The 122,674-nt window shown below is 37.6% G+C and overlaps 5 protein-coding genes across 10 annotated transcripts in view; 2 read left to right on the forward strand and 3 right to left on the reverse strand.

Annotated features, from left to right (window-relative positions):
- Window positions 1-1,096: 1,096 nt before the first annotated feature.
- Window positions 1,097-7,277, reverse strand: mlnr (motilin receptor). The gene is made up of 3 exons (XM_028044685.1): window positions 6,941-7,277; window positions 5,360-6,173; window positions 1,097-2,857 (listed from the first exon to the last, which is right to left on the reverse strand). The coding sequence occupies exons 2-3, from the start codon at window positions 6,090-6,092 to the stop codon at window positions 2,550-2,552; spliced, it is 1,041 nt and encodes a 346-aa protein (XP_027900486.1). The 5' UTR covers window positions 6,093-6,173; window positions 6,941-7,277; the 3' UTR covers window positions 1,097-2,549.
- Window positions 7,278-8,979: 1,702 nt separating this feature from the next.
- Window positions 8,980-68,371, reverse strand: fndc3a (fibronectin type III domain containing 3A). 4 transcript variants are annotated; one of them, XM_028045135.1, is made up of 26 exons: window positions 67,933-68,371; window positions 62,237-62,377; window positions 44,457-44,532; window positions 32,264-32,340; window positions 31,929-32,178; window positions 31,524-31,808; window positions 30,830-30,888; window positions 28,480-28,646; window positions 28,313-28,372; window positions 28,096-28,234; window positions 27,938-27,991; window positions 27,717-27,841; window positions 26,413-26,587; window positions 24,950-25,036; window positions 22,532-22,670; window positions 21,640-21,708; window positions 21,434-21,552; window positions 20,544-20,649; window positions 20,202-20,377; window positions 19,998-20,111; window positions 18,485-18,634; window positions 16,882-17,228; window positions 16,015-16,227; window positions 14,892-15,058; window positions 13,012-13,136; window positions 8,980-11,467 (listed from the first exon to the last, which is right to left on the reverse strand). In XM_028045135.1, the coding sequence occupies exons 2-26, from the start codon at window positions 62,345-62,347 to the stop codon at window positions 11,144-11,146; spliced, it is 3,714 nt and encodes a 1,237-aa protein (XP_027900936.1). In that variant the 5' UTR covers window positions 62,348-62,377; window positions 67,933-68,371; the 3' UTR covers window positions 8,980-11,143. The 4 variants fall into 4 exon arrangements, with proteins under 4 accessions (XP_027900936.1, XP_027900935.1, XP_027900937.1 ...); XM_028045134.1 differs by having other exon boundaries at window positions 62,237-62,380; XM_028045136.1 differs by lacking the exons at window positions 62,237-62,377; window positions 67,933-68,371 and adding an exon at window positions 46,457-47,184.
- A 3,454-nt stretch (window positions 68,372-71,825) lies between these two features.
- On the forward strand, window positions 71,826-88,369 carry rcbtb2 (regulator of chromosome condensation (RCC1) and BTB (POZ) domain containing protein 2). Its single transcript, XM_027999004.1, has 12 exons — window positions 71,826-72,009; window positions 73,076-73,215; window positions 74,473-74,623; window positions 75,962-76,128; window positions 76,221-76,379; window positions 77,078-77,185; window positions 77,267-77,409; window positions 78,027-78,217; window positions 79,279-79,405; window positions 82,806-82,945; window positions 84,823-84,953; window positions 85,052-88,369. Exons 2-12 carry the CDS (start codon window positions 73,090-73,092, stop codon window positions 85,190-85,192), a joined length of 1,584 nt encoding a protein of 527 aa, XP_027854805.1. The 5' UTR covers window positions 71,826-72,009; window positions 73,076-73,089; the 3' UTR covers window positions 85,193-88,369.
- Window positions 88,370-98,248: 9,879 nt separating this feature from the next.
- On the forward strand, window positions 98,249-100,627 carry LOC114133294 (lysophosphatidic acid receptor 6-like). Its single transcript, XM_027999083.1, has one exon. It carries the CDS (start codon window positions 98,986-98,988, stop codon window positions 100,039-100,041), a length of 1,056 nt encoding a protein of 351 aa, XP_027854884.1. The 5' UTR covers window positions 98,249-98,985; the 3' UTR covers window positions 100,042-100,627.
- An 18,717-nt stretch (window positions 100,628-119,344) lies between these two features.
- The window catches only part of nek3 (NIMA related kinase 3), a 7,419-nt gene continuing 4,089 nt past the window's right edge, over window positions 119,345-122,674 (reverse strand). For all 3 annotated transcript variants that reach the window (XM_027999642.1, XM_027999643.1, XM_027999644.1), the window contains 5 exons: window positions 122,664-122,674; window positions 121,756-121,923; window positions 121,554-121,676; window positions 121,326-121,440; window positions 119,345-119,809 (listed from right to left, as the gene is read on the reverse strand). The exon at window positions 122,664-122,674 is cut by the window's right edge and continues 104 nt beyond it. In XM_027999642.1, the coding sequence (XP_027855443.1) occupies window positions 119,743-119,809; window positions 121,326-121,440; window positions 121,554-121,676; window positions 121,756-121,923; window positions 122,664-122,674 (484 nt within the window). In that variant the 3' untranslated portion in view covers window positions 119,345-119,742. The remainder of the gene's footprint in view (window positions 119,810-121,325; window positions 121,441-121,553; window positions 121,677-121,755; window positions 121,924-122,663) is intronic.

Genomic DNA, 122,674 nt, shown 5'->3' on the forward strand with positions numbered 1-122,674 from the left:
AAGCCACTTTTTAATGAATAACAGGCTGATAAATGTTTCATCTCTGCTAATAAAATTGTACAACTATGAGCTTTATTCTTATTTATAGTTAAAAAAAAATAATGAGAAAAGTCAGGAAAAAGAGGCTACAGAGAGTGCTTCTTGTTTAAAGTTGATAATTTCAGCTTTTTTTTTTTTATTCATCCCCTTGCTGCAGAGTTCACAGTGAGCTGTTCAGGTTTGAGATGAATGACCTCACAGTCATTTAGTGGTGGGAAAAGCTTTTGAAATAGAGAGAAGGGATGAGAAAAGGAGACAGCAGCATGGAGCCGAATGAAATAAATAAAATAAAAACAACAGCGACAGTAAAGTCCAGGTTCTGTAGTACGGAGTGCAGTTCTGGATTTTACTTCAGCTTCACCCAGTCACGCTCAAGGCTGAGGGAGCAAAACAGGAAAACAGTATGTGCTCATCATAATTTGCGGAAGTAAACTGGAAGGAGAAACTGATAACAATGTCTTAAAGGGATAGATTAAAAATATTTCTTTTATAGATTAAAATATATTTATTTGTAAAGTAATTTGTGTATTTTTATGTAATATATGCTCGTTGTTTTACTTTACATCTGACTGTCTTTTTAAGATTTAAAATCCCTGATTACTGCTGCGTTTTTATGTAACTGGCACAAAACTTTGCCGCCCTCTGGCGGTGGGAAATATAACGACACTGTAATAAAAGAAAGGAAAATAACAATGGAGCCCAATTGAGCCATCATATTTCAAAATTTATTATTCAGGTTTTTATGTGGAGGACCAGCTCTGAAAGTCATTTTGCTAGTATTTTATGCATTTTATTTAAAATCTAAAATTTCTTTAAGTTTGTTTATGTTAATAAAATCAGACTTGGGGTTAATTTATTATTGTTTATTTACAGCAAAACTGTAACCACTCTAACAATGTTCAAAAGACTTTTGGAAGTGAAACAGGCCCACAGAATCACAGATCCTGCACCATGTTCAAGAGCAGAAATTAGGATTTTTTCCTCCCCTTTCAGTCCTTGCTCATTAATCATCTTAAACCCTGTTTCTAGAGAGCAGAGCATCCAAGTTGTTTGTCAATCTCAAACAAACAGTATGATTAAAAATGTTTTTGTACTACAGTGCCTTGTAAAAGTATTCACCCCCCTATTCAGACCCCTGTGCTAGACCAGCAAAAGTGATACATAACTGTAAAGATGAGGACAAATTTGACATGATTTTAAACATTTTTCACCTATAAAAATCTGAGAAGTGTGGCGGGCTTTTGTATTTAACCTTCTTCACTCTTCTTTACTCTTACACTCCTAAATAAAATGCAAACAGTTGCCATCGGAGGCCATTTGTGAAGGTGTCGATTTTTCAGAGCAACATTTGAAAAAAAACAACAAAAACAAAACAGCATCATGATGACTAAGGAACAAAGATAAAGTCATTGTTAACGGCTCAACCCACCATCCAAATAAAAAAGAAAAGGCTATTTAAAGTAGCAGATTCTGTCAACACTAAACATGTCTGGCCTATGTGAAAGAGAAATGAAAATGAAAATCCCTATTGCATGTTGCATCTAATCCTGCACCGACACCACCATGTTTTCTCACAGTGGCACACGGTGGCGGCGGCATCATGCTGTGGGAATGCTTTTCTCCATCCACTCTAATTGGGACTGAAACTGAAAACAAGAAAGAGGAGATTTTTGCAAAAAAAAACACAAAAAAAAAAGAATTCCATTTAAAGTTTGGCCTACATTTAAAATACTTTGTGTGGTTGAAAACTAACACTGCACATGACCACACTCATGAGCTAACGTGGCAGTGGCAGCATCATGATGTGGAGATGGAACTAAACCTCTTATTACTGTAAAAGATTTGAGATTTCCAGTGAAACAATCCAAAATATGCAATTAAAGCTAGAATGCAGAGATTTACATTAAGGCATATTCACTTGTTACAATGGCCTAGTTAAATCTCACTAAGAATCTACAGGAACACATAAATATTGATGTTCACAGACGCAGTCTGATGAATTGTACTGAGCTTGAACTATCTTGCAAAGAAGAATGAGAGGAAACTTGAGTGTGAAGGTGCAAAATGAACCTAAAAGCCTGAAAATACATTCAAGTTTGTGGTTGTAGCCTGACAAAATATGAACAATTTACCAATACAATTAACTCGCTGTACATTACAGAAAACCTAGCTATACACCAACATGTATAAATGACACATAAACAGTCATACATTCCTCCTAATAACAACCAGTCTTGCAACTCTAATGTAATCCAAAAACAACGGAGATAAGTGAGCTGAATTTACAGATGCATATCAGATGTAAATAATACTGAACGCTGACTGCATAAAGGTATCTCAAGAACTATACTTTGACATTATAGGCGATTATAGTAATCAGAAGGCCATTAAGAAGTAACAGATTATTATTACTTTTTGCATTGAAGAGCCCTGTTTCCCCTCTCATCCGTTTTCTGCACATCCTCACTGAGAATCCTCTTTTGATCTTGAACCCTGAACCGTAGGGAAGATCAGACCCCGGTGAGGCTTTCATTCAGCGTGGAGATGTGATCGATCATACAGAGCTGCCTCTGGCTGCGGCCGGCCTGCCGGGGCCGCTGGTGCAGCAGGAAGAGGCGCTTGGCTGCGGCCCGATACTTCCGGGACATGAGGTTGTAGACGACCGGGTTGATGGAGGCGCTGAGGTAGCAGAGCACCATGGAGGCCATGTTGAAGTTCTGGCTGAGCATGGCCGTCTCGTAGTCGTCCACCTGGGCGAAGAGGTTTCTGCCGATGTGGTAAGGCAGCCAGCAGATGATGAAGGCCAGCACCACCACCACTGAAAGGCAGAAGACGGAATAGATCAGAACAAGAAGCAAGATGGAAAAGAAAGACACTTAAAGTTACAGCCAAAGAGAACTCAAGAGCTAAAATCAGTCAGCAAGTGTTTGTTTCACTGCAAAAAGTTACAGTACTTGACCATAAAGGAACCAAAGCAAAAAGCAGAACAAAATAAATTAAGTTTGGAAATAAGACAGATGGTATTAACTAATTTAAAAAGCTATTAAGTGCAGATGGGTCTCCACCACCTTCCTCTTGGAGGTGACATAAGGATTTGACTGATAGCTTGATATCTTGTTTCTAATTTGTGACACAAGCTATCAAACAACAGCACTCAACAGAATCTGACAGGATTGTCAGCACATGTAGCTATGCTGCCTTCAGTTATAAAAATGCAGTTTTTTAGTCAGAAAATAAATTTGACCTCATAATTTGGCACCTTGAAATTGGCCTCTGTCTCTTTAAGAAGCTTCTACTCTTTCAGACACTCTGTCTTCAGCACATCATCTCAACAATGCTCCTCATTACGCCATTTATAACAGATCTTAGGAGCGCTGAACTGTGGAGTAGTTTGCATGATGAGCTTCCACCACGTGTTTGGTAATTGCTGCCGCTGCCAGTCTGGAGGAGCTGAAACCGAAGGGCTGCCGAAGCATTAGTAAAAGATTGTGGTGGCAGGGTCAAGCTGTGGGGATGTTTTCATTTAGCAAATATAGACATACACCCAGATGGATTAAGATCACTGATTAAGAAAAGCAAAGCAAGAAAAGCTCCTTCTCTCCACAGATTGTGTTGATTCATCACTCAAGACCAGATAAAAATAAGGAATATGTAAAAAAAAAAAAAATTCAAGGCGTATGTTTGCTTTTGCGAGCAATGCATCAGCATGCAGCCAACTTCAACAATAACACTATTTATTTTTCATGAAAAATGGAAGCAAAGGAGTCAGTTAGAGGATAAATGTCTAGCAGGAAGAATAATCGCCATAAATCCAGCAAAGAACACAATGAGTGACGTGGGAGCTAATCACTGAGTCACCAGTATTGATCAAAAAGCCCCTGCAGATAAAACCCTCATCAGTTTCTAATGGAGGCGCTAATTTCTGTCAGGACAGTAAATGTCAGTCTTGTAATTAAAGGGAGGTGTGTCTGACCTAATTACTTGAAAACAACAGTCGGCACAGAGTGAGTGGATGCCAGAGTTACGACAGAAGAACACGGATTAAAATAAAAGCTACCAGGACTGCAGCAACATTATAATGGATGCATCCTGATGAAACATTTGGAAATAACGCTCTGGTATGGTCACGCTCTTTCACATCCTGCGCAATGTTCCAGAGCTTCAAATTAAGATAATCAGCATGTGCAGCGGCAGGACATGATTAGCCTGAGACTAAACCGACTAATTAACCAGATCATATCAACAGCAGAGCACATGGCACCAGCTCTCTCTCTTCATCAAGTCAAGAGCCAACGAGTGCAACGGTGGTGGTGCATGAAGCCCCGTGGAGCCGCTGGATAATGCTCCTGATGGTGCAGAAAACCAGAAGTCCTGGATTCCAGTCTGTCAGGCTGGCATTTTTACTGCTTCAGCCACGCTGAAAGGCAAACTGACTGTGTAAACAGGTGGATTTCAGCTTTAAAAGCCTCTCCCCTACAAAGACAAGATTAGAACGCTGTCATTACCAAAATCTGTTTGTTTTAGTTTCAGGGGATGAAAAGCAGGAAATAAGGATGACTTACGGGGTGTTTTCTTTTGGTGAAACGGTGTGGAAAGAAATGTTTTGTGCAGACTCTGCGAGGATTGCTTTTTGGTTAGTTAGAGAGGAACTGTGAAGGTTTGAAAAATATACTGTTAGTTATTTTGTATCTGTAAGGTTATTGTCTTAATTTATTTTTCTGATAATTGTAAAAAAAAAAAAAAAAAAAGCTAAACTATAAAATCAGTAAATGCAACAATTTTACTTGTTTTCGTCCAGGTTCATTCAACTTTATTGTGTTAAATCAGCTCTGACTCAGCACACTTTTGAACTATGACTGAGGAAAATGACTCAAATAATATTGATTTCAGTTTTTAGAAGGTAGTTAATGAATAGACTAAACCTCTGCTGAAGTTTTCAAACATAACAATGGGTGAAGTGACTTCAGATATGGAAAGTGGAAAAAAACAAAACTCAAGTAAGGAACGCAAACATGACTCCATGATGCATGGATGCGTAGAGAAATGGATGAACAAAATGAAATATTTTCTCTGATTTTCCTCTCATTTTTTCTCCTCAAATAAGCTAACAGTTCATTTGTTAGCGACTGTGGAGGAACCCTGTGAATTTCTCCTTTTTCTCTCCCACTTCACTGATTGCGTGTGTCCCTTCGAGTAAAGCAGTTAAGCTTTCTGGGACTTTTCCACTGAGTCACTCTTAAAAATTGAGTTCAACATGGTTGATTAAATTCTGCTGCAGTGTTAAGTTTCACTAAACCCCCCCTGCCTTCACCTCACTCACCCAGGATCTTGACTGTTTGTCTGTGGGACCTCTCCCGGGCCAGTGTGCAGGGCCCCTGCATGTCGTTTTTGCTCTTCCACAGCTTGCAGCCGATGGAGCCGTAGAGGAAGACGAGGCAGAGCATCGGGCAGAAGAAGTAGGTGGTGGACACCCACAGCATGATGTGCAGCTGTCCGGAGCTGATGGCGTAGCTGGTGTGCTTACACTGACCCTTGTCGTAGTCGGGGTGTGTGTCGTTATCGTACTCCACCCCCACCAGGAAGAGCGTGGGGGCTGCGGAGACCAGGGCGAAGCCCCACAGGGCGAGGATGATGTACTGGACCCGGCGTCGGGTCACCATGACTTTGCTCCGGAGCGGGAAGCTGATGGCCAGGTAGCGCTCGATGCTCAGCGCGGTGATGTGGAGGATGGTAGCCGAGGTGCAGCCCTCAAAGATGTAGTGGTAGAAGCGGCACACCGCCTCCCCGAAAACCCACGGCACGTATTTCCACAGCCGGTAGAGGTCAAAGGGCAGGCAGAGGAAGATGATAAGGTCAGACACCGCCATGCTGGACAGGTACAGGTTGGTGGTGGTCTTCATGTCCTTGAAGTGCTGGATGATGAGGATGGTCATGGTGTTGCCGGTCACTCCGATGATGAAGATGAGGATGCAGATGACTGTAACAGGGATGAGGGTGGAGGTGGGAAACAGGGAGCGCTCGTAGTGGTGGTCGTCTGTGTTGTACTGCTCCATGGCCTCCGCTGCACCAGCATGAAGGTCAACTGGAGGTCGGGCCCAGGATATAACTGAACGGCACACTGGGAAATCTGGACGCTACAGTGGTGAGAAAGAAAAATGATCAGGAAACCATACAAGGGCTTTGTTTTAGGTCAAGTTTATTTGTTTAGCACGTTTCAGCAACAAAGCAGTTCAAGGTGCTTTACATCATAAAAATATCATAACCACATCAAATAGTCAAGAATTGTAAGAAAAAAACAGTAAGAGACATTTCACTTGTCAAGTGACATTGTTAAAATCATCAATAAACATAAAAGAAAACATTTGACTTACTACTCAGCTCAGTTAATTATTCAAAGTAGTTTAAAAAGTTTCTATCTAGGGATAAGATTTTTGTATTGCAAATACTTTTTTATTAGTCTTCTGAATTGAAATGAATTCAGCTTTTATATTGAAAGAATCTGAATCAGTTTGATTTATTTTATAATGTGTGAGTTTTGCTTTTGAAGCTGAATCACTAAAATAAATAAAATGTTTGGTAAAATTCTAATTTGTTGAGACCTGCCGTTGCATGGAGCTCTTAGTTTTGATTCAAACAATTAATCTTAAATTATTTTGTCTTTCACTGATTCTACTGAACTTTTATACACACTGAACTAGCTTTGTACTCAGACTGATAACTTAAACATCAGATATTTTTCAACAAATGATTTATTCCCTGCTGTATTGAACAGCAGGGAATAAATCAATAAATGAAAAATGACTACGACATGCAACAGCAATAGATGTGATATAAATTGTTGTAGTAAATAAGTAAATAAATCCTAAAAGTCTAAAGAATGAATATTTGTTGTTGTCTTTACCTGAAAAACTGAGTTGTTCCGACCCTCCTAACTTTTCCTGGTCTCCGTGTGGCGTTCAGGAGCAGCAGCAGCTGAGGGGGGTTCACATGAAGTGGCAGCGCCCGCCTTAATGCACAGAGTCCTATTACGGCACACAGAGAGATAATGAAAGCAGTGCCTCCTGTGCAACACCCTGAGGAGTCACGGAACATCAGTGTGTGTGTGTGTGTGTGTGTGTGTGTGTTGTGGGGCTTGCCTGCTGTGCGTGTGGGGGTGGGTGTGTGTGTGTGTGTGCATGAGTAATGATCATAATCAAATGCTGACAGGACAGGACAGGATGAGGGCAAAGAGGGATTTTAAGGTAATACAGCAACCCCAGGCCCCCATTATGAATGCTCTCCTCTACATGAAATAATCAGATAGATTATCATTATTATTATTATTATTATTAAAAATAAAAATAAGTTTAAATTGTGACGATATTAAGTCATCTACAGTTTCCAATTTGTTTTGGACATCTTTACATATTAAGTATATCAACATGATATATATTTTAGTCATTGACTTCCAACGTATACATATATACTGTATATATACAGTATATATAAATAATTCTTTTAAAGCCTTTCTGTTTTAATCAGTGCAAACCCATTTGTGTCTGATTAATTAATTGATATCGAGCTGCAGAGTGAATTAGTGATGAGAGCAAACTCAGCATAAAAGAGTCACAAGGGAAATGGCAGTAGGGAAAATTGACACTATGGAATTAAATAATACAAAGTATTGATAAAAAATGTATAATAATAAAGGTCTGAAATGCAAACTATTGATAATTTTCCTGCTTTAAATTAGAAATAGAAAATACAATGTATATATTAAAAAGAAGCAGTTAGGGTTGAATGTGTACAATTTATATATAGATTATTTTTATGTTTGTTTAATAATAAATTTTAGAGTTTTTAACAAATAAGTGTCCAATTCAGCACAAGATTTCAGTTTTGAAATATTCTTTAGCATGTTTTAAACCTGCATGTTTTTAAATTTTATCATTATTTTAGGAGAGGATTCTGTAAAGCAACAGGCTTATGCAACAAGCAGGGATGTATTTTTAGTTCCGGATCAACAGGTTTCTTTCGTTTTCATGTCCGCAGCAGCATCAGTCACTGAAGACTGCATGTCTGCTGTGACTGATTTTCCAAATAAACGAACCTTTGCAGCAAGAGACACCGACTTCAGAGTTTATTGTGTGAACTGAAGTAACCCATCTTAGGATGAATTACTCAAACCTCAGAGGGTCAGCAGGAGCCCTCTCCTCTTGCCCGCTCTGTTGCTGTTTGCTCACGTCAAATCAACACAACAGGAGAAAACTGCTGTGTTTTCTTTCAGGAGTTTCCAATTCATCTCTCACCAAGAGTCAACGCTGAGAACAATGCAGAGGGAACAAGAAGCGAGCCCACTTTCACCCTCATCCATCACGGAGGCTTCGGTTGCACCATTAGGGCGTGTTCGGGCCGAGAGAAGGAGATGCTGCATCTTTTCAGGATGAACTCTGAAGACCTCTGAGGAGCTGACAGAACGCTTCGCTCAGTGGTTCAGGATTATTTTAAAAATGCTTTCAGGTGTAGTTTCTTGATTTGAGACATCTAATATCAATGGGAGGTGCATCAACGTTATTTATTGTCATTATTTCTGTTCAAACAATTATACTGTAAGAATGAAAAACAGCGTAAGAAATTAGGTAAACCACAAAAATGCCAAATAAATTATATACAAAACCAAAAACATGATTGGGTTAGGTTTTCTTTTTACTTACTGTAATGCCATAAAACAGCTGAAACAGTCCAACATATGAGCTATGCTTAGACATGTTTGACGGTAACATTTAATTGATTGTGCCTGGAAAATACATAATACCCTCTTGAGTCTTTGAAAATGAGAAAACGAAGCTACATGGACAAATAAAGTCTCAATACTGACGTAAAACTGAACACTGTGAACATATTTCAGGTGTTTTTGTTTAGAAGCAAAAGGAAACCAAAGAGAGGCGCTCAAGCTTTAACCATGATGAAGAATTATAAATCTTTTATTGTGCATGGATCCTTTGTAGATATCATGGCTATACAGATTCACTTTAGATACATATCTATGATTATACATTTTTCCCATAACGAACATTGTAAAGTGATATGTCTGGTAGTATGTATAGTATAACAAACCTTTTTGGAATGTACGGTGTATGAGGTAACTGCAAACATTAAAATTACATAAAAATGGTCTTTTATTTTTGTGCATATTTTACTCATTTTTTGTGTTTTTTTTTTAACTTTTTTAAATCTCTCCAGCCAAAAGGCAGAAAGCCCAACGGTGAAGAGGTGTTAAAATGGCACACTTTGCAATCACTATCAAAAATAGGAATTTGAATCATTTCAGTGACAAAGAAAAGACTTCAGAATGTCTGAAAGACCAAATCATGTAATTACTCAGAATGTTTTGCAAGGTACCTGCGTTTCATTTCTATTTTTTTTTTTTTTCTTTTACAGCGGCAGCAGCGGAGATCTGCTAAACAACACTAAACCTTACAGCCAGATCACCACTGAAGACGACTCAGTATCAGCAATCTGTTACAAATACTCAACGTACAGAGAAAAGGCAAATTTTAGATTTGCATTATAACACATTTATGTATCCATCACTTGCATTCCATGACTCTTGACTACTCAGGATTGTTTTAATCTTCTGTGGAGAGTATTAACATATATTACTTCAATATTATAAAAAAATATACTTCACACATGTATGAACCGAAAAAAGGAACAAAAAAAATCTAATTATAAAGAACTACTTTTCATTTTTCTCAGGATTACATGTTAACTAGCTCCTAATGAATGCTCAAAAATAAAAGGAAATAAAACACATTTTAGTGTTTTCTAACACTAAAAAGGAAAACATCAAAACTTGAGAAAATTAAGAAAAAAAATTATACTGTTTTTTGCCCCCGCTCTCCAATTAAGGCCTCTGAAACAACTGGATTACAGATTTTTTTTTTCTTTTTATTCCTGCTTATAGATGAGCTGTTTCAGTGACACGTTACGCGATACTACGACTTTTAAAACACCCAAAACACAAGTAGGGCTTGCACAATCTCAAAGTGTGCTCTATAAAATGCATCACAAGACCAAAAACAAATGCAGTCAAGATTTTCTTCCACTAAGGTGCAAAAAATCAATTACCAAGGAGAAAACAAAAGTAAAACATATGAGAAAGCGTACATTTTTTGTGCTGAACGACAATATTTAAGAGAAAAGCAGCTGCATGATTGTAAAAACAAGCTACAGTATAACTATATGATAGTAAAAATAATTAGAAATAATTAGAATTCACTGTTAGTTTGGTTTTTGTTGTCTAACTTTATGCTTTGATTCGTTTTTTTTTTCTCCTCCACAAACCCTCCGAGCCTCGTGTCCTCGCTGTACAAAAATATACGAACATTTCTCCAGTCGGTTTTGCATCCTTGAACATTCTGAACTTGAGAAAATTGAAAAGTGCTAAATGAATGCTCTGTAATGTGAAAGAGAGATTTTCTGTGACTCCCGCGTGGAGTAGAGTGGGGTGTGGAGTTAGGTTCCTTCATCTGGGCGCGAAGCCCTCCCAGCCGTCTGAGCTGTGGCACGAACTACATAGAGTACACACACCTGGAGACACACACGCACACACACCTCACTGTGCAAACACTGGCCCTTCAGGTCCCACAGTCAAAAAGCACGTCGGCTAAAGACAGAACCTACAAACTATTTTTTTTGGAACACATCTATCAAAAAACAGCTTCATACTGGACACAGAAATGGAAATATAAATATGGACAGTTTCTATACATTTAATAAACGCGCCATCTTCCCCAGAAATGAACCAATATGCTTTCAGAGTTCCTTTTCCACAGGCGGCTGATCGTTATAGATTAGAAATCTGAGCTGAAACCACGACTTTGGGGCAGGGTGACAGAGTCAGGAGAGTTCGGAAGGAATCACAGGTGCCAAATGAGATGTTACATCCTCCATTTATAAACACACACATCCTGCTGCTGCACCCCATTTCAGATAATGTGATTATGCCGTCCAAACCGGAAAACAGTTAAAGTACAAAACAGAGAACACAAAACAACAAAGAGATGGAGGGGAGGAGGGGGAGAATAAAGCTATAATCCTGCAGCCGGGCAGCGCTGACTCCTCACTTAATGACAAAGTACTGGATGACAAAAGCGATGAGGATGGCGATTACGGCGAAAACCATGAGGAGGAGGAAGGCGCACTGCTCGTCCGTGAGGCTCTGTCTGGTTCTGATGGACTCTGTCCCGGTCCGGGAGCCGGGGCCCGCCGTGCCGCCGCCGGGCGCCGTGTCGCTGCGCTGCTGAGAGAGGGTCACGGTGGGGCTGTAAGGGCCGCTCAGCTCCGTGGCGTCCTGACACTGCCGGATGGCGCACACGCGGAAACGGTAGTCGCTGCTGGACTGCAGGTTCTGGACGTGGAAGGATGTGGCAGAACCTTTAAAAGTCTTTGGAAGGGAAAAGAAAATCAAATAATTAATCCCAGAGGGAAATTGAATGTTGTCGTAACTCATTATACAATTTTTTTCACAGAGTTGTTGTAGAGAATCCCAAAGTTGAAAGTACTCAGAGGCTATGTTCAAGTTGTTTCAACTTAAAATGCAAAATAATTTTTGATGTGAATTTCTTTGATCCATAAATTAGATATGTAATATTTTAATGAAACAATGTGGCAGTTTTTTTTTTGGGTTGGACAGTTTCCTAACTTTTTGGGGTTTTTTTTTTTCAGGTTTATTTGGTCTAGAAAGTCTTTTAGTTTATTCAAAGCAACTAAAAAACCCTTCTTCTATCAACCTTATTTAATAGATGAAATTATGGGCTGCAATTTTTTATCATTATTTGGAAAAAGTTGCTGGATGTTTTAGTCCTACTTACTTTTAAAGGTTACTCCAAAACTGACAAGTCAGTCAGAGTATTGATATGAGAAGCAGACAAATGTTACCATGGTAACCCTGGAGGAGCTACATACAGCCAGCGTTGCAACTGATTTACATCACGACATATTCATGTGTCAGAGCAGCCGAGTCGAAGCCCAGGACAAAATCCAAAGAGGGGAACATTTACAATCAAGACTTTTAAAAGTGATTGTGAGATAATTACTCACGCAACTGCTTCCTACAAGCTGGATTTTTATTTTTAGCTATGACTGACCATTTAAACACCAGAACGGATTCTGATTCATATTTCTGGTGATATCATGTTGTAGGAGAAGCCATCTGCTTTTAGAGATTTGCCAACCACTTTTCTGAGTCGGATCTGAACGCTTCCAAGACTGAAACGTTTCTCAAATTTTCTTCACACAGAAAACCACCAATAAAATGAAAAAATGACTTAATTGCAAAATGAATATTTTTTTATACAGTTTTAGCTTAATTACTGGTCAAACTATGTTGTTCTGTAATCAAAGGGCCTTTTAAAGTCTTTTAAAGTTCTCCAGTTAATAATTAATCGATTACTAAATTAGTTGAAGATCATTTCAAAAATCGATTAATCCAATTAAGCATTTCAGCCCTGGAATGATTCATAGCTGGTTTACACAACATCCTTCCAGTTTAAACTCTGCTTCAAGAATAATGTCTCCTCTTAAAAACAGATGTTTAACCCCAATGGGAGCGACGGTGAGAACAAAGCAATGAAGACATAATTCAGAAGTCGCATCATTCAGCTTTTTGATTCAATTGCCGGCATGTGATGCCACATTAGCATAGCCCTGCAGCAGCCATCATTCCAAGTTAACATGGCTGCAGGCCATCATGAGGGATGAATGTGCTTGGCAGGGGCGAGACACCTGGGATGCCTCATGGATCAATGACCTTTGCATAATGGGCAATTTAAATCCGGCAGTGACAATACAGAGTGCTGCAGCACTGCAGTGACAACAACACGGCCCAGAACCCATCTGCATCCTGATCTGCACCAAAACGCCTCTCTGAAGAACGATGGGTACGCTGAAGGTAATGGGAGAAGGATGAGGTGAGGAAGTTACTGGTACCTGTTTGAACTCTGAATTTCCCATCATGCTCTGCAGGCTGTAGATGACCGGGTCCCCCTTCATAAGAGGCAGGGCCTCCCATGTGACTTCGCAGGAGTTTTCGTCAAGACGCTCCACTTTAGGGGCTGAAAGGGGGAAAACAGGAAGACGCACGTCAATGTAGCAAAGTGGAATAATGCAGAATAGATAACATTCCCCCAAACTCTGACATCATACCATAGTAAAAAACGTACACTGCGAAAGCACAAAATCTTAGTTTATTATCTAGATTCTAGCAAAAATATGCTAGCACACTTGAAATAAAACTTGCAAGTAACTTTGAGCAAGAAACATGAGCTTGTTTTAAGCCAATAATTCATAAATATTGATAAAATGTACTAGTTCCACTGGCAGGTTATTTCACTTCTAAAATGGGAAAAGTGTCTTGTTATAACTCAAAAGATCTGCTGAAAGAAAACAAAAGCTGCGAGTTTAAGAGACTCAAATCTGTTAAAATACTCAGATCTGGTAATCAAGCTCATTCAACTCAATAGACTGCAAGATGCTAAAAGAAGCCTTCAAAAACAGTAAAATGTAGCAGGTTCATGCTAACATTGATGCAAAGGTGCAAATCTATAAAATCTGAAACAGACTGGATATGTTTAACTTGCACATGGAGCGTGTGCAAGAAGGAAACCCTCTTAATAAAAACACAAAGGCATGATTAAAATTTCACAGAGTATTCTGAATACAAGAATTTTTAGAACTGAAATGTTTCAGACTTTTAGGGCATAGACCAAGTGCAGCTTTCTATAAAGAATATGTGTTTCCAGCTATAAAGAATGGAGGTGGTAATGTAATAGCTGTATCCAATAAAAATATTCTTGGTATGGCTGATAACCGAGCTTTACCAATATTTTTATATATATATCACACTACCTGTTCAGCACATTGGAAAAAAGCAACCACACCGCTGAATGCAGTTAAAGTCTTTTAACTGCATCACTGTCGCATGAGCCTCCTGCCCACCTCCTTCAGAAACAAATGGCAACAAGGTGGAAATAAATACCGCTTGTTGATAGAGGGCCCGTTTTATTTATTGGACCGATACACTATGCAAAACAGAAAAAGAATAATACCAGCTGATACAAAGGCTGATGTATCGTGCATTCCTAACTAGTACATTTTCAATTCAACTAAAATGCGGACAACGTACATAATGTATTCTGTGATTTTTGTTCAATATGAAATAAGGTGAACCTCACAGCAGGTCTGAGTTTTACAAAATCAATGACCGGAAATCAGCTATATAACTCTGATCGGAGCAGATTTGGCATTTAATTATGATAGTCAGGTTGTTCTAAACCATGTAATTATAAATAAAGACTAAGAAACACATCCAGCTTCTTTGGACTTAAGAGTTCCACAGCTATAGCTTACTCCTCAACAGGAAGGTGGCATTTTAAGCCTCTAAACTAAACAGTTAAAGTGCCTTTTTGATCTCAAAACAGTTAACTATAAGTGAACATGTTAGTAAAAATCCTACACTAAACCCTCTTTACTCTGAAAGTGGACTTAACAAACAGTGTTGAGGAACACAGGCTATCAGACACATGACTGCCAGATACAAAAGGGCTTCTGCACTGACAATAGAGCCTACACCCTCATTATTGACTTCGCTGTGGGATCAAAAGAGGCTTTGCAGAGTCCGACAGCGAACAGACCACAAAGCCGAACAACTGCTTTCCAGATGACAGCCGACACGTCTGTGGCTGCCGGCCCTTCTTCGAGTAAAAAGCCCAGCTTTGGTCAAATGGGGTTAAAAGCTGAGCACATTAGCTGTCAGCAGGACGTGTCTGTGGAACAGAATGAGAAGAAAAGAGAAAGAAGTTGAACAGTACCTTTCACAGGAGGTGGAGGAGAGCGTGGGGTGGTGAATGTGTAAACACTGGAGAAGGGCCCTTCGCCCGCCTCGTTAAAGGCCTGAATGCGGAACGTGTAAGAGGTAGACTCATTAAGCCTCTGGACTTTGTGTGTGTGGCAGGGTCCTTTATACAAGGAGATAAATCTGCAATGACAGGAGCATGAAGAAAGGAAAGGATTTAATGAGGAAAGCATAAATAAGGAGAGGAGAGAACCAGGCGCTGTGGCAAAATATACATCAGTAAAGGTAGATTCAGAACAGAACTCTGCTAAAATATCCACATCTCTCACATTTCACCACATTCAAACCAGACTTCATGGTGTTTCATTCTGATCTGATACAATGGAACAAAAAGTAGCACATGCATTTGAACTGAACTGAAAGAGAATAACAAATAATCTGAAAAGTGTATTTGCATTCAATCTCTTTATTTTGATACCCATAAATAAAAATCTTGCAACTAAAAAAAAACAGCTCACGGTCAGACTGGAGCTTGAGCTTGAGAGCATCTATAAATAGTTTCTAAATTTTGACTGAGATCATTTTCCTCCATTGATGGAGAAACACTGAACTGAACAACAAACACTGACTAATGAATAAGCCTGTCACAATAAAATTGGACGATAAATTGTTTCTGAAGTTACTGCGATAAATGACAATATCATTTAGTTCAGACTACTTTCAAGTAATATAATGGTAATGGCATAATATTCCAAGTACACCTCTCAAAGGTCAATAAACTTTAAATTCTAACAAACATTAAACACAGGAACTGGAAGATTCTTTAAATATGAAAAAAAAGTAAACAACAAATAAAATGGATATCAAAGGCTCTAAACTGTTCTGCAAAAAAGCAGCTAGTTGAGACCAATGAATCAGACTGAAGCCTTTTGTCATCCCATCTTTGGTTGAAAGAGAGAGAGAGACATGAGAAACAAACAATCATGCAAATAGAAATTACCAAGCTTGTTTTAATTTATCATGCGACTAATTGATTTAATGTGACAGGCTTAGTCATGAACAGATGAATGTTTTAGCAAGGCACTGCAGCTCATTCTTCGGTTTAAATTGCCATCCTATCCAGCCTCTGATCTACCAACCTGCCGCTCTTGTCCCCCATCTGCAGGTGATACTGGGGGGCGTCTGAGGTGACGGATTTGGGTGGGCCGTCGCCCCACTTGAGCCTGAGGGTCTGGTGGCTGAAGGCGGTGCACTCCAGCCGGGGAGGCTGTGGCGGCAGAGGCTTCGTCTTGAGCTTAAAGGTGTGACTGAAGGGCCCCGTTCCCAGGCTATTCTGGGCTTGGATTCTGATCCTGAGGGAGAAAAAGAGGAGAACTTCAAAAGGCAGCTGAGGGCGAGCTTTGTCTGGCTCACACAGGCGTCGTGTTTGTCTGCAAAGTTTTACACTTGGATATTTCACAGCTTTAAAATGATTTATCTGCTTTTCAATAAAAACCCTGCTTCATGAGAGTTTGGTTTGTATAGAGATTGAGACGGTGCTAAATCCTGCAATAGTAGTTAGAGGGGTTAAAAAAGCAGCAGATGTGTGATGGACATTTTCCTAGGGCCATGTAGACATTTCATATCAGATGATATCAATAACTATTGATTAGATTTTTCTTCTTTTATAACCATCTTCCACTTAAGCTGTTGTACTCCTTTCATCCTTTCCTCCCACTTTGTTCTTTTTAATTTTTAAGCAGCGCGGTGGTGAAGTATTAAACTGATCCCACATACTGAGGCATACTGTGTGTATTCTGTACACTATTTTATACTTGAGATTTTATAGTCAACAACTGCATTACTAAAAGCAGTAAATAATGTATAGCTTCGATTTGTCCTGGTTTTTTTTCCTTGGTACAAAGCCCTTCATGCTGCACTAACATGCTTGTTTTGCATGGTGTGTTTCTGCTCTCATGAGAATCAGCTGATCCTGAAATCTGAAACTTTTCCACCGCAGCGCCAACCTGTAGCTGGTGTCGGGCTGCAGATGCTGGATGATGTATTTGGTTACTGGTCCGACAACGACAGGCTGCTTCTCTCCAAGGTCGATCAGGTAGGACGTGATCTCGGAGCCATGATCGCACGGAGGGTCCCAGGAAACCCCCAAGCAGGTCGATGGGGAAAAGACCACCTGCAGGCGGGATTCCGCTTCCTCCTCTTCCTCTTCTTCGTCCTCATCTGCTGAAGACTCAAACTTCTGCAGCTCGGACTCCTTCAGTACATAGATGTTACTGACAGCTGCTGGTACAGAGCAGGGAGTCTGGCAAAGCACGGCCTCACTGAAGGGCCCCACACCGGCTACGTTTACAGCCTGCAAAACAAGAGCAGACAGTTTTTGGAATCTCTCAGGGAAACAAAAGTGGAGCACAGGTTTGACCACTAGGTGGAGCTGTAATGTAAACATAACAACAAACATATTTAATAGTTAACAATAGCAGCAAAGCTAGAAGAGACTAGAACAAATAAAATACAGTTTAGAGAGACTTTAAAATGAGAAATGTACTGATGTCTGTAATTAGGTATACAAATTCTTCAAAATTTTAGATAAGAAGGAATCTTAAGAAAAGGAAAACTATTTTGTTAGTTATAGTCTTATGACTGAAAACATTTAAAACAATGCAGCCACCTGTTAAAGCAGTGCATCCCGGGGGCCATCTGTTGCCCCTGGACTGAATTTATGCGGCCCACGGTTGCATTTTGCAAATTTGTTCCCCCTTACACAGGTGGTTAATGCAGATGGAGAGTTTTTATATTTAATCAGGGCAAAATTCTTACAATATTATTACACAAAATTATTGTTATTCTATTTTGAGGACCATCTCTATGCAGCAGATTTTGGAGGACCCAGATCTTAGTTTATCAACGTTGTCAAAATTATTTTCAATAAAAGTGACCTAACTCCTGTTTTTATTACTCGGAATTGACAAAACCATGTTCTATTATTTGAAGTCGAGGACTTTCAAAATTCACAAAGTGGATCCCTCTATTTTAATGAGGGAAAACCCTATTTATGTTTTGGATTTACAATAATTTACACACCCCTTTCCAAAACACAATTGGAGTACTTGTTTAATTAAAACACTGCAGTTTAGTTTATTGCTGAGTATGCTTTTTTGGGGGTGGTGGGCAAAAAAACAACAGTATTTTCTTTTTTTTTTTGGCCCGGCAGTCATTTGGACTTAATTTTGGCCCAAGTGGCAACAAGTTTGGACAAAACACTGAGATGCATGCAATATATTTCAACTTAAGAGGAAATATAAATAGTGCATATCAGCCCACTTAAAATCTGAAATGCTTGTTCAGAGGTGATTCAAGTCTCCAGCAAATATTTTCCACTCAATAAGCCTGGTATAAAGTTTGATTTTATTGTCTGAATCATTTTTTCCCCCCTCCCCAACTCTTGCTAGTCATAAAATAAATTGGTTCTTTTATGCACTGTGAGCTACAAGGGCATGAATATGTTCTTTCAAACAATAGTTTACATTCAGTAAAAGAAAGAAAAAGAAAAACGAGACTACATTTAAACATACTTAGAAATAAAAACCTTAAGAGTCCGTCAAAGCTCACCTGGACGCGGCAGAAGTAGTTGGTTGCTGGCAGCAGCCCCTTCATTTCATGACTGAGTCCCGGTCCGCTGTAACACACCTGCATGCTGCCTTCTGCTGCTCCCCACTCAAGACGGAACTCCGTCACCGGAGCGCCGTTGCAAGGGGGTGTCTGGAAGTCAAACGACAGTGACAATGAGCGCTGATTACACAGTGCAGCTGAATGGAATTTGTCTATTATGTTCGCCGAATGATGGATATGGAAGTGACGCTTTTAAGTATAAGTATAGCAAATTGGAATCATTTTATGTGAGCGACCAACACAAAGTCGTGATTCGTAAACCGCCTTTAGCTGCTATTTCAGTTGGAACTTTTTTCGGGTGGTTTTCTACTAGGGATGTCAAATGCCAGACGAGATGTCGATTATTTAGACATCTCGTCATTTGCATCAAAACTGATACTGACACCTTTACACTCGCCTAAGTTGCTACACATAGGCACATCCAGCACAGCCTTTTGATCTCAACTTGAAAGAACCTGGTTTCTCTAAATAATGTTGGTGGAAATCTATATGGCATTGAGTATTTTTCTCAGTATCGAGTTTGAAATGTTATTATTGTGACAACCCATCTCTATTGGCTTTCAACATCTAGAAGCTTCTACCCATTCTCAATTTGTCAGATTGGATCAAGAACATCTGTCGACATCTTTTCCACAGATTCTCCCTTTTATTTAGCTGTAGATTTTAAATGAACCGTTCCAACACACTAACATGCTTTGATCGGTTTGCTTATTTTTGCTCTCCTGCTGGATGGTTGACTTCACACAAGAGCTGTATTTTTTCTGAGATTGAAATACAAACAGATGGACTCAGTTGGGGAAAAAAATCTGGTAACTTGTGAAAGCAATTAGTTACACTGAATCGAGCAAATAAAGCTGAATAGCCAATGTAAGCCACGTTCTTAAATTTTTACTTGCAAAAAACCCACCCTCCAAAAAAACTGTTTTTCCTCCAAATCATGAAGAATTTTGGGCATGCCCCCAACCTCTATTGTAGAATTGCGCAAATTTGAACTGTAAGCATAGTTTATTGAGGCAGACGGACATTTTCTTATCTATTAGGGACTTTTTTTTTAACATTTCAGAAAAATTTTAGAAGTAGAAAATAGATTCCCCATTATTAACGAAATTCATTCATCTTAATTTTGGAAAAACGAATGCCACAATTACTGATCTGCTTTTACGCAAAAGCAAATCTTGCAGTTCAAACAACCCAAAACATTTTGAAGCTGTGGAATTATCTTATACTAATGAGATTTACTGAACTGATTTACTGACCAGTTTTCTATAAAAATCTGAATTGAGAAAATAAAACAAAAAAGGCACAAAAAGTTAAAAATGTTATACAAAAAGTATAAACATTTGTGGCACCAGGTGTTTACAGCTTAACAATCCTTCCCCCATCACACAAAAAAACCCCAAAACTAATGAATATTGTGAGGGGTAGGAATACTTTCAGCAAGGGCAATACTCACCTCCCAGCTCACAATAACACAACTGGGTGATTTGCATGTGGTCGCAGGCGCCTTGCACTGCTCCGGGGCTCCAGGACCCGTTGTGACCTCATAGCGCTCAGAGAGAGGCCCAAACTGTTTTGTGAAAGAGCAACAAGAACAATTTAGCCGGTATTTCCTGTAAAGAACAGGTAATCCTTCTGTTATTTGGTGCGTCTTTCTCACCCCGGCCTTGTTTGCCGCTTTCAGCCGGAAGCTGTAGGTCTTGCCGGGAAGCAACCCTCCCACAGAACAGTCCAGCTCCGAGCCCTGATAAACCTCCCTGCTCTCCTCAGATTGCGGTCCGCTGATTTCTAGGCTATAGTAAGACACTGGGCTTCCTCCGTCTACTTGAGGGGGACCTGCGTGGTTTTGGTGAAGGTTAATAAAATGGAGCCGATAAGCAAACGTTACCACGCAAGAAAGGCAAAATAAAAGACTTTAAAGCAGGTCAGCAGGTGAACATTTGCATCAACCGACGCTAGAAAGTCATCCCACACACAGCTAAGTTTGAGAGGAATGACTCACCCCAGCGCAGTTGCACCTCCCTGGCTTTGGGTTTGCCCACCAGCCGAGGGGGAAGGCATGGCCCTGGGGGCACCGCAGGAGTCTGGACCTGCAGGGTTTCTGACAGCTTGCAAGAAAATAAAACACACCAATTAGGAAGCAGGGAAATAACAAAGCTGACAACACACCATCCGCTCACTCTCCCCGACAAAAGACACTGGAAATAATTGTAATTTCCCGAAGCTTATCAGGCTCCAGCAGAGTAGAGAAGAGACAAATCTGAGTGCATTGTTTAGGCATAGTTTTGAATGGGTAGTTATATTATCACACTAACAGAAACAGAGACCCAACTTTTTAGTGACGAAGCGAAACGTGCAACTGCTGTTCCACCAGAAAACATTTCACCTATCTACCAAGGAAATGCAAGCATGGACAAAATGGTTGATAGAGAAAATTAATGAAGATAGGATGTACTGAGCTAATGAGAAAAAAACCTCCTCTGACACATCCAGGGAAGGTTAAATGATTAGCAGGATGTGTCGTACTTAAACACAAGAAAGCATGGCCTAATCTCCGACCAAACGAGTTTGACTTTATGACAATTTCCAATTAAAGGAATCAGACGCACTGGCTGCCAGAGCTAATAATTAGTTTCCCTATCAGCCAAGAAATGTATCAATACTAAAATAAACAAGAGGAAAATTTACATGTCTGGAGAAGAATAAACAATTGGATAATTAAGCCTTTATGACAGTCTCATTAAAAACAATCTTGGTGTTCTTTCAAAAAAAACAAAAAAGCAGGTGTTTTTTTCCATCTTTTCTCTGCAGTCCAATTAAATTTGAAGTGATCGAACCTCTTGAAATGTTTTGTGCGCAAACAAGCGCGTGGAGCTTTGTGCAGTGACTCACCGGGCTCTGCCCCCCCGCGCTGATGCAATAAAGCCGCGCCTGATAGCAGCAGCCGGGCTTCAGACCGTCGCACACGTGTTCCAGGGCGGGTCCCGAATACACCAGTCCCCATAATAAACCTAAAATCAGACCCATTTAAGTTCATTCCAAACCGATTAACGTAAATTACAGCAAAATGTAGTTTTGAGCTGAGAAATGTAACCAACCACTTAAGCTCTCAGACAGCTCCACGACATATTTTGTCACCTCGGCTCCACCGTTGTCTTTAGGGGGCTCTGAATAAAGAGACAAAACATCAGGATTATTAAATATTAGCTCTTATTTCTGATTATTCTAAGTTTTGTTCACAAAGTGGTAAAATGTGCATTTTTGTCACAAATGTCAATGCGTTTTTAAGATGATTTGCTGTGGTAGACCAACACAAAGTAGAGCATAATTATAGAAAAAGAAAAACAGTTTTCAAAGGAGTGAAAAAATTGTGGCCTTTGTTGTAGTACATTTCTAGCAGCTTCTGAAAATGGAAATTTTTGCCCATTTGTGTCAGTTATGATCAACATGTATTCTAAACTAAAACATAAAAAGATTTCAGTCTGTCTGTAGACTGAAACAAGAACAATCCTGTGTCAAAACAGCCTGAACCAATTTTTTGCAGCTTTGACAGCTTTACATTTTTCTCCCAAAAGAAAGAAAAAAAAAAATATATAAGAAAGAACAACTTTTTTAAAGCAAACACAGTATGGCCTCTAAACTCAAACAGTTTTCTGGAACACAAATAATTGAGACATTTTCACAGCCACAGATGTGTTTTTCAATTTGGAAAATAAAATAAAAAAAATAAATAAAAATTTAGACACAGATCGAGCACAGCCCTGGAAGATGAGTTCATCCAGTGACGTGCATGAAGGATTCTTGCTGATGTCTGAACAGATAAAAGAACTGATGTCATCCACTGTACAGACTAGCTTGGATGTCATCTGTCTCATCTATTGTTGGACAGCGCGCCAGGAGAAAAGTTAATCTGTAAACCGGACCTGCCAGGTTGTCGGCTAGAAGAAAGCACGGGAGGATTTTGCAAAAGAAACTTGGAGGAAATCTCACCCCAGGCCATTTTGAAGCTGTCGGGTTGGACTCTTCCTCGGATGGCAGGCCTGCAGGGACAGCTGGGTCTGTCTGGCTTTGTGATAAATTCCACAACCTGACTGGGGTTACTCTTCCCTTCTGAGTTGTACGCTGCCACCTTGTTAAAGTTCACAAATAGAGGCAGTGAGAAGACAGTTTGACATAATACTGGCAACAGGTTACCTAGGCAAGAGCAGAAGGGCATCTCAAACTACATCTTCAAGATGCTCATTTCAGAAATTCGGTCCAAAAAGTGAAAATTGTATACAATACAAATTCATTAAGCATGAAGTCTAATATTTCAATCATTTAGCCAAACATTCGGTGTCTTGGAACAAAGGGCCACCAATAGAATACGTTTTTTTTTAAACAACAAATGTTGGCTCAACTAAAAGTTTGTGTAATGTACGGTATATCCAGTCAATAATTAGAGTGAGGTTATTTTGTGTAAATTGCTGCAGAGTAAGAAGATAAGAAGCCCAGGTTGCTTTAACTTGTCTACAATTTTGGGTTTGGTGTCCAATCTTCCTTTAGACAAAACCACATACGCTACGTTTACACTGCAAGTAAATGTGACCCAAATCCACTTTTTTTTGTCTGTATGTGTACATATCTGACTTTTTTGTGGCAGTATGAATAGACCAGTTCCAATTTTTTCACCCCTCCAAGCTCCCCGTCCCCAAAATTTTTTCTTATTTGAGCTACTTCTGTACAAATTTATATACATGATTAGATGACATGACTTCCTGAATGGGGAAACTTCCCACTGGACCTCAAATGACCGGGTATATGTGCCTCTTAGCTCTTCATTCAGAATCCGGGAGCTTAATTGACTTTCCATCTGAAAAGAATACTTTGGATTCATGAATAAAAATCCAACAATTTTTTTTCCTTAGCCCATGTAGGACACCTCTGATATCTCCAGAGAAGCTAAACACAACAAAAGTTGCAGTTGCAGACTTCCAGAGCCTCTGACTCGGTTGGAGTCAGAGGTACTGACTCCAACCGAAGTCCACACTTACCAATATCTGCCAGCCTTTGAATACTTTGGTTCAAAAACCTTTTTAAGGCTGCAGTTATTCATGTCACTTTTGTACCCCTTTGCACATTTTTCCTTCCATTAAACTTTCTATTAAGATGCTTGGATACAGCTCTGTGAACAGCCAGCTTATTTAAATAATACAGTTTTATGTTTTATCTCGTTTGAGGAGGGTGTTAAAAACTTTCTGTTTGGGAAATGAAAAATCTGCGGTTTTCCCATGATACTGAAGGCTATAAAATGGCCATTATCTAGTATTTTGTATTAAATGTGAAACTTTACTGGTCTTGTTTAATAATGTAGTAAAAATATGCTTTTTGGTCTCTATTGGCTATAAATGATAATCATCAAAATTAACTTTGTATAATGAGCATGTATAATATAGGAGTTTCACTCTTAGAACAAATTTAAATCATTTCTTATTGATCCACCTGCAAGTCATTAGATATAGCAATGCACATTTATGATATCTGCAATTACAGCATTAAGAAAAACCATGCACACTACAACTTAAATCTACAGAAACCCTAAAACCAAACCAAACACGCAATGAGCAAATGCAGCTTCAACCTGCAGAAATAACAGAGAAATCTTCATCTTGCTGAACAGAGATCTTTCACAGACTGAAGCAAGACAAACAGCTTCGTCCTACACTGTGTATTTTGGTAATTGCAATGAGAAACAGAGGGATTCTATCATTCAGACATGTGATAGTGTGTTTTGCCGATAAAACACTTTTCCATCAGCATCATTCTTCCCAAGCGCGTTGCACCGTTTCCTCTGGCTTACTGCATAAACCTTACAATTTGCTTTATGGTCCACACCTTCATTTTATTTCATGTCCTAGAGGCAAATAATGGAAAAAAGTGCAGCTGTTGTCGGCATTTCCAGCAGGAAAATAACCATTATTAGGGAAGAATGGCAAACAACCTTACAGAATGTAATGGGAAAATATAAAGGATGGTGGTACGAGACAGGTTGCAGAAAATGGTAGAAAATTTACAAAGATTGGAGAAAGGAAAAGAAAAAAAAACAGTTCCTCTTAACTTGGCAAGATTACTGCCAGTCAAAGGGCCACATATTGGTCAAACGCTTTGCTCAACTAGCTTCTCACTGGGGCCCTGCATGCGATCAACACTGGATCAAGCCTGTTGATGCTTTCAGCTGCCCGCTGCTCTGCTGGCAAAATCCTGTAAACGGATGAGTCATATGGCAAACGTGGGGCTCTGCAGCACCACCGCCACCACCCTGTCTCTCCCTCCCTTCTGAAAGCTCACCCAATTCACACACACACACTCCGCTTCCTAAATGAAACCAGATAACCCGTTCTGACTTAACACCTCGCAGAGCTCGCTTACCCGAAACTTGTACTTGGTGCTCCTGCGGAGATTCCTCACGGTGTGGGAGAGTTCGTCACCGTCATAGCTTGGCTGGAAGCCATATCCCTGGGACAGAGATGAACAGGGGGAAAAACAAAACCACCAGCTGAGCAATGACTTACTCAACAATCACTGAAGCGCAGAAAAATAAGGGATCTGAGGGGGGAACAGCAACAGAGGTAAAGAGAGCTGCAGAGTTTTTGACAGCTAAACCTGCAGGTGGCATCTGAAGCTGACATGAACTACAAAGAGGTGTGTAAACCAATATGTATTTTTTTCATTTTAAGATGGTTGATATGGGGATGGGAAAAAAGGGATCTGAAAGAATTTTTCACTACAATGGATAGCAAAAGTCTTCACACCAGTTAAAAAGTCAGGTTTTTGTGATGTAAACCATTTTTTTCAGCTTTGATGTGACATATAACCGCTACAACTCAGTTGAAATAAAAGCAAAAATCATTCAGGGAGAAGAAATAAACTAAATGAATGTGATGACGTCACTTTTGTATAATTTGCTGTTCAGAATAAATTAACACATACCGAGTCAGTACATACTTATAGTAAAGTTTTTCATGATGATTTTAATTGCAACTTTACTCTGCAGCGCTAGTCCACAGACTAAATACTGTGTGCAATACTGCACATTTTAGTACTGATCCAATACCAATAACGATAGTTTTTATTTCAGTGTGACATATCAAACTTCTCCTCTTTACTGTAAGCATTTTTGTGGTTTTTCTTTTCAATTATTTTGTTCAAACCTAGGACAGAATTTAGAGAAAGTTTATAAGTATCTACAAAATACTTAACGTAATATTTGTGTGAACAAAAAAATAAAATTTGAGAGCAAATCAAATTTATGGAGAGATGAGACACTACAGTGCAAAAATTAAATAAAATTTCAAGATGGAATCTAAAACTAAGGTATCAATCTTAGCACGCTAGTATCAATCCGTAAAGGTCAGATGAAACCAATGTTGATCGTTTGGTCACAGTTGGCACAAAACTTAAAAACAAAGAGGAATGAACTGGAGATGCTGCTACAATATTTTAATATTTAGAGTGGGGAAATGGAGCCAAGTCGAGATCTGCCGTTCTGATGGACTACAACCCAAAAAAAACTGTGTCCTCCCTAAAACATCTCAGTTTGCTTTTCAATTGAGTTCCACAGCCTACATGATCAATTAAACAGAATAAAATTAATAAATTATTTATTTTCATTTTTTTATATATACATCATTTAACAAGGGTTCAGAAGACTTTTTAATATCAACTATAATTTAGGATTCTTATTTACTTTTACATTTATGCCCTGGTTTTGATTATTGAGTACAGAAGAACTTTACAACCTGCAAAACCCCGGCCCCCAAAAAACCAAACAAATAACCCCTAACAGGGAGTAGATCAAATGAAAAAACGAGGTATTAAACCAAGAGATATACCGAGCCTTCTTCCTCCATCTCCAGAATATAGAAGATGTCATCCTCCTTGGGTGAGCTGCTGGGCCTTTGCCACTTCATAGTAAGAAAGGTCACTCCTGCCAGCTCCAGTTCTGGAGGGAAGGGTGGCAATGGCACACTGCATGAGGTGAACAGGTCCACCACTTCACTGAACTCGCTGGGGAGGACAGAGAGAGACACACGACAGGAGAGGATGGGACAAAGAGACGGAGTGAGAGACGCACATCGACAAACGGATGAGGACAGTTATAGAGAAGGTGACATAAAAATGGACAACATGTGGAAAATATTCCAGCATGGAGAGCACAATGAAAAATGGCTCCTGTTACTTTAATGTTTTCACATTTTGTCGTGTTACTGCCACACAGTCACTGTTACAGCTTACAGTAATTTGTAATGAATCAACAGAGTAATTACCAAATGTAGTTTACATCTCTACTCAGCCAGAAGATAGTTGAAGTTGATGTGAAGACATATGGCACTAACTACAAGTCAAATGTAGTTCAGGCTTTCACACCTGAACCAGAAATGCAGCATTTGTTCAATTTTTAGCTAATGCGGTTCTCATTCACACGACACTGTGTCAAACGGTCCAAATCCTTTGAAAAAGCTACTCAACTCCTCACCTGTGGAGGCGCTGCACCAAAAACCACTAAACGAAACTACATGTAAATGTCTGAAGAAGACACTAAGTGCCACTTCCTTCTTCACAAAATGTAAACAAAAATGAAGTGGCGTCGGATTTTAACGGTTGTAAGAGTTTTCTATTGTCTTTGGCAAAAGACCACAAGGCATTTCTCTCGCTAGTGCCAGACTTACATGTTTGTTTTGGTTTTATTTACCAAGAATGCCCTGCGCTTTTAGAACAGTCTCTGGTCCTATTGGCATTCACAGATGAATTTGAACGGCGGCAGAGTTTGCTTCTACCGAACCAAGACCTACGTTGTTTTGCTTTTTTTGGTCCACATAAGAGTTCGATTGTGCATTTACAGCTCCCCAAACAAACTGGACTTTCTAGGCAAACAAAATAGAGTTTGATTAAAGCAGACTAAACACTGCTAAGGGTAAACGCATCCTGAGAGACTGCAGAACACATGCCGAAGTAGCTTATCTCTGTAATTGCAGCAAAAGTTGGAAACTGTGTATATTTTCCCTTCAGCTTCACGGTTGTTTGCTATTTTGAGTTGCTATATCGGACAAGATCCAATTAAAAGACATGAAGGTTTGTGGCAGTAACATACAAAATGTGAAATACGTAATGCTAAGCGGTCCTTCAGTCTGCTCACCTTACACCCATATCATTTTTTGCAGCAAGGCGGAAGGAGTATCTAGAAGCTGGAGTAAGCTTGGTCACGCGATGCTGCTTCTGAGGTCCGTAGTAGCACTGTTCGAATGTGCCTGTGCCCTTTCCCTTTAGAAAACACACTGCTTAGTTCACCAGCAACTTTACATCAAAGCTTCACACATAAAAAGTGTAAAAGGTGTACAATTATGAGAAACATGTTACCTCATCCCACTGGAGAATATAATTTTTAATTTTAGAACCATTGTCACATGGAGCCTGTAGAGGAAACACACATGATTCATCATGCATTAGAAAACAGGCTATATACATTTCTAATTATGTGTCAGCATAATTTCTTTGAACACAAGTGAAATGTTTACCTTCCACGTGAGTACAAGTGTGTTTTTGGTCCCACTGGCCTTCTTGGGAGGACTGGGAGGGTCTGGCTCACAGCTTAACGTGGTGAAGCTCACCGACTCTGAAGGGCTTCCCAGTAAACAGTTACACGCTGCCTGGACCCTGAGGGGCAACAACATGTTTACACACACAGTTCCATTGTAAAATGACAAATTAAAGCAAGCAGGGGGTTATACTAACCTGACATGATAGTCTGTTGCTGGTCGAAGATTTTCCAAAGTAGCACTTAGCTCATGCACACTGTTTCAGGGAAAAATAAAAACAGTGTTTTTGAGTTTTAAAGTACCTTTTGGTTGTAAAATTGTTGGAATTCCAGAGCTCTGTGGTCTCCTGGTGATTGGACTCACCTGTTGACGTTCTGGTATTTCCCATCTTTGCCATTAATAGAGAAGGCAACCTCGTAGCTTAGGTCCTCTGGGAGGCTGGTGTCATCCTCCGCAGTGTTATTTTCACCCTCCGGTCTGGTGGGTGCGCTCCAACTGACCACTGCTCCTCTGGCCTGGATGTCTGACACCTTGGATATGAAAGTTTAATGAGTCTCACATAATGTCAGAATAGTTCCTTGTTAACCTATTCATAGCCATCCTGAACCTTCACATTTTGTCATTTTTAACTGCAGTCCTCAATATATTTCACTGTAAAGTGTAGGAAATATAAACACATATATATATATATATATATATATATATATATATATATATGTGCTTTCCCTACTTCCTTTAAAAAAAAAAGGTCCATAAAATTGAACAAATCTTTGTCTTGCATGCTGTGTCTCTGCCAGTTTTGCACATTTAGAGCTACAGCTCATGCAGACTGGACAGCGTCTGTGAAAATTAATTTTCAAATCTTGCCAAAAATCTTCAATTCCATTTTTTTAATTAAGGCCTAAGCCAATCTAATATTTCAATATGCCTTAAGCAAATGTATGTGATTGTATGTTTAATTTTTATGGGTAGTAGGCTTGTTGTTAGCTGGAAACATCCCAATCTCTAGCCTTTTGTAGCTTTTCTTCCAGGATTTTCATGTATTCAGCTCACTAGATTCTATAGCCATAACAATTCATCAAATGGTTCGAGAACCTCGATTTTTTAAAATTCCTTGTCTGCCTCGAAGCTTTGTTAAATTATGTTTTACTATTTATCATATTGTGTACCAGCAAAATGACCATGTGTGTTGACAAAGCTCTCACTTCTGCCAATGAGCTGTTGATGAATGCTAAGTGCTATTATCAGCTACGGAGGGAGGCACTACCAAGAAGAGACAAAGACAAAGTGTCAAAAATGTGGGATTATTTTAAGCTAAATGGAAAAGATAACAACTCAGTGTGTGTACTGCAAAACACAATTAGTGTTTCATAATAGCATGTCCTTGATGTCCTGCAACATCTCAGCAGGAAACATCCACTACATTGACCTCATTTGTGGTGACATTTTTGTCTCTTTTGCAAAAAAGTAACTTTTAATAGAACTTGGCATGTTATGCATGTACAAGGAAATAAATACATAAATACATGTTCAAGGTTACATGTATTTTCTGATCAAGAAGAGTAATGACATTAAAAAAACAACAGATGAAAAAATCTATTTTATATATATATATATATATATATATATATATATAAAAATTAAAATTTTCCCCATGCTTCAAACTTGAGACTGACTTATGTTTGAATCGTCTTGCATTTTAAGCAAGTTCTTATTAAAAAGGGAACTAAATTGTATTTTATTTTTAACCAAAATCTTTTACTTGATATATTTCTTTTACTAGCTTAAGTTGCTACTACAGAACAGGGCACTTTTTAATTAGATTACTCATTAATCCTCTGAATGATCGCTAGATTACTCGACTACAACACACCAACTATATTCCCCAACAACACTGACTAGCTTTTCTGTCTCTGGTGAAGAACAGTATATCCACAGCATGATGGTGCCAACACCATGTTTGACTATAGGGATGGTGAGTTCAAGGTGATGTACATTGATACGTTCCCCTCGGATAAAACATTTAGCACATAAGGAAATAATTTAGATGTTAACTGTATAGGAGTGTTATTATTTTTGATTCAGCAAACAGGACATGACATAATAATAACAGCAACAATAATAATAATAATAATAATATCCTGTTCTAAAATTTTCAAAATATCCACAATAATCCCATTTACTGTGGAGGGAAAGAATCAAAGTATGCCAGTTAATGCAGAGCAGCGTAAAGATTTTTTTAGCTGCAGGGATGTGCTGCTGTGCAACCCTGTGATTTTTCATTCTGTTTGGAGGTTTAAAATAGCCTGAGCTCGACTGCAGGGGGGATTCATATGTGGAAGAACTCAATCAGGTCAAGTCTGTAACTCCAACCGGCAGCCCTGGGCCTCACCTTAAGTCCTCTGCTTCCCACAGTTCAGTTCAGTGGCCTTTGACCACCAGTTTTAAACAGTTGGACAATAAGAACATCTACTTTCTACTTACAGTACATTTTGCCCGTGTTGCCTGAACCAGGTTAATCTAACAAAAAATGTCAAGCCTTAGTGACAATTAGTGAACGTTTTTATAGTTTAAAGCACACAAGTTACAAAACAAATGAATCTTTCAAGTCAATAAGCAAAAAAAAAACCTCATAAAGGATATTAGGAGACGCAATAAAAATCCTTTTTTCATAATTAAAGGCAGTAAAAATAAGGTAACAGTGAATACCAACCGTTGGTTTACTGATGTTGCTCAGAAGTGCAAGCAGGGCCTGAGCCTCTTTGTCGAGCTCTGGAGAGACAAGTTGATGCAAGATGGTGAATTTTGATTGAAAGAATCAGAGTAAATGAAATGAAAAAAACAACAAACAAAACAAAAACAAAACTAAAGTAATTTGATTTGATTTGACAAATATTGCAGGTTTTTTATGTTCATTCTTTGAAATGTTGACTGCAGCTTGAACATACAATGATTTAAAAGCTATCTGGTCATGTTAACAGTTTGTCAAGTAGATAAAGGAGGTCAACAGAAAGTAAAAACGGGCTTGTTTTACACATTTTTCTGTTAAATTCTATATTTTCAAAGTTCAAAATCCCTGAGTTACCTCTATTTTAGTCATTTCTTAGGCATAAAAACAAAAGTTCACAAAATAATAGCAAATATGCTTACAGTTCACTGGCTTTATAAAATAAAGTTGCAAAAAAGAAAAAAAGGGATGAAGAAAGATTACTTAAATCAATTTATACATCTTTGCAGAGTTTTCCAGATTGTGTAGGAACCCCTGTAATAGTCATAAGATTTCTTTTAACAGGAAATATATGTGGTGGAACAGCCAACACTAAACCAACCACTGATAACTTTTCAGTGTTATTATGGATGTTAAAACAGCAAAACCATAACAGACCCCTAAATGACCCCCACATTACCTCTCGACTCTCCATTTCTTCCCTTGCCAATCTGCTTGTCGGAGCAGGCGACCCCATGCCTGAGCTCTGCGTCGAGGCCTTTTCCTCCAATGCCGTTGTGAATGTCCACCGTTGGGGGGCTGCTGCAGGACTTCTGGGGTGAAGACGGGGGACTGTCCTTCACCTGTCCTCCTCCTCCTCCCCCTCCCTGACGCTCCTTCAGTTTCTTCTGAAGACGTTCATGTGTTTTGTTCGCCCTGTCATCCCTGTGAAGAAAAGACTGGCGTCCGTGTTGGGAGTGAGAATCTGTAAAAGAGAGAGAACACACTCACAGGTCATTGCAGGCTTTAAAATAGATGGAGAGTTGAGTGTAAACATAGAAAAGCAACAAGCAAATGTTAAAGCTGCTACGCTGTCTTAACTCACCCTGTTCTGAGAAAATATGAGCTGGGTGGTACTGGGGGATGTACTGAGAGCTCATGTCCCCTACACCCCCTGGCATGCCTGTGTACAGATGAGGCGGCAGTGGGCCCATCATGGCGGGGTGTGGCATGAAGGCAGGCAGGTGTGGATGGGGTGGTGGCGGAGGGTGGTGGAGTGGGGAATGACCCCCGGGGTGGAAATCTGGTTGCTGAGGTAAAACCAGAACCCTCCGCACTCCGTTCTCCTCAATGATCTAGAAGAGAACAAAGATGACCTGTTTCGCCAACATCAAAACTTGTGAGAGTTCAACTATTAAAAGAAAAGTTAGGAGGGAATACTTGTGAGACGTATCCAGGAGGCACATAGATAGGAGGCACTGAACCGTTTGGAGACATCATGGGAACCTGAGCAGGACCTGTGAGAAGGGAAGAAACACGATAACACCTTTAATCTGCAACAAAACAGCATTCATAGCCCAACAATGTATTTTTTTCATTTTATGCGACAAACCAACACAAAGTAGTTTATAATTGTGATTTAGAAGAAAAGGGACACAAGGTTTAATCGTGATTAATTAGTCGCAATTAATCTATTATTGAAATAATCATCAACTAATTTAGTAATCGATTAATCACTAACTGGAGTATACAGACTCAAACAATGCCATTTGCTGAAACCATTTTGCAGTCAGGATATGAAAAAAAAAAACTAAGTATGTTACACTCAAAACTCAAGTGGTAATTTTAACTTCACTTGGTTCAAATTCTGCAAAGGAAAATCTCCTATTAAGCACATTTTGTTATCCAATTATTAATTGGTTAATCCAAAATATAGTCAACAGATCAGCCCTACACTGTATTGGTGCTAAATAAAGCAGAAAAGGCTGAGCTTTTCAATTATTACTGACACTATTATTATTTTAGAAGCAGATGCATCCTTTCATGCAAATGATCAAGTGTAAATTAAAGGAGTACTATCATTGCATTTTAGGCAATAAAAAGTTTCTTTTCTTATCAAAAACAAGAATTAAATTTGTTTATTTGCATCTGTTAATGTGGTTCCAATGTTGTATAAAAAAGGCTTAAGTGGTTTAATGAAAAATCTGCCAATCTTGTTAACTGATTAATCGATAGAATCATTATTAAAATAATTGTTAGTAGTAGGCCGATTACAAATATATACTGTATAATTTCCATTTGTAAAACCTTTGAAAACAATGTATTTTCCTTCAACATTACAATTATGCAGTTCCGTGCTTTGTATGGATTACCTAAAATTCCTATGAAATATGATCAAATGAAAAAAAAAACATTCAAAGGACATGAATACATCTGCCAGGCCCAATAGGGACAGCTACAGACAAGATGTCACTCACAGCCACATCACAGAAAAACAAAAATCACTTCTTTCTGACAAACAGCATGTGACACTTGGCATTCTGACCATGATAAAACCACAGTGTTGCTTTTTGTACTGTTGTTGCATATTCATTGACTGCATTTAATTATTTTTTTTTTCAAATCCCACGGGTAACAAAAGGAAAAGATTATATTTTAAAAATACTGTCCACTTCTCAAAAGTGCTGAGAAACAACAAAGTTTCCTGCTCCTTTGTGAGGGCCGGTTCACCGGCTCAGCTCAGCTCAGAGAAGTGACAGCTCAGCAAAAAGCCACAGAGGGCAATCTCTGAGCCAAGTTTGCACATTAGCACATTTCTCTTTTCTTTCCAGACCTAAGACAGAAACAATGAGATTCGAATGCCAGAAATGGTGCAGGGGAGCAGAGGGATTCACTGACCTCCCAAACAGAATGCATGACGAAGGATTTTCTTTCATTGAACACAAAATGCTTTAAGATGAAAAAGCAGCTCTAAATGACTCGTGATAATAAACTCACAGCTGCAGAGGATGGGAGGGGAACATAATAACACACCGAAACCTTGTAAACTCACACCGACACTTAGCGATATTCCCCTAGGTGCCAGCATTCAACTTCAAGCTCTCATGGGAGCTTAACAGAAATTTCAAGCAGGTACACAGACAGTAGCCAGTTTGTTGAGAACACAACATAAAACCTCTCCACTTAAAAACTGTTGAACCTTGAAAATGACAGTTCAGGTGCAACTGACGCAGTTCTAAAGAGATGTTTGATTTCACTTTTCGGATGAAAAACTTTGTGTGCATCTCCACTTTTGTAAAGGTTTACTAGAAAATCTTCAATTTTGAGTGAAACGACAAAAACGTTAAGTACTGTGAATGTTTTCCAGATGCACTGTGCTTCCTTTACATTTCAATGACTTTAAACTTAAAAGCATGACTCAGATGCTTTATTTAATTATTTTTTGTTTTTTCATTTTGTTCTCTACTGAATGACCGGGAAGACGAAGCTTGACGTGAGCTTCACTTTGTGATAGGTTCGCAAAATGAAGACTGAGCACTTCAGGAACACTGCAAATGAACGGAGCCAATTCAGCTGAGCCAAAGCATGCTGTACCGTACACCATGATTGGCCAGAATTTTGTTGCCGTTCTTTATGCAGAAATGCACTCAGACAGCAATGCGAATATTTCACTACAACTAGTCCACTTCCACTATCCGGCTTTGTATCTGCAGGCGACATGAATATGGAATCTATATGCGACACAGTGAGAAGGTATATACATTTTTTACAATTCTTCACTAAATAACTACAATGACTGGGATTGTAACGTCTTTGTCCACAGAAAGGTATAGATATCTGAAAAAAAACAATTTAATGTCTCCATATTTCATTCTGCCTTACAAAGCTGAATGATCACAAGGATCCTTTGCACACCTATTGAAGCAGAAATCGTTATGAATAATGAATTCTTTCACTATCATGATTCAATTAATTGATTTTTCATCGATTTTGAATTGAACCATGATAGTGAAAGATTCCTACCCCTAGTAACTAGCAACAAGCAAGCAATCCCTTATTTCTGTCTCATCCCTGTGACTCAATGCGTCGTGTCAGTCATTCATGTCAAATGAATCAACAGCAGCATCACAGTGAGACAAGCTTCAGTATGTAAAGCAGTGACATTGGGGCTCTTCCAAACTGCTGATAAACTTACTTCAAACAGCTAACAAGTAGGCCTATTAAAATCAAAAAGGCAATTAAACAGTGAGTCATTTCTCTGACTGAGAACACGCGGGCACAAGGACAAATATCTCAGTTTGGGGAGAAGGTAAGAGCTCAGCCTGTATGAAGGCAATCGCTCCGACTTGGCCATCATTACTGTCGTATTAGGAAATAATTTGAGAGGGAGTTCAAAGTGTTTACTGTTAACTCCACTCACTTTTAAGGCAAATTAGGTGAAAAATATGCCACACAGTGTTCAGCGACGCACCTGCCTAATGACTGATTAAGGCAATTTTACTTCAGTGCTGCTGATGCTGACTAACAGCAAATCTGATGAATCACATTAGCATCCTGTGCGTTGTCCATTTAGATTGAAAGGCTTTGCGTGTATACACACTAAGACTAAGGGGAGAAGAACATTGGCAAGGTGAGAGTGAGTTAGAGAGAGTAGGTAGAGAGTAGGATGGGGAGGTATAGAAACCTCATGGTGTCGTAGTTGGAAAGCAACGGAGGTGATGGCGGTGGGGGTAAAGACACCCTCTCTTTTACATCAATCTGACGCACAAGCGCTGACAGATCAGAATAAAAAAAGAGACAGAAAAAAAAAAGAAGAAGCAGCAGAAAAAAGAGACCACCTCCCCCTCCCTCTTGTGTCAACTGGAGCATTGGTGTGCTGACGTGGCCATGGAGAGCCAGCCTTCAAGAGGGAGAAGGCACAGGAAAATAAACATTAATGATGATAAACAGATAATGGCTCCAAAGGTTTGCTTATATATATGGGTTTTTTTTCTTTGCCAATTTGAGCACCAATCTGGCTCTTCACTACTAGAAATGGGTAGATACAGGATAATAGTATGCAAGTGGTTCTTAGCCCAGGTCCACTGAGGTAGTTTGCATTAGGAAACTTGGCAGAGGTTGTGTCAAAATGGTGGCAATAATCCAAGCAAACTGTCAGATTTAATCAAATGTACGAATGAACTCTCAACTAGATTGGGAGAACAAAATGAAGCGGGGAAGATTTGCCACATAAAAGCTGGATAAAAGGAGCGAAGAATCTACAAAAGCACAAAGGAAGAGCGAAATATAAAATGGAGGCAAACATTTAAGTGCACCTTAATGAATTGTATCATTTAACAGTTTATATCAGTCATGCTTAAAAGAATCTTTATATTAAATCGATTCATTACAGGGTGATGTTTCAAGAGTTAGTCTGTTAGATGACTATTGATTACAGCTAATTAAACCCACATTTTATACTTGATTAGCTCATGTAGATTTTAAAAAATACAAATAAGTTGCATTGTGACCATGTTGACCATACATAATTATGGGAAGGCTACTGACCTCTCAGTTCACACACAGACCCTCAACACTGAGGGTAAGTGACAAAAAGGTACAGCTATAACTGTGACTGTTTAGACTTTTTTTATTAATTGAAAATTAAGTGGAAGGAAAAAGACTTGTAGAAAGTAGGCACACCTTCTACCAAGGTAATTGTGCACCCATTTCAGTTTTTGGCTGATCATTGATCTGTGAATAGTCTGACCTGCTGTGGTGACTATTGAGAACTATGAAGTGTAGACATGGACTGGTGGGCGAGTCTGTAAGTCAGCTATCTCTCACAGCAGAGTAAAAATGCCCAGTGGCTGATTTTCAGATTTCTGCAGAGTTAAAGAAGACTGGTTTCTCATGCCAGTATCAGTCAAACACAAATCTCCTAAAATGATTAACATTTATTGGTGCACTGTATACCAGATAAAACAATGCAGGTAATCTGATAGTTGCTATTACACCATTCTGTGTTTTCTTAACACCTCAGCAAATCCATAGGTTGATCGTCTTGATGACAAATAGTGATGCAATGATTCATGTAAAAGAAGCCCTGACCAAGTATTGGGTGTATAGACCATACACTACATGGCCTTTAATTCTTACAGGCTAAAGATGCCTGTCATCAATTAGCATAAGATTCCATTATAACATTACACAGCCGACTCCCCCATTGGCCAGCCTGCTTCTGTGAGCATCCAGCAACCACTGACACAGGCAGATGGATCAGGAGAAGAGAAAGAGAGGAAGCCGCGGTCTGGGTGGATCTGTGACCTAGAGTATAACAGAGGAAACCAGGCAGCAAACAATGGAAGAATTAAAAAAAGAAAAGCTATTTTTTCCCTCAAGTGTTCGTAAACTTTGATTTCCTAATATGTAGAGCCGTCCACACGACTCGCACATTCCCAGCTGTGAGTGTTTTCAGGAAGGAAGGGCATCAGTAACCTTCATGCTTATGCTTATTACAGAACATCACACCCCGCTGCAGCTATGAGCCAGACTAAACCAGAGCCAGGTAGAGGCCACAGCTGCTGGGGCACCATTTTTCTCTCTCGCTCTCTTTGTTTTTTTTAAATAGAAAATTATTTGACTGTGTTTAGGAAATAAGGATTTCAGCAGGGTTCCTTCCTGGAGCAAAATGTTAACCCTCAAAACCTGGACAGAAAACAGTTGACTTCAGATATGCTGCTTTTCATATCCCAAAGCTGAAAATTGCAGTTTTATGAAAATCTTTTCTAATCCTGTCCTGTGCAACACTCTTTGGGCAGCATGAGACGTAAAACCGAGTCATTATTAAAGCTCCTCATTACAGACGCACTGAATGAACCCGGTGCACATACATGTTTGTGTTCCTGTCCTTGGAGTTTGGCAGAGGAAGTGAGGAATATGATAAAAAGTGCAAATGTGTCTGCTGCTTGGTTTGTGGCAGTGATGCGGGTCAGTAAAGAATAATACAGCCGTGAAAATAAATTTTCTTCTCAAATATTATAAAGAAATTAATTTCTAATTAAAATAAAAGGCTATTTATTCTTCTGCTTTGGAGTAGGCCTGTGAAGTCCAGTCAAAGATTTTAAATGTTAAAGAGCTAAAGAATGAAGCACCAAACTGTTTAGAGGAGACACTATTGGTGTGGTTTGTCACCTTTTGTTTTAATCCGACATTATTGCCAGTAAATCTTACAGTCAAGGTCACAATAGTCCAGCAACATTTTTCTGTGCAAGATTCAGAGCCAAGCCACTTCTGAGGTACTGAACATTATGCAGAGCTTCTGTCACAAACAAGCACAGACGAGAGCGGTCCCAATCAACTCTGGCGACAACATCTAAGCTTAGTGTGTTGGGGTGATATCCGGAGGAAATCAGAAATAAGATGAAGAGCAATGACTCAAAAAAAAAATGCTGAAATTTTTTTTTTCCTTTACGCACTGCCAATTTTACCACCAAAGATTTAGAAAAAGCATCCAGTCACTTCTACGCCCAGGCTTTAAAAAGTGTCTGTTTATCTAAAGGTTACTAAGAACAGTGAAAATGTATGAAATGAGACCTTTTTATTACCAGAAATTGCAAAGCAAGAGCTTATTAGATTTAGCCCAAAGGTTTGATGTTACACGTGGAAAAATGCTGGAAATACTTTTCAAAATGCCTTGCCTCCACAGCCTATTTTTAAAAGGGTTTTAAACACATTAAAACTGCTTTTTAAATGGTGAAATAACTTTGGAACATACTGGCTCTCATACTGTTCTCATTTCAGACTGGAAAGCCTGGCAGGCGTCCATTCGTTTCTTGAAGCAGGCTTTCACACCTATTTCGGTCAGTAACTAACTAGCGTCCAGAGATGAGAACAGCAGATTTATTTGAATTTCTCTCTTTGAATCATTTCTCTCCTGGGATCTTTGTGTCTTTGTTCATTTAATCACAATTTTGCAGGAGAGAAAAAAAATACACCATTATTAAAGGAAACAACCAGTGTTTAGAGTTTAAGATCTCTAAAGTCTACATCTTGGATGCTCAAAATTTAAACCAGAGAAACATGTCTGTATATTTAAAAACAAGAGAGACTACAATAACACCATTATCAGGGCTAAAATAATATTGCAAAACATTTTCATATCATTGTATCTTCTTCTTATTTTACAATTATGCACTACTACCTTTGAAATTTGTGGTTGAGAAAAAGGCTGAATGCTTTTGCAAGACACCGTAGCTATGATACCAAAGGAAATAAACTAGACAAAGCTGCCAGTGTAGAAAAAACCCCAAAGTGTCAATATAGCTATGCAATAATTAAGATCATATTTGTTAAGAGGTTCCTAATCAAACAGCTTGCAATCAAGTTGACGGAAATTCTGTAAATCTTTTTGAGCACATTGCGAAAAAAAAAGACTTTAAAATTCCAGTTGAGCGAGACGGCGCTTTGTGCCCTCACCCAGAGATTGAATCATCCAAAGTGATGGTGAATCACCAGCTTTAAGCTTATCAGGTGGCAACAGATTCCAGTGATACAGCCTTTGGATCGGAAATCTTGAGAAGAAAACGCAGAGCAAAAGGGGAGCACTTTGGCTGAAGTTAGAAGGACATGTCCACAGGCAAAGCTCCCTTTAAGGTAAGTTGAAAAAAAAAAAAAACAGAGCAGAAGGAAGCTCTTTGGCTACTCTAATTAGTTTCCTCTCGCTAAAAGGTTCCACCTTGAAGGCAGATACCAAGAAAAGCAAATGCCCTCTATAAACTGCCTATTTACAAGATTGTTCCGATTAAACAGGCTGTCATGCCCTATCACGTAGCAATTACGCACCTCCAGCTGCTAAAAATACGAGACTGAATACAAAAATTGTGGCTGGGATGGAACGAATCCTAAAAAACACGAGCAGAAGGGATCATTCTAAATTCATACCTCTATAATTCAGCCCCATTTTTAAACACATTCTGTTAAACACTTCAGTGTTAAAGATAGACACACGTATTCATGCATAACAGATACATGCACAACAGTTACCAAAGTGCACAGAGATAAGCCTGTTGTGTTCACACAACAAACCAAACAAACCACAGATGCACATTCATGCTAGCCTGCACACACACACACCGTCTCTCTCTCTCTCACACACACTCATCTTCCTCCCTCCTTGCACTGCAAGCGGTGAGTCATCCCTCTATTCGCGTCACAGAGAGATGAGTGCACCCTGTGACAGGCCAGTTAGTAGCAGTCACACTGATCTATGTGGCATCTCTTACTTCCATGTTTCTCCTCTGATGGAAAAACTATGTATTCCAGCTCTCTATTAGGAAGTTTTACTCAGCTGATAATGGAGGGCTGGTGAGAGAGTTGAGTCAGACAAAAACTGGCAAACAGAGTTCCCTGATGTGAAAACGTTATACGACGGCATTCTGGCGCTGTCACATCACCTTCTATCTCTCTTTTTGTAGCTTTGTTGTCCAACCCTGGACACCTGGGGCCTGTTGTTTTATTGCTATTCGTATAAACCAAATGGTACTGTGGAAAAATAACATCTGCAGATTGTAAATGCTACTCTAAAAAAGACTAAATAAAAATACTGCTTCCTTTGGGTATCACTGGCTGTCATAGTATTAATATTTATCATCTTTATATCTTATTAAATGTAAACAAAAGTAAATCAAATTCTCAATTTCAAACAAAAACAGAGAAAGAAACATTGGATATGAGCATAAGGAAATATCAATAAAGGGCAGTAGATTTTGTGCTTCTAGTAATAATGTAACAAAAGGCGTTTTAAGATCAATTCCTCCCCCAGGCAAACAGTGCATTGTACTAATTCACAATTACAGCTCCCCAACGCCACCTCCTACAACTAATCCAGCTGTCCTGCGTTCATGCTGTCAACAGCATGCGAGAGCTCCACTTTATTGTTGCCGTCACAAAGCAAGCTCAATCTCTAACTACTGTGGAAAAGAAAATTACTCCCATCAGTACAAATGTGTAATGCCTTTAACTCAAACACTTCTGCTCCAGCTTCCCAAAACTATAATTATACCATATGCCTTTTTTATTATTATTTTACATTATGATAGATTAGAAGCACAATGTAAATTTTATGTCCTGGGATACTGAACAACTGTTGCAGCACAGAATGAAGGGAAACTTTTACAGAGAAGTTTCTTTAGAGTTTACGAGACTTCAGAATTAGACTTGTAGGATTTTATTTCTTAGGGTGTATTCACACCATCCTCGTTTATTTTTGCTTTAATTGAACTCTAGTTTGTTTCCCTAGAGAGTCTAGTTCATTTGGGGAAGTGTGAATGTGTAATCAAACTCTGATGCAGGTCAAAGTGAAACCTGGTTCTCCTAAAAACCTAAGTCTTGGATCGGTTGTAGTGAACTCCAATGCAGTTTGAATGAGTATGTGGACTGGAGACTGTTTCAAAAGCAGGAAGCAGACTATAACAAAGCATTCTGGGTAAATGAAACCAAAGCACACATGAGTGTCTAGTGCTAGCAGGAGAAATGACTTGCGGTCTTTTGCCAAAGACAAAAGAGAAACCTGACAACCGGTAAAACCAGAAGCCATTCCATTTTCTTTTATTTTGTAAAGAATGAAGTTGAGCTCAGAGTCTTCTTCCGAGCTTTTTACGCCATTTCTTTCAGTGGTTCTTGGTGTAGCGCCACCACATGCAAGAGTGTAAACAGGTTTCTCAAAAGGCCTAGTTTGTTTTATGTGGTTTGCTTTTTGCGAAAGCAAACCACACCAACTGAAAATTTAACAAATGTTGCAATTTTGGTTCTCAATCAAACAGAGTCTATCAGTGAAAACACCCTTAAAGTTAAACAATTAAACAAGTCTCCCTTCCATTAATAAGTCTCCCATTTTTACATCAACAACTTAAAATCACATACTAACGCTTCTTCAATGCTTTTTTAACCATAGGTTGTTGGGAAGCCCGACAGGCGGTCTTCATTCTTTCACATGGTCAATACAACATGCATATCAAGAATTACTCCTTTTTTTGCTTAAGTATAAGAATCAGACATGCAATCAGTGTGTTGAGGCTTAAAACATACCATCAACGATGCTTAAAATAGTTTCTCACCCTTACCAAATTAAGTCATGTTGACCAGTTTGCATTTCACAAGGCAGATTCAAGGTTAACACTCAATGAAGTAAGAACAAATTTTATTTTCTATTAAACACCAGAAGCATCTGGCCAATAGTGTCTAAACTACTGATAAAACTATCCATACATGAAGACCAGTAATCAGCTCAGTGGCAGCACTCTTTAGTGTTGAAAGTACCAATTGGCACACCAGGGCAGTCTTGATGAGAGTTCCCATTTAGACAAGAAATATTATAGGGCTTTAATATCACCAGATATCACAGCACAAGTACTTCTTGATACACGTGTAGACTTGTAAAAAGACTTAAATGTAAATTGTAAAAAGACTTAAATGTAATTTGTTAAAAATGCATTCATATGTCATGCATGATTAACTCTGTATTTAAAAACATAATATAATTCCATTAAAATGTGTTGCATAATATTTTTTAAAGATGCACCATTTTCTCTAATGGCTCAAATCATACGACGCAATTATCACAGTGTGCCGACTCAGAGATGAGACTTTATTGCTGCCAACACTTTAATTTTTGTAAAATAAAAATAAAAAAACTCGCCTTATTGCATCCTGAGCACAGCTTTTCTAAAAGGCGTACAATAATTCATACAGTAGTGACTTTAGGACACACTGACTTTTGTAAAATAAAGATTGAGTAAAAAATTATTAACCATATCAGATTAGTGTTTGACAATTTACCAAAAGCATATCGTTTTTCCAACACATCCAAGTCAATGTATCAGGATTAACTCTTAATTTTTGGACTTTTATCCAGTAATACATTTTTTGGGCATTATTTGCTTCCTCCAGGGGAGGAAGATTATTCAGATCAATTATCCATGTAATGCAGTCTGCTCTGCACAATCATACAGGCTTTGATGATAACAGAGCAGAATTATCACTTTCGCGTAATAAAAGAAAATGTAAAAGCTTTTTAAAGCAAATTAAGGAAGAACTGGAGGCTATACAAAATTCCTGCTGATTAGGAAACATCAGATTTCAATATTATTGCTGAATCCCGTGTTGCAGGTTTTAGATGGAAGGAAGCATTTGCATCATATTTTGTTTTTCTTATGTTCTAAATGCTCCATGAGCCTTAATATTGCTTTACATCTAAATAAATTAGGTATTAGAATGTTGGGGAATAGGAAACCATCAGATTAAGTGTAACCATATCAAAAATTATGGTTGTGGGGGCTATATTAAGCCCTGCTCCTCCCTCACATATAGGCTGTAACTGAGATTAACATAACATTTCGTATAGGTCTGATAAATAAAAATGGGCCGATATCAACAACAAATACTTAATTCCATCTTATTGCCATTTGTTTCTGGAGGGGGAGAAGAGGAAGTTGGTCACGTGGTATTTGTTTGGTCATGTGACACCAAAAGTGATGCAGTGCAAGATTGTGGGGAAGTTAAAGTGGAGAAGCAGAGGTGAAGTCAGCCAAAATAGTGGAAAAATATATAAGTAATAAATAGTTATCTGCCATAACAGAAACATTCATATCAAATATCAATATTGGTTCAAATTTTTCATATGTGTGCATCCCTACTGGAAACACTATATTAGCAAGTGTGCTTAAGTATGCATCACAACATTAAATGAAAATCTACAGGTAGCATTAATATCAATATACTATATCTGAAGCACTATGAATAAATGCTTGGTTTCCGTTTTAGACCTCATTTTACTTTTTTGTGTAAATAATGAGAAAAGATGCCAGTTTTACTCAAGGATATCACTGTTAAAGTTCTCATATTGGCTTAAATCCACTTGTGAACATGTTTTTCAACATGATTTATCTGATTTACAAATATTGTTGATTTTCAGTCATCTCCACTGTAGTACAAATGGTACATATTCTTGCAGTCCTGATAAAAGTGTAAAAATGCACAGCTCAGTTTATCTGAGAATAGTCCTTCCAGTTTCTTAGATAATTCAGTGCAACTGGTTGCTGCTTCATACTTTCTAATTATATATCTTTTGTTTGCCAAATAACAATGCAAATATAACCCCCAGGAATAAAATTATGACCAGGATGGGCACCCAGACTGGTTTGTGGCCATAAGAACGATACATTTTTATCGTTTTGAAACAAAAGAAAAGAGAAAACATATAATAAGTAATTAACTCCACTCAGCATTAGCTTGATGTCTACACCAGCGCTTACACCACTGCTGTATTTAGCATCTTCTCCCCTGTTACTGGATAAAGTACATGACTCATCATCGACATTTTGAAATTGCACAGAGGAATTAAGGAATGAAATTCACCCAGACATTCAATTTATGCTGAAGTCAATGTTCACCAAGATTATTGTGAACTAACTATTCAGAAGAACTCTGTTTCTTCTTACATATTTTTTGTTACAGGTGTGCAATAAAAGGCTCAAATTCACATTGTACACTGCTCAAAAAAATAAAGGGAACACTTAAACAGGTGTTTAACACTTAAAGTGTTCCCTTTATTTTTTTGAGCAGTATAAATTACCAAAGACAACTGGTCTCTTACCTGTGATACATTGAAACTGACCATCCTCTCGTCGTATAGTGAAGGCCTCACCTGGGTTTACCTGCACCAGGATTACCTACAAAGAAACAAGACATTTCGTTTACAAATAATGAAAAGTGTGATTTATTTCCCACATTTATAAAATTAATCAAATCTGAGAATTCCCACCATGTCTGGTCTACAGTTGAACAATGGATAGCATGTACTTTCTTGAAAGTAGTAAAAATGTTATAATGCAGTCAGTGCATCAGACCAATAAGAATTATGTAATTCCTTAATTTTCTTAATTTACTCAGAAGTATTACCCCTGTCAAAGAACCTTCATCATATTTCCATCTTTTATAAAGTAAAGGAATGGAAAGAATATCTTCAATAATTATTAATGATTGGACAACCAATAAATCCCAAACTGAAGAATTTGTACCTTATTGGTCTTAATAACTTAATCTCTCTTAAACGGGTATTGAAGGTATTTTCAGGTTTATATTGCCATTTATAGCACAATCAAGTAACTGTTACCTTCAGTTGTTATAAAAATGCATCTCAAATATAACTAAGGGTATTTGTTGTACCCAATGCCTTGAAATTGGCCTGTCCCTTTAAGAACTTCCACACCTCCGTCATTAATTAAAGTGTTAAAAGCTAGATGAATGTGATATTTTCTTTTCGTTTATTACTCACTATCCCTGAAAATTGTTATATTTGAATATAAATAATGTATATTTATCTGGTTGTTAAATGTAAAAAAAAATGCCCTTTATAATGTATGCTGTTGGTTGTTTGTAGACTGAAAATGCTGGGAGTTCATAGATTTAAGGCATTTAGTGGGAGTGGAAAAAATATGATGATCACCGATAAAAGACAAATTCTCCAAGTGAAACACAAACTGCTTGCCAAGACAGTAATGCACTGATTTTTTTTTAAATATGAGCAAATAAATAAGTTGTACATAAAATAAGGTCTGAAGACATTATTTAAGTATTTGAATGGATGAGGTGAAAGTTCAAAACATGCTTTGAAATGAAATCCTTAATATTCAGTTTGATTCACAGCTATCTCCTCCATTAGGCACTATAAAACTGCATTTTCCTTTGTTTTGTTATTCCTTTTCAAAAGAACAAATATAAAAATCATAATTAGTCAAATTGGAAATGAAAGATCTGACTTCAGATAAAACCAGAAATCAGCATTGTAAAGCTTAATTCGTACACAAAGTCACAAAAAGCAAAGAAACTGAACAAGGGAAATAAATCACAAAATCTCAGCTGCACACAGCTATAAATGTCATATCACTCTTCAGTCAAAGCTCCACCACAGTCACTGTGAGAAATGAAACCATGCTGTTCGAATCAGCTTTTTATGGAAATATAGCATTTCTGAAAATGAAAAAAAAAATATATATATATATATAAGATAAAATTTTATTAGATATAATCATTTTTGATTAAACATCCACAAAATAAATATATCCTTCAATTAGCTTTTCTTTATAAAGTCATGTATACGCATAACAAGGTTTTTGTTGCCTGGCGCTGTGTGTGGGCGCTCGTTGGTACCTCACTCTTGTGGAAGTCGCGATCATTGAATCTACACTCCTCTGGCAAAGGGCTTTGTCTGTGGTTGTCTTCAAACACTGAAATCATCAGGACCTCCATCTCTGACTCTGCTCCCATTCATGTGTTCAGGGACGATAGGAAGGAGCCTTTTGACTGCCACACACTGAGTCTCATACGGTCATACAAACCCACACAAAGCAGCGTCAGCAGTGTGTGTAGTGCGATGGTGGGGATGGTGGGAGGGGCGAGGAAGTCTAATTCAATCAGAGTCTGAGCGCTTCATTCAGTAACGTGTGATTGTTGTTTGCATTAATTATTGAAATATAAACGCAACAAAAAATTTAAACTGACCTCGTTTTCAACTGGAAGTAAGTTAAAATCAATTTTTTTAAAAAAGGAGAAAGATTTTATTTATAAAAAAGAAAAAATCTTACAGCTACTTACTGTTCCCCGCATTGCTTTCCCTCATTCAAGCGTCACTATTCACGCAGTCAAAGACAGGAAAATATGCTTCAGGGTCTACTAGACCCTCCAGAACTTCACCCGGGGATCACATGACCTGCGACGCTAACGCATCTGGCCAAGCTCATCTTTTGCAATCTTCAATTTCATCCACTCCTGGTATTCAGTCCAGGAAGAGACAAAAAAAAAAAAAAACCTGGAGGCTCGGTTTCCTGCGCTGGATGAAGCCCTTTATGTAAAGCGAAGCATGAAACTCATGGTTGCTCAGGTTGGCTCAGCTGCGTCTGCTCCAACCGTGGCACACGCTGCAGCAGCCTCCCTGCTGCAAGTATCCACAGCAACCCTTTCAACAATCCACAGCGACGTCTTTATCAGAACGGATTGAGGAACCTTATCAGTGCTGGCCACTCTTCGGAAGAGGAAAAGACGGCAAGATGAGCCCAAGAGGAGAGGATGAAGAATGAGAAAGACTTTTCACTTTGCTATTCTGTTTCCTTCTTTGCCTCTGTCACAGACTACGAGCCAGCTCAGCTAATGCCTGCTGTGCTCCTTATCGTGCCTCATTTCAATAACATTCCATCAGGGTGTGATCAGAGCACTGCTGAGCCGGTAAAGGTATAAGGGGTCCATGGCGTGGGGAGTCCTTTGTTCTGTCTTTTTCACAACAACAGCAGCAATTGCGTGAGAGAGCTGAACAACCCACGCAGCTTCTGAGGCTGAAATATATGACTACGCTATAGTCCCTCTGCCTCGCTCTCTCATGACTCTCCCTCCCCCTCACACTCCCCCTTGGCTTGCGCTCGCTCTCTCTCGCTCATTCACAGAGCGGCATGGTTACATCCTCCTAACGCTCCTGATCGATACGGAGTCGAGGTGGAGTTGCAGAACTCTGCTGCTTGTGACAGCTGCAGCCTTGAGTTTCTCCAACGTCTTTAAAGATTGTAAAGCAGCACGCTCTCCGTCAAAACAAAGGAGTTATTTGGATAGTTACGGCACATGCAGTTTGAAAGTGCTTAGTTCCTCAACATCTGCCCTCATTTACTGTGAATGGACGGGATCTTAAAGCGACAGTGTAGATCACCTGATCAGTGTTTGTCAAGTTGGCATGTACCCTGCGTCAATGATACTGCTGAATGAAAGGTGCACGAAAATGTTCTACAAAATGAAATCCTTTTGTTTTACTGCTGAGACAACAAATAATATTGATTGATGCAATTACAGAAAAGAAAAGCGAGAAATAGAAACCCGTAAGCAGTAGCGCTTGGAAGGTAAAAGGACCTCGGGGAAATATAGTCGGATTAATTATGAAAGAGGAATGTTAACAGTTAACAGCAGACCCATTTACAAGACTTTAAATAGTGTTCAATACATTTACAATCTAATTTGGTAAATAATCTCAGAATTTACTTAATACATTGCCTTTTACCAACACCCTTTAACACACTGCTAAATTACCTAGTATCTTAGGTGATAAACTAAAACAAAGTGGTGGATCATTTTGAGGAAATGATTCTGCTGGAAGATTGTATTAGACTGCTTGTGCAGCAAAGATGGTATAAATGTGTCCCCAAAATAAATAAATAAAATAAAAAAATAAATAAACATATTTAAAATAAGGATATGCACAATCACAAGCAGAATTAACATTTCATGCCTACGCCTACTTAAATCTTTGTCACAATTTTATCTCTGACAGGTGTGCTCCTTCACCTGACAAACCACCAGCACTTTCAGAAAAGCTTTTAAGTCAAGCAAGATCAAAAGTGGAACTTTAGAAATCCATCAGGTTAGGTACGTATATATCTAAAATATATTGATGCTATATTGAATAACTACGTGTTTTCCTTTGTTTCTACAAGTAACCCCAACAGGGAGCAGTTCTGTTTACTTAGTGTTGCAACATCTCAAGACAAATCTATCAACATTTTATTCTCCATATTACGCACCAGCAAATCAAAAGATTTATGCAAGAAAAAGAACATACACTATATGCTTTTGTTATTTTATTTTCTTATTTTGGATTAGATCAGACAGACATGCTACACTGGCTGTGGATTTTTAATCACGAGTCTCACAAGAGAACTGGTTGGTATCCATAAACAAGAAGTTCATTGCTCTGGACCACCAAAGAGAAAGTAAAAAAAAAGAGAAAAGAAACAGTGTTCTGACTGTCAAATACTAAGACTGGTTTAATGCCAAAGACCGCAACGGAATCAGCACTTGAATTACATTTCTGGAAATGACCCTTGTCTAATTTGTTCCCTTAGTTTTTCAATGTGTGTGTTTGCCGTTAGCCATTTTTACCCAAGTCAAACCCCCACTATCACTCACATACCACTTTACCTCTCACTTCAATTATAAAATCTTCAATGAGCACCTAGTAGAACTTGAAATGAACTCTGCAGTTTTTATGAAAATTTATTAGCTGCTGTTTACACTGGAAGGTGGCATTTCCAAAAACACACAGGAAGAACAATATTCAAACACACTACCTTTGAAAGGAAAAACTGTATTGGTTTTAGTTACAGGAGTTGCCCGGTTATGTCCAGCATACCTTCCAGAAGATGAACCTGAAAGGTGCAGCAACATCACTGCTAGTTGCTTTATGATTAGCATAAATGTAAATGCATAAATCAACATTTGAACACCTGGACTGGAAAACAGCTATAACTTCACTGAGAACAGTCATCGCCTAGTTGCTCATAAAGAGCCAAACAAAAGTTTGAAGTAATTTTTTGCAGACTGTTTAACTACAAAGATAGCCTGACTAATTAAAAAGCTAAGATCAGTCTGTTTTTCTTGTGTTAGTTTAAAAAGAGATGGGCAAAAAGTACGACTTTCTATGCAAAAAAGAGATGGGCAAAAAGTATGACTTTCTATGCAAAAAGGGAAAAAAAGCACTCCACAAAACTACTGCTAAATTAAGCAAGCACCATTTCTACATTTTTGCAATGATCAAGACGATGAATGAAAAAGGCAATAAATGGAGAATAAACTTTAACAACAACTGTTTTGGGGCAGTACAAATAACCACAACTTTCCTGCTTTAGCTATGAATTACATCATCTCATACATGACAACATTTGGTGTTGCCATGTATATTATTAGGGCATGGCTGTTTGCTAATCTTGGACATGTGCTTTGGAAGATTATTAAGAAGCTAAAGAGAATTATTATCCTTACTAAAATTGAAGGCAATCTAACAAGAAAGTGTCACTTCTGGGTGTATTTTTAGACAAAATACATGCATCTCTCTACAATTTTCTTGAAATTTAAATCAATATCAGCCTACTCTTATGAGGACCAAAACAACTACCTGATTTATTAAATTATTGCTCATCTGTCTGGCAAGTCAATTTAAAATAAATGAAAATACCCAATCAATTGGCCAAAGGTCAGATTTGGCCAATTCTCTGCTAATGGTCTGTGACTGAAAAATGTGACCCCCAAATTATTTTTTTCTTTAACATCAAAAAGAAAGGGACATATAATCATCCCTATGATTTCATCTGAGTCTTCAGGACAAACCTCCTCAATTAAAATTTTAAAGAGCTCATACAGAAGAAATATCCCTTCAGCAGTTTAAGGGGTGTTCAGAAGTCAAAAAAGTAGAAAAACAGAACAAGAAAAGAAAAAAAGGACAGCAAATAATTTATATCTTTGCAGATAGGGGAAGTTCCTCTTCAGATAAATGCAGTTGGCAAACACAAACTAACCGTTTACGGCCCCTTTAAAACTGAGACAAAATTGCCAACAAGGTACCGCTTCTACTTGAACTTTTTATTAATATTTTCCCGAATGATGGCTTAGCTGGTACAGAAAATAGGCTAAGTTACTGCAAAGCGAATTTCACAAGATTTACACAGACAACCAAGAGCTGAGATTCAGACTAATGAACACATTCAAAGAAAGACATTTTCTTTAGCTTAGAATGGAAAAAGTCTAAAAAAAATGTTTAGATTGCAAAGCCCAAAGGCTAATTCTTATTCTCCACACTGCAGATATTTGCATCCAAGTATAACTTTTATGCAAAGAGTGCGAGGGTCAGTTAACACACACTGTCATCCAGGTGGCCACTTCTGTGTTTTATTACCCCTGAGGATGGGCCTGCTCTCTGCTCATGACAGTTAACTCTGACGTTTCTCAGCCACCGGTGACTCAGAGTTCGGGTTTCTCACTATTTGTTCCTCCTAATTGTTTACTGTGCGTTGATGCAGCATAGCAGCTGGGTGGACAGGAAACGAGAGCCAAATGACACAGGGAAAATCCTGCCAGGGTTGGAACTAGCCAGGAACCGACGCAATCTCCCTGTAGCTGATGGTCTATACTTACGTGTGCAGGGATGATTCAAAGCAATTTGATAATCCTTAACCCTGCAGGATCCCCTAGAAGTGTTACACATGGGAACAGGTAGAAAATTTGGGGCAAAAATCTCTAGTAGTTGGTCCAACCATTTGATTTTTTAAAAAATTAATACAAAGTATTAATTTGACACAGCATTATGGATTTTTTTTTTTGCAGAAAGATATTAAACATAGCTAATGAGCAGCATCTCATGGTAACTTTATTAACATATTTAGTTAAAACTAAAGTAAAGATGCAGTAAAATAAAGTGTGGGTGATAAGAAATAAAACATTTTATCGCAATCTTGTGGTTTATTGTGATAACGTTGGGCGATAAGAGCAATGTATTAATTCTTCTTTAGGTAGCTATATGGGTGTAACTCCAACTCCAGCAATTATAGCCCCACAAACAGAACTGCTCTGGAAAAACATTCCCAATTGTAACACGCTTCTCTAACATACCAGTCACCTAATGAAGTGTGATTTACATAGTGAAAGTGCAAACAGTTCCTGCATTTAATCATATTTTTAAACTTATTTTTTATTGATCCTTTTATAGAAAATGGTAAAAACAATCCTGACGATACACATAGTTTTAGGTGGATTTTAAATATTAATTGGAATTTATCCTTGTAACAATAAATCCAAATTATCAGGATAAGAAATTTATCATGATATATAACAATTGATATGATAAATGCCCACTCTTGAGTGCAATAAGCAAATACTTTGGGGTTTTCTGAAGAAAGAAGATGCAGTTAGCGGTTATCAGTATCACTGAGCTGTTGGAAGTAATGCCAAAGGAACCATGAAAGCTTCCGTTAATATTTTCAATGGAGGCATGTCGACTGTTCATTCAGGTTGCTACTATTAAACAGGGACAAAAACATCAGTAAATATTTAGAAGGTGGATTGTTTTACCGCAAAGATGCGTAGTTTTATGCTTCTGAGCTTTTAACCTCTGTGTCCAGGGCATGCAAGATTTTAAAAAAGCTGGCAGCCTTTTGGAAATCTGAGTCAAGGTAAGTCAATCTAATAACTTAAGAGAATCGGAGCTTTGTCTCTGATTCAGCAGTGTGCTAAAGGGATATTTTGCAGGGCTTTTTGGCATCTAGACAAGCACAGATCAGCTCCGTTTCCAGATCCATAAAACTTGGACCTCTAAGCACTATAGGAAAAGCTGGACTAGATTATTTCACAATCAATAGAGACACTTTCAATCATCTTTATTTCCTAATAAAATGCAATAATAAAAAAGTAGGAGTTTGGCTTTTGAATAGGAAACAGTTGAGAAATATGGAACTACTTTAAAACTCTATTTTAATAAGGAAATAAAACTTGGGGAAATTGTTCTTTATTTTTTAATATGAACATGTTCTCTGTAAACAACTCAAATACCAAAATGATCAAACCTGACATACAGAACGTAAATTGTTAACGTTAACATGCATTGACAAGTGTGCTTGTCTACGTGTCCTTGAGCCCTATACATTACAATTTGTAAGGTGCATACTTGCCTCATTTAAGTGCACCTTGTGAACCAATCAACTACCAATTAACTACTAAACAAGTTGGGATATTTTGGCACCGATTGAGTTTGTGCATACCACCTACAACATGCTGGTGGGGATAGCGGTGAAAGATACTTGAAAACCTGTTCACTTTGATTCACCATGTCTGGTGAGGTGTTTCTTGGCAACAAGAAAATCTGACCTGGCTGTTTATTTGTGAATTTTTGACACAAACAAGCTGCAGTAAGCATTTCACCACCATTACAGAGCTTGGATGTAGTTTCTAAACATTCCTTTTTCACAGCAGCTAAACTGGCATAGTTTGCTTTACCGACTTAAACAAGGTGCCCTAAACCCTGCTGAGTCACAAATTATTCTCCTCCTTGCAACAGTTGACAAAGAGTGGGCTCACTCCCGCCATTGCAGATGATTCAGAGGCCTACCAGGAGACAAGAAGAGTGGGTTGCATATTTGTCACAACATCTCAAGCCCTCTGGTCACTTGTAAAGGGAACGCGTCCAGGGTTCTGTCTCGCCTGTCTGGTTACCACGTACAAGGCCGGTGCTAAATACGGCTAAATTAAGAGTCAGGTCTCACTATCCCACTGTAACATTAGCCCACACATAATGCGTAGCCACAAGCAGAGTAAACATTTATGACTGTGTTCTTTACCTAGCTCAGGTCACGATATGTTGCGTTTACTCACTACTGAACGAAAAAAATATATATCTATATACATTCGGTCGCAAATGTCACCTCACTTTGTGCAGATTTTGTTTAAACTAAGAAGGTGTTGAAGTTAATTAATATTCCATCCGAGTATTCACTTGTCTTTGTAATCCATCAATCAGAGTCTATTTGAAAGGACTTTTAAACAGATTCTGTTTGATAAGAAGCCAACAACATGAGGTAATACAAACGTGTTACATGTTTTCAGGCGGTAAACAAAGTCCTAAAATACATCAAAAGAGGAGAACAAAAAAAAAACAAGCATAAAAGTTTTAAAATGTTAAATCTAGGCACTAACAAATTAGAGTAATGAACAAAACGGGAGAAAATATACATATCCATCAGCACAGCCAACTGCTAAGTGCTAAAGCCATTAGTGAGGCTTAAACATTGACAGAAGCAGACCGATTCATCTGTTACCTATTTAGTTCCAAACCAAAACGGCAAGAACAGGAAAAACCAAAGGGGGGTGGAAACAAGCAGTGATTCATCCTGTAGCCAAAGTCATCTCTTAAAAGGAATCATCTCAGGTAATGACCCCAAGACAAGAGCTCACTTTCTGACTCAGAATAATTGGTCCAATGGAGCGTTAATATCAAAGCCAAAGATTTGGATTAAAAAAAAGAAAAAACAAGTACAAAGAATATTCTGTCCTTCCTGCTTCTCTAACGAAAAGGTCAGAAACCAAGGGGGTCAGCTATCGCAGTGAATTCACTTCACTGTCACCACCGTCTTGCCTCATTCCGTCAGGGCCCAGACCCCTCCTGTAAACCCTGCTCCTCTCTCTCCAGCCGTCATGATGATATTTACGCACCTTATCAGACAAACAGCACGCCTACGTTACATTTAATTCCCAGAAAGAAAATGGCTGAAAGTGCCCTGCGACAGACTGGCGACCTGTCCAGGGTGTACCCCGCCTCTCGCCCGGAACGTAGCTGGAGATAGGCACCAGCAACCCTCCCGACCCCATTAGGGACAAGGGTGAACAGAAAATGGATGGATGGATGGAAAATGGCTGAAAGGTCAAACAGAAACATTACAAATGTGCTTTTTTTATTATTCTCTTGCATAGAAAAATATAAAGGTTTAGCGGTACTGACAAAAATTTTACATATTCAGTTCATGTGAAATATTAATTCAAAAGTACTACTGATTATTATGTCTAACAGTGTTATCAATATAACTTTTTTATGTTGAAAACATAAGCTAATTGTCACACGAGTCATTTTTTTAACAAAATCTTTATTGTTGAGATAAAAAATGCATTATTTGTTTTCAGTAGCTAAACTGACTACTTATTTTTAGGGTCTTTAATTGTTATGACATCAAAGCAGAAAGACTAACACTTTTATTTCCTTATAGTACAATTCACAAATCTTATGTTTTCATAATACCAGGAAAAGATGAAACTTCAGTATGATTGCTAAATATCGTGATAGCTATACTGATTATAATTAACAAATGTTACTAGGGGTGCACCGATTGTAGATTTCTGGTCGATCACCAATCTGTAAATGCTTGACCTGACGATTATGTTTTTGACCGATACTGATGTTTTTGTCTGAAAAGTCGTTAAACATAGTGATGCAGTTGCCAAGTTGGCAACAGTGGGTTGACTACTGTTGACTGCACAGTGCAGATAATGTGCAGCATCTGGTAAGCAGCTATGTCAGGCAACCCTGTCTCACAGTAGAGCAAAGAAGACCGTGGCTGATTTTCAAACCTTTCCGGAGGTATATAAAAATCAGTGAATAAGATTGGCTTTGTCATGTCAGTATCATCCAATCGCAGATCTCCCAAAATTAAGAGCATTGGGGCTCATTTATCATACTCATATTTTACTCAACCCTCTCTTTGATCATCACAAACACCCTATAACTCACAATGAGTTTTAGCATCCCATTGACTATAATCTATAGCAGGGGTGTCAAACTCCAGTCCTCAAGGGCCATTTTCCTGCATTTTTAGATGTGCCACAAGTACAAAACACTGGAATGAAATGACTTAATTACCTCCTTCTTGTGTAGATAAGTTCTTCAGAACTTTGCTAATGACCTAATTATTCTATTCAGGTGTGGTGCAGCAGAATCACATTTAAAAGTTGCAGGACATTGGCCCTCCAGGACTGGAGTTTGACACCTGTGATCTGCAGTATCTAAACAGACCTAAGCAACTAGAAAACTGTATTTTGACATTTTCTTCTGCTCCACTTTAAAACCGTATGAAGTCCAGAGTCTATTCTCTTTTAGTCAAGCTCTAGACAATGCAACAACATCAATAGTGAACAAAGGCTTGGAATATTAAGTCACATTAAGAAAGTGTCGTTTACAAGATACTTTATTGAACAGTATAAAATACAGATGTGTCAAGTGAAAACCAAAGAGCAACCAAGACAGAGCTCTATACCTAGATGTGTGACTCACATGGTGCCCTTAAAGCAGGACACCGTAAAACAGGATGTTGTATACTTTATTAGGCCGTTTTAAGTATCGATTTCAACATCACCAGTGAGATAAGTAAACCCTGCCTGTAAACCTGTTGCAACCATGAGCAAACTGAACATGCAACTGTTGGTTAAAAGAAAAAGAAAAAACGTTGTTGGTATGGCAATATAGGAAAAGGTTTAAACGATTCCTTTTTCTTTTTTCATATGTCACTACACACTGAGCTACACAGGAAGGACTTAAGTATAGGTATTAGGAAAACAAAAATAATCCCTTTAAAAAGCCTTTCAAAAAGAACTTCAGTGCAGACCAACAGCATGTACCACCTTTATTGAAGACCATCAAACAGCAAAACTCATTATATAGATTCACTGCACACAGTAAATCATCCAATATTTAGATTTGTTCATTCTGATGTTTATTGCTTACAGCTAATGAAAACTCAAATTAGGCCTGTCACGATAGCAAATTTTGCTGAACGATTAATTGTCTCAAAAAATTATTGCGATAAACGATAATATTGTTTGAAGATCTTTTTACACTGATGTAATGGAAATGACGTAATAATGAATGTGATTTCCTGCCAAAGATAGATACACTTTATTTTCAAAAGAACACTTAACACTGGAACTGATAAACAAAATAAACAAAACAACCAAAAACAAAACTAAAATGGATTCTCAGACTCCATTAACAAAAAACGCACTTGAAAAAAAACTAAACATAAAGCCAAAGTGGAAATAAATACTGCATTCAACCAAAAGAGTGCAGATTATGAAGTCTGTATACTATATTGCCCTTCAGTAATAATTAGATTTAAATGGAGAAGATGGGCATATCGACTACCTGATGCAATAGTTCACACTATACGGTTTTTTGCTCCTATTTTTCCCTGTACAACAATCTTAGAAAGTTGGTCTTTCTAAGATTGTGTGGTGTGTTGCTGTAGATCGTCGCTGCCGCTCCGATCTAAATCAGGGGTTTTCCCCGACTGGGAGCTTAAAGCAGTTTGTTGAATGTGACAGGTAGCCAATCAGAAAGCGCGGATTCCCTCCACGCTTTCTGAGGGGAAATTACGGAGGGGAATCCCAAACAGCTGACACGGCGCAACCCGAAGTCCAGCGGACATTGGAGATGATATGTGGAAACAACATTAATGTTTATTTAACATGCAAAGAATATAGAAATGACAAGAGGAGGAGTTGGAGCGAAATTGCTACTGCAGTTGATAAACCTGGTAACTTTTCAGCTGTTCTTCGTTAATGTGACGTAAATAGGTTCTAATGATTTTCATTCAGTCAGGACTTTACGCTGACACTAGCCACATGCATTGCAGGTAGATTGTAGTAAAGCATTGATTAATGCCTGGTTTTAAAATTAGTTAACTGGACTTGTAGCCATTATTTTGTGCCCATTGTTGGACACCAACCGGCAGGACCCGATGGAACCGTTATACCAAGGATTTCTGTCGGCTAATGTGTGGTCTGTCAGGTTTTGAAAATGGGCCGACAATCGGCCGACAGCTCTAAGATCATGTCGTGTGCGCTGGGGTTTACACTAAGGAAATGAAGAAGGGAGGGTCAGTGGAGAGCACTGGAGTTGAGCCTTTTTTCATTCAGTGTTGTTAACAGAAAGAGAAAAAGGTCGGAAGAGACGATAATGCCGATAATTAAAATGACGTCGGTAGTTTTAATTTATCGTACGATTAAAATTATCGTTTATCGCGACAGGCCTAACTCAAATTCAAATTCTCATAAAACAGATCACATAAAACCAATAAAAAATGATTTTAATGCAGAAAAGTCTTGACAATATTATGATCTTCACAATCATGAGAAAGACTGCTGACTTGACAGATGCTCAGCCGACTGTCATTGACTGTAAACCACAGAATGTCATTCCTAGAAAACCTGTCTCTTGAAAACATGCACATGAGTATTGTGCATGTAATAAATGTAATAAAAATGAATTTTGATTTTTTTAAATTCAATTAAGACTACATGCATGCGAGTCTTAATTAGAATAGGATCATTGGTGTTTATATTTTTTAACAGCTATCAACCTTTACAAATTTAGTTGATTGCGAAGGAAAATAAGAATAAGCTTGGACTGCATAATAATCAACTGTTTTTGATCAAAAGGAAAGCATATCAACATTGGTCTTGAACAATTAAAACAACCAAACATTGCTAAATACTGGTGGGAATACACAAAATATTCTGAGGACAGTTTTTCAGAACAACTTTAGGACGTGGAGACCTTTCATCTGCATTACTTTAGCAATCTGTCCTGAGACACACTGAAGGTCCACTCTCTGACCTCACATGACTCTCCTCAACCACCAGCTATTACCTGGACGGCTACAGGAGGAAAACACTACTGCAAACAGTGTTGTCAGGAACAGCACTGCTGTTCTAATCTGAAATGTATGACCTGCTATCAGAAACACTTTAAAGAGGAGATGTTTTCAGTTAAAAGGTTTGAGTGTATGTGGAACACATACAATGTACAGTATATCAGAATGCTGTATTTGGGTGAGTGCTTTTATTTTGCAACATACAATTACATTTTATCATTTTGGAGGTGATTGGACATCTATGGTCACAAGATTATAAATTAAAAATGCATTACATGAGTCATGTCTATATATGCAGTGAAATGGGTGCAGATTAATAAAGGTGTGTGAAGAAGCTGACAGTTAGCATCAAGCTTTTTTTTAATCTGATGCTGTTTCATGGGTTAAAATATTTTGTGTGTGTGCCAATACTCTTCCTTACCTGTCTCATGCATGGCACACTAGGCTACCTAATTAAGCTTTTTAACAGTTTGCAGCAAAAATATCTCCAGAAACAATGAATTGAGGAGATGTCAACACTGATAATTCACTAAGTCACATGGTCTCTGTATAACATCTGGCAAGATGCGCTCCTCTTTTTAAAATCCAGGTAAGTGCCATGTCACATGACTGTAATATTATGAATACAAAATGAAAGACGTCAAGCTGTATGAATGAATCATTTGCAACCCTCCAACCTGATTTATAAATGAATAAAGTCTGTCTTATGGTGCATGATCAAACAACCAACTGCTGTAGCATTTATAGTTTTGTAATGAGAATAAGTGAGCGTATAAATGAAGAATGAAAAAACTAGCAAATACACACGCAGGTGATTAAGAACTGAGCTGAAGTGCATTTGAGAATCTAGATAATGTTTTGGTTTTTTTTACAATTAATTGCCCAACCCAGTTGCTTAGTTACAAATTACACTCAACCACTGAAGAGTGGCTACAGTAACCATTTATATGTAGGTAACCACATATAAATAATTAAAAAAAACTGCATCTTTACAGTGACTATTACTTTAGGTAGGCAACTTTAAAATGTCTGGCCTATTCTAAAGCAAAGATGAAAATGTCTAATTTGAACAGAAACTACTGACCTAGAAAATCCGGCCCAAAATATCTGGTCCTGACATCATTTCAAAGAAAAACACATACATTATACTGCCCAAAAGGCTGCTCCACATGTCACTCTTCACTTTTCTCTCTAATAGGTGTGCTGTTAGAGTTACATCCTCCTCAATAGTATATACTATATATAAACAAGAAAAATCTGTATTTGCCACTCTGATTTATAAACAATGATCAATGTTTATAAATGCATTTAAAATTAGGACTAGGTTTAAATTATTTTTTACAATAATATAAAGACAAATTATCAAAGAATTTGATAATTTCCATAAATATAGAAAAACATAATATGCAATTATTTGGGGAGCACCGATTTATCGGTCAGCCGATTTCCTTAATTTTGGGAGACAGGCAATCGGCCGATAATTACTTGTGAAGCGGATCTTATCCGCCAATCTCATCTACCTCAGCAAAGGTCTAAAAATCAACCTCTTTTGCTTTTCGGTGAGAGGTTTGATTGGTCTGCACGTTTCCGGTTAACAATGTCCCCAATGTAACTCTTTTCAACCTCTAATGAATTTTCCGCTGATAGCGCTCCGTTTTATTAATCTCACTACCAACTCACCGGCTTTCCTGTCCTTGCTGAAGAAAAGTATTCCCACAGCATAATGCTGTCACTACCATACTTCTCTGTGGGGCTGGGGTGTTTTCAAAAGCCATCTGCAGTGTTCGTTCAGACCAGAGATAAAATTGCACGCAAGAAGACTACTAATTAGGAGACTTCTCTATTTTATTTATACGTTTTAGAACAAAGGGGGATTGAATGCATATGCAAATCTTAAACCATGTTTTTTCCCCTTATAGTAAAGAATTAGGCACTAATTTGTGTTTGATTTGTCACAAAAATCGACATAATATGCATTCAAATTTGTGGTTGTAAAGTGACAGTATGTGAAATAGATCAATTCTTTTACAAGGCACAAAGAAGCTGTACATGTAATAGTTTTATAGTTATACACTAGATTTTTCTAAATGTATGTGCCTGAACCTTTAAAATGAACTGTATACTGATAATACTGAAAATGGTGATAAAAAAGAGAAAAGAAAAACAGGCGTTATTCGTATTTTAGCTGTGTCTGAAAATTTCCGAGCAGCAGAGTGGTAATGATGACAGTCAGGAAGCGGCAACGGCATTTTATTCCTTTAGCTCTCATAAAACTGAGTAAACACACACAAGGGGCATGTTCAGGCAATCAGGAAACCTTTGGGAGAGAGGTGGTAAGGTAACTGAATTCACAGAGAACACCTCCCTCCCAAATGAACAAAACGAGCAAAATTCGATCTCCAAGTGAACAAAGCCTTATTCAGGTGTGGGTTTTTCCACAGTGGAAAATGACTGAGGCTGGGTGGAAAGGCAGTTTTATGTGGCAGTGGTGATATTATCAAGCCTTGCCAGGAGTAAGACTGAGGAAATGACTGAAAGATCACTGTGGGGTCATTGTTATCCTCAGGAAATCAGGAAAAAAAAAAAAAAAACAAACCCCAAAGCAAATCAAACAAGTGACAATTGAAATGACAAGAAATCACTCAAGGTTGTCAGGATAGCTTAATCTCACGCTGATACTGAAGGGGGATGATGGGAGATAACCAGTATTATGTACATATATGGCAAAACGGCTATCAAAACTGAGAGAGATGCGGTTCATTAGCAGGGTGCAGCTGCTGCCTATGAACTTCAGTTCAGTGAGCAACTGATGAGGACAGCAAATCCATTTGGTTTGTTTCAGTACTTAGTTGAGTAAGAACACAACCTGTTAAGCATGTTAAAACGCTTAAAAAAACATAAGGGTTTCATAAAAAGGAAGATCAAAATGTCTTTAAAACACTCTTCATTAATGCATTTTTCTATCTAACTAAGCAGAAATCTTTGATAATTTAATGAAATCATTACCCAAAGAGACATGTCGGCGAATAAATAATGTTAAGGTAATTAATGAATAGCTATCAGACTAATTCAAACAATGACATTTTTCTACTGTTGATAAACAGCGCGACATGCAAAGCTTCAAACACTTGTGTGTTTTCTTAATGACACACAAGCCCCTGCAGGTTTATCCAAACAACCAAATACCACATCACTGATTCCCTGCAACACTCAACAAATCTTACTTTTTTTTTTTTTGCCCCTAGTGTAACCACTTCAGGATCTAAATATAAAACAAGGAGGGATGGTTGACAAGAAAGAAAATGTATCGTTCTTCTTTCACAGTTCACCAGTTGCCAACTTGAGGTCACCAACAGAAGATAAAAGAATTTCTAACAAATGTAACTCCAATGCTCAAATGACAAGCAGACTAAAACAAAGAGAAAGATTTCAAAATCAGAGGAGCCAAAGTGTTAAGCACAGTGGCGACATCATCATGCTGAGGGAGTTGGCATTGCAGAAAGTAGATGGTATAATGAAAGAGGAAGATTGCCTCTAAATTCTTCAAATTCACCTCCAGTGTCTTCTCTGGGGACTTCTATGGCTTGTTCTGAATTCATCTTATATGTGCTGTATTTATATCTCTTAATTTATATATCTATCTTTTTTATCCATCTCTCTGTTTATTATCTTTTATTCATTTCACCAGCATGCAAGAAAATGTGACTCAGAGGGAGTGAAGAACGTGTTATTGTCCAGCTTTTGTCAAGTTTGGCCTTTCATAAGACAGTGCTGAAAGTAGAGATAGAACCAAGAAGGAGCAGAAATAGATGACAATGTGATCTAGTTAATGGCATTAGGGAGATAGGCTGATAAAACAGTTCATTAACATACGCAGTTAATGAACTGTGTACGTGTTCACAGTTCATTAACTGTGAACACGTACAATAACTACATGCAGTGATCTTCTCATCGACAGGGTGTCACCCTTTGATAATGGTAGGGGAAACATTGACCTAAAATTAACATCCGGTTAACTAGAACTTGGACACAATTATCCAAAAACAACAAAATTGGTTTTCACATAGCTAAACTGAAAAACATTAGTTTTGTAAAATTTCCCCAACTACATCTATGTAAAATCTATGGACTATCCTTGAAATTATCCCTGATCGTTGGATAATATCGGCTATACAAGCATCGGCTGATCACAGATCTCCCAAAATTAAGAAAATCGGGGCCGATTTATCAGTGCTCCCCTACTCAGAACCTTTTCAATGGGTAACTTTTGGAAAAGTGGTTTTCCAAAATAAAAGTACAGCTCTAAATGCCAGGCATTTGGATATGAGAGCAACTGAAAGCAGAGAGCTAATGAGTGAGCACAGAGATGTGTGTCTACCTGCTGGGGACCTTCTCCGTTGACCATGGCTGGGGGTGGTGGTGAGGCCAGGATTGGGAGTTCAGGGCTGAGAAGCTGGCCAGACTCCAGAGGTGGCGTGCGGTCTGCCATGTCTCCCTCATTCACACCACTGAAGAGGTGCTGCTGCAACAAACAAGACAATCATCAATGGGAGAGTAAATAGTCAATGACAAAGGTTTCGGTGTCAGTCTTAAAAATTATTTGGAATGTGCTGCTAAGAACATTTACTCAGATCAGGTAAGGGATGTGGTTTCTGTCTGCCACATCCCTAGCAAGTTGCAATGAGTGAATCACTGAGATCAGTGACAAACTACTGCAGTCACTTTATTTTTTTAAACTTCCTACTCTTCTCAGAACAGAGTTAAGAATTTCCTTTAAATTTCTCACTGATTTCTTGACAAGTGTGTTTACCACAAATAAAGTGCTAACATTTGCCACATCCAGTGATGTGCAACAAAAATTAGTTGGTCAAACAAGTTAAAAGTAGGTACGGAAAATATAGCTTTAAAAAAAAATCTGTTTTTTCATACCAATTACGATCTTAATTGATTTTGTTTTTCTGACTTTTCTTTACTAGAATAAAATTACAGATGACAGAAAATATTTTCCAAAACTTTTCATCCCATCTGGGTGTTGACCAGACATGACAAAGTCCAAATAAATACAAGTTGCAAAACAAGCTTGTAAAACGAGATGGCAGGCCTTGGGCAGGAAAAGCAAGAACTGTATTAGAGGAAAACAAACAAAAAATGAAATAAAAATCTGCATAAGCAAGTAGGTTAATTGACAAAACTGAGTTGATGTGAACCCCTTTGGACACAAATAGGTATGTCATTTTTAATTGTACAGTTTTTATAAAATAAATGGATAAAAAATAATCACTTTTTTCAGTATAAAATAGAAACATCTTGTACTGGATGTTTTGTACTGACCATGTGCCAATTTGTATCACCAGATTCCAACATGCACTGACAACCGATGAGTAAAAGTAATATTTGTAGTGCTCTGCATGGAAATATGACTTTTAATAAACAATGTCTACCAGTAGAAGGTCATTTAGTCATTTTGGTTCGATCAGGGGTCATAATCTGACTAATAATGTAACAGTTAGCTGGCTCAAATCGGTAGCAAAACCGCAAGCAACAGAAACGGGGATGTAATAAATTTTTTCATGAAATGATGCACATTTAAATTGAAATATATGTGGTATTTGAGCATCCCAATTACTTCCAGAAAGCCTCAAAAATATTTAAGAGAGATAAACTTGTCTGAAAATGAAGCCTCTCATCACATGGCTGCATTTTATTTTATATATATCCATAAAATTATATGGCAAACCATGAGTCAAGCCAACTAGTAAAACAGAGCAGTTCATAAATGAACAGAAGAAATAGCTCCCTTCCTCTCTGTAAGGTGAGAAGTATTTGACTTATAAGAGGTTTATTTTTTAACCTTTTATTATTTCAACCACCATTTTGGGGTCTTATTTCTGCATTTAAACTATTCCAATAACAGATCAATATCAAGTAATCAATAAAGGTCTTAAAAAAGTAGATTTTTGTGTGAGTTTTATTTAATTTGTGAAGGAAAGCAAGCAGATATAAAAATAAAAAATCAGAATTAAATAAGGGCAAATGGAAAACTGTTCACACCCTCATTTCAAGAGAAGTTTCCAAGTATCTTCCCCACCCACAGCTGAGTCAAGCACTTAATACTGCCCAGTGTCTTCTCACACTCTTTAAATGACAAACACAAGAGCAAAGGCTTACAGTGGTGCCACACTGACTATAGTGGTAAAAAAACATAGGCTTATTAAATCAAAGAATAAAAATGTTCTACATTCAAATCTGTAAAACTTCAGACTAAATCCTCACAGGGCAACATGTCAGAAAACACTGATAAATTAAATACTCCGTCAAACAAATAAACACAATCGTCATCATAGAACAGTGGCATTTGTCCTTGAACCTAATTGGACTCCAGCGCATGCGTCCCTAAAACCTCACAGTGATCTGGCTTATCTGTTCGATTAGCCCCTCCCCTCCTTATGCTTAAACAACAAAGTCAGTTTGCAGTCGGATGGTGAATGAAACAGATTTAAGGGAACTATCGATACAAGTGTGGACTGAGATGAGATTAGCAAAGTATTATGAGCAGATTTCAAGATAAACTGCAGACTGGGCGGTTCCTCCTAAGGTTGAACTCTGGTTCCAATCTGCTGGGATTAAACTTCTACAATTATTAGACTGTTTGTCCATACCAGGCCACACACTTTTTATGTATATAGAAATGCTAAATCTGCAGTTTCATTGTTAAAAAAAAAAAAAAAAAAGTTGCACAATATGATTACATTTTAGTCAAATTCTAAACTGTTATCACTCTGCTTATTTGACAGTTATATAAGATGATACACCTATTTCCTGTCTTTCCCTCAAGTTTCTCTTTCTGTAAAAAAAACAATTTATCTATGAACCTTTACACCACCCTCTGATAAAAGCCAGATGAAAACACCAGCTGATTCAAACGTTGCATTCTTATTATGGCTATGGTACACTAAAACCAAAGTTCAGCTCTTCCTGTCACAGCGCACAACACACATAACTCCTGTAGCCGAACTGTGGTGACATCTGTTGTTGCCCTGATTATATATATATATCTTTTTTTGTTTGTCCACAAAAACACCAGCTGCCTTTCGGTTACGGTTACAGTTTCAGTAGACACCTTGAACTTACAGATGTAGAGGATACTTTTTTAAAGCTCGATCTCTATTTAGTATGAACTGGGACCAAGCCAAAATACAATTATTTTCTGGTTAGTATGTCTTTAAGGCAAACATATGCAAACAAAGTTCAATCAGGAATAAATACATTTTACAGCCCTCACAACCGAATTAGATAAATCAGTTAAACTGCTTGTTGACACTAACAGCAACCATTACACATGGAAACAACTCAATGCATTTAGACATCAAGATGTTGTAAAGGCTTGCTGAGGTTTAAAGAGAGCATCCGAATGGGGAAGAAGAGGAATTTAAATGGACTTTAAACATGGTGTGGTTGTTGGTGCCAGATGGGGTGGTCTGAAAGTTTCTGAAACTTCTAAATCTACTTCTGGGATTTTTACGCAAAACCATCTTTTGAGTAACCAGAGAATTGTCCGGAAAAAAGAAAATGAGTGAGTTGCAGCTGTGTAGACAAGCTTGAGATAATGGCAGGGCAACAATAGGTTGCACAATTGTTTGAGGCTTATTTTCTTGGTACATGTTGCACCTATTTAGCATTTTTTTTAAAACCATCACAGCCTTCCTGAGTTCTTCAGCATCTCCATTAGGGCTGCACAGTATTAGTATATCCAACTACTAGGGAAAATGCATTTAAAAAGTTGCTTTTGGCAATGAAACAACTTGTTTTTTCCAAATACTTTTACCTTGCAAAGTATTTCACTGCAGTAAACAAATATATTTCTAGCACAAATAAATCCATTGTATAGTACTTGAATGATTACCCATTAGTGTACATGGATATTGAGATAAAGATAAACTTGCAAAGGGCTGAATATAAAGTTACGAGTTATTAGACATTTATTTTATCCACTAAAAGACAGAAAATTAATCAAAACTTATATGTAGAAAGTTTTGTGGGAATCCCTTTAATGAGTTTTGGAATGAAGCAGTTTTTGTGATTTTGGGTCACTAATTACACACATATTTAAACATAAATTGAGGGACAAAGCATATCAACAATGTAGCTGTTTTGACTTTAACCATCACACACAAACTTGCCTGATGGTTAATTTAATATTCTAACAAATCAGGGTTTTTTTTTCTTTTTGAGATGGTGTCAGGCAATGTGACAATCAAAAGGGGAGGGTGAAATGTGCATTAATCATAATTGATACTGACATTGCATCATTTACTAATAATATTGCAACCACATAATTTAACTAAGCAGCCCTAATATGAACAATGCTTGAATAGTGTTTGAATATATATATAATGTCTAACATAATATGCAAGTCAGAACAACAAATCAAATTTGTTTCTTATTTCTGTACTTCACAGAAACCATGCTATTGTATTGCTTTTTTTTATTTTCACTTTGACCAACATTAATATTGCATAAGGTCACTGCACAATCTATTCCAAAACTTTGCTTTGCAAACAAAACTGTAAGTACTTTTTAATTTTGTAGCAATGAATTCTACTAAGTTCTATAATAATAGATACATATGTAACTATTAGCAAATCTCTGGCTGCAGCTTGTGGACAATTTCCTTGATTTATGCCAACATTAGTAGCTACTCCCCCCCTTCAAGAGCAGCTTTTTATTTGATTTAGTGAATCCCTATATACTGCGACAAACTGGCGACCTGTCCAGGGTGTACCCAACCTCTCACCCGGAACTTTAGCTGGAGATAGGCACCAGCACCCCTCCTGATCCCTACTAGGGACAAGGGTGTACAGAAAATGGATGGATCCCAATATAAGGATGTGACTGTAACAGAATTTGTGCTCAATTTCTTTGAATTCATGTGAAAAACATATCTGAATATTTTTAAAAAGTTTTGGTCCAACAAAGTTTGATTTATTCAAACACAAGTTCAATTTATCAATTAAACCTAAAAGGTCTGTGGTACAATAATGTCTTTGATTATGTATGTTAAAAAAAATAAAAAAATAAGCTGATTTAAAAGGTGTGGATATGCTACATGAGTTACAGATAGTTTAAATAAATAGAACATTAGTCTTACAATTTAACTATATTTCATTTAAAAATAAATGAAAGCAATGTGGCTTTTTGTTTTAAAGCAAAATATTATATTACAACCTACATTAACAAAGGTGTATGAATTAAGTCAAATGAAAACCACTAAAACTCCTGTAGGTCTTTTAACCCCGATCTTGACATAGTCTTGGTTTCACTTTAATGTTGTGTGAATCAACTTGCAAATAACTCGTTTGTAAAACTAAAATTGTGCTATCAAACCTATAAATGTAGATCAACTCACCTAACAGAAACCAATCCCTCAACCATGTAAAAAAAAACATGTTTTTCACGCTGTTTAAACTATCTTAATGTAATATTTTAGCTCACCCTGTTAAACTGCACAATAGAAATGCCAAAAGTGTTCCACTACTAACTTTTACTAAATTGTCAAATATTTAGGCATACGACTCAGCTAAAAACTGCCTCGAGTTTGTTTAAAGTTCTACTGAAACCCAAACCTAAAGCAGAAGTTCTGCTGCAACACCTGGAAACCATGTGTTCTGCAGACATGTAACAGCTGGCCATCAATTCAGGGAACCCATTAGAGAGGCTTGTTGTTTTGCTCTCTTTGCCAACACCTTCTTTGTGTGACGCTACAATATTTTTTAATCAATGCAATTATTGACATAAACGTCATAAAAAAAACACTAATAATATTCAGGGTCTGTGCTTCTTATTTTGTTAGCCAAGTTAAGCAGCCAGCGTGCAGCTAACTGAAGTGGCTACAGGTGTCTACTTAGCGTTATGTCATAGCTATCTATTATCCAAGTCTAACACAACCTTTCAGTCAGCACACTGACACACAATGACCTTACTGTGAATTTAGAGAGTCTTTAATAAACGGGAGGGGTTCATACATTATTGACTGTCGCAGCAGAAGTGGGGAATGTTACAGCTAATGTTACTCACTCAGTCAGTTGGCACAGCAGCAGCAATCTTGACTGGCACGCCGATGCACAATAATGTTTCCAACACAAGCTCTTCCTGGGAACCTTTAAATGTCAGCAGGCTACAAGCTCCAGCTATCTTCTGCGACACCTGAGACTGAGACTTCGCTAGCTACCTGGATGAACACAAGAAAAGGCAAAATGTGTCATGCTAGCATTAGCTGCCTAATGCTACCTAGCAAAATAGTTCGCGAGATGATGATGATGTGCTTTTTTCTCGTCGTGTGAGCGACGGCGTCTCTGTGCTAACTGCGCCCTAATCAGATCAGAGCCTACCAGTCAACGACGACGAAGCGTAGCTGGCAGTTTTATCGAGATAACTTTCCATCCACAGCCTTGCTCCACGAATAATAAAAAGCAGGAATTTTGTTTGCTGGAGCTTAGCGCGCATGCGCGTCCGAGTAACTCTGACGAATTCCCTTTAATTCCAAGATAAAGAAAAGAAAATATGCACAAGGTAGTCATACAGAGGTTAACTACCTTCGTAGGTGTATGTGGGGTAAGTTTGTGCTGACATTAATGAACCTCGTTTGTTGCAACACTTTTCTGTTGATTTTAAGGGGCACGCTATGGTTGACGTGTCTTAGAGCGGTTCGTCCAAGTCAGCCACAGACAAACAAATGTGTGCAAACGGAGATAGCTTTTATTTTGACTTGCATTTGTAACTCTGCTGTATAATAACTAAACATTGTATTCTTTCTTAAAAATCTTAATCTAATCTAAATACTCAGTTCCCACACAAACTTACTCAGGTTATGTGTAAAAAGGTTAAGGTTCTAAATTCACAAAAATTAAAGGTTAAAACAGTAATATATATGTTAAACTGCATAAGCAAAAGAATTCTTTGAACTCTTTCATAATTTTCACAAGCTGCATTAAATTTCATAGGAATTTTATGCAGACAGAGTTATCTTATGTTAAACAAAAAGGATAAGTAGGTGTTCCAAAAAAAGGTGATGCACATTCTTCAGCCCACTTTAATTAGATGCCTCTAAATAAAATAAAATCTAACAAATTGATTTTATATGTGCTTATTTTCAGCACAAAAGATCTTTTTCAAAAAAAAGACCTCAGAGATTTGTTAAGAGAACCTTTTATTGTTTATTATAAACAATAAAATGCAGACCAATGAGCACAGACAGAGCAAGGATAAAGGTGCAAAGAAGTTAACAGGGTCAGGTTATAAAACAGTATTCAAAGCTTTGCAGATCTCACAAATCTCATTCAATGGGGAAGCAGAAAGTGTATGGTACAAACTGAAAACCGGTGGCCATCCACCTGAACTGACATTCCTGTGAAGGAGAGCACTAAAAGCATTCAGGAGGCCTGTTGTTTGAGATCTAAAGTTCCACTGGTAGGATTTGGATTTAAAGACATGTATCAGTCATACACAACACAAACCACTCTGTGGAAGAGTGGCAAGAAGAAAGGCATAAAATTCACATTTAAAGTTTACTGTAGGCCATATAAGGATCACAGGAATCACATTGAAAATGGTGATCTGGTCAAATGAGACCAAAACTGCACTGTTACCCAACATGAAAAAACATTGCTTGGTGAAAAACTATTATGAAAGATGAAGGTGGAATCATCATGTAGAGATGCTTGTTTTCAGGAGCACATGATAGCTGATCAGGGCTTCCTTCATCTTACTTTTGATTAAATAGGTGAAAATTACTGTCTGTCTGTCTGTCTGTCTGTCTGTCTGTCTGTCTGTCTATCTATCTATCTATCTATCTATCTATCTATCTATCTATCTATCTATCTATCTATCTATCTATCTATCTATCTATCTATCTATCTATCTATCTATCTATCTAATTGTCTGTCTGTCTATTTTTTTGTGTCTAAATAAAAAGGATTGATTGATTGATTACAATGTGTAAGGCATTTGTATGTCACCCATAGAGGAGGGTGTTCACACACATAAATGGGTTCAACAGTATGAAATGCAAAAAGCTGAAATGTATAATCCAGTATTTCGTGGCCCCCATAATTAGTCCCAGACACGTTTTGTTTTGTACTTATATTGAATGTGCGTCAGATATTCACAAATACGCGCATTGTTTTGCCCCCCTCCCCCTCCACCACGCACAAATATGAGATTATCTAGAACTCCCCCTGCTGGGCATATCAGCGTATTTAGAAATAATAAAAATGAAGAGTTTTGTTCTCTGTGATTGATTAAAAGTTGAGCAAGTACCTGGGCTTTTAGGTAAATACTTTAGATAAGGTAATGTTGTTCAAATTACCTGTTCTCTTTTTAGTTATGTTTGTACTATTGGTGTAGTACATTTGTGAAAAAAGAAAATACAGATTTAGAAAGTGTGAGGTAGATTGGCATAAGGGACACTCCAGCACATTTTTGTGGAATCAAATCAGTCTGATTTATACTTTCCTTAGAAAATTCCTTAGAAAATCTATAAGTTGTAACATTTCTGATTTATGCGAACAGTGTTTCAAGTATGAGCCATTCCATTAAGAGAAATCTGACTGCCCAAAAGCATACATTCTTTGTGGATTATTATGATTTCCTCCGGCGGCTGACTCATTTTGAATTTGCCTAATAAAATTATTCAGTGGAGCAGGAACCAAAGTGTGCGCCATAACAGACTACTCAGTAGGAGAGCTGAGAGCTTTCATAGTCACAGCTGTGTAGGAGGAAGCTTGTTATTTCTGAAGAGTTAAAATAAATGTGAGTAGTCCAGATTAATAAATATATAGCATTTACTGATGACTTACATTATGATATCCTTACAAGATGTTTAGCATGTATGAGTTTAGTGAGAGCTCTACTGCCTTGTAGCATGATGTCTTTTCATTTTTTTAAATTAGTATCATTATAAGAAATTAAAATATAGCAAGCATACAGCGGACAGTATACCAGAGAAGTAACAACAACAGCCAGGGGTCATTCTGAAATCAGTTAAAAAGACTGAAGCGAGATAACAAATTTCAGGGTTTTGATTGTTTTTGAACAAGGTAGTAAATCAAAAATAGCTATCCGGATCGATCTTAAAATCATAAAGCAAGAAACTTTCATATTGAATTCACATTCCATCCATCCATCCATCCATCCATCCATCTCTCGTTCTTTCGGTCATGACCCAAAGCTCATGACCATAGATGAGGGTAGGTACGTAGATCAACCGGTAAATCGAGATAATAAACCAGAAGAGGTGCATAAATTTGTTCTTAAAAAGTTCTAGAATGCTTGAAAGAATGACCTTAATCACAATATTGAAATTAGTCACAACATTATATTTTGTAACAAACTCATTGTATAAGAATAAAGTACATGATTAAATAATTGACTAACCAGTCAAATTGCAGCCTGGGGTCTTTCTGAATGCTGTCACTGTGCATGTTGCCCAGGTCACACAGTCAATAAACATGAAAAGATAGGTACCAACACTTCTCTCTCTCCTCTCATATAGATTATTATGCACACACAGTTTATGTTGCACTTAATAGAACTTAAAATGAATGTTACATAAACCACTACAAAATATAAAAGGACATTTATAAAAATACAAAAGTATATTTGTCGTTATAGCCTACTACCAATACCTACATGAAAACTAATGTAATCACTGCAGTTTCCCAAGCATCAGAAAATTGCCACAACTTAAGTGAAATATGAACTGTCTAAACTGTCACATATGGTTTTTTTTTCACGAAGACTTCAGTAAGTTAACAACTGTTAATATTTTTAACTTACGTTACTACTGTAAATTACAAAATGGGGAAATCAGTGCTTAGATTAACAAGAGATCATTTGTAGTGCAACCTTATGTATGTTCAGTAGCCTCGTTGCTGTCGAAGTTCCTATCTCCGAGCTTCCGTGAAGCCACCACCAGGCGACAGGAAGTAAACTGTTGGACCGCTTTGCTTTTCTTTAGGACGGTGATGTAGCCACCAAAGCTAGCTATGAGAACCGACAGCCGCTGCCAATATGATTCTCTCTGCAATGTTTAAGTTTCCCTGTTGATAAGAAAACGACTTTAAAGAAGAAACAGCAGCTGCAATAACTGTCAAGGTAACGTCAACAGTTTAAACCTTCCCAGTAACTACGAGACTCTTTATGCTAAGCTCTGTGGTGTTTTGGTGCAAACTTTATTGTTGCTAGCTTGTTTGATGGAGGGTCTTTATTTGTATGTTTTCAGCATATGAAGTGATGGCAAACCATGGGTGATGACTGAATTTATGCTAAATGCTGTTTGAAATGATTACTTATGAGGCGACAGCCGAACGATTCCTATTATTCATTAAAACTTTAGTGTTTGAAGAACTTTGTTTTGGCGTTGAACATTGCTTGATCAGCCTCATTCTACTGTGTTCGTTTCACTGACAGCAATGTATTATTATGTTGTAGTAATTTAACACTTTTGAAACATTCAATAACACACTTTCAACTATTGAGAATGGAATTCGTTTTAATAAGCAGGGATGCTACTCATTGACACATTGATATTAATCGTTTTTGTCCATCCATCAATCCATCAATCCATCCACATCAGAGAATAATCATCTATATGTCTGTGTATCCATCCATTCATCCATTCGTCCATCCATCAATCAATCCATCAAACCTTAATCTTAAAAAAAGTTATTTAATTAGTAAAAATAATAACTCAGACATTGATCGCAAGGTATTTACATCTCACCGTCTTAGTGGAATGCAAACTTAACTCAGCAGTGGTGTGAAACAAAGTTATCTTGTAGTTACTTACTTGTAGCTGGAAGACTGGACTTGTAAAAAACTGATATTAGGACGATTTAAAAAACTGGTTGATCAGCCAGTGTGCTCTCTTTTTTTCACCTCCAAAAGTACTGTTTTTATTTCACAAATACCCAGATGAGTATTTTTGATCCACGGAAATGATTGTATTTTAAATAGTAGTTATCTGCTATGTTGTTCAGGAAGTCAGAAAAATGCATTGGAGTGGTAAATATACTGAAATGGAGAGGGTATAGAATGTTCTCCAGGTTTTCTGTACAAATATGAGGGTGACAGATATTTTTCTGAATACTGGAAATAATGAAAAACTATAAGGACCATAATTACCTAAATGCTCTGTTTTCTCTGTGTTATCTTGTCACAGCTGAGCTGAGTAGCATGCTGGACGTGGGGAAGTGGCCAGTGTTTGCACTCCTTCCTCCTGAGGAACTACGGCTTATCCGCCAGGCTTGTGTCTTCGGTAGTGCTGCTAACGAAGCTCTCTATGTTACTGTTAATGATGAGGTAAGGCTCAGGCTTTTAGCAAAGGCACCTTAATCCTACTGCTTGGACGGAGGTGTGCTGGCCTGACTTGATAGACCTAACCTACTTTGAGGATATTGATTTGATCGTTTCTTTTTCGTGTCAACAGAAGGGGAAAAACAATGCTTTAAGATCTTGATTCTCAAGTTGAGATGAGGGGCAGTTCTCGGCAGAGAGATAAGCAGATAGAATGAGACTATCTTTAGCCATATTGGCCTAATACCCCAGCATGCTCTATATTTAACCATCTGTGCATCCATGTTTGTTCATTCCTACATGTGGACTAAACAGGTAACAGTTTCAAGCAAGTATACATTTGTCCTGTTAATGGTAAAATTTCCATGGTGGCAGATTTACATTATTATTATTTCTTAGTAAACGTGCCCCTTATAGGTTATTGGACGTAATAATAATAATAATAATAATAATAATAATAATAACAGTAGTAATAATAATAAAATAATAATAATAATAACAGTAGTAATAATAATAAAATAATAATAGGAATGCAAAGATGCAAAGTTAATTTTATGGTTTGAACTAAATTATTATTTAATCTCGTACATTCTATGTACTCTTCTAGTAGAACTTTTCTGTTGGGCAAAACTTCATTATGTTCAGTGTTTTGAGGCAGTAGAGGCTACCACTAACTAGCTGCTAATACACAAATTTGGATAAAGGGAAAAATATTAAAAGGAACAGTAACTGTCTTTAACTAAAATAAGAATGTCACAATATCTATAGTTAATCGAACAATTAATACCATTACTCTTTCTTAAATTTATTCATAAATTTGTCTTAAATTGGAGTTGATGAAACTTGCAGAAACCCTATCTAAGGACCTAGTCAATTGCTGCAATTCCTCCTCCTCTTATAACAATAAGCTGAATAATGGCTATACCAACAAATCGCATAACAAAATACGTAAACTCTGACATAATTTATGTTTATAATTTCCATGCAGTAGCAGCATGTTAGCATTATTATTGATAATTATAACAACAATAATATAAGTATGTCAATAAAAAATAAAGATATTATGATCATTTTACTGTAGCTCTATGACATAACAACACCAACAACCATAACAACAATATAATAGATTTTTATTTTAATTAAAAATCATTTCAAGATCAAAGACCTTTTAATCTCAGTCAGTATTGCAGTAGTAATATGTGGCATATATGTACAGTTTCTTTGCAGCAACATGACTTGAGCTGTGATGTTTGGTGTTTGCAGGTCTTTGCCTTAGGCACCAACTGTAGTGGCTGCTTAGGCCTTGGAGACCTTCAAAGCACTATTGAGCCGCGCAGGATTGATATCTTGTGCGGAAAGAAGATTGTGTCCCTGAGCTATGGTACAGGACCGCATGTGGTTATCGCCACTGCAGGTAATCAGTTCCCAACACAATACTTCAGAAAATCTTTATTTGACCTCCAGGTGAAATTGTAATGGCAGGTAGAGGAAGAGAAACCAAAACAAATAACAACACATGTTTTTACAGTGACTTGTAAAAGTATTCGTATTGATATTTGTCACATTTTATGCTGCAGTGATTATTTGTGAAGTGAAATTGCACTTTTAAGTCTTGTGGGTGTGTCTGTACCAACTTAGAACATTTAGAGATTGATTTGTTTTAACCATTCTTCTTTGCCAACTTTTGGTCAAACACATTCAAATTTCATTGTGTGTTTGTAAATGGCATGTTTCAATCTCGCCTCTGATTCTCAGTTGGTTTGATATCTGGACTTTGACTGGACCATTCCAACACATAAGCATGACTTTACATAAACCTTTTTCATTGTGCCTTATGGAGTTTATGTTAAAGGATGTTCAGTCCCGCAGTTTTAGCGTGATGCTCAGGATGAGCATTGCAGATGTCACGGTCGGAAAGCAGGGAAGCGGCATGGTTAAAGCCTCAGACATGTTTTTTTTTTTTTTTTGCAGGTTTACTTTGACCAGGTTCTCTGTACTGCTGAAGAAATTTCTTGTCAAAACATAGTGCTGCCACCACCATGTTTCATCATGGCAATTATGTTTGGAGTGATGTGCTGTGCATTTAGCACAGTATGGCTTTCTTTCAACGATGACTTTCTTGCCTGTCTCCTATAATCATAATAAAGGATGCTTAATACAAAATGCACATCACAGTTCTCACATTTTTTTTATCAGTTAAAAAATGAGAAATACAAAAGTGGTGTGTCTTGTGTTTCAGTTCACAAATTTGCACAAATTTGTTCATCATGTAAAATTCCAATAAAATACATTAAAGTTAATATTAGTAGTGTGAGAAGAGAAGATACAATGAGAGTCATGGGGTATGAATAGTCTAGCATTGCATTGTTTGTACTACCAATTCCATCTAAATGTTTAAAATTGATAAATATTAAGGTGCAGTTATTTATTAAGTCACATTGAAATAATTAATTTTGTTTTCTATTTAAAGTCACATTAATTTGAATTACAAGACAAGATTGTTGTGTGTGTATGTTTGTATGTTTTTTCTTTTATTCTCACAATTTGTTTTTTCTATAAAAAAGTGTCTTAAACCTCTCTTTCTAGCTAATGGGTTTCAAGCTCTGTTAATCTAATTTTATTGATTTCATATGTTGGGTATAATGCCAGACCTCAGCTATAAGTCATCTGACTTGGATTACTTCTTATCTTGTGTTTAGAAAATATTAACCACTTTGACAACATAAATATAAGTTTTCCTGCTGCTGTGTAGACGGGGAGGTGTTCGCCTGGGGTCACAATGGCTACAGCCAGCTGGGAAATGGGACCACCAACCATGGTCTGACCCCTGCCCTGGTCTCCACCAACCTCATCAGCAAGAGGGTGACAGAAGTGGCCTGTGGCTCCCACCACACCATCGCTCTCACAAGTGATGGAGAGGTAAGTCTTCCCCTCTTGTCTTCTCACTTTTTGTTGTGTTAATCTGTATTTTTTTTTGGACTGTGAACTTTTTTTTTTTCATCTGTGACCAGGTGTATGCGTGGGGCTACAACAACTCGGGCCAAGTAGGATCTGGGTCGACTGCCAATCAGCCAACACCACGTCGGGTTAGCAGCTGTCTGCAGAACAAAGTGGTGGTCAACATAGCCTGTGGCCAGCTCTGCTCGATGGCTGTCCTGGATAATGGAGAGGTACCATAATGTGCTGCTTTGATATGAGAATAATACCTTTACACTAGTGTGTCCTATGTATTGATACCTCATAAACCTAAAACTTTAAGTTGTGTTGTTGTAATTTCATGTAACAGACCAATTAAACTGTAAAGTGGTAGTGTTTATTCAATACTTTGTATAATCATATTTTTTTGTTTTGGGGTTGTATCTGTGCCAACGTTTAACATGTAAACATTAGGGATGGACCAATAAATCATCCAACCAATATATTGGATCAGATTTTCTCAATTTTGAGTGGTCTGCGATTGGTTGATACTCATATAAGGAGCCAATCTTATCGACAGATTTCTTTTTTTTTATTCTTTGAGAAGATTACAAGAGCTTATTATCACCTCTAGTTCACAGTTCCAGTCTGTGATCAATTACAACATTTCTTCCCTTTACCATTTCCATTTATATCAACAAAACAAAACAAAAAAGGAACATGAACACCAAGGGGAAATAAGGGGGTACTGTTCTGAAAAGATGTTACTTTTATGTACATAACTATAAGGAAATTATATAGCAAATAGACTCTTTCTGAAAGATAAACCAGTGCTTTTTACCATTTCTTTTTAATCAATCCAATATTCTTGCATGTTCTGTTTGATTTCTACAGTATTTTATAATATTGTTTAAGATTATTTTATAATACACCTCATATGTATTTTCTGTAGATTTATGGTTGGGGCTACAACTGCAATGGGCAGCTGGGTTTGGGAAACAACGGAAATCAGCAAACTCCATGCAGAATCGCTGCTCTGCAAGGTGTCAACATTGTGCAGGTAAGAATCCAAAGTGTCAGAAACCTTTATAAAACTATCTTTTATATTCTTTCTGAATGTATTGTTCACTTCCAAATTTAGGTGGCATGTGGATATGCGCACACATTGACACTTACGGATGAGGGATTTGTTTATGCGTGGGGAGCCAACTCCTATGGACAGCTGGGAACAGGCAATAAAAGTAACCAAGCGCTCCCCATCCTAATAAATACAGACAAGGAAAGGTTAGTAAATTGTTTGCACTGTGTTGCTAAGTAATCACACCAGCTTACTGGAGCTTCCATATCAATGAGGGTTATTGACTCCAAGCAAATTATTTTTACCTGTAAAATTATCCTTATAGTGCCTTGTGGAAGTATCCATACCCACTGAAATTTGAAACATTTTGTCATGTTATAAAAACAAAAATTATGTTGTCTAATTGTGATAACACAAAATCAAATCAAATTAAGTCTGAAAAGTGTGGCATGCAATTCAATGAATTTGCATTCAGCCCTCTTTTAATAAATAAAATCCAGAAATTTGTTTCTGAGTGAAACAAATTTCCCTCAGAAGTCAAACCCACCAAGATATGACCGTCCACATAAACAAGGAGAGAATTGGCTTTATGAAAAATTGCGGTGGATTATGAACATATAACATTCCTAATGTTTAAAAACCTCAAATTATTTTATTTTCATGTCATAGAGCATGAAATTCCAATAAAAATATTAAAGCTTGTGGCTATAATGTAAAAAAGTACATTTAAAGTATATGAGCACTTTGCAGGGCGATGTAACTTAGACTTGTGCTCCTTATGTTAGAAGGTTGAACTGGGTTTGAATTGAGATTTTCTGCCCAGGATGGTGGAGGTAGCTGCCTGTCACACCAGCCACACGTCAGCTGCTAAGACGCAGAGCGGGCAGGTCCTGATGTGGGGTCAGTGTCGAGGTCAGGCCGTGTCCAGCCCTCATCTTACCCACTTCAGCAGCACTGATGACGTGTTTGCCTGCTTCGCCACGCCGGCCGTCACGTGGCACCTTCTCTCAGTGGGTAAGACTCCTGCAGAAACAAAAAAATTGTTAAAAAAAAAGGCTCCCAGATGTCCACAGTTCTTAATAATTCAGGGATTTAGCTGAATACTTAAAATTGTTCTCATTGCCATATTTCCCCTCTTGACCTTTTTAGAAGAAGGGGTCTGCCGGGTACTAGTACTCCTCAATAATTAAGGGATATTTGTTGAATACTTGAAATTGCTGCCATAGTTATCTTTAACCTTTGACCTGTTAGAGATACTCATTCAGGAGGCACATGTTTTTGTGTCATAAGTGCAAATTCCTGGAAGTGGTCTAAGAAATAAACAGGAAATCCTGTTTCCTCACTGTGTCAAGTCAAGCAAGTGTTTATGAACTCTGCTTTCAACAGTGTTACTTTTAGTTTACGGCCCATTTTGTGAAGCTAATGGCACCCAACAGTTAAATTACAAATACACTCTCATGTGTGCAGCATTTACTATTATTTTCATGTGCAGTTTTTATTTTATTACCCATTCAGCCCCAATGTTGTGTGCAGGCCCTTACAAATAAATTCATATTTTACAGCAGCATAATTTCTTACAGAATTAATTTTTTTAGAAAAGATAATTGACTTAATATTATAATTAATATAACTTATAACAATTGTAACTGATGAAAGATAGAAATTTATACATTTTAAGTTAATCACAATCACAGAAATGTTTTTATTGACCATAACGTCCTGTTTTGCAACAACATCAGCTTGATATGACACTAGAGTCTGTTTATCCCATTCTTCAAAACGGAAAGATGGGAAAACTTTGTTGTAAAGGTGTTTCAGTAAATAGTTTCTGGCCCAAACGGACCTGGTTTTAACTTCCAAAATTTGGAACTGTGAGAAACTGTCCTGGACAAGCACCCATATTTTATTTTGCCTTCACTCAAAATGAGCAAGATGGAAGAGAAGATTTTTAAAAAATGTTGAACGCTTACTGTTGGATAATCATAGATAACTCTGGCAGTGTGTAGTCACCAAGTCAGATGGGACTTTAAAATACAGCTAAAAACATTAAAGATAACCTCTTGTTTTTTTGCCAGATGGAGATGACTACCTGACTGTTGCCCAGTCTTTGAAGAAGGAGTTTGACAGTCCAGAGATTTCTGACCTTAAGTTCTTAGTTGATGGGAAGTGCATATATGTTCACAAAGCTCTTCTGAAGATCAGGTAGGAAAAATTAAAAGGTCGTTTGATTAATGGTTGTTTTGTTTTCACACTTTTTGCAAACTGACATGAACTCTTTTGATTCAAAATTTAGACAAATTTACTACAATTTACAAGTAGTAAATCTAGAGAGTGTTGTTCGGTGAGAAGTGCTATTGCTGCAGAGTTTGAGTCAAATATCTGCAGATATTGTTTCCTTTTGTCCTCTGTCCAGGGATTTGTTCTTGTCACATGAGGGTTCAGATGTTTTCTTCTTGTTAGAAATGTTATTAGATATTACAGATTGTTAGATAATTGTACATAGATAATATCAACAAAAAAAGCAGAGCACACGTTCTATAATAACAAATTGAGCATGAACTTTTGTACTTGAACGGTATTTGCTGGACAGTGTTCCCTGTCAGTAAAAGGGAAGCGGGGAGCAGCCTATTGTTTCCCGTGTTTCTTTTTATAACCACACTTGAAAAACACAGTGTGTGCATTCCAGTCCCTTGCTCTTTTGCACTGTCAGGAGGAAGGAGCCGGACTGTCTCCACAGTCAACAAAGTGCACACACTCGCACAAATAATGCCTGGGGCGCAAAACCTGTACTTTGGCCATATCTCATGCTAACATGTTAAAGACACTTTAGAGACGAGGAGTCTGTTGATTGTTCTCCTGTGTCCCTGGGAGGCAATGACAGCAGCTGTGTTTATGCCCAGTAGAGGCTGATAGTGAAGGGGGCAGCTAAAAGACAAAAAAGTGTCTAAAGTATCATAACAGACTGAAAAATATAGCGAGTTATAACATCCAAAGATGCCAAGCTAAGAGTGCACCGATTTCTGCTTTCTAGTTACCAATTTTTAAAAAGCCTGACCTGCTGATTCCAATTTTGTCCAATATAATTTTTTGTTGCTAAATATAGCGACAAAATAGCTACGTTGGCAACAGTAGGGTGGCTATTGTTTGGTCGGTTAGTCAGCCATCTCACACAGCAAAACAAAATGGTAGAGTATCTGATTTTCAGACTTTGGCAGAGAAAGATAAGATCAGTTTTTTATGTAAGTATTGGCTGATCTCCCAAAATGATGGAAATCGGGTCAATTTATTAGTCAGTTCATTTTTTGGTGAACCCCTGCTTTCTGCATACTTTGAAAATACAAAGACAAAAACAATTCTACAGGCAAACATACATTGCGTGCTCTTCATCACGCAAACTAAATATTAGATCATTTTTCTTTAATCTAAGGTTTATGATCTCTCTATAAACCTTTGCAAAAACAGCTGTGTAAAACAAAAAATCATCATACATTCAAAAACAAACAGTAAATGTACCGTTGATGGCATTCTTGCTATAACAGTGCATTTGATGGAAAGTGAAATGATGTGTCCACCTGCTACACAGGGGCAATCTGTTGCTGTGAATTGTAGAAATTATTTCCTGGAGTATGTTCTTTATGACGGCTGAGATGTTGGATCGAGCTTGGCTGTCCCTGCTGTGCGTCATGGAGCAGATGTGACGGATTGTTTGTTTGGTAATGTCACGTTCCATCCTGGCACAGACGTCTCCAGGCTGAATCCCGTGATTCTTCCAGGTTTATGAGAGAAGTTATTGACACTGCTGCTGCTCCCCCAGCAGACCAAAGCTCAGAATATACTGAATATAGTTTCTATCTGAGATATGAGGATGATTTCCACCATTTTACAGCAAACATGAGAGGATCTGTAGTCTGTAGGCTCATTTGATTCGCGCACACGACTTGAGTTTTGATCCCCCAGTCAGGCGTTACTCAGCATAGCTTAAAGCACGTATTTTGATATTATTGATTTATTCCATCACATCAATAGGTAACAAAAGCAACAAAGGAATATGCCTTTTCAATATTTTTGTGCATCTTAATAATTTATCCATTCATTAAACTTGATCAGTTTATTAGGCACAAAATAATTGTTGAAAACCTTTCTAAGTGTTAATGATAAATGGTAAGCAACAACAGGCATATTCAATACAAAATGCTGGAGTCAAGAAATACACCTCAATGCTGTATCAGTAACAAAATTGTTGCACCGTTGCATCAGTACCAAAATTATTAGTATCTTTGTCACAATATCTACATGTAGAACATTCATGGTAAGATTTTGATACTGCAAGATTTTCCAAAAATGTGCAGCCATAATATTTCCATCAGAAACAAAGTTGTTTCATTTTTGAATGAGCAGCAAACTGGCTGCTTTGTTGTATCAATAAAAAAGTTGTTGTAGGGAAATCTGACTTGACTGCAGTAAACAGTCCAGTGTAACATCAAGCAAAACTGTTTTTCATATCCTGTTTGCTTTATTTTATCATTAGATTCTTGAGTCAGATTGCACTAAATGCAGACACTAACAGCCAGTCAAGTTCAGCAGTTAAGAGAAATTTGCATGTAGTTTTGCATGATTTTGTAATTGTGTTCCCTACATTAGCCAACTGAAACAGATGCAGAATGGATTTAAGTCCCGGAGCAGAATGTTTTATTTTTTTTACTGTTTTAATTAAGAGGAAACTCCAGGTTCTGAACCAATTAGGCATAACTTGGAGCTTTAAAAGTGACCAATCATGCTGGGATGAAGGGTTATGTCTCCAAATTGCTTTTTAACTGAGTATTTGAAGATAAAAAAAACAGACTGATGTAAAAAATGTTTCACATTCTGAAATTACTACGTGTGTCTCGACATTTATATTACTAGCCTGTAGTTTTACCACAGCAAGACAGAAACAGTTGTGCACGATTGCATCCAGTTAATTTGTCTTCAAAAAAGTAAAGTGTTTTGTTTTTATTGTGGGGTAGTGTCTGTGTGCTTGCTTGCCACTTCCTCCTTGTGTTTTTACAGAGGATGTTATCACGGTCCACTTGCTGTCTTATGTTTGCTGCATTTGACTAAATCTAAGCAGACTATTTCTCTTGATACAATTCTCAATCCAGATACTTTTTCCTTTTGTTAAACAGAAGCTAAAGAGTTTCAGAGCCACTGAAACTATGTATAATCATTCATTTTGGGTGTGGCATGCTTTCCTGTTTTATGTTTTAGCTGTCTTTTCTTAATTTTCTGCATTTTCAGTCTCATCTCATTTCTATCTTCCCTGCTATAACTCCTCCAGTACTGCCATGTTTTTTTCCATCTGATTCAACCTTGTTGTCCTTTAGGCTTCTGAATGCCTCGCGCCCAGCTGTGATCCCTTTTGTATTTGGTCTTTTGAAGTCTAGGAATTGGTTTGATCTTGAGGCACACTGGAATCTTGTGAATAATCAGACTGAGCATTGACTTATGAACAGCAGCTATGTTTATGTAATTTGTAACAGATAAGCAAACCAATGCTCAGTTACTGCTCTGTTATCTTTCTTCCTGTCATAATAGCAGTCTGTTCTTCTTTTCCCCTCTCTAGGTGTGAGCATTTCCGTACTTTGTTGAATGAAACAGATGAAGATGTTATAGAAATTCACCAGTTCTCATATTTAGTGTACAGAGCCTTCCTGGAGTATCTCTATACAGACAATATTAACCTGCCACCAGAGGATGCTATTGGTAAGCATAAACATGGACAGATGTGGTTTAAGATCAGATTATGATGGTATATACATACCCATTAAATTCATTTATATTTTGCCACATTGCAATCACAAACCCTTTGTGCTTCATGCCGGTTGTAAATTAAGAACTAGAAGACTGCAGCGTGTGAATCTGGAGCGTCATGTGGCTTCATTGGCCCTCCACATGAGTTTTATTAACATTAGTCAAAAATGAAATTGAAATTAGCAAAAGAACATGTTTTTCATTGCATGTTTCTGAGCAATATTTGCTTGTTTTTGCATTAGAATCACAATGGCATATAAAAAAATGTAAGAGTCGGCACATTGCGTTTTTGATTAATGTTCTTTAAGTTCCGTTACAAAATAAAATTCTTTTATCTAAAACCAAAAAGACAAATGTAATTCTGGTTATTTAACTGAAAAAATGTATGCAGTAAAAGCTTATAAAACTTGGTAAGTAATTAACGTTTTTAGAAGTGATGTGCACACTTCTGCTAATGTGCTAATAGCTGAGTTAATATCTCATTTTGTGCTTTCTAGTTTCTGCCAACTTTGAAAATGTTTAGTGCATTTAGCTTTTCTTATATCATTTTTCCTGATAAATTCTGAAGCACTAATTTAGTTGGCTCCTTTGTAAGCTTTCAGTTGAATAAAGTTTTCCATCTGTGTTGAAATTTTGGTTATCGACTATTGAGGATTTTGAAATAGGTGAAGACTGCTTATGCAGCAGTTCTGTTTTGTCTCCTCACATTCTTTCCCTTCCCCCAAACCTCCAACAACCATTGCCAAAATAACTTTATTTCAAACAAGAAAAAATACAGGAATAATATCTAGCTCTTCATTATTAGCTTCCACTAAATACCTTGTTGGTGTAGCAGTTTAAATCAAATTAAAATCAAATAAAATTTTATTTGTATAGAAAATTTCAGCAACAAGGCATTTCAGACTGCTTAACATCATAAAAACACAAAAATACAAAGTCATAGAACACACTGTCAGCAATTGAACTATTACATGTCTGCTAATGCAGCTTTAACACTAGTGAAACTAATGTTTAGGATTAGCGCAACTAACTTTTAAGTTAGCACAGACTGTTGTATTCAAACTTTTATTTTTTTTAGTTATGATGATTTTCTGCTTACAGCTAATGAAAAGACAACAGTTAAGATTTAGAGTATTACCATAAAAACATTTTTAATGCGGAACTATGGCCTTAGTGAAAAGTATGTTTAATGCTTGTTTGTTTTTAAGCCAAATGTCAGTTTTCCGCTAAACAGCTGTGGTTATTCAGAGATTAAATTACACACAGGTGGAGACAGCAGGTCTATCTGTTGATCCTTGATGCAGCTGTCAGAATCAACAGCTGCATCAAGGTTGGAAAAGGGGGCAAGCCTTTGATATTTACCCCCTTTGGTTTCTGCTCATTTCCTGTCTGATTTCTGTGATTTGTGCCACAAAATCTGGCTTAAAAATGTATATACATTTGGATGTTAATACTAATTAAGAAACTTCTAGAGGGCATTGTGATTTTAATTAGTGGCATCGTAGTAAAAAGTGCTACATACAATTGCAGTTAAAGATTTTTAATTGGAAAAAATTAAAAATCTTAATTTTATGTAAATTTTCTTCTATTTCACAATTAGGCACTACTTACACTTTTATCTTTCCTATTAAAAGATAAACATAAATCCTTGTAAAATTCACAAAATTGTCAATGGCGTCATAAAATTTCTTAAACAGAAGTAGCTGTAAATACACTGCTCAAAAAAATAAAGGGAACACTTAAACAGGTGTTTAACACTTAAAGTGTTCCCTTTATTTTTTTGAGCAGTATATATTCAGATGCTGTGGATTCGTTTCTCCTGTTTGCAGGGTTGCTTGACTTGGCAACGTTTTACCGAGAGATGAGGCTCAAAAGATTGTGTCAGGAAACTATCAAGCGGGGCATTTCTGAAGAGAACGCCATCACGCTGCTTTCTGCTGCCGTCAAGTATGAGGCTCGGGTAAGATCACTGCAGTGCGTTGACAGGGAGGTCCTGCACAGTAGCCTCTAGTCACTCATACTCCTCAGCACTCACCACATAGCCCTCTTCATTTTTAGGACCTGGAGGAGTTCTGCTTCAAGTTTTGTGTCAACCATCTTACGGCTGTCACTCAGACCCAGGCTTTTGCAGACATGGATCATGACCTGCTCAAGAACTTCATTAGTAAGGCAAGCCGCTACGGGGCCTTCAAAAACTAAAGCGCCCCTGTAGCGATGGATTCTTGACAATATGTTTTAATTCTGCAAAAGGAGAGCCGACCAAAGTGAACATTGAGCTGTTCAGCTCTGCAAAGACTTGTTACTGGGGATGTAAACACTGAAGAGGCGAGTGGTTTCTGGTGGCAGTGGCTATCTGATCCTGCCGTGTTACTACTCTAAGCCTTGTCCAAACATGGTGAAGTGGCACAGAAGCATTGGGTTACTCTACTAATCCGGCCTTAACATGAAGAAGTACAGCAGAGGTTGCAGTTTGTCAGACGTGCATTACTAAGAGCAAGCTTAACTGCGCCTCCATCTGCCTGGTTTAAAGCAGACATGCAACAAACATACAAATGGATGCCTGTTTCTTAAAATGCTGTATGGTTATTTACATTTATCCCTATAAATGATAAATTTAAGGACTTTTAATTGCAAACTTCCAAATTCTGCTGGAAGCTTCGACTGAACTTTAAAGCAATCAGTGAAAAATAAATCAGCCCTTCTTATTCTGCTGCAACCTACACATCAGTCAGTCGATATCTATCAGAGATACATGTGTATATACTGTATATATGTTTTCTGTTTTTACACTAATGTAAAGCAAAAGAAGACATGTGTGGTCATTAGAAATGGTTCCATCATATTGGGTGATCCAGTGGAAAGCTTCATACTCTGTTGTTTACAGAATCTGAGCTTATGAAGAGCAGAAAGTAGTGCAGAGTTGATATATCATGGAGAACCAATCACTGCTCAGAAATAAATGACTAGAAAGTTAATCATAAAACTTAGATTTTTTTCATATTCCTTATGTTATTTGGATGCCTTGGTTCTCATAAATTTGAAAAGTGAGAATTTTGCAAAGCGTCCAAACTGTTCTGCTTATAATGCCCTATTTAGTATTTAGCAACTCTATAGTTATTGGCATCTCTGGTAAAGATGTGTTCAAAACTCTCGAGTGGAAGGATTGTTAACATGGAGAAACTGTGATTACATTCTTTGTTGCAGTTCTCTAACCATAAGCTTTGAAATTTGTTTTTCTTCTTCCTTCCTTACTGGAAGGAAGAAGAATCTACCCTTGCTTGTATGTTGAAGTTGTTTTAAACTTTTTGGGAGGTTATCTATTGTCTTGCTGCCATTTTCTGACATTAGCACACACCTAACTTACTTAAATGAAACATTCTTTTGTTTTACCCACTTTAAAGACAGACTTTGGAAAAAAAAAGAGCATAAACCAAACAGTAAGTCAATAATTACTGATTTGACCCTCTAATCTGCTGTAGAGGTATGCATTGAAAATTCACAGTTTGCATCACTTTTGACTCTGCAAACAAACAAACAACATATTTTGGAACTGTAACTATGACAATATTTTTTTTTGTCTTTGGTATCTGATTTCCATTTTCTGACCCAACTTTACAAAAAGCTTCACAGACACTAATTTTAGCAAATTTAAATTTTATTTAAGAATTATAAAATAATTTATAACAGCATTCAATAGTTTTTCTAACTCACTTTTTTCAAGCAGAGGTTATGTCACACTGTATGTGAGAAAGCCCTTGCTGTGCACCGCTAAACCTCTCTTTTTTTGCGCTGAACGTCTTGCTGTCGCTCACTCTTTCGCAGCCTGAAGGAACTGCAGACATTTCTTGACAAGTTGTAGCAAATACAACTTTTTACAGTTCTGCTTCCTCAGATTTATATTTTAAACACAATCCTGTTTTTGAAAATAGCTAAGTTTGAGTATTCTTTTTATATCAACAGCGTCCCACACAAAAAAGGCTTGATTACCTTGTCCTGACATCTGGTGCTTTCAGTTATCTGAAAAGTAACACATTTTTCTTCCCATTTCTGGCTGGTCAGAGACGATCAAGTTGAAAATCATTTATCGGTTTCCTGCCAATTACTTACTAGAGCTCCATTAGATTTTCTTCTTTTTCTCGAAATCAAAAACCAAAAAGCAACACATATATTGCATCTTCATCCTGGGTGACAGTAATTGTAGAGGATGCTATATGTTTGACATCTTCAATTCAAAACAGTTTGCATGGTAATTTCAGATTTAATGAACAGTTTTACCACATCTTTTATTGTTTACTAATTTATGCCATCAGAACATGTTACAATTGCTGAGCAATTGTTAGCTAACACTTGGCCAGAATGGAAAAGAAATGTATTTTTTTTTAAATGCAAAAATTTACTTTTAATGAGCTTTATATGATGTGAACTGTGCAGCTGGAAATTGTGCTCTACTCACAACAAATATCACAAAATCCATGTTTACTGTTGCTGTGTGGATGAATTTAAATAGAACTGTCTTTTTTTTTGGTATGTTTACACAGATTTGTTTTTTAATTATTATTAATGTTATTGTTAAATCATTGTCAGCAGGTGTTTTTTTTTTTTTACAATAATATACCCTCTTACATCACCTTATGGTAACAGGTACTGCTAGTATTGCTTCAATAAGCAGTTTATATTGTTTAGAAAAATTAGATATAAAGAAATATCAGCTTGCTTTTACTTTGTATGATTGATGCTGATAATGTCTGATAGACATGCTGAAATAAATAACATAATCATAAATTATTGGGGTTTTTTTCTTACTGCAGAGCACTCCATCCTTGTATGAGTTTTAATATAAGCATTAATCATCTTTTTTCTTAGTAAATCTATCTAATGTGGTTAAAGAGACAAAATTAACAGCATATCCTTGTAACAACTCACACAATGTTCTCATTCAAAGAAATCAACACATATCAGTCTATAAATAAAGTTATCCAGAGCTTTTCAATTGGATTCAAGTTTAATAATGAACTGAGTCACCTATATATTTTATATAATTTTTTTCTCAACTCAATTTCGAGTTTCTTTTGTTTTGTTTAGGATCATTTGGTTCTGAGACATTCATTATCAAGAGTATCCCAGTATATTTATCCAGTACCATACACTAAAACGCAGCCTCATACCATGATGCTTCCACTTTTAAACTCTACTGTCGATATAGGTTGATATGAAATGCGTCGACATTTTTACTTCAAACTAGGCGTGCAGTGACATCCACACAGAGCAATTTTTGTCTCACATATTTTCCCAGGGTTTGATGGGATTACACCCATTTCTGATAGACTGACTTTCTGTAACATTCCTTCCTGTTTTAATAAAGGTGACAGAACAGCATGTTTTTTTAAATTTTTTATTTCATCTCCTGTTACTATTTGTAGTAACTTTCAGGAAACAGGAAGTACAGAATGGGCTTTACCCAGACAATAATTTGCATACATTCTTTTGATATGGGTGACATTGTCTCTAACTGCATGTTTACAATGTGATCTAACTGTCAGTGAAGAGAGAGATTGTTTGATTTGTAGTCTGGTTTCACATTCACATTTTCTTTTAGAAGGGTTCAATCAGTTGGATGAAAAACTTTAACTTGAACCATTTTTGACACATTTATGCCCGAGTGATATTCTGAGAAACGTGCAGATACACCTTACTGCATCTGCAGAAAAAGAAAGAATGCGCAAGTGTACACATTTGAGAACTCTTAACTGAATACTCCAGCAAAATAAACTTTTTGTTAGAATCAACATTCTTTTTCTTCTGCAGAAAAAGAATGTTGATTCAGTGTCCACTCACTGTCTTTTGCATTGAGTGGACATGCAGACAATGGCTCTAAATGGATTTCTTTTGTTATTTTCTAAATTTCATTAAAACGTATATTCTCTATCAAATTAATGGACAAAATTTTACTTTTTGTATTATTTGCATCTGTGGATTATATTGACACGATTGAAATTTTAGTATAAATACAGTATATTTATTGAGACCCGGTTTGATTGGTAAATGAAAGGATGTTCTTTGAACAATAACAAAAATGCAGCAACAACTTGCAAATGATTCCTCATAACAAGCTGAACTAAGTGTTCAGTTTGCCCGTGGTGTTGTCATTTACGCAGGAAGTGGTTACAGTGATCTAACTTGTCACGTGTTGCAACAACCTGGCACATGCATACACTCTCACACTGTGGTGCAAGATTCTTTCTGGAACAGCAATATTTTGTATGTCTGACTTCAGACTTCCTGATATGTGCTGTGAAGTTTCTTGTCATCAACTAGCTTTGTAGTGCTTTAATTCCATCCTGGTTATAAAAATGTTGAAATATGGAGATTAGGTCATTAAACAGTGAGCTAGAATTCTTTGTACCTTTTCCACTGGAAAAGGTTGAAAATTCAGTATAAATACAGTATATTTATTGAGACCCGGTTTGATTGGTGTGATTGGTGTATATTTGGGTGTACCCACATTTGATAGTGCAGTTGCTTTATTCAAATGGCCACTCCCAAAACAATTGACGCATCTACTAACAGGAATCAGGAAATGCTTTTTCTATGCAGTTAAGAGTGAAAACCTAATACTATTCATATTTAATTCCATATGTTTATCACATAAGTTTTCATATTCTGCTCTATATTACATTTGAAGGGGAATATACATATTTTTAGGAACATAGTGAAAGCAACATAATAACCAAGACAAAAAATATTTTTTTTCTAAATAATGCACATAAAATCTTTAAAAAAATATAAAGCTACTCTACCATTAATCAGCATATCACATATCATTGCCAATAAGGAAGTTCATCCAACAGCTGCCTAACTGTAACTGACACACTGCCAACTCTTTAATCAAGTAGTCCAGTACAGTTTTTTGTGACTTGTACACAATATGTCAGGTTGGATGTATATTACTGGAAATATCTGTAATAGAAAAGAGATCAGAAAAGTTCTAAAAATAAGAAAACCGTGGCCTCCATATGTATTCAACTTGTGACACTCTGGAATCCAGTGCAGTCAAGTGGCCTAATTATTAAATAGTCTATCTAGTGTGTAATTTATTCTCAGTATAGCTCTACTGTGAAGGCCTCTGTGGTTTCTTAAGAGTACATTAATAAACAAACAGCACCATGAAGACTAAGAAACACATCAGATAGGTCAGTTTAAAATACTGCTTTAGATAGATCAGCTCTCATGGAGCCCTGTTCAATCTCTCCTCCAAAAATCTGAAAGGAAATATAGTACATCTACAAACCAATAAACCTATGTTAACTCTTAACATTTTGACCATCATAGCTGAGTGGCACAAAGAAAACCACTGTTAAAATGATGTCACTAAGGACAGTTTATTTGTAAAACAAAGTGCTGTGCTCTGGTTTGTTGAGGGATTTCATTTGAGCATTTTGACCTTACATGTAAAATTGCATAGGTGGCAGAAACTTCAAATCAATGTGAACACATCGCCAAAAGGAAAAAAATGGTACAGGACAGAGAATCTTATTAATGTTGATGGGAAAATGGACATTAATAAGGTTTTCTTTCAGTCCTGAAATCTTGTTGAAACCTGCTGATCTCACAGCAATATAACTCTTTTCAACAGACAGACCAAGCTACTGTACATTGAATATTAAAAGCATGTTTGGTCTAGAGCTGAGTCTCATTCAGAACATTTGGCAAGACAGGAAGACTGATGTTCACAGATATTCTGTGTCAATCACTGAATTTGAGTGATTTTTGACAGACAAATGGGCAGAAAATTTCAGTTTCTGGATACCTAAAGCTACTGCAGATGCATTCTAATAGACTTGAAACCGGAAGTTCAGCAAAAGGTTGTTCTGCTAAGTATAGAAAACCTAAACTAAAACCAAAACCAGAAGATGTAAAAGGTCATGGCTGTGAATACTTTTGAAAGGACCTGTATTTGTTAGTAATTAATTTAGAAATTATTTGTTACATTTTGAGAAAATTGCACATGAAGAAGTTAATGTCCTTGTTTATTTGTTATTGCCTTTAATTCAATGAAAATTTTTTTTTCTCATAAGTATGTCTTTGCAGATTAGTGTGTTCTGGGCAAAGGTAAAGCAGTGGCTCCTGGCTGGCATGCAATATGTTGACGGACAAATAAAAGATCTGCTCTTTTACCGAAATACTGTAAGTGTCAGTTCAAACTGTTTGTCTTATTTACATGGTATTTCCTTGATGATGCAGTATATTAATTAACCTTTTTGTAGTTGTGCTCTTGTAATGGGGAAATCTGAAAAGAACATTCAGGAGGACTTTCCAACCACAATCCTATACCCTGCGTGCAGAATATGGGTTGTTTCATTCTGGAAACAGATCTATAGATTGTGGTGTCACGCTCACTGAGGTTTTAGCTTGGAAGATTTTTTTTTAGTTAAGAGTACATTTATTCTTATTAAAAAGGAAATCACATCAGACAAGGATTTTAGAGGTTCAACTGTAGATGCAAGCTCATCTATTCTTCATAAAAAAATGTTCTTCCTCTCAAGCTCCTAAATATTCACTGCATTTCTCTATTATATTTTATCTTAGTATTCAGACTGTGACTCATTTCTATCGCCATTTGTTGTTTTTTTCTGAGAAACTCCAAAGAAGAGTCGCATTGCATGTAAAGGAAGATGGGTGATGCAGGTGTGTGGGCAGGTTTTCATTGCTGGAATAACCCAAACTTTGGTATTTTTGATAAGCACATACTTGTTAAAAAAGAATGAATAATTTCCAGAGACCTATGTTGGGTTTTTATAAGTAAATGTCACAACCACTTTCACTTTTAGAGAAGTTAAAGACAAAGATAATGTATGTCGGAATTCCAACTTATCAATGCCAATTTCTCATCTGTCTCATGCAAGCATAAAAAATTCTGTGGTGAAACAAAAAATTCACCGTAAAATCTCTCCAGTTGGTGTTGTTATTTAAGACCAAAAAATACCAAATATGTTTTTGGTCTTAAAATTAAAATGAAGTTTTCTCCTGTTTTTCTCTCTTGGAAGTAGTTTTATAAACTGTCCAGCTTAATTGGTGCAAGCTTTTTCTTGTTCTTGTCTTGAGAATTAACTGAAAGTTGTCTTCTTTAAAAGTGATCACCGAGTGCTCCATTTCTAAATTAGACAAGAGTTCTACTGTTTTCATTTTAACTACTCTATGTTTATCTTGTAAAAATATATCAGTACAAAGGTATCACAATATTATGTTGTTGCAGTAAAGAGCTTAAGCAGGCGTTTTTTTCTGTAACTTAAAGAAGTGCATTGATGTTTGATATTCCTGTACATATAGTAATGGTGAAAAGAGACTACAGATTTTTAGTATTTCGGACATAACACTTTGATCTGACTCCAGCATTTACAAAAAATAAGGCTAAACAATGTTTAAATTCTGCGCTAAAAATTATACTGCACAACTGAATTTTCAAACTTGGTATAAAACTTGGTATAAACAAAGTAGAGCTATCCAAACTCCTTGTTGCCCGGTGGTGAAGGGATGATGATCAGGGCTAGTTTTGCAGCCACAAGATCTGAGCATTTTAAAGCAAAATTCAGATTTGAATCTGTGGTTTAGACTCAAATTGTAGATACAAAAATAACAAACTTTTGAGTAAGACTTGTTCTTCTGGGGCTGAACAGCCTTTATCTAATCTAAATAGAGGTAAAAATATATTTCTAAGAACATATTATTTGCATGATATGATTAATGTCCTTGAACCTCCACAGTCCTCTTTAGCTACCTTAGGGTACACAATTAACCTGTTGATGTGGTAATATTAACAGGTTTTCTGTAATGTTTCTTATAAAAGTAGCTAACTGAGAAGGATGTGCACCTTTCCTGTTAAAGATGGCACTTCAATTTAGAAGACACAAGAAGACACTGACTGTTTCAAAATAAAAGCTCTTCCGGTTTGGATCATTCTGAAATTCGACATTAGCTTTTGAGAACCTATTCATACTTGGGTTCTTTGAGCTTGTATCTAAATTGTGTTATTATTGAAGTGAGTACTATACCTTGCTTATCTATTAATCAAAAACAATTAAGCCTTTACAATATATTACTGTGTTAAATTAGGCTTAAAGCTGCAATTCTGTGTTTTAGGTAAACTAGATACAATCTCATCCAGTTTCAGTTGTTAGAAAATTTACTCATATTTGAAAAAAAGAGACTTGGTCAAATTAAAGCCATTGAATTGACTAAGAACTCCTCTGTATGAGACCATTTGTCTAACTGCTGGACGTCGATCTAAACTGTGTCATCATTTGGACAATGATCAGAAACAAAGCAGCTGCAGAGGAATCAATGTGCTGTTGTGTCTCGGTTGAAGTCCAGGCCTCCATGATACACTTATGACATAACTGAGCATAAGCGAATGTTTAAGCTTCATTGATAATCACTGACTGATCAGCAATTCTGTTTTTTCTGATTTGTTCTGAGGAAGGTTGTGTTATCAGCAGAATCTACTGCAAGACAGCGATGTCTGCCAATAGCTGAATAACAGATTTTCTACCACACTGCAACAGGAAATGCTGCTCTAGAACCCGTGTTTATCTCTTCAGGGCTTCTGTTGTAAATTTGTTCTCAACACTCTAGTGTGACAAAGCATACAAATGTATGAAAAATTTTTACGTTTTCACACTGATTACCAATTGAATGTAGGTCTGGATTATGACAATTTGTCTTGCAACAAGTCAATGTGCAAGTTGCCATCTGAGTATTAGTGTTTTTGATTTGGTTGTTAGTGAGTGCAACTAGATGAATCTGGCTGTAGTGGAAAGTTGTTTTAGCGGTTGGTATGACGAGAAAAGTGTGATGGAGTGTAAATTTAGTAATTTACCACGATCATGTTCTCTAATAAATGCTCTTCTGTTGTGGCTTTAAGTTACAGTTGTGTCATCCCTTTGTATCATAGAGCGTTTCTGATAAAGAATTATTTAAAAAATGAAAACCATATTTCATTTTCTTGAAAGCTTACGATTTCTGTTAGTCTAGAAGTCGCATCATATCACTGGAAGTTTGTGGTCGCGATGTGGCAAAACATGTTCGCAAAGCAGTGGTGTTTGTGCATTACATTGCTGGTACTTTTACTTAAAAAAACAACAATGTGAACATTTCCTTTTCTGCTTTCACATCTAACATTGTTAACTTTTCTAATGTGTGCGTCATCAAATTGTGTGTAACTCTGCTGAGCCACTCAGGTTTTTTCCTGTTGCAGCTAATTTTTTCGCAGATTTGAACAGCGACTTGTCGCCCCTGAGGTCATCATGTTTGTAACCTCCGTCTGACCACAGTTGTGACGACTCCTCATGATCATCACACCGCCACATCTTGACTTGACTCTCAGCCTTGGGGCTTGTGTGGTGGAGGTGGGGCGGAGGAGGTTGTCTGACAGCTTCCTGCCATTGTGAGAGATTTAACAACCCAAAGATTTGACCCCCTTTGTTTTTGTTTAGAAACCACATAGCTGCATGTGAAGAGCTTATTTTTTATGTTCTGTGTTAAGAAGCAATAATATTTTCTGTAACATTTAAATTCTAGAATGTGTATGTGATCCTTTTGTTTGTGAAATGTTTGTTACCTTTTGGGTGTGTCCTTGTAGCGGCCATCTTGGAACCTACCAAAGAGGAGGCCCGCCTCAAACCCAGCTCTTTTATAGAAAGGCCCATGTTTGCCGGACTTTGATTGGCTGGGCAGTTAATTGAGAAGGTGGGGACAACAGTATATAAGAGGACTGTTGGCTGAGCCAAAAGAGGGAGAAAGCTTGAGAAGATGTCATTTTGTCTTGTCTGTGAGCCATGCTGTGCTGAAGGAGGCCTAATAAACCACCTTTGTTTATGCTACAGCCAACTTTGAGGAGTTTTTTCTTCCACACCACACCTCTCAGTGTAACATTCTGGATGGAAGTGTTTTGCATGTAAAAGACAATGGCACAGAACATTTCGCTGTAAGGCCTTCATGGTGTTTATTTTGCAGCAGATTGACAAAGAAGGGCTTTCGGGCCATAAAACACAACATGTCCGTTTGTGTCTTTGATACTCTGGGAGATTTTCCTTCATTTGTTTGACTGTTGTTGTTAACCATGAAGTCATGTTTGTATTAGACGTGATTCTCATCTCTAGAGTGGGCAAAATATTACTGTAACCAACAACACACAGTTGAAGTTATCCTAAAATTGCAACATTCCATTCAATTAGAGGAAATCTACAGTGCAGAAACACAAAATCTTACCAAGTATTTTTGATCTAGTTTCTAGTGCAAATATATTGGTATGCTTGAAACAAGAGAAAACTAACAAACAACTTTTCAGCAAGATATAGGAGCTTGTTTTGAGTCAACAATTTTTTAACATTGACAAAGAAGTGATAGCTATAAGTGCATTATCATCAATTATAATCTTTTGTTTCACTGGCAAACCATTAATGTTACTTTTTCACCAGTATTAAGGAATTATTTCTTGCTGAAATGTTACTTGTTATTTCTCTTATTTCAGGTAAACTAAGGTATTAGCACTAGAAACTACATCAAATATGCTTGGTAAGATTTTGTGATTTTGCAGTGCACATTCAGATTTCTAGTTTTCAGTCTCTATCTCAGAAAAGGGGGGAAATTGAGAATCTGAGAGTTCTTTCAGAATAACTCTCCTCTTTTAAGTGCTGCTTAATGAACAGCTGAGTCTTTACCAGCTGCCAAGAAGGCTTTCTACTAAAGGAAATCTTGAATGCAACATTTGAAATGTGTTTTAAAAAGCTGTGTGCAGGCACTACTACACTGAACAGAGAAGGCCTTCTGCTTCTCTTTCTGCCCCATTCCTAATGTTCCCACGAAAACAGAAAGCTGTTCTCCTTTGGCAGAGCTCCGGCCCACACAGGCCGTAAAAACGACCCCCATCAGACCTGCGGAGGCAGTCACCTCAGGCACTTCCAGTGTTGCCAGAGACCTTCTGACGCTTCATTGACCCTTCGTCCTTATCTGGGGTTTAACTGATTCTGTCAGCTTCTGTCATGCTGCACAGCCTACGCACTACGTATGTTGACATTACTGGAAGAAAGGACTCTGATATCATATGCAAAAGTAGATTTGCGTCAGAGTAGAAACACAGAGTCAGTAGGGCTCATAAAAACCTTTAACAACCTAAGAAATAAGCTATCTTTAAAGTTTTGATACTAGATCACTATCTAAATCTATGTATCCTGCATTTTGCAACATTCCAGGATGATTTGTCATATAACTGAAACAGGAAATACCAAAAATAAATTACATGTAGAACAGGAACAAGGGAAGAAGGCAGAACAGGACTGACGTGGAAAAAGTTGTTTATTACAACAAGGAACTGAACAGCAACAGTTAAACAAAAACAACCAGGAACTACATGGTGGCTGTGAAAAATGAACACACCTCTGTTAAAAATTCAGGTATGGGATGTAAAACCCCTCAAACGATCATCCTTCTACATCTTGACAATAGTTTACCGGTTCTACTTGGGAAAAAGCTTTGGAATCTACCAGACATCACTTGGTTCAAGTGACCTAAAAGATTTTCTACTAAATTTTGATATGGACTCCAACTAGGCCATTGCAAAATGATAAATTTGGTCTCATTAAGCCATTGTTGTATTGAGTTGGATAAATACTTTGACTCATTGTGATACAGAATAATTAAATACCTCCATATCTAAAACTTTCAAACAGAAACCAGCATGTTTGGATCAAAACTGACTGGTTTTTCATCCACATTGTTAAATACTAAAATTCTACATAAACAAGAGGAATCCCAAAGCATAATGCTACCACTGCCTTGTTTTATTGTGAGTATAGAGTTGTGGCGTGCTATTTGTTTACAAGGAATCCCGTTTGGGATTAGGGGTCAAAAGTTCAGGTTTGGTTTGATCGAACTATGACACATCATCCTAGGCATTTCTGGAAAATTTTCTACAGATTTGGATGTTTCTCTTGGAGGAAAAATGTTCCGTCTTTCATTCCCACTTCTTAGTCTATATGTATGGAAAATACTGAAGATTTTTGTTGCATTCTCACAAGCATTTTTTGTTTTTGAGCAGCTCCTCTGTTTTTGAGATCCTCTCTGACCAGTTTCAGCCTTTTCTCTCACCTTTTTTTTTAAGAAATGTTGATCACATCTAATATTTCAACAGTTGTTAATTTTTGGTGTGGGAATTTTTGTCAGTCACTGTGCATGACTCTCCAATCTCTAGGCAAAAATTAAGTGTAATAATTCAAGCTTTTCAAATAGACCTGAATAGGAAAAGCTTTGACCATTACATATTCATACAAGACTAGAAAACATACAACAAAAGCAACAAAACTACAATCTAAATGTATAAAAACAAGTATCAAAATTTCTGTAGCTGATGAAAAAATATAAATGCACAGTACTTAAACTTACTTTCAGGGAAGAATTTTTTTTACTTACAATGTAGATGGATGCACCTCTTGCTCAATGGGATTTGATCATGTTGTGATGATACTTTTCAATAAAATCTAACTCGGAGCAACATATTCTGCCCAAATCAGTCATTTGTAAAAGACTGGGGAGAAGAAACACACGTAAAATTAGGTTTGTACTGTACATGCCACAAACCATAAAGGGGAAACAACAAGCATGTGTTCAGATGAGACCAAAGTGCAAATTTTTGTCTTTCAATCAAAATCTTACTCTGCACAAAACCTATAAGACTACAAAAGACTTGAGACTTGAGCTTCCAGTAGGACAGTGACCCTAAATATACCACCAAATCATTTTATGACATTTTAAATCATTATTACTAAAATAACTGACAATATTTGAGTACTAAAGTCCTGACCCTCTTCATGCAGTGTGACTGAGGCGGAGCTGGGTCTCTTGAGGGGTAAAGAAGGTGGCAAAAGATGAGTGCATAAAGTATTGGAGCTGACTACAAATTTCATTTAAGAATATGCAGAAAACTAAGATGCATTTTCTTCACACTTTGAAGTGCTACTTTGTGTTCTGTCCCAGCTTATGGTTATGACATCACAACATGGTAAAAAGCTCAAGGGGTTTGAATGTTTAACCAAGGTACTGTCCATAAATGAGAAGCACTTCAGTAAATTCCCCCTGAGTGCAGTGTTGTTCTTTGCTTCTCATGACTGATTCTTTAACTGACAGACAAAGGGTGTAGGAGGAGCCGCATGGGAGGAGTGTGGGAGGGACTTAGAACAACTGCTTACTCTCTTCCACTAAAAAGTACAAAAACTGTCTGATACCGGCACAAAGGAGAAGTGGAAATCCTGAGTGAGATGAGAGAAAGCCTGTGACGCTCCTCAGAGGAAGAGCTCGAGACACAAGACTTATTAAGAGGAAGAAGAATAGGAAAGAGGGAACAGATCATCAAGTCAGAATAATAAAGACATTCGTCTTACTACAAATCCAGAGAGCAAGAAGATTCAGGCAAACTTCAGTTCTATTGCTGGAAGGAAAGATGTTGCTACATGGTCCGGACTCTGTGAGGCATGGACTACTTGTGACACTTTTGGTCCTTTGGAGGTGAAACAATCCAAAACACATCTCTGAGTTTGGACAAAGGGACAAAATCTATTCATGAGGACAGCCTTCTGAAAATTTTGAATGAGGATAATCCAACACCTTATGCCAATAATGGACCATACGAGTGAGAAGGATTTTTGTTTGACTCATTTAACTGAGTGAGTAAAAGGGAGTCTGTATCTGGTGGGCTGCAGCCTGGTGAAGGGAGCCCAAGCAGGGGGAGGGGAAGAATCACCAGCCTGGATCTCTGTCCTCTGGGAGGAATCTTTTCAGTGTTCATCAGTCTCCAAAAGTAAGTACACCAAGAGAGGAAAGATAATCAAATCTACAATTCCCCAACCAGAAGAACTATCACTGCTGATGGCTTGACGGTGCCTTGTTGTTTTCGACTGCTCTGGTTTTTGCTTCTCACTCATGGACAGTTACTTTGTCTCATAATGAATAACACTACAAGCCTGCTGGACAATTCAAACTGCAGCAAGAATGACATGTTCAAATATCCCCTGTACAGCACAGTCTTCAGCATCGTGTTTGTGGTCGGGCTCATCACCAATGTGGTGGCCCTGTACATATTCACATGCTCTCTGAAAATGAGGAACGAGACCACCACATACATGATGAACCTGGTGGTGTCCGACTTGCTGTTTGTCTTCACACTGCCTCTGAGGGTCTTCTACTTCATCAACAAGAACTGGCCCTTCGGGGGGATTTTCTGCCAGATCTCAGTCTCGCTCTTCTACACCAACATGTACGGCAGCATGCTCTTTCTCACGTGCATCAGCGTGGACCGCTTCCTGGCCATTGTGCACCCCTTTCGCTCGAGGATGCTCAGGACCAAACGCAACGCCAAGATAGTGTGCGCTGCCGTGTGGGTACTGGTACTTTCGGGGAGCCTCCCCACTGGGTTTCTGCTAAATAGTACCACACCGGACACTCATGGGAACACTTTCTGCTTTGAGAACTTTTCATCCAATACATGGAAATCCCACCTGTCTAAAGTGGTGATCTTCATAGAGACAGTTGGTTTCCTCATTCCTCTTCTACTCAACGTTTGTTGCTCCATCATGGTGTTACAGACGCTGCGGCGCCCACAGACCGTCAGTCGTGGGGGAAAGGTGAACAAAACCAAGATCCTGCGGATGATAATCGTGCACTTGTGCATTTTTTGCTTTTGCTTCATCCCCTATAACGTCAACTTGGTGTTTTATGCTCTGGTCCGCACCAAAACCATAAAGGGATGCTTTACTGAGTCGGTGGTTCGAACAATCTATCCGATAGCTCTTTGCATCGCTGTGTCCAACTGTTGCTTCGATCCTATTGTGTACTACTTCACCTCAGAGACAATCCAGAACTCCTTCAAGAGGAAGTCTCAGGCCACCCGTTCGTTTGACGTCAAGTTCTCCGAGGCCATGCAGTCTGAGAGCAGCCCCAGTTTTCAATGGAGCCTAAAGAATCTGAAAGCTAAGGTCTTCCACAGCGAGTCTTCTGTATGAAAATTCTCAATTACTTTTCTTAGGAGAGTTTTTCCTATTTTGGACTCATCTCAGGGCAAATTCTTTAAACTATGGATTTAACAACCTCTGCTTTGCAGTATTACCACTTGACCCTGCTCTCACATGTGAGGATTTGTTACGACTACTTACACATTTCTGTTTCCTGTGGATTATACTGTAATTGTGTTTAACACAGTTACTCAGCCCACGATGCATTTGGGGAATATCATCACCGAACTGCAACACAGTTTTGATATTAACATATTAATGTACCTGTATAGCTGTATATATGTATGATATATTGTGGTGCTAACTTTAGAATGTTATCTGTTAAGTTAACAAAGAGCTAAGCTATATGTACAGGGCTTTTTGTATGTTTGGTATTAAAAGTCATTCTGTAATTCACTTTTGTGAATTTGTAATTTTTTGTAAATGTGAATTACAGAATGGAAAGGCAGCCTTGATGTTGTTCCGGGAACATTTCATTGTAGTCTTATGAATGCACTGACAGACTTCCTCATACTGCACTCACTCTATTGTCATGAATAAAAGCCATGTGCTGCCTCATGCAAAAAACAAAACAAAACTGCATTTTGAAACTTTTTCTTTTAAATTTGAAAAAAGAGTTTTACTGTCATTTATCGCACTGTCATACACCTTTAAACAGGAACTTTTAGAATTATAACTTGGTCACATTTTTTGAAATACTGGTCCCACTGTAATACTGTTTCTAATTTTTAACTAATTAGTGGGAAGCTTGCAGTACTTTAAGCCAATAAAAGAGTGAGCTTGCATAACTTAACACCAAATGCCCAAATTCTGAGACATCTAAATCTTTAACTAAGTTGTTTTTTTTATTGCTCTTTAATTAAATCATATCTTTATTTTATGTCTTTTTGTGGAAGACCTAAATATTAAAGTGCATTCTCAATCCATTTAAACTGCATTTTATAAATGAAACACAACAAAAATTATGTGCATAGTTTGTGATACAATTCATTGGTCAGAACATACTTTGTTTTTAGTATATTTCTGCTATGTACTGCAGTCTGAAGGTGTATAAACTATATTGTTTTGGTAAAGAAAATACTAAGAGTGTATGACCACAATGTATCAATTGCGACATAAGGAGATTGAGAAATTCAAGTGGTACTTAAAATAATAGTAGGTAAGCATTCAAGTTACAATTTATTTCAAACTGCTCAATTTGAAATGATCACAATAAAATAAAACATAAAAAGGGATTCATTTAAAAAAAAAGAAGCCTTGAACATCATACATCAAATACTTACTGAAAATTATTCAATGGTAATAAACACTGGTGTGAGAATGTATGTGTAATTTACTCTGCATTCATCAAAAATATTTACGGTGTTTTTAAGGAGAATTCTTATAACTAAAAGAAATAAATATAAGATTTTTAATTATTTTCTCTTAATATGCGCCACAGAGTTAAGAGCTAAGAATCTCTTTTCTTTGTCCTGCATGATGTAAAAAAGTGAAACCTATGAGTTCTCTTGAAACCTATGAAGTCCCTTGGAGAAGTGACTTCTCCAAGGGACTTCTGTATGGCTAACTAGAACAAGAGATGCATACATAATTGTTGCTCACTGACATTTACATTTTTTTTTAGGTCATCGACACGTGAATTCACGTCTGTGGTGCTGAGACCACATCCTCTTAGTAAAAACATTTAAGCACAGTGGGTTGATGAGAGAAAGGATTGAAGCACTGTGGCATCTGTTCCTTTTAAACCTACACTGGAGTTTCATTTTATCTCCTGTAACACTTTGTCTTCCCTTCCCTCACAAGGACATAGTTTTTGTTTTTGGGTAACGAGTCTGTAGGCTTCCACCAAACTGGTTCAATTTGTACAGGCCAACAATCAATCAGGAAGACTTTGACTTTCAAAAGGGGATAAAATAGAGGTGTAATAATTAAAAAAAATATGTTCAACTATAGAGAAATTGCTGAAATAAGAAGAAATACACTGTTTTCTATGTTTTTGTTAAATATTGGTTGAGCAAAAACTTTTGGTTGAGCTTTTTAACAATACGGGTAAAAGTTTATATAATAGAAACTGATTGCATTTAGACTGAACCAGTTAGACACCCCAAGCATAAACCATGTAGGATACAGGATTTTTCATGCAGGAAGTATACATCATAAAAACTTTACATTATAGTTAGGTCTGCTAAAAATGGTTACTACTGTAAACAATGAACTAAGCATAATTTTATGTATTTAGACCCATAAAATAAACCTATATTTTCTGTAGGACATGTACTGTTATCAGTTAAAATTTATTTGATCAGACATTTAGTTTTTAAAAATAATCTTTTTTTTTTTTTTTTACATTTTATTTCTTGTAAGCATTTCAAAAGAAGAAGTTTGAATTATTTGACAAAGAAGTACTTTGTTAAAGAGGTGAAGGTCTCAGACCTATATTTACAAAAAAAAAAAAAAAAACACTATATGCTTGGCTTGATAGGATTTTACTGATATTATTTCAAGTTTATAAAGAACAATTATAAAAGGTAAATTTAAGATTATTATTACTATATATTTCTGATTTAAAAGTATGGTCAAATGCAATAGATGTCATGATAAAGTTCTCATGCAGTTTAATAGCTACTGTATGTCAACAGCCATGATTGAAGTATGAAAACAAATTCTCCTCTAGATCTCAGTTTTCTGATGCAATTTAGGATTTTTTTGCACTTCCATGCAAAGTCTGGCTTTCTGTGCAGTTGCTTATACATATTTTTACAGAAGAGCTGACTTGACTGTAAAAACTTGTCCATAAACAGAAATGAGGAACTGAGTATCATTCAGTGACAAAAGTTACACATTTGCTGTTGCATGCTTGAGTGCTATGAAATGTTTTGGACTTTAGTTCATTGACACGTTGTGCTGAAAGCAAACGCTTTCAGCACAACCCTTTGCACGCTTTAGGGATGACAGTCATTCACAGGCCACATGTGACTCAAACCCACTGTTGTGCATAAAAATAAGCCAATAATAACCATATTTACCTCACATAGAAAAATATGGTTATGTTTGGGTTCAGTACTGTGAACCCAAAAAGACAGATACTGATGTGATTTATTTTAAGACTAAAAGAAAAAAAATAACTGCAAGTCACGAAGAACCACTGAAGCAGAGCATGCGAGTGGAAATCTCGAACTAAAATCTTGCAGAATTAGTTCCCGTTATCACAGGAAACAATGTGCTGTGAAGTCAAAGCACCAGGAAACTGCTAACAGAACCACATGCTGCTAAAACCTTATTGACAATTCTTAAAGGCCAGCCAGCGACACTGTATTTATACCTGGACCAAAATTCAACACAGTCAAGGACACTGTTCTGAAAACAAACAGCTTACTGGCTAAGAGCTAACATCATCCCTGGTAAGGGCCAAACGTCTGGTTCTGTGTTTACAGTATACAATCTGATCACCAGGCAGGTGTTAATGACTGTTAACCTCGCTGCAGAGAATAAAGGCAGGAACAAGAGCGGATAAACAAAGGAAATCACAACTCCAAACCACTTTAGATAAATGATATAAACCTTTTCACTCACTCAGCACCAAGAGAGACGATACAAAGTGATATCCGTCTTAATAGTTCAGATTTACTGATTTGGTGAGGCAAACATTGAGGTACTGTTCATGTTAGAGGCAGAGACCTGCATGTTCTGTGCATTCACAGCTGGTATGTTATCAATTTGACTTTTCCTTCCCAACAGGCTGCAGGATGAGAAAACACAGGCGAGGTGCAGGTTGTTGTCATATATACATTCTGTTCTTTATTCTGTTGGGCGTGTGGACCAGCAGCTTTGAATGATAAATCTCAGTGGATTTGATCTACATTACATATACAATATGCGTATTCAATTTTCTTGACATTTCAATTGTCTAGAAAGGTGAAAGTAGCTTTAATATGAGTAATTATATCTTGAATAGAAATTCACTAATCAGATTCTACAAACAATTTAGTGTCAGACAGACCAATATATATTTTAAGTTATTCCATTTTACTTTGTGATAAAGCAGACTATTATTAGGAAATTAAAACTTAAAACTTTGGCAAGTCTGGTTAATTCAAGTTTACAGTCTTTTATACAGCCCTAAAAAAATAGTCTTTGTTTGGCTGATCAACTATTAATATAATACCAGAAGCAACGTCACACTGTGTGTATGCGAGAACAGTCAGCGTTACACAGCTTTGCATTGGAAAAGAGCACTACTATTATACCAGAGCAAACAAAACAGGTTAGAGTCGACATTGCAAACTGTCTTCAGCTTCTTAGAGCAATGTGATTAATAAGCACAATTAGCACAGAGTTGTTAAAGCAACCTCTTATCACTAACTTGGGATATTTTCACTGGTAGTAAAATGATTGGATTGGATTTTGAGTTTCTGGTCACCCAGTCACCAAGCAGTGCTGGTCTAAAGCAGAATCTACTGATTTATCTTTTTAGTTCTTTAAACTATATTTCCCGCAACACAAGATCACTAATCTAATGTGTATGCCGTCAGCGGTGGCATCACAGCACCATGTCATTCTTGAAGACCCTAAAGTGTTCTTGATCAAGACTGCTTGATCAAGCTTTTGGGTCCACATCACCTTGTGATAAATCCGACATGTTTCTCCTCTGATCCTCCTGATGAGCTCTTTGAAGCACTGTCAGACTATATCAGCAGTGATTTCTGCTGGAAATCTGACACCAGGAAAGGCAGTTTGGGTTGGGTCAGTTGTGAGGTCGGTGGAGAGGTTATTGTCCTCAGACTCAATCCACAGCTTAGGCCACATGACAGGGGGGAGCACAATTTTGCCCAGTGGATTTGGGGGAAGGGGCCCACTGCATTAGATGATCAGCTATTTTCCTTTCCACACACGGAAAATTAGGCAGGAAATGGCTGTTATTACCCTGACATGGCTAGTGCCTATTTGGATATCTGCACTGTTTTCTTGTAATTACAATAAACATGCCATATACTTCTGTTCCATCATTTTCGTAGAAAGCATCGGCTTTTATAGCAGTTAGTCACATTCTGTTGCATTGTTGGGATGGTGGGGGGCCTATTATTCAATACAAGGCTCGTTTTCCTGGCAAAGATAATGCAGTAAAACCAAAAAACCTGCCTTCAGCTATCAGGATGTGGTTAATAAGCAGAAAAGGGAAATCTTGCTGTGTTGACACAACAACATCCTGGCTCAATGTAAAACCAGATGCAGCGACCATTAACAAGCTGCAGGATAGAATGAGACGAGATAGTGTTGCCAAATAACGAAGCAGCACAGTCGCATGTAATCAGTTTAATTCCCCATCGTCTCCACCATAAACATCTCTTCTCAATCCTCTGGAGCAGTTATGTGACCAGTTTAGCTCTTTGTTGCTCAAAAGGAATGAAACAGAAACTGTGTCTGGCATGTTTATAAAACACTCCCTAATTTGGGAGAACATGGTGTTTATGAAAATACATGTATTTTGTCCAAAAGTTTCAGTAGATTTATTTGAGAAACCCCACACGTAGCTCAGCATGACACCCAGGAAGTTTAATTGGACAGCAGCCATTAGCACAATGCCTCAATGTTTTTGTCTTAATTAACCTGATGAGTCTTCACCTTCAGCCAAGAATCCAGTCTGCTGAGACCTGCTTGTGTCTTAGCACATGAGTCAGGAAGTTCCTGCTTCATATAACTGACAGAAGATGATTTACAAAGGGGCTTTCTCCATTTGAGCAACTGAGTGTTTTGGTTTGAAACACAAGAGGGAAAATATTGTGATTGCTTCACTTTCAGATGGTGTGTATTGAGACAGTGGGGATGACAGCATTACTAAAGCAGCCCCAGTTACGCATTAAACTCAAAAGCTGCAAGTCCCAACATGACAGGGTACATTAGTGGGAATGGGAAGAAGCAGTACTCACACAGTGATCTGTGAAACTATCTAGACATTTGAAAATTACCACATTCTGACACACTGTGGCACACAGCATTTTCATAGTTGGCACAGCCAGATTAGATTATATAAACGTTTAGGATTGTCTCTGCACTCTAAATATTGCTGAATGATTTTTTCACTTCCACAATGCTCTCTTAATGGTGTTAGAAACAAGTTTGTTGACTAAAAGGGGGGAGGAGATATGATGTAAAATTGACTTTTTTGAGGTTTATTGATATTATGATATCAATAAATTGAAGTCAATAAAGCTGATAAATATTTATAGTGCTGCACACACATATACAAGCCCACACACACACAAAAAATACCCCCTTTGGGTTGTATCTTTATTTTTCACATGTCTTGTTTTGGCATTTAATGCAGGGCATATGAAATGCAACGCCTGTTTGACTTCATGAAATTCAGACTGCATTTTGCATAAATACGCATGCCAAATTAGTGAAATTGCACCATTCTGTCTGGTGAAATTGCCCCAGAGGATCTAAAAGGAAGTTGTCTACAACCGAACATATCCCCAAAGACCACAGTTGGCCTCAGAACCTCAGACCACCAACCAGAAACTCATCATCCTGCTGAAGCAACACCAAACCAAGGGGGATGGCCACTCCCACACCCAAAATCACCACCACATCACCAAACCTGTGCGTGCGTAGGACATGCCACACCCATTGTCTGAAGCTGTGCCAGAAACAAGAGTACTGCATCAGGCTTACACAGCAGTAAAGCATCAAAAAAGAAAGAAAAGGAAGCCCCAAGAGACTAAAAAACGTCTTTAAGGGTGCCTTTAATGGCCAAGTACAGAGAAAATTGCAGTGGACCTAATGCCAACCCCTGTGGGAACCTGCTGGGCTAGAGGTTGTTCTTTTCAACGCCTTTAGCTTTCACTTTAGAAGTGATCTTAAATGAAGAAACTGCTGCATTAGTATAATATCACAAACTACTGTTTTTTTTTATACCGTCAATATACTGCCTCTGTGTAACACACTGTATAATAGTACATCTAATCTTTTTCTCTCGGCAACGACTGTTTGAGTCTGACTCAGTATGGTTTCACAGAGGCTTTTAAAGAAGCATAAAAAAATAGAACTGGGTGTGTTCAGCTTGATGATACAAGTTAGGCTTTTTGATGTTGTGAACTCCTCCTTCAGAGGGTTTAGAGTGAGGCTGAGCATTTTGAAGACACTAATCCTTTCCAGTAGCTTAATCAGACAGAACAGACCAGAAGTGAAACTGACATTTCACGAAAAATGAGAGGTTTGTAGTTCCGCAGTATCTTAGCACCCCTAGAAAATAGCCACATTAAAATCCCATTTAGTTCTCATTTTTAATTCTTCTAAAAAAGAGATAACACTGTAAAATTAAACTGTAAACTTTTTATGTTGGCTTTTTAAAATTGGCACATTCATAGCTAAATATATAACTTATTTCAGTGTAAGGTGAAAGTTTCGAGACTGAGAAATTTAGGTTTTCCCTAACTTTGCAGGTTGAGTTTTTATGGTACCAATTTGCATTGAAAACTATCATTACCATACAAAAAAGTATTTTTGCATTATTTTAGCCCCATCAGACAATAAGGATGTTTAACTGCTGTAGACAAAGTATAGTAAGTGTCAGTATTGTCTGATTGAGATGATTCGATGAAGATGATTGCCACCAGTGCAGAAGAAGCCACTTATCTGTAAGAAAAGCATTTCTTACAGAAGTCCTCTGGAGTGCAGAGGACTGGGATTCAGGTATTTTCTCCAGTTAAGCTCTTTCAAACTGTTTGGAACATCTGGGAAAAATAAAAAAGCTCAACACTACCATGAGTCATGCCAGCATTTAAAAAATGATGTGTAGTGTGTATGTGTTGTGAATAAAATAATTGATAATTCCCAGAAATCCAGTGGTTTGATGATAGACTATGTTTTTTCTAGCATAATGAAGCATCCAATCATAATACAAAGGTATCTCAGGGACAAAAAGATTGAAGGTTTGTCTGAGAATCCTGGAAAATCTAAAAATCTTAATTCCAACAATGGTCAATCCTCAAACTCAGGCAAACTCCAAACATTGATGAATTAAGAATGAGTCAACACTGATCAGGATTTCATCTTGTATGTCAGGTCAAATTTCAGACATCTTGATTTCTTTTTTCTCTTTTGACACTTTTGAAAATTAAGTCTTTGCATAAACTTTATTTATTTCTTAATTAAGAAAGTTCGAGCCTGTCTATACTTCACCTCAGTATACCGTAGGAATATCTGCAAAGAAGAACCAATAATGCAGAAACAGTAAAGTTTGTTTTGAAACCTCTGGTCAGGACTATATAATTAAAGCTTCTGTTCAACCTTCTTGTTTTAGAGCAGTTTCTCCTAGAGACCATTATAATCCAACAGCACACACTTTAGAAAATACCAAAGACACCCTCCACAGCACAGCCATAAAAGCCTTTGGGTCAGCCTGTCCTCCATTAGGAATGTCCACAGAGTCTCGTAAGAGCTCTCAACACTTTCCCTCTCTTCCCCAGCAGAATCAAGCCTCCTACATGGTGCCACAAAAATAGTTGATAACACTTCCTCAACTATTTTTGAAAATGTCAGCCGACATTTTCCAGAGAATCTAATTTTTTTTTAAGAGATATGATCATGTCATTTAGCACTGTAAGTTCCTGTTGAAGAGGGGAAAGGGTACCCAATAAATGATTGCCTCAAGTCTCCATGTCCTTTTGAACCAGGATCCTGGAAAGGCAACCCCTTAACATTTTGGCCTCGAGGTGGGAAGGACACAGCTCATCGATAGCCCTGAGGTTATCAGCACCGCTCCAAAACAAACCCCACAATTAGCCCCCATGGAACAGACAGATAAAGCCAAAAGAATTCAAGCAGAGCCAGAGCCTGAAATCAGAGTGTCACAAAAATACATAATGGACATCCTGTACGGGTGTTTTACAAGAATATCACATTAGGGGAGAGGTTTTGAACCTCCTGCCTAGTTTATAAAGTTGCTCTTGAGAACTTTATGTTTCAGAGACAGGGGTCTGTTTTATATCCAGCTGTCCACAGTGCAAATATGAAAAATATGTGATTAAAAGTGTGCCAAAACAAAGTAGATAACATTTTTCTTCAGTTCTTGTCTGCTCTTTCGAGCACACTCTGCCTTGAAAAGATGTTCATACTGCCTTATGTTTAAGCTTGTTTTTTAATATCAAAATCACAAACACCATTTTTGATAGGGATTGTAGGTGAGGCTAACACAAAGTAGAGGATAATTGTGAAGAAAAACAAATATATCATTTTATTTGCCTCTTTTATTCTGATACCCTGTGGAGAATTTATCCATTCTGGATGCTAAGTTCTTGATGTATCAGGTCGAAGAAGAGTCAGTGAGTTGAATTCATAAATTCTATTTATTAATACCAAAATACAGTTGGTCCATTCCTCTTGCTACCTTTAGGAGTTAGCAGGACAAAATGGCAACAAGCAGGAGTTGGTAACTTCCTTTGTTAGCCTCTGTCTCAGCTACCCCCTAAAGATGGCGTTCCTAGTGTGTCATATCCTCTACCCTTAGCTTACGAGGCTTTTCCTAATATGTCATTTCCTTTAGCATTAGCTTTGCAACTAGCTAAATAGATAATAGGAAAACACAGGATTACTTATTTTCAACAACCCCCCAAGTAAAATACTGTAAAATGTTGCACATTTAGCGACTTAAGTTTCCCGTCTTTCTTTTTTCGCATAACAATTTAAGTTTAGTCAAACTGGATGGGGAAAACAATTTTAACAGGAAGTTTCTAGAACTAATACTAAAATCTAGTTTGGGCTTTGACCAGGCCATTCTAACAAATGGATATATTTGGAGCTACATGTTTAAGAGTTTTTGATTATTTAAATATTCAATTTGTCACTATTAATCTGATTAATAATTTCAGCCAATACATTTTGTAAAAAAAATTTTTTAAAGCTTTTTTAAAAGCATTATAATTTTCCTTCCACATCAAAATTATGCACCATTTTGTTTTGGTCCAACACACACTCAATCAGCTTTGTAGTTATACCATGGCTGAATGAGAAAGGATCATAAGGTGCTGAATTTGCTTCTAGACTATAAGTTATAATAATATCACCTTTGTGTGAGGAAGAATCGAGAGCAGTGTTATACTGCTGCCTAAAATTTGTTTTTACTTGTCTTGGCACCAGTTAAACAGCACTACAGTGAAATGAGCAGAGGAAGAGGCAGGACTAATGCATTTGTTTACTACTGACCACACACTGATCCTTGCTTTTTGTCTGGTTTAATGCAGCAGCCTGGCTTGTATCAGCAGTTATGTTGTCACAACACACTGACTCAATTAGATTAATTTTGTGGTGCCTTGGCGGTTAGCTGTGGGTCTGGAAGGAAAACTAAATTAGGAGCCGCATTACTCACTGGAATTTAAATAACTCTATTCTGGACAATTGTTTCTTCCTGAAAACAAAACAAAAATAAAATAAAATTAAAGCTGAGAGCAGCCTCGTGCGGCCCTCGCAGCTCAGCGCCGCTCCGGCCTATTGGGGGTTCCAGCCACCGCAGGAGCTCTCGACCGTTCACAGTATAATATAACTTTTAATTGGCCATGCCTTATGATCAGACTGACCTAGTTTGAAGCCGATCAATTGAAATCCCTAGGAGGAGTTCGATCAAATGCGAAGGCTGTAAACGTCAAAATCGGACATTCAATCCAAAATGGCCGACTTCCTGTTGGGTTTAGAGCATGGCTCTAAGAGACTTTTTTGTACGTCCTGACATGATACACATGTGTACAAAGTTTCAGAAATCTAGGTTAAAGCATGGCTTGGGGCTGATCATTTAAAATATTCTAGGGGGCGCTGTAGAGAAATGAGACCACGCCCACCAAATTTTGCTATGGATTCCTATTCGGGGATGGATAAGGATGCATCCTAGTGAGTTTGGAGCAGCTCGGCCTGAAATTGTGGAATTCAGAGCCAAACGTATTTCGATGGCGTTCGCAACGCCGCCACGCCCACCTGCTTCATCGCAGCCAGTCGGGGTTGGAATCCACAACACACCAACATGTCTTCTGTCTGTGGACAGAGTTTCATGTTGATTAGGTGAAAGGGCTAAGATAGCGACGGTTCACAGTAAAACATTACACTTCCTGCTCTCAGGGCGCGTGGCCTAAGTAATTAAATTTTTTCACCACAGGGTATTTTAGGACACCCGATGGCGATCAATCACTGAAAGTTTGGTATCTCTGTGTGTTTCTGTGCAGAATATATAACAGTTTCGTGTTTCATGGCGAGTAGGTGAACTTTGACCCCTGGTAATCCCCCATCAGCATGCTCATACACTCACCGTTTTGATAACTTTTAATTGGCCATGCCTTATGATCAGACTGACCGAGTTTGAAGCCGATCAATCGAAATCCCTAGGAGGAGTTCAATCAAATACGAAGGCTGTAAACGGCCAAAATGGGATCAAAATTGGACTTTCAATCCAAAATGGCCGACTTCCTGTGATACTTGCACTATGACATTACTTGTAAATTCTGAGCGTCTTGGTGAGCTCTACAACTGTACCGAATTTCAAGTCTCTACGACGAAGTAAGTGAATAGCAATGGGTCTCTTGAAAATTGCTAGGTGGCGCCGTTGAGCCATTTTTTTTGCGATTTTTGCGAAGACCTTAAAATTCAAAATTTTTAAACCGCCTAGTTGCGACCGCCAGCTTTGGTGAGTTTTTGAATATGATAAAGCCCCCAAAAAGGCGCCCAAAGAGGGGGGCATAATCGTAAGAATAAGAAGAAAGTACAGATACAATAGGCCTTCGCAGCGCTTTGCTGCTCGGGCCTAAATAAATAGGAAGCAGCATTATGTCTGAACAAAGCACTGACAAGAGGTGGAAAAAACAAAACAAAACAAAAACATGTACAGTGATGTCAACTATATTAGACAGCTTTACCCTACAGCAGTGGTCCCCAACTTTTTTTTTTATCACCGGGGAGCGGTCATCCTGCCTGTGTGGTGTGCTCCGATCTAAAATCCAGCATATTTAACATGTTGGATTGTCTTGGCCCTTTTATTGCAGCGTGTGGGGTTTTCCCTGACTGGGAGCGAGAACCCAGGCTGTTGAATGTGACTGGTAGCCAATCAGAAAGCGCTGTGATGTAAGCACGCAGGGGAATCCCAAACAGCTGACAAGCCACAACCGAGGCTTGACAGGTGGACATAGGTGATGATATTCACACAAGGAATATCAACAGAAATGATAATGAGAGGAACTGGAAGCAAAGCTGGTTCCGCAGTTGATAAACCCGGTAACTTTTCAGCAATTATTAATTTGACATTATATAGTTCTAACGATAAGGCTATTAATTCAGTCAGGGCTTGACGCTGACACTAGCTCGCTTAAAATGAGTCCACTGCTTCTATTGCTTCTACATCGTCATCCGTGTTTATTCTAAATTCACGCATGGTATGTTGGGGGTTTTACGGGATTTTCTTCTGAAATCGGGATGTTCGTGAATGGAATCTGTTCGTGTGTGGAGTGTTGCTGGACACGAATGATCGAACCTGTTGTATTTTTATCAGCTCTGTGTTCTTGGCGCAGAGATTTTGAAAATCGGCTGACAATTCTTAAATCGTGCCGTGTGAATCAGACTTAAAACTCAAGCTCTATTCCTCTCCTCTCCTCTGGACCACTGCCCTAAAGCTCTCTGACTCTGGTTGCTATGGTAACGTTCACACATCCCTTCAAAAATAAGATACAGATATGCCACAAAAACGAACATTTTACTTTGATGAAAATTTTAACTCACGATAACAACAAATCAGTGGGAGCCCTGAGCTCGTCTCTCTGCAAGGAGACGGACCCATCTGGAAGTGATGAGAGACAATGACACCCGAAGTGTTGTTTATGCGCAGGGTGCTTGGTCTCTATTTGGCGAAGCAGTTTGAAACATCGTTGCCTCATTTGCGAGCCGGTCACCGCATATCAAGCAGAGCGGGCATGGAATGTGGGAATAACCTACCTGGATAAATCCATTCTCATGTCTCTGGGCCTTTTCCCTTTTGCAAAGAAACTTCCCAAAGACATCTGATATGTTTTTTACTCATTTTGCTACTTGTGGGCTCAATGTTGGCACGCAACCGAGAGAATCCGGTTACAAGATTTATAAAATAAAAGATCCTCCAGACTCAGATAATATATAAAACGGAAATATTTAATTATTTCTTGTGCGGCCCGGTACCAATTGGTCCACGGACCGGTACCGATCCGCGGCCCGGGGGTTGGGGACGACTGCCCTACAGGATCTCAGAATTAAAACCAATTTAATCGAACATCACTTGTACTTCAGTGAAACAGGAAATGAGACAACATGTGAGCTGCTATATTGGATGCTGTAAAAAATACAAGATGGAGGTGAGAAATTTACACCCACTTGTACATTTCAGTAGTACATTTCTCAGAGTAGGCTGATGATCCGGCAAAGAGCCTCAATGTTTTTTTAAAAAAAAAAGAAAAAAAAGGAAGTGGGGGCACTAGTTTAAGTTTATTTTCATTTTTTGGGGGGTAAATACAGCTCTAATGCACCCATGCATATTTGAAAAAAAGTTTTACAAAGAAACCACAAGCTTAGCTTTTATATTCTATCAACAACCTTCTGCTATAACTCTATTCTTGCTGGATAATTGACCCCTATCCAGTCAGAATCTATTTAAATTGGTTGATTTCCTGGCATGGACCTAACTTTTGCACGCAATTCAAAAAGCTGGGGACGACATCCGTGTTTTGGAAAGGCATTGTCCTTTTTAATACCAGTTTTGGTTTCGTTTTGGGGTCATATCCTTAAAAGTGCTTCATACTTTCAACAGGTTTCAACCATCTGGCCCAAACTGTGTTGTTTAAGCAATCCAGTAGTTATCAAGGTACAAGTGTCAGTGTCACTACTGCAAACAGAGGAAGATAGGAATCCACACTCCAAAATGTATGCTTTCAAGCTTGACAGAAATTTGCAGCTGGAGAATCCAAACGTTTTCTGCAAAAGGTTTGGTTAGATAAGACAAAAATTCAGCATTTTCACAATAATTAGAACATGTATGTTTGGAGGAGTCAAGGTGAGGCTTTCAAATATACCAACTGTCAAGCATGGTGGTGGCAGCATTATGCTGCAGGTCGATTTCATTGCCAGAATTAGAACTGCATCACAGAAAAATAATTTTCATGTAGAGAAAATAATTCTCACTACATATGTAGAAAAAAGGAGCATTACATTTGTTGTCCCACATGAATAGCTCAGCCAATTTAAAGAAATGTGGGCAATGAGGCCTTAAGATAAAATTACTAATAATTTAATAGCCATCAACAAAATGCTTCATTGCAAGTTAAGTGTTGGGATTTTTCTCTACACTTACTTTTCACAGTTAAACCCTGTTGAGTCTCTGTTGACTTTGCTATCTCTAGGTAATGTGCAGTCCAAACATTCCAATAAGGCTTGTTTATTAGATTCAAAATACATTTTAAAAACAACAACCTGTATTGTTTCACATTGTGAGTTATGGGAATAAATTAACCTTTTAGTAATATTCTAATTTATTGTCGTCTTTGCCTCCCGGTGTGTTGTTTGCTGTTGCTCTACCTGTTAAGGTGTGTCCATTAAGGACATCCTGGAGAGGCTTGCAGAAGATTACCAGTTAAGTATGTTTGCTTCTGCATCCCTGCGATACAAAAATAAACACGCCTTTGAGTTAAATGAGTCTGTATTTTTTTTTTTCAAATCCCTTATTTTCACAGCTGTGTTCATTCTCCATTTTGTTCTTAGGCTAAGTGGCAGGTTCCTTCTAGTTAAATGTACTGTATCAGTAATAAAACGTATGACTCAGAACAAGTAAATGTCCAAAAATAAAGTGGCTTTCTTGATTTTTTTTCCCAATTTCAACCTCAAATATTAATGTATTTTATTGGGATATAATGTAGAACAGTGTAGCTGTAGGAAGTTAAAGGTAAATGATGCATGGTTTTCAGAAATGGTCACATGCATGCCTCTATATTCAGCCTCCCTAAATCAGTACTTTGTAGAACCAATCTTCGCTCTAATTACAGCTGCAGATCTTTAATGGTATGTCTTTAACAGCTTTCCACATTTTTACAGATTCCTCTTCACAAAATAACTCAGTCATTCAGACTGAACTTTGAATTGACAATTCAATCCATGACTATGTACTTCTTTAAGCTAAAAAACCTCCATGGAAATATACTGTATGTATATGACGTCTTCACACTTTTCTAGCAGCTTTACTTATGCTATAAGCCAACATAAAAATTTTATATGTGCTCACATTGCTTTTTATTATTTGTAATTGCCATTTTTTTCCTCAGGATTGCCATTCTATCTATGGTCCTTGTGCATAGTGGTTCTATAATTGTCTAAATAAGGAAGGATGACAAAGAGACATGGCAGCAGAACTAAAGGTCGGACAGCTCATCAGGACCATACAAATTTTTGCTCTAAAAATAATTGAGTTTTAAACAAGTCTAACTGCATCCCATTTCATATAATCACCCATATCCAAATTTAACTGTTCATGATCTTTTAGCCACTAGTAAATTGTTCCACCAAACCAAAACCCTCTTGGCCACGCCAATTTCTATTGTGTGGCACAGCATCAAAACAGTGGCGAGCACACAATGGAGGGTCGCTGCAATGCGCTAGAAATAATCATAACAATGACGGCTCTCGTATTTATAGTTGAAAAGAGACTCCCAAGCAGCGCCAAAGTGCTTTGTTATTAACAGGAAGAGCTGCTCCCCATCAAGAACAGACAGCACTTCTCCTTAACGCGTGATTCATGTTCAAGGTTCTCACTGTCTGCAAGCTACCAGTAAAGCCGTAAATATTAACCGAAAATGAAAATACAGCATAAAAATAGATCCACATTTGTCCAAGCAAACTAAAACAAAAGGGTTGCAGAGGCAACGGAGCGTTCTGATTGAAAAACAGCTTTCCAAGCATCAGTAGCCAGACAGAGATCATTGGGTCATCTTGCATCTGTAGAGCTCTTCCTGAGTGAAACTCGGGACAATTGAAAGCAGGAGCAAAAACAGAGACAAAAGGGGAATAGAGATTGCTGCTGATAGCCAGCACCAACATTTCATCAATAGTAATGACAGCAGCTGAGAGGGCGACGTGTGCAGCCGAGCTGCCAGATAGACAAAATGAGGGGTCCTTTAGTGCATCGTTTGATAAGAGAGGATGTTTCTTGATTGTCTGCTATCAGGTCACCAGAACTAGCAGGAAAAGAATAAGTGACTCGCTTAAGATTAAGCGCCGAAGTAAAATACGATTTCACCATGACACAAGTGTCCACGCCAAAACACAAGATGTAACACATTTCAGAGCAACAAAGACTGAAAGGAAATGCTAAACCACAGCTAGTGGTTCAGGTTTATGGATTTCTCTCATGTCAACAGATTAAACTCGTGGAACATCTCTGAGGCATTGTAGTGTTTTTGCTCGCTTTTGTCAGCAAACACAGCTGCAGGTTTAAGCATGCCTCTTCTGCTCTAAACACAGTATTAGTTATAATAATAAGCAGACATGCTTAAATTGTGCTTCCTCTTTTGTGTCCAAAGCCCCACTTGTTGAGAGAGTAGGAGTGTAAGTGATAAACAGATGGATTTCATCCCCAGACATGGCTCGTTTATGACATACGCCAGACATAACTCAACATCCTTCCTGCAAGAGGAAGCCTTTTCGCTCCACATTTTGCAGAGAAATTTTTTACAAGCTTTCAGTACTTTTTAGGCTCAAAGTCAAAAGAGGAGGAGAAAAACACATAAATATTAGCAAACTACAAAGGCAATGTTCCTCTGATCTACACGAACTGCTTAGTATATTACAAGTTTTTTTTAAGTACCTAAATTGTAGAAATCAAGTAAAACTAAAGAATTTTATATGTCACGTGCAAACTAATATCTGTCAGATGTGCAGCTGTTTTGGTTTGTCTTGCACCTGGTCTGTATCAGCTTAGCCTGGTAAAAACCAGCCCTTGTTCTACTTTCTTTGGTGTGGATAGTCTTAAAAGATTGGATCTGATTTTACCTGGTTTTTAGCGTTTGTCCATGATGCATGTAAAGTGCCAGCTCAATGAAGCTTACCTCAAATTACAAGTCCTGTAAACAAACCTGTGGGGAGTAGGGTAGCGACATCTTTGCCAGCAATAAAATGTATTAAGCATTTCTTTTGCTCCAACTTGAATTGCTCAATGGCTTCATTCACTTCCTCTGCTGCCATTGCCAAACTAAAACCCTATGTAGGCCTACTAGAATTTGAATAAATTGATGCCATTGTTGGTAACCTTTCCTTTTTGGCTGAAAATCAAATGGAGATATGGAGGTGAATGGGAGAATTCTCAGAAACAGCAATGAAAGGAGATGAGAATCAAGAGGAAGTGCGTCGAAAGGCAATGAGGAGGCTAGCATTATGTTTGCTGCTCTTCTCTTGTTCAGAAGTTACTTTGACCAAAGATTGAAGCCAACTTTACATTTTTATTAACTCTTCTTTACTTTACAAAGTTATTTCGTGCATGTGTCATTTTCAGTATTAGCAGCATTCCTAATTACAAAATAATGCTGTTCCTGAAACATATTTTGGGGAATGTAAACATGCAAGTCCATCACAGTTGTTAGCACCCTGGGAACGATGTGTAGAAAGCAACAGTGGGAAAAATTATTGTTCAGTAACGTTTATTTTGCTGAAGTCGGATCTGATGAGTTTCAGGTGGATTCAGGTCAGAACTTGGCAGGAAAGCTTGGATCATTTCTGCCTTTTTTCAACCAGATAGGCTGCTGCTGGTGGTGAAATGGTTCCTTTTTGAGCCTTCTCTGTGGTTCTTTTTTAGTCTCCAACATTAACAAAGGACAGAGAACATCTACTTATTTTATGCATTTTTTTGACTTATGATGAACACAAATTACCCTTAGTTGAATAGCACTAAGCACCCCCTACAACTTTGCATTATAAGTAGGTACAGCCAATGGATGGATGGGTAGCATGTATTATGTCATATTTATAATGGAGACAAACTAATATTAGTGGCTTTTAGAGCATTTATAAACAGTAACCTAACTTGTAGCCAATGTGATTTTGACTGAGACAATCATTTCTCAATGTGGGATTTTTCTACCAAGATGTTTCTTATTACTGGAAGTCAGAGTCCTGATGTAAACTTCATTGATGGTCCATGCAGGGAGATTATGGTAATGGCAAGGAGGCCTTACAACAAAACAAACCCAAAAAATCAACTAAAAATACTAGTATAAACATACTCAGCAACTACTAACTATGTTTGAATGCTGTAATGCCATTAACATTGTTACCACTGACCTCCGAGAAGGGCATAAATAATTTTTGACATGTCATTTTTCATTAAAATATAAATAAAACAGATAAAGGATATTTACTTTCCAAATTTATACAGCTTTTACAATGTTTTATTATCTTTTGAGAGGTACTTTTTTCATTTCCTACTAGAAAATGACTGAAGGTCTGAGACCACAAAGAGGAAAGTTATTCATGTCATATGGTGAGTTGTGAGGACACGGTTAAAATACATCTCGACCACTGATGGGAGACCCTACTATCTGCAGGACACAGAACTTGGTGGCACTATAAGCCAACTTTGCAGCTCCATTTTATCTGTATCTTCACTGAACATGAGCATTCTTTGAGGGAGTTAGAGGGGGACATGAAAAAAAAATGTCAAAAAACAGGGAGGGGGCTGGACTGTAAACTCTGGATGTGGATTTTTTTGTGAGTTCAAGATAAGCACAGAGCTTCATCACTCAGCTTCCTTATTAGAAAAAAAAATAAAAATATTCCCAGGCAGGCTGAAACACTCATGGCGAGGAAACTCCTGTCATGGAGTAGGAGGTTTCCTTCTCCGGATAAACTTTGGCAACCAGGATAATTCATCTCTGGAGTGACTGTTGGTGAATCAGCCTCTTTATAGTTTAGTCTATATCCTGGTGAACCCAAAACGTCTTGGGCGAGGCTTGGGCTTGGCTTTGTTTGTTGTCAAACTTGTGGTTTTTCTATTGTTCTCTTTTCTTCCACAATGTCAAGCTTTTAAATTGGGAAACAAAATTCATTTCCCACTAGGACGGATCTTTCTTAATCTCCCATGTAACGAGAATAAGCATTTATGTTTAATTCAACTTAAGATATTCTTTATAACTTCGATTCAATCCAAGTCCAGGCAGCAGCTTTAACACCACCTAGTGGTGTGAGATCAACATTTAATGAAGGAAGAACAAAACCCCAACCCGTCTGCAACAACATAAATAACAGACAAAAGTGCCAGATGTGTACAATGTTAGGTTTAATTCAAGAGCGTGAAAGTCAAATAATATTAAAGACAAGACATGTTTAGTCTACTTTTGATATCTGAGGAAATGGGCTTCTGTGGGTCTTAATATTTCCTGATTTCCCAAGGAGCAGCTTCTGAGACAGCCTTCAGTCTTATGGGAATCTTATCACCGACGTCCCAAAACGCCCGGAGCAAATGTTCCACTCGGTTAAAAAAAAAAAACCACACACACCTCACAGAAAACAAACATTTACAGACACGATTATTTCACTCACATGTTCAAAGTTACTTCTTTTCCCAAACTAACGTTGTAGAAAAAAAAGAAAGAAAGTTTGGCACGTTTGAAAAGTTAGTGTTTTCTGTTTGAGGTCTGAAGGAACGAGGCTTTAGTGTTCCGAAAATATTTTCTCAACTTCATCCATCCAGTCACAAGGAGATTCTTCCTCAAAGTCCCTGTGTGGACAGAATACACAATACAATGAATTTTAACAGTGTTTTCATAGGAGAGCTGTTTTATAGAAACGATACAAAGCTAACACATTCCAGGCATTCTGCAGGTACTCAGAAAGCTCACTCTGTCCAAATCAATATTCAGTGTCTGAACTGTTTATTTTTACACAGACTGGCTCAGAAATATACGAAAAGTCCAACATATCCATAAAAATGTACAGGAAATGTTCACATTTTGGGTATTTCTTTGTATTTATGACCATCTGAAGCTTCATTATTGGACTTTATATGTGATACTTGGGTTTTTAAGGATAACTTCGGTTTTTGTTTCAGGGTAGAATGATCATACAACAAACAACTTGAAATTCTAAAACTAGAATTGTGTGTAGAAGGTACTACCACTAATATTAAGTTTCATTTTAATCGAACTCTTTTGAAGCCATTAATAAGAAATTTGCATAAACACTCTTGTTGTCATACTTAGCAAAGTTTATTTAAATTGGTTGCTTTCCAGGGGCTTATGCTGTGTTCCAACAGAACTGGGAAAATAAAAAAAAATCAACTGGAATGTCCTTTCAAGTTGGATTTCCCACTCAGAAAATGGCAGCCACTCTGACCACCCCAAGTCACAACGTGTAAAGTCGACTTTGCATTTCAGCGTGGCTGCTCCTCATATCAACAGTAGTCAAATGTGGTGGAAACATGTTTAGTTTACAAGACACACATGTAAGTGCATCAGAAATGTATGTTACATTTGCACTGCACAGATTAAAAGAGGTGTTTGCTATGGAAAGTAAAGCTTAACATTATGTTTATTAGAGCTATTGCAAACAATGCTTCTGGGCGTTGCCATGTTGAAATTCAGACTTCTTAACTGGAACCTCAGGTTTGACGTCAAACACAGCTCAGAGTTCCCAGCTATCTGGAACGCAGCATTACCTTGCCTAGGAATATTATGGATAAATGTTAAATTATTTGGGCTGATTTTGGAGATTTGGCGAATCTATTCAAGAAGCAGAACATCGTTAACTGAGTTGCTTCTTATTGACTGTTTATATTTGAGATTGTTCTCTCTACAAGAACATTTTGTGAAACCTCTTGGTTCCTAATATGACTGTACATTAACCTCCTAATGTGGCACAAAAAGCTACATGGAGTGCTTTACAAGAATATTGACAAGCATTTAAACTTGTCACATTTTCTCATGTTACAGCCTCAGTGTATTTTATGTGATTTTATCTGTCAAACTAACAAAAATACTGCTATTCCTTCTGCTTAATGGCCAAGATTCACTCAAAAATCTAAACTTATGACTAATTCATGACACTTATTTTTTTTAGCATATTTTTTAAAGAAGAAAACACTTCAATGTACATTTTTAATATATTTTTATTTTCTTGTTAAGCACTTGGATGGATGCAAACTGCATTTCGTCGCTTTGTACGTGTGACATATGCAATGAAAGACACATCAGAATAACTATAAGATAAAATGTGTGAAAAATAGCAAATGTTCTTACGTGTCCTCATCATCAGAGCGAGGCTGCAGTCTGTACTCGTCCACTAGTTCTAGTTCAGGCCCATCAGTGTCATCACCCTGATGCCGGGAGAGAGGCCCAACCAGTGGGTTGTCATCTGGAAACGGAAAAAACTGCATCAAATACAACCTTTTACACCACCTGGAATGATTTAAATGTTTCACTGAGGATGTTTAGGGCAAAATAAGATGCTTAAAGCGTGCTCTTGACCTCCTCTGTGAATTAAAAAGGTGCTGAAAGCTTTATTCAGCTGGGCCTTCTCCAGCAAGCCCAGAAGCCGCTCAGGAGGTTCCCGCACCCATTGCTTTCTCTGCCTGCTGGCCTCCGAGTCACCTGGAACAACAAGGAAGGAACACTGGGATCTAGTTTTCTTTCGAACAGCTCAGGAAATTAAATTCCGCTGATATCGTACTTTCATGGGTGGAGCCGGTCTGGCAAGCCGCAGCCATGCTGTCTGATGAAACCAGGCTGACGTTGGCCAACATCTGCAGCACAGCACTCGGTGACTCAGCCGTCCACTGCTTCCTACAGCCTGGTTCTGAGCTCTCACAGCAGCTTTTAGGTAAATCTTCACCTAAGCCTGTCGCAGTAAGAAATTAATCAATTAATTGAATTGTAAAATGAGCTCAATAAGTTAATTAATATTTTTTAAAGGGCAATTTTGTTTGGAGACCCCATAATCCATTTTATTTACGGTTTCTGTTGCATGTGGTTTTTATTGTCCCTTTATTGCTTTTGGTGGTTGCTTGATTTTGGATATTAAAAATAGATTTCAGTTCCAAGTGTTTGCAATATGAAGGTTCATTGGTGTTTGAGAGCATAAACTTGCATTATTATGCTATTATCAAAACATATTACTTAAAAACAGTCACACAACAATATTACCGTCTATCGCAATAATGTTATTCATGTGATAGAACATATAAAATAAAGTAATAAACTATTGTGAAGTGCAAAATTTTTTTATTATACCCCCCCTCCAAATAATATTCAAATTATTTTTAATCAATAATCCAACTCTCACTACCATTTTCATGTTTTGTTTTTGTTCATTTTAAATCTATAAGAATTATTTAGCAAAATTATTCTATAATATTACAAACACTGTTTTAAGGAATGTGACTGTACATCACACTATTAAATTCCACATATTCCTTTTCTTCCTCTTCACAATTCTGCTCTAATTCATGTTGATGGTTGACATGAAACCCAATAAAATACACTTGAGTTTGTGGAAGTAGCCTAAAAAAAGTGAAAATGTTCCAGGATTAGGAATGCTTTGCTAAGACACGTTAAAATCAAGCGCTTTGAACTTTCCACCTTCAATTGTT

Source organism: Xiphophorus couchianus, chromosome 18 (assembly GCF_001444195.1).
Source record: "Xiphophorus couchianus chromosome 18, X_couchianus-1.0, whole genome shotgun sequence".
Lineage (NCBI taxonomy): Eukaryota > Metazoa > Chordata > Actinopteri > Cyprinodontiformes > Poeciliidae > Xiphophorus > Xiphophorus couchianus.

What these genes read in the sequence shown, in the direction of transcription:
- mlnr (XM_028044685.1), bottom strand. Translation starts at nt 6,092, where the DNA reads ATGGAGCAGTACAACACAGACGACCACCACTACGAGCGCTCCCTGTTT. An exon ending in ACAAACAGTCAAGATCCTGG is followed by an intron (nt 2,858 to 5,359) that starts GTGAGTGAGGTG and finishes TCTGCCTTTCAG; the next exon opens with TGGTGGTGGTGCTGGCCTTC.
- fndc3a (XM_028045133.1), bottom strand. Translation starts at nt 46,129, where the DNA reads ATGGGAGCAGAGTCAGAGATGGAGGTCCTGATGATTTCAGTGTTTGAA. An exon ending in AAGAAATGGAGAGTCGAGAG is followed by an intron (nt 30,889 to 31,523) that starts GTAATGTGGGGG and finishes TTGTCTCTCCAG; the next exon opens with AGCTCGACAAAGAGGCTCAG. An exon ending in ATATTCTCCAGTGGGATGAG is followed by an intron (nt 27,842 to 27,937) that starts GTAACATGTTTC and finishes TGTTTTCTAAAG; the next exon opens with GGAAAGGGCACAGGCACATT.
- rcbtb2 (XM_027999004.1), top strand. Translation starts at nt 73,090, where the DNA reads ATGCTGGACGTGGGGAAGTGGCCAGTGTTTGCACTCCTTCCTCCTGAG. An exon ending in ATAAATACAGACAAGGAAAG is followed by an intron (nt 77,410 to 78,026) that starts GTTAGTAAATTG and finishes TTTTCTGCCCAG; the next exon opens with GATGGTGGAGGTAGCTGCCT. An exon ending in GTGGCACCTTCTCTCAGTGG is followed by an intron (nt 78,218 to 79,278) that starts GTAAGACTCCTG and finishes TTTTTTTGCCAG; the next exon opens with ATGGAGATGACTACCTGACT.
- LOC114133294 (XM_027999083.1), top strand. Translation starts at nt 98,986, where the DNA reads ATGAATAACACTACAAGCCTGCTGGACAATTCAAACTGCAGCAAGAAT.